This window comes from Balaenoptera musculus, chromosome 9 (assembly GCF_009873245.2).
Source record: "Balaenoptera musculus isolate JJ_BM4_2016_0621 chromosome 9, mBalMus1.pri.v3, whole genome shotgun sequence".
Taxonomy (NCBI): Eukaryota; Metazoa; Chordata; class Mammalia; order Artiodactyla; family Balaenopteridae; genus Balaenoptera; species Balaenoptera musculus.
In genome coordinates, this window is record NC_045793.1 from 12,439,632 (window position 1) to 12,561,651 (window position 122,020).

The 122,020-nt window shown below is 45.0% G+C and overlaps 3 protein-coding genes across 3 annotated transcripts; 2 read left to right on the plus strand and 1 right to left on the minus strand.

Moving 5' to 3' along the window:
• Positions 1-57,904: 57,904 nt before the first annotated feature.
• Positions 57,905-77,882, plus strand: KEL (Kell metallo-endopeptidase (Kell blood group)). The gene is made up of 18 exons (XM_036864279.1): positions 57,905-57,952; positions 58,172-58,316; positions 58,615-58,791; positions 60,632-60,759; positions 61,059-61,205; positions 64,072-64,131; positions 64,225-64,413; positions 64,646-64,794; positions 66,372-66,501; positions 73,425-73,535; positions 74,649-74,747; positions 74,997-75,074; positions 75,515-75,615; positions 75,777-75,887; positions 76,021-76,088; positions 76,312-76,481; positions 76,835-76,930; positions 77,648-77,882. The coding sequence occupies exons 1-18, from the start codon at positions 57,905-57,907 to the stop codon at positions 77,807-77,809; spliced, it is 2,169 nt and encodes a 722-aa protein (XP_036720174.1). The 3' UTR covers positions 77,810-77,882.
• Positions 77,883-78,483: 601 nt separating this feature from the next.
• On the minus strand, positions 78,484-79,346 carry LLCFC1 (LLLL and CFNLAS motif containing 1). The gene is made up of 2 exons (XM_036864280.1): positions 79,202-79,346; positions 78,484-78,662 (listed from the first exon to the last, which is right to left on the minus strand). Exons 1-2 carry the CDS (start codon positions 79,341-79,343, stop codon positions 78,484-78,486), a joined length of 321 nt encoding a protein of 106 aa, XP_036720175.1. The 5' UTR covers positions 79,344-79,346.
• A 3,158-nt stretch (positions 79,347-82,504) lies between these two features.
• On the plus strand, positions 82,505-110,569 carry TRPV5 (transient receptor potential cation channel subfamily V member 5). Its single transcript, XM_036863372.1, has 17 exons — positions 82,505-82,521; positions 83,012-83,145; positions 83,552-83,697; positions 85,703-85,800; positions 85,941-86,063; positions 86,536-86,673; positions 86,908-87,006; positions 87,154-87,329; positions 87,723-87,869; positions 89,801-90,013; positions 101,459-101,545; positions 101,657-101,733; positions 101,982-102,147; positions 102,351-102,417; positions 104,150-104,418; positions 108,859-108,965; positions 109,740-110,569. Exons 3-17 carry the CDS (start codon positions 83,570-83,572, stop codon positions 110,038-110,040), a joined length of 2,196 nt encoding a protein of 731 aa, XP_036719267.1. The 5' UTR covers positions 82,505-82,521; positions 83,012-83,145; positions 83,552-83,569; the 3' UTR covers positions 110,041-110,569.
• The last annotated feature ends 11,451 nt before the right edge of the window (positions 110,570-122,020 follow it).

Below are 122,020 nucleotides of genomic sequence, written 5' to 3' on the forward strand. Positions count from 1 at the left end.
TTTCTTAATGACTTTTATCGCAGGTCCTATTTCTGGAGACCGTAACCAGGACTTAGATCCCCAAGATTTTCATCCCAGTTTGACTTCAGGCTTCTTGAGTGACTTTAGCCTAATGGTCCAGCTTTCTACTTGCTGTTTGAATCCTGCGTGGACACGACCTGGAGATACTTTGGTTCCACACATTTGTCTGGATGTGACAGGGACCCTCGGTGTACACAGTGTCAAATGAAGCAACTGCATAGACATAACCTGGAAAGTAATTTGAACTTACTTTTCCAGCTTGCTGGAAGGAATATGGGGATCCCAGTTCTAAGACAGAGTGTCTGTACGAAAAGTCTCCCTAGGTTTAGAGTCATGATGTAACTAAACCACTGCCTCATGGAATTGCAGGGGAGTGTGTAGCTCATCCAGGTCCACCTCCTCTGAGCTCAGGCATCCCCACGGCAGCACACACACAGGCCCTGCTGGAACCCAGTCTAGAGATGGAGCCCTCACAGCCGTGAGGCGGTCCCTCTCTTTGCTGCTGTGTGCTAATGTTTAGGATGAAGCCCTTATATCCAGCCTCACTGTGACTCTAACATTCATCCACTGTGCAATTTTGGTTCACACAGGCAGACCAGCAAATAAGTGAAGGCAGCTAGATATTCCCCTACAAAATATTCAGATTTACTAGTGAAATGTTGCCACTGAACACTTTCTAGACCTCTCACTATCCACACTGCTTCCTCTTGTGCCTGTTGTTATGTGGGTCTTAACAACTAGTGCTAGTTTAGACAACTAACTGGGATAGAGGTGCAGTGGGGTAACTTCTTCCTGTGCTTTGGTTACTACACATCTATTGCTGTCAACTAAGATGGCCTTCCGTGTTTTCGTTTACAGAGTCCACTCGTATTCCAAATTCATCTGCAAACCTCATTGCTAAAGACAGCTGGCATTTACTGAACATCTCTGTTGTTGGTACAGGAGATACAGAGGTAGAGAAGGCATGATGCCTAACTTGAAGAGCTGAGAATTTAGTGTGGGAAGACTAAACTATGTGTTAGTTACTAGGATATGCAAAGCACTCTGGGAATACGGGGAGGGAGTCGGTTAAATTGAGTCGAGTCTTCTCAAACGTGGTGTCATTTGAGTCGAGCTTTGAAGTATAGAGCAGCTTCACAGGCTGCGAATGGGAAAAGTGGATTCCAGAGAGAGACAACTTAATATGTAAAGTAACGTAGAAATAAAAATGGCACATTGGGTAGGCAGTGCAAGCCCGGGGAGATGGAACTAATGAATGCTCTCTGGAGAGTGGTCATGGGTATCTTCACTAATCAAATCCAGGTCTCTTGGGGGTTTGCAAGTGTCCTCTGAAAGATGCTCCACTCACTGAAATCACAAGATGACAAATTTTGTAGTGGGTACAGAGTGTATGGATGTGGAAACCTTTGCATGCTAAGGCAACTCTACTGTATTCACAAGGGTATTATTTACGGTCAGTGCTGGAATTTCATTGCCTTAAATTTTGAAAATGACCTAAGTAAGTTCATAGAGAGCTTAAGAATAGTTCTTTTAAAGGGCAATTCCATGGTGTTTCCTTCCATAGCATTTGATGCTTGTCTAACTCAAGGGAAGGAGAATGACAGAGATGCTGGGTTGAATGCAGAACAGGATCTAAGGGAAAACCCTGAGGCAGAGTACTACACTGATGGCCTGGAGCCCTCCTGAAAATTGATTGTTAAATTTTCAGGAATTAAACATAGTCATTATTAAAAATTAAATAATAGACACTTACAATCAAATAGATTGTTAAAAACAAAGGTAATCAAAACTCAAAACTCCTAATTATTTTACTGCATTTTACTTTGGTCTATTTCACTGAAGTTGTGTCACTTGTGTCAGTATGGTAGAAATACTGTATATAGTAGAGTGGGAAGCTGCCACATAGCACAGGGAGATCAGCTCGATGCTTTGTGACCACCTAGAGGGGTGGGATAGAGAGGGTGGGAGGGAGGCTCAAGAAGCAGGAGATATGGGGATATATGTATACATATAGCTGATTCACTTTGTTGTACAGCAGAAACTAACACAACATTGTAAAGCTATTATACTCCAATAAAGATATTTTTTTAAAAATCAAAAAAAAGAAATACTGTATAATGATGAGAATCTCTTCCCATCTCCAAGCTCAGTGATGTCATGTTGGTAGCTTGAAACTAGACATGATGAGGGTGAAACTGACACCATGGAAACTGGTGAATGCTGCAAGTCAGCAAATGCTACAACTGGGGAACCAGTGATTAAATATTTATGGGCAGACTACTGGGTCACCATCACTTTTCTTCTGTATTCATCAGGCGTGGTTGCAAGGACCCTATTTACATCAGGAAATTTAAAGCTGAAAGATTTGGTGAAACTAGACTGATATGAACATGGTGCTCCATAGGCAACACTCAAATTTTCCAACTTGGGCTTAGAAAGTTTTGCACTTCACCTAACTCCTAAAATCCCATATATGCAGGACGTTCATGGTACCACTGGTCATTCTAGGACCCAGGCCTGACTTTTATATGAAAATGATTTGATTCCTTTATCTTCCTTCATCAGAACTTCCATACCCTTGATTTCTTGCTCCCTAGTCCTCTCAGCTGATAGGAATAAACCTACTTTTATTTCCCACTGGGATTTCCATGTGTGACAATGGGCTCTTGTGCTAGCTGTTCAGAACCTTGTATTTCTAATGGTTGCTTACCGGAAGGACACTGTATCTCTGGGCTGGAATGTCAGACAAATGAAGGGAAGATGGGGGAGGTGTCAGGAAATCCTGCCACTGATTCTACCTATATTTAAATTAGCTCTGGGTGGGGAGGGATAGATTGGGAGTTTGGAATTGACATGTACACACTGCTATATTTAACATAGATAACCAACAAGGACCGACTGTATAGCACAGGGAACTCTGCTCCACATTCTGTAATAACCTAAATGGGAAAAGAATTTGAAAAAGAATAGATATATGTATAACTGAATCACTATGCGCTACACCTGAAACTAACACAACATTGTTAATCAACTGTACTCCGATATAAAATTTTTAAAAAATCATTGTCATATGAAGAGACAGAAAAGAATCTAGACATTGACCTTACACTTTCACAAGGTTCAAAATGGCTCATAGACCTAAATATAAAATGCAAAAATAAAGATTCCTAGACTATATATATATATATATATATATATATATATATATATATATATATATATATGTATGTATAACTAGCTCTGCATGTTACAGTGTCATTCTACCTGCTGGCAATTATGTTCCAGTGTAAGCTACTTCTTTGGAGTGGGAAGGGTGTTGCCTTCAGTTAGATGACCTTACATCAAGTGACTTTATGTAGACTAACTGACTTTATGTAGACTAAGGATCAGATCAATTGTTCCCATTTCCTTGCATTAACATTGCAAGTAGACTGAATAAAAATATTTCTTGCATATGTAAGTGTTATTTGCTGTCTTTCAAGTGTTTGTGAATACTATTGTGATAAATGCAAATTTTTAAAAGTGACACTGAATCTATAGTTACTTTCTAACAGTATGTGTTCCTTTCAAGGGAGGAATGTAAACATATAGTGACTGTTATGAAGGCGTTACTAGAATTATTGCCATTGCAAGTCTATAAATTTGATGGGAACTTGATGGATACACGTTTAATAAGGGGCTAGAGGAGTCTATACTGAGTGACTTAAGATCCTGGAGATTCCAACTTTTAATTTATCCAACTTTGATCTGGACAGGAGAATTTCCAAGGATGGAGAGGTGGAAAAGAAGTTTGAAAAACCAGATTCTGTTGTCAGGTCTGCCATTGGTTTGACCAACTCGTTTTTTTTCTCTCAACCATGTCTCCTTTATCCATTAGTGGGTCAGAAAACACTGCTCGGCTGCAGCCCAAGAATCAGTATTTCTCTTCTGGGCTCTTGGGGCACTGTGTTAGAATTAATTGTACTTTTTCTCTCTCTCACAGATGGAGAACTCTTTGAGATTAGGATCCACATTTCTTTGATTTTTAACAGCTAGTTAAAAATAGGGCAAGGGTGGTTGATGAAGAGGGCATTCTTATTATCAGTTCAACAGACATTAGAAAGTCATTTGTTAAAATTCAATGCCCCTGTCCATTTTAATTTTATTTATTTATTTTTAATTATTTTATTTATTTATTTGGCTGCATTGGGTGTTTGTTGCTGTGCATGGGCTTTCTCTATTTGTGGTGAGCGGGGGCTACTGTTCGGTGCGGTATGTGGGCTTCTCATTGGGGTGGCTTCTCTTGTTGCGGAACACGGGCTCTAGGCACGCAGGCTCAGTAGTTGTGGCTCACGGGCTCTAGAGCGCAGGCTCAGTAGCTGTGGTGCACGGGCGTAGTTGCTCCGTGGCATGTGGGATCTTCCCAGACCAGGGATCAAACCCATGTCCCCTGCATTGGCAGGCGGATTCTTAACCACTGCGCCTCCAGGGAAGTCCTTCATAAGTTTTTAAATTAAATTCTGTACCTTGTATATAGGACAGTTGAGACTGAGGTTAATAGTATTTATTCCTCAATATGAACAAAACTTTTTTGGAGGGGAGGTCCACCTGTAAGTTTGAGGGGTTCAGTCAATCTGATGAGGAAGCTGAGCTGGATTGGGGGTATTTCGTTGCCTTTAGTGAACCACATGCTTCAGGTGTCTTTAGTGGTGGGCTGCTGTCTTGGCCTTAGGATTTCTAGACTGGGTATATGCATTATTTGGATTTAACACAAAACAATAATTGCCTTAATACTTTATATTTGTGAAGTATTTAAAAATCCTCAAGTGTTATCACAACTCTCCCTGACTCTGTTGACCAGATAGATGTGTTTGTATGAGGAATAGTTCCCCTATCCCCTGGTCATTGTTCTCAAACAGCTGTTGCTGAGACAGTCTGGTCTTGGTGAAACAATATTTTTACTACCCTTTCTCCCAAATTTATTTTCTATTGTTCCCAAGGCCACAAATGTGCTAAGGCTGCTAACAGAAAAGAGATAACATCCATCAAAGCTGCTGCAGGAACTGCCTAACACGCACTGGCAGACACTGGGAGAGCCTGCTTGGGAGTGGATCTAGAGGGAGGTGAGTCAGAGGGTGGTTGGAGTGTAAAGCTAAATCAGGGAGAGTCTGTTGATGGACTGGAGCCAGTCCGCCATCATGCAGGATTAGCACCTTGGCAAGGGTCCTGGGAAGTGGGTCTCCTGTAAGCTATTTGCTGACTCGTGGAATTCTGAAAAAAGTGCCAGCCTTCATTAAATTAAGTAGAGATGCCAAAAATTGCCTTGCAAGACTCTGAAGGAAGGGATCAGAGGTTTAGAAAAGTGGAAATGCTATTATGGGGCTGTTATATAAGACTGAAAAATCCACAGTTGACCATGTTCTTTGGGAGGGAGGCCTGGAGGACCCTTTGCCTATTAGCAAGATCATAAAAATGCATGGCTAAGGAGGACATCAGCTGAGGCTGTTGTTAGGAGATGCTGTTACAGAACTGGGCATCCTAGTGGCCAAGGGATACAGGTAACCAGAGTAGCAGAGGCCATGTGGCAGCACCTGACTGTCAGATGCAGGGTATGCATATTTGCCCTGTTAGTCAGCAAGGTCTAAACGGCGAACAGGTGGAGCCTGAACTGCATGGACCTTTGCGTACAGCAAATAGAACATGGTATTCATGGGGCAAGAGATAAGGGTAACGAGCAAGAGTACCGCTTAGCGTACGTAATTGAAAGAAATCAAGAATGAACAAGAAGGCTCAGACCAGCAACCCCAAAGAAGTCACGATCCCTTTGCCCAGTCTTCAGATTGGAACCGGCTCTCAGACCCAGCATCATCAAATGTAAGAACCTGAGGCACCAGAAGTAGGGCCCTGTGATGCCACGACAAGTGTTTGGACTGGCCAGAAAGTTCGTTCGGGGTTTTCTGCCACGTCCGCTGGAAAACCCCGAATGAACTTTTTGGCCAACCCAATATATCCAGTGGGATTTCCCAGACTTGCTGCAAAAGCCTGCAACCATTTACTTGAGTAACCATCACTGGAGAAAGGGGAATACTCATATATTTTAAGAGCTGTGGGATGTAGTATGTGAGTTGAAGCTTGTACTCAAGGATCTAAAACCCCATCCAAGCTCCCCTTATTCGGGGAACTTGTGGGATCCAGGTAATTAATGTAGTGTGGAACCAGGTCCATCTCACGGTGGTTCCACTGGATCCATGTATTTTTAACTTTCTCTCTCCTTTTTCTCCTCTCTTTTCTTCTCCATTTTCCCTCTTTCCCTCTCCTCCTTTCCTCTCCTCTTCCACTTTTCCAGGTTCCTCTCACCACCCCTGCCCCCTGTCTCTTACACACACACACACACATTCACACACAGTACAAACGAACACTCATTCTGCATCCAGCACTGTGCTAGATGCCGAGAACTCAGAGATGAAATCCAGTCTCTTCCATCAGATCCCTCACAGTGAAGAAATGGAGAGAGGTGGGTTGGTGAGCAGCACTTTGTAATAGGATCCCCCAGAGAGTCGTGCACAGGGGGTGTGGCAGTACAGAGGGGGAACCTCCGACTCAGCCAGGAGGGGACGAATAAAGGGATGCTTTTCAGAGCAATCATGTCTGACTTCGTTCTTGAAAGAAAAGTGAGCGTTATCAGGCAGAAAATGAGGAATCCTCTGTGTACTTACGCTCATGTTCCAATGGCACCTGACTTATTTCAAGTTTAATCTCTTGGCATGTATTTCTAGTTACGTAAATAGACATTTCATGGAAGATGCTGTTGGTTTTCAACCAGCCATGAGAACACTGAGAAAGGCATCTTTAAGCAGGGACTTGCCCCTCAGGAGTTTGGATTCTAGAAAAGAACTGGCTTCTACCAGATTATTTTATTTCACTCTCACAGATGACCTACCTTCTTGAAGCCTCCCAGAATACTCCATGATTTGAGCAGAAAACTACTGTGGTTAGAGAAGCTAGAAATGCAGAAGACTAGCTTCCCAGTAGCCCGGATTCTTTCTCCTGAATTCAATCTTGCCTTTGGAAGATGATTAATGGAAAAACATGGAATTTATAACCAAACTTAGGCTCAAGTCTTTGCTCTACCAGCTCTGAGTTGCATGATTCTAGGGCAGTTATCCAACCTCTCTATTATGCGGTCAGACTCTTAGACAGAGAAAATTAAAAATACAGTATATGAAGGAAGAGGTCCATACCAGATCCTCAATGTCAGAGGTGGAACGGCTGTCTGAGATCATCTCCACTTTCCTTTTACATAAATCATTGTCCAAATTTACATGGCTAGTCAGCGTCCACAATAGAAATTAAACCTGGGTCTTCTGAGCTACAGGCAGAAGGTAGCCTGGGAGCAAACGTTGCAGGGGCGAGAAAGTACCTACTTACTAGGCAAGTTCATGGCAACAAACACTGTAAATTGATTAGGTTGCTAAAGGAACCAGCAGAAAACAGGAAAGATTCACGTTCAAATCCTGAAAAGAATTTTCCAGGGAACAGAAGTGTAGCTACAGTATGAAGGAAAGAAAAACAAATGGATGAATGGTGGTAGATGAAGGGATCTATTGATTAATCTGTAGACAGGAGTACAGACTGAAAGCAAGATGGCTCCTCTCTCAGATCACAGGCCAGACGTGATGGGAGCAGGAGGTTGGGGTCCATGGTGCAGAGATGATATCTACTTGACAAGCCTGGTGACAGTTGTTCTGTCCCTAAGTGTGGCAAAATCTGTTTCTTTATAAGCAGGAAGCTCAAGGGCCAAGCCATGTTAAAAGAAAAGGGAACCACACCAAAAATTTTGCTGCAGTGATTTGGGGGCCTCTGAAGGAAGGGAGGTCGTGGTGATGGTGAGCAATGCTTCTAGAATGTTGTGTGTGTGTGTGTGTGTGAGAGAGAGAGAGAGAGAGACAGAGTGTAAGCTCTTTGGATAGACTTCATTGAATTATGGAATGAATTATCCAAATAAGCATTTTGAAAGAACTTGGGGTATAGGAGTAATGTGTTAGAAGTTTAGAGAGATTAAAAAAAATTAGAAGAAGGTTGACTATGTTTAATGGCATGATAAATTGACCAATCTCTTATTTATATGTAGATTACAATTACAGTTCTTTGTCTTGAATCAAAATAAAGAATTATGTGTGGGTGTAAATTTGAATAGGAAATTGCAAAGTCAAGGAAGATGGGGGAGAGACCTGATAGTGACTAGATATCAACATCACTTAAGACCATGAAATGTGTAGAGGGAAAGAGACAGAAGGGGACTTGATGACCCAGTAAAGAGGAAAGTACTTAATATTAGAAAGGATGATTCCATTTAGAACAGAATAAGACTAGACTCGAGGAAGCAAAAGCAGGGCTTGGAGTGAGAAGCCGAGTCTGGGGCTGGTGCAGCTGGGAAGAATTTACGCAGACAGTATTCAGCTCAGACAACTAGCTCAGTTGGCTGACAAAAGAAGAGAAAATCCAGGGATCCCATAGGAAAGGATGAAGAATGTCTCTAAATACCACAGACAGAGCAAAACTGCTTAAGAGTGAAAGTTTCAACAATAAATACCACCGTTGCTGAGAACTACTTCCAGACCTCATGCTGGTGATATTGCATACGTTATTTCTAATCCTCACAACAACCTTGCTAAAAAAAAGTTATTATTACCATTTTACAAATAAAGAGTATGAAACCCATAGAGGTTCAGAAATACAGCTTGTGACAGAAGTTGTGTTTGAACTCAGGTTCAATGCCAAGGCAATGCCATGGTGCTTCCCACCCATCATTACTGCAAGGTGCTCGCAAATGTGTGTGTGCACCAAACATTGCCAACACACCGAACAAATAATATGGCTATGTTTAATGCCTGGAGTGGATGCTCTGATAAATGCCCACCCATTGAAAAACATTGCTGATTTTGCCTTTTTGTATTGTACGACTTTTCTCAGCTAGGGACGTTAAAATGATCCACTTTATAACTTTTAGTGTCAAGTAGGGGATTTTCATGATTTTTTTTTTCACCATTTCAAAGGGGGTCCTTTTACATAAGGACTGCATCTGCCTTTCCCAAGCCTGCCACGTCCTGCTTCATGTTAACCCAGGTTGTATATAATTTGCAGGCCAATAACATGCACAGAGCAAGCACCCTTGTCAGTGTGCAAAAAGGCGTTGTATTCTTTATACAGATGTGTGACTATGAGGTGCATGAGAAACACATTATGGAATGAATGAGAAAGAAAGGCAAATGAACTCAGTCTGGGATGCTTAACTAGAATCTGATAGTGACCGGAGGTGATATGAGATGTCTTTGGCTTGAGATAGTGTCTGCTTGACTCTAGGTATCTTCATTATATTTATCTCATTTTTCCCAAGTTAATTAATGTTAACAACTTATTGTTGTTACTTCCTACCCACCGAAGTAAGAACCAGAAACGTCAGAGATCAAGATACTAAGAATCGCAGGTGTGTACCTTCTCAGAAATGTGTGTACACCCCCACCTAGTGGCGGCTCTGAATAATGCATCGGCGCTACTGACCTCTCAGATCTCCCAGGCGATGATCTGCAAAGTGGGTTCCAGGGATGATGTCACAGGGAAAAGCGAGAACCCTTTTCTGGAGTGGGGAAGGGAGTAAAAAAAAAAAAGGAAAATTTTAGGAACAATGTTTTGAAAACTTGAAAATAAAATACTAGATATTTCTGACAAATTGGATTTTCAGAAATTGAGGGAGATTCATGAACAGAGAGACTCACTACCTGAGAAGAACGGTTTATTTCCGTGAACAGGAAAACACAATGTAACGACTTTTTAAGAGCTGGATTGAACTATGGTCTTAAGAAAGTAGAATAACTGAAGGAGGTCCAATACTGTATTGATTCCCTCCAGCTGAGCCGAGGAACTGGGGACACATGTTGGTGAAATGGTTACAACTGTAAAACCCAGGGGTCTGTGTCTGGGAAAACCAGATTCTCATATACATATTTAACTGGGTCGATTGGAAACATATGGGGATTGTGGGGAGTAGACATTAGACGGTTTTTACTGAATATGTTGCGCCATGTTAAGGATGAGGAAAACGGAGTTACAGGGATTCTGAATTACTTGCCCACGCTCTCCTAAGTACTCAAAGGCCAAGGTGGAGTTCAAATCCAGGTCTATAATTCCAGATCCTGTTCTCTCTACCACATCATGTTGCTTTTCTTTGAACCATATGCGTTTAAAATATAATTTTAATGTTTATTTTAAATTGTACTTCTTTGTTGAATTATTGATAAGCTCAGATGGTATAAAGTTCAAAAATTCTAAAAGTGTAAGAGCAAGTGAAAATCAAATGAAAACAAAAAGGGCAAGTGAAAGCAATCTCTCTCCTACCCCAGCCTTCATTTCTCCCTCCTAAGGCATTCCTCTCTTGCCAGAATCTTGTATATCTTTCCAGAGTATTTTATCCATATGTATAATTGAGAAATGGTAACATCAAAATGATGGAGTCTTCAACATTATAACAAATTTTATGATTAATGCAGAAAGTCACAACAAGAGGTTAATTAATTTAAGCCTCAAAATTAAAATTCCCTTGCCTGCTCCAATAGACTTTAAAATTCAATCAAAATTAAGTATAGAGAATTTTAAAAATAAAATGTTAATTCACCATTCATTCGCTTGAATAGTTTTGAGTGACGACTAGCGTTAAGTCCTTAAAATGATGGTTTAATTTTTCTCCAAAGCTTATATGCATTCCCAAAACCCTCTTGCAGATCTTCCAAATACCCAGAGTCTGTCTCCCTTCCCTTTCTTTTATTAAAAATATTCTTCTTATTCCCAAATCCTTTTCTTGGTTATTAGATTGACCCTTAGCCAATCAAGTTGATTTTGGCTAGTGACACTCTCTCATCAGAGTCTGAGCCAAAAATGCCAGTTTGGATTTTATTTCTGGATATATGATGAGTAAGCTAGCTGGTCATTTCTCTAACCAAATGTCTTAAAGTTTTCAAAATGCTTTAAAACTCTTTTCCCACATGTTGTTTTGTCAGTATGGGTCCAGTTTTCACATGCAAAGTGAATCAGATCCACTGCACTCAGTTTTACAGTACATTTTTGCAAGATCTCCCATTTTTAGCCAAGTCACAGCTGAGCTTCACTTTCAGCTAATTAGTACTTGTTCTCAAATTGGGCAGTTCTAACCCAAGCTGGGAGATGAGATGCAATTTACTTCCCCTCTCCTCTCCTAAAATTAACTAAGCTGTAAAATGTGAGCATTCCTTTGCTTTTCCCTTTGCACCAGGGTTTGGTTCCATCATAAAGAATTTGACAGAACTCACAGTGTTCCAACCAGTCTTGCTGTTCTGATTTGAACAAGAATGGAGTACTTCCTTTCTAAGTCTCAGCTCTTTGGTTGCCAAGCAACCATTAGTTTACTGTAACCAGCTAATATTTAAAATTATACATGATGATTAAATAGAACAGTATGCTTTCTCATATTCCTGAATGTATGTAGCACTGGCCAGATCGGAATGAGTATGGTTGGTCTTGCAGAATCAAAAACAAACTACAAGGAATGCTTCTTGAGATTAAAAGGTAATCCTCCTGTTGCCTGCCTGAGCCCTGTAAGGGCGGTCCTAGAGAACACAGTGTATGTGGGGATTATGCAATCCGATGTAACAAAATTGGAGGAGCCCCTGGTACTGGAAGACCCTTGTCCCTCAAGAGGAATGACATGAACTGTGAATAAAATATAGGGCTCCCTTGAAAGGCCCTGACAACACTTCCACTAACTTGGTTAGGCTGAGTCTTTTAATCCATGCTTTTTAATGTAAGGACATTTCAAAGTGTGTGTAGCTGATGTATCAAATAATCTAAATTTAATGGAATAGAAAAAGGAAATGGCTTTCTTTTTTTCCAACCTTTTCTTCCAGCAAGTTCCATCAGACTTCCCTTCCCTTCTTCTGTGTGACATTTAGGGGAGCTCCTGCAATTTTCCAGTCACTGCACTTATAAAAACAGCTTCATATTGTTCATAAAGACCCATTATCTGGTGTTAAACCATGCATCCCAGTCTATGTTAGAACCTCAATGTTTTGTCTCATTTAAAGAGTTTCTTCTCCCCTGGTTGTGTCTGACCTGTGCCTTGGAGCCGTGCAGGTGGAGAGCAGGAACAGTTTGCTCTTTCTCTCCTTCTTGCTGGGCTGCTTCAATTCTCCATCTCTGCTCTGAGCCTTCTGGTGTCGGGACAGGAAAGAGGAGGTTAGGGGGAAAGAAACTGAAGTCTTTTTACTTGTCTGGAGCTGTTTATTCTTTGCTGAGTTGCTAATGCCCTTTGTGGGGCAGGGGTCCAAATGGTATCTTTCTCACTGGGCACATTTGTGGATTCTTTAGGTATCCTGAAAGGACATCTGCATTTCACATTGCTTAATGATCCTCTCTGCTTCCTGCACTGCTTGTTCAACGTACAGCTTCTCTGTGCCAGAGTCTCCTCATGCAAGGAGGTAGCCCTCTTAGACCAGGCACCTTGAAGATATCTCCCACCTTCCATAGTATCTACTTGGCCCCTTTTGCCATATCGATGATAGGAGTGAAGGCTTGCTATCATTGTCATATTTGATGAGGCAAGAGTTCTCCCTGCTCTCTCAGACTCTGAGGATAGTTGTTCATTTCTTTCGAAAACTCTGCCACCATGCTGCTCTTCTAGTGGCACCAGGGTGGGCCCATGGGATTTTGCATCCAACCAGGCAGTGGGATAAATAACAGATCATGCCTGCATCTCTCATCTCTGTGGGGTTTTGTCTTGGAGACTGCCTTTACTTGCCTAGGGCATGTGGGACAGGGAGACTATAGAACTCCACCCCTATGAATTTCTTCCCTCTAGTAACTTCAGTCTTGTCTTTATAGCTTGGATGGATGGTGAAATGAAAGTCAATGGACTGTCATTCCATTCTTTTTTTTTTTTTTGGTCATTCCATTTTTAATAAGTCTTGCCGAGTTATATTTGGCATTTCTCCTTTAGAAGTTGTGGTACTTAACATCTATTTCCAGAGCTTTGGCCTTTGAAACTCTGAGGTAATGAAATGTCCATTCAATATGTTATTATGTGGACGATCAGAAAATGAGCAACCTTTCCACAAAAGAAACAAAACTGCAGGACAGTATGATAGCTGCCCACCTTGGAGTCCACTGATTTCGCTCAGATGCCTTTGGTTTACTTAGGTTGAAAGGTAGATGGGAAGTTTAGAGTTGGGACAAGGTCTGGGATCAGGAGAATGAAGATATTGAGAGGAAAGCTATGGTAAGGCAGCAGGACATGTGGCTGGCAGACAGACAGAGGCTACGAAGTTTGGGAAAGAATCTGCAGGAGAGAAGATGGGGAATAAAGTATTCTTCTACCCTTGCTCCTATCCTTCAAACATGCTCAAGGCTATTACACTCTGTGTTAGACTGGGTCCTCCAAGAAGTAGACACCTCACAGGATCAGAAGCCCAAGACATCTCTTAGGGTAAATGCCTATGGGAGAGAAAGAAGAGGAATCCTGGGATTGGGAAGCCAAGAAGAGCCATCAGATTGTCATGCAGGTATGAGCATTGTGAAGGAGAGAGGGCGGGTGAAAGAGTCTTACACTGCAGCACATTCCCAGCAAAGTTCACCAAGGACTTGAGTTGTTCTAGAGCCTAAGTGGCCATCTGAGCTGTCCTGAATATCCCAGGAACAGACCTGCCTTGGTGACCCTGTCATCCACAGTCATCAGCTGGGAGCAGCCCATGGGAAGTGTGGCCCCAGTGAAGACAAGGAAAGGGTTTCAGAGCACGGTGGCCCATCAGTTACACTCTCGCACTTTGAGACATGAGAGGTGCATTTGCACGGTCACCTCACACCCTGAACAAAGAATGAATGAGCACCCCAGTATTCATTGAAGCACTATTTACAATAGCCAGGACATGAAAACAACCTAAATGTCCATCAACGGAGGAATGGATAAAGAAGATGTGGTGCATATATACAATGGAATATTACTCAGCCATAAAAAGGAATGAAATTGGGTCAATTGTAGAGACATGGATGGACCTAGAGACTCATTCAGAATGAAGTAAGTCCGAAAGAGAAAAATATCATATATTAATGCATATATGTGGAATCTGAAAAAATTGGTATAGACGATCTTATTTACAAAGCAGAAATAGAGACATAGACGTAGAGAACAAACATATGGATACCATGGGGGAAGGGGGGGGACGGTGGGATGAACTGGGAGATTGGGATTGACATATATACACTATTGATACTACGTATCAAATAGATAACTAATGAGAACCTACTATATAGCACAAGGAACTCAATGCTCTGTGGTGACCTAAATGAGAAGGAAATCCAAAAAAGAGGGGATATATGTATACATATAGCTGATTCACTTTGCTGTACAGTAGAAACTAATACAACATTGTAAAGCAACTATACTCCAATAAAGGTTAAAAAAAAAAAGAATGAATGAGTAAATGAATATACTTTCCTTATTCTGGCTTAACCAGTAAGTTACCATTCAATCTATTCTTTCCTTCTTGGCCAAGTTTCCTGAAATAGAAGTACACATCCACTGTTATTTCTCCCATACTTTTCATTCATTTCTTCACCCACAGCAAGATAGATCCTCCACTCCACTGCACTGAAACTGCTCCAGCCAAGGCAATCATTGACTTCCTAACTGCCCTATTTCAAGAGTTGTGTGAGTTTGGAGCTCAGAAATAAATTCAGTCAGGGATGATAGTTGTGGATACAGGAATGTGGGAACAACCAAAAATCTAAGGGAGGAAAGGAGGAGATAAAAATATGAAAGTTTTACAAAAGCAAGGGAAGAAAAGAAGGAGGCAGAGAAGTTAAAGAAAAGGGTGGAACTTAAAAATAACTTTCAGGATATTGAAAAATCTTTTCAGATAGGCAGCCCAGGAAAATGCAGGAACTTCTTGGGGAAAACATTCAAATCTGCCATCTTCTGACTGATTTCAGATTTGCCAGAAGAGGTCAGCAAAGACGGTAATATCAGTGTTCGCCCTCCTTAGAGGCAAAGTGGCTGGCTAGGAAAGGATGTTTACCTCTTCACTTAGAGCTTATACAGGTCTTCCATTTAACAGACTACTGTCTTTCTCTGGCCCTCTTCCCAGAGTTTCACAGACGCCCGTGCTCCTGGTGAAGGGATGGATCAGAGGTTACATGTCTCACGAAATGTCAGGCCTTCAATTTAAATGTATGTACTTCCCCTGTAAGTCAGAGTAAATTAATTAAAGCTTCTGGCATATTAGCCAATGCAGTTAGACAAGAGAAAAAATGCAGGTGTAAAATATTAAAAAGGAGGAGAAGACAAAGTTAACCTTAATTTCAGATAATTTGATTGGCTATCTGGAAAACTCAAGAAAAGAAACTAAAAAACAGTAAGATGACTCAGCGATGTGGCTGGGTACACAATTGATATTCAGAAACAAAATCTTTCACATACACCAAAAAAAAAAAAAAAAAAAAAAATCCAATTAGAAGACAAGATAAAGGAAAAGGAACTCATTTACAAAAGCAACAACAACAAAGAAATATAACTATTATATAAACTTTATAATTTTTCAAGGTCTACATAAAGAAACTTCAAAATGCTCCTGAGAGACATAAGAAAACTTGAACAAATGGAAAGGTGAACTTAACAACGCAAAACTATCAATTCTCCCCTAAGTTCATCCATAAGAATTATAAAATTCCAATGAAAAATGACAGCAGTTTTTTAGGGCTTGCCTCGTGGCTCAGAGGTTAAGAATCCGCCTGCCAGTGCAGGGGACATGGGTTCAAGCCCTGGTCCGGGAAGTTCCCACATGCTGTGGAGCAACTAAGCCTGTGCGCCACAACTACTGAGCCTGCGCTCTAGAGCCCGCGTGCCACAACTACTGAAGTCCGTGCACCTAGAGCCCATGCTCCACAACAAGAGAAGCCACCGCAATGAGAAGCCCGAGCACTGCAATGAAGAGTAGCCCCCGCTCGCCACACCTAGAGAAATCCCGCACGCAGCAACGAAGACCCAACGCAGCCAAAAATAAATAAATTTTTTTTAAATGACAGCAGTTTTTAAGCTAGACAGCTGATTAAAATTTTATGTGGTTATATGAGCAAGGAAAAAATAGCCAAAAATATTCAGAAAGAGGAGAATAATGAGGAGGAACTCCACCTGTAAAGCAGAGTATGTAGCTATAATTAAAACACTCAACTACGATCATTTGAAAAAGGTGGATTTTTCAATATATGATGAGACAACTAGGTGGCCATCTAGGAAAAAAAAAATTAGTTAAATCCATTCCTGCATATGTTGCACCAGGTTGAATTTCAAATGGGTCAAAGGTTTAAATGCAAAAAATCAACCATAAACTTAGCATAAGAAATAAAAGAATGTTTATAGGAATGGACAAGACTTTTCTAAGTGTGACATAAAACAAAGAAGTCAAAATAGAAAAGATTGGCAAATCTGACTTTATTAAGAATTTTTAAAAATATGGTTAGTACCACCCAAAACAAAGTAAATAGACAATGACAAACCAAGAAATATATCTGCAACTCATATCATAGAAAGTTCATTTGCCTAATATATAAAGAACTCCTACAAATCAATAAGAAAAAGTATAGTAATCTAGTAGAAAAAGTAGGCACAAGATAAGAACATGCAAGAATAACCTCACCTTTACTCATAAAGGTGCAATGCAAATTAAAACTACATTGAGATACCGTTTCCACTTATTAAATTGGCAAATATCAAAGTTTTATAACACACTGTGGGAATATAGGTAGTGTAAAATGAAATAACCTGCATACAGGGCAATTTTGTAGTATCTGTCAAAGTTAAAAATCTACCCTTGACCTAGCAATTCCTCTTCTAGGAATTGTCATTCACATATTCTGGCATGAGGACATGACGTCTGTATTTGATTATTAAATGCATGATTGGTTGTAAAAGCAATGATTGAAAACAAATATTGATCAGTAGGGAAACAGTAAAATAAACAATGGCACATCCATATGGTGGAATAATCCAGAGCCACTGAAAAAGGAAAAGGAAAAAGAGGGATTCCCCATGTATGGATATGTAATAATCTGCAAGATATGTGGCCAGGCATAGGACATGTGTTTAATATACTGCCATTTGCACAAAAAAGAAAAATGTGTTTGTATGTATTTGCATATATGTGCTTAAAATACTTCTATACATGTGCACTAGAACATTGATAACACTGGCTGCCTGTGAGGGAGAGGGGATCAAGTGGTTGGGGACAGATGGGGAGAAAAATGTTTCAAAATATTTTTTGAATTTTGAACCATGTGAATATATTCTACTTTGATGCTTTAATATTTGAATATGGTTATATCTTCCTTTGATATTCTGGCACTTAAAAAATGCCGTGTTTGGGATATTCTAGAATCCTAGTTCTCTATATGCTAATTTATATGTATAGTAAGATCTTATTCATCCAAAATTTAACTGTAGAATCACCTCCCCTTTCTAGATTCTGGCTACGATCAGGAAACAGCAAAACTAAGCCATAGAGCAGGCAAAATAGATGTCCAAGTCCATGTACAAAATCAAGTTTAGGCACGTCCCTCACCAGAAATCTGTTAAGATTCCTTCATTCTATTTATTTAATTTATTTCTTGGAGACAGTTATATCAAGCTTGATAACATGATTTACTCATGGAAAGTAGATAGGAAGGGGCAGGGTCTACTGAAAGCGCTGAGAGTGTGTTAGCTCACATTCTGAGACGCATGTTGGGAGGAAAAAACTCTACAAAGCCAATCCCAGGATTTAAGACAGCAACATATGGGTTCATTCTGTGCAGGAACAAACCTCAGAGATCATATCTGTATGACTGTGACCTTCTAATGGTGGTCATGAGGGACCGAATCACATTCAGGTATGCTCAGTAGGATCTGTTGAGACTGGTTTTCATACCTGATGTTTAAATGAAATAGAAAAGCTTTCAACGATAAAGAGTTTAAAACTTAGGCTCTCTGGAAAATAAAATGATAATTTTCAGATCGGTAGTGTTTTGGAGTATATTGTTTAAAATGCTTAACTGAAGATGTCATCAAAATGGCAGAATAACCGGTCAGAGATTCCTTTTTGTAATGAACACAAGAAAATTCCAACACAAAGTCTCAACAACTGGAAACATCGATATCGAAAATTCACAGTGGATAGGCAAAAATGAGTCAAGAACAGTATTCTAGCACAATAAAACAGTTGCATAGTACATAAGAGCCCAGAAGAAATTCTAACTTCTCTGTAAAGAATGGAAATCTGTTAGCAAAGAAATGAGAGGAATTGTAGCAGTTGTGAAACCAGGGCAGGTTAGAATAAAAGAAGCAGCAACATAATGATTAACTATCATAGGGTAATTAAGAATGTTACTTTGACCCAGCTATCCATTTTTAGGAATTGTTCTTCTAGATATACTTAGACATGGGTGCAGAGATATATACACAAGGATTTGTGTACCCTTGTTGGAAACATATGTCTCCTTTGCTTTGAACTAATGAAACTAGAAGCAACTTAACCACTAACTGAAAAGGGACAGATTAAATAAATTAATTATGTTTTATCTACACAATAAAATTCTATGTAGTCATTAAACAGGGAATACTATATGTACTGATGTATAAAATTGAGCACTTTAAAATAAAAAGGCAAGTTGCAGAATATTATGTAAAGCATTATTATGTTAAAATTTTTTTCTCTGTGTGTGTGTGTATCCTTGTACTTGTGTGTTAGGATATGAATGGGAAAAAGGCTTAGAAAGATACACACCACACTGTTATAGCACTTGATTGGAGATTTGGGAGGGATGGGCAACAGGCCAGAAACTTTTACATTTTATGTTGCACATAGCAATATTATTTGATTTTTTAAAATTATTTTTTAAGTGTTTAGAAAGAAGAATGTTGTTAACTCTTAAAAGACCAACTGATGGCATAGACGAAGAAATTAAACCCAAACTATAATTGGATTAAGATGAAGTAATAAACAGTGACTGAGCTTGAGAATGGTATATAATGATTTGTCTTGCGTTTAAAAGGAATTCCTGAATAGGTGGTTTTAAATCAGTAAAAGTTGTTATCATGAATAGGGATTGTTTTGTCTGCCTACAACTCCTCCCTTTCTGAGGCAGCACCTCTTTCTCGTGGGAAATACTCCTTTCCCCTTTGCAAACATTTGGCTTAAAGAATATGCAATTTTCTTTCCAACTCCATGCTCCCCACCACAAAAGATAGGCCAAAAGGCAGATATCTAACCCAAACTGAACCAATCATATAACCACCACTTCACCCCAATTATAATTGATCATGCAGGTATCTACCTGACTCAGGCAAAACCAATCACAGCTCTTTCTCATCATTTTTCAAACTGGACTTGGAGGAGAAGAGTCATTCCTGCTTTGACGGTGGGAATTAAGGGACATGCATCGTTGGAACAATAACTACCCCTGTGGAGGAGGCCAGGCTGCAGTAGATCATGGAGCCAATATTAGAAAGAAGCTGTGAAGAGAGATGGAGAGGAAAGTAATCCAGCTATAACTGCCCTGCATTCCTTCTTGCCGTCATGTTGGGAAAAAATTCTCCTTTTTGACTAAGTTGGTTCAAGTTGGGTTTCTGTCTTTCACAACCAAAAACATACTGGCTAATAATAGAAAAAAAAAAAAAAGATGAACAAACTAACACATTTATTTGCTTCCACCTTCATTTCAATGACAGTGTAAAGATACGTGAATCTAAAAAGGAGCTGATTAATATTCAAAAGATTACAGATTAGGATAACTATTACTTTTAGAATCTAAATCATAAAATCCTGGCATAGGGCAGTATTTGTAAATTCTTAAAGAATATCTATTCCTCCAAAGGCCATTTTTCTAGTTGAGTGATCAATCATTTGGGAAAAAAAGGTAGAATGAATATTCACAGGTTCAAAGACTGGAGAGAGATTTTCTGTCCACGTCTCATCTCTAAATAAATTTAGAAGTTATTTTCAGCAGCTTACTGTGTGAGAAAACCGTGTTGAAAGATTTAATTGAAAACTCTGACAACTGCTAGGTGAATATTATGATCAGGATAATGCTGGACTCAGAAGAATATATGAGATCAAAAAACGGAATGAACGAAACACACATTTAGACATGGTGAAATTAGTGCAAAGCTTCACGTCAGAGAACAGAGTCCAAAGTTCCTGTTTCCGGTGTTTAATATGAATAGAGATAAGAATGTTTTTGTTACTTAACCTTGTAGAATTGAGTTAAATAAAACTATCTTCAACCCATTTTAGAAAATAGTACATATAAATGCTGTCTATGTATAAAAAGGCATAATTGTTAAAGCAAAACAGAACAACAAGTAGGGAAGGGAGAAAAACAATTCAGTAGAGTGGACTTCAAACTTAACTACTATTTCTCAAAAAGATAAAATCCACTTCTCAAGAAAAGTCTCATTCTATATTTAAAAACAAAGCCAATTTATAAAGTTTAAAAATAGAAGATGAGGGCTTCCCTGGTGGCACAGTTGTTGAGAATCTGCCTGCCAATGCAGGGGACACGGGTTCGAGCCCTGGTCTGGGAAGATCCCACATGCTGTGGAGCAGCTGGGCCCGTGAGCCACAACTACTGAGCCTGCGCGTCTGAAGCCTGTGCTCCACAACGGGAGGGGCCGCGATAGTGAGAGGCCCGCGCACCGCGATGAAGAGTGGCCCCCGCTTGCCACAACTAGAGAAAGCCCTCGCACAGAAACGAAGACCCAACACAGCCATAAAAATAAATAAATTAATTAATTTAAAAAAAAAAAAAAAAAGAAGATGAACTAAGACATCACTACTAAATTATGGGGAAAGTATAAATGGCATTTCGATATGCTAGAAGACAATGGATACATTATTAATCATAATAGTCACTGTATACCATAATGAAAATGCACAATAAAAAAAGAACACTTAATTTTACATTCAGTCGACGTAGCATTAAAACATGAATGAAAACTTGTTTATTTTTAAAATTAATTAATTGATTAATTAATTTTTGGCTGCATTGGGTCTTTGTTGCTGCACACGGGCTTTCTTTAGTTGCGGCAAGCGGGGTCTACTCTTCGTTGTGGTGCGCGGGCTTCTCATTGCGGTGGCTTCTCTTGTGGAGCACGGGCTCTAGGCGTGCAGGCTTCAGTAGTTGTGGCATGTGGGCTCAGTAGTTGTGGTGCACGGGCTTAGTTACTCCGCGGCATGTGGGATCTACTGGGACCAGGAGGTCCCGGACCAGGGATCAAACCCGTGTCCCCTGTATTGGCAGGCAGATTCTTAACCACTGCGCCACCAGGGAAGTCCCTGAAAACTTGTTTAAAATGGAGGAAAGTATGGCAGCTGTCAGAACTCTCCTTGCAGCCCTACAAGTCCATGGACTAATTGAGGAGAGCTCCAGCTGCTGGGCTGTGACATCCATCCCTGTGGGAGGCTATGCCACCCACAGGCTGCTCCCGTGGGATCTAAGGCACACCCATCCCTGGAGACAAGGGATTTCTCTGACTGACACTTCAGCTTGAGGACTCCCCAGTGATTTCCCAAGCCTTCTTAGACTCTGTGGCAGTCTAAGATACTTCCACCCACCCTATCTCTTTCTTCCCTTCATTCCAGGTCAGACTTGCATTGTGCTTGATGACTCTCCCAGCCTTCTCTGGCTCCCTCCCCATATTCTCTCCCAGGCATTTCCCTAATAAACATTTGCCTAGTTAATCTGCTTCTCTGATAACCCAGACTAACTCAGAGAGAGTGACAAAATAATGCACTTGTGGTGAGAGTGCACAGTATCAGGACGTGAGTGACCTCAGCAAGTTCAGGTAGCAGGCATGCTAGAACCTTCACATGTTAGTTGTGGCAAGAGAAGGAAGCGAGGATTAGATTTAACAGTCTAGTGACTTTCCAGGGTGGGTAGATCCTAGGGGCAAACATGGATTTTGGGGAGGCAGAGTTCAGTACTTTGAGAAGGTCCCAAATAGGGCCTCAAATGCAGGAAGTGTCAGCACCAGGCAGTAACCAGGGACACATAAGTGTGGCTGGCTCATCTGTTCATCGAGAGCTGAGGGTTCAGGGAACAGAATCAAGCTTCCCAGGGAACAGCAATGGTTGAGGTGGAGCTGAGATCCAGTCCTAGTGGAGATTACAACCAGAAGTGGATACAGAAGTTCTTTGGCACCAGTCATTGTAGAGGTCACAGTAGGAAAGTGTTGACCCAGGAGGCTCATCCAGCCCCACAGATCAGCTGTTCGGAGCACTCATCTCACTCTTATCAAACTCTCGTACTCATAGTACAAAGACCTGTATGTAATTCTTGTTGGTTAGTATTACCTCAAAGAGTGGTGATTCTTTGGGGTGGGAAAGGCAGGGATGGACAACACCAACATGATAAAATAATAAATGAAAATATTGAAGACTTGGATGATCCAGTTATTCAGGCAACTTAAACAAATGCTTATGAAATTAGATGAGAAAAATGCAAAATATACTTGTATATACTGTCACCCAAAAAAATCATGAACAAGTCATAGAGGTGTTTTTATTTTTATTATTATTTATTTATTTATTTTTAAACATCTTTATCGGAGTATATTTGCTTTACAATGTTGTGTTAGTTTCTGCTTTATAACAAAGTGAATCAGCTATACATATACATATATCCCCATATCTCCTTCCTCTTGTGTCTCCCTCCCACCCTCCCTATCCCACCCCTGTAGGTGGTCACAAAGCACTGAGCTGATCTCCCTGTGCTATGCAGCTGCTTCCCACTAGGTATCTGTTTTACATTTGGTAGTGTATATATGTCCATGCCACTCTCTCAGTTCGTCCCAGCCCACCCCTCCCCTTCCCTTTGTCCTCAAGTCCATTCTGTACGTCTGCATCTTTATTCCTGTCCTGCCCCTAGGTTCTTCAGAACCATTTTTTTTTTTTTAGGTTCCATATATATGTGTTAGCATATGGTATTTGTTTTTCTCTTTCTGACTTACTTCACTCTGTATGACAGACTCTATATAGAGGTGTTTTTAAAATACCAGCCACCGACCTTCTAACAGCAGGAATTCTGCTAACACATTCTGTAACTATAACCCATTTGAAGAAGAAATGAATAATAAAAATATTAACAAGTTAATTTCTTGGTATATTAAAAATACTTTTTATAAGTAAAAATTGGCTTAGGAAAGAAAATTAAGAATGCAATAAATAACTATTTTAAAGTAATAATAAACATAGCTCTGCATATCAAAATGTGTTGGGATGTGGCCAGAACAGTGTTAAGAAGAAAATGTACTCATTTAAACGTCTTTAATAAGAAATTTTAAAAAAGAGATATTAATGAAAAAACTACTATACTGCAAAATTCTAGAATAGAACAAAGTATTCATTTAAACCAAAATAGGAAAATAATGTAAAAGTATAAATGAATAATATGAAATATAACTGGTATAAATCATTCATAAAATTAAGAGCTGGGTGTTTGAAGAGGAGAAGAAAATTAATAGACCTCTGATAAATGTAATTTAAAAGACATAAAATAATTCTAGTGCACAAAGGGATCTGGATAGATATCCATACATCTCCCGTCGCATCTCTTGGATTATCTGCAACATCTGCCAGTTAAAAACATCAAAGTACACACATGTACACACGCACACACATGAAAAATCCCAACATTCCCCCAATTGATCTTCTCTGCTGGCTTCTTCTCTTTCTGGCCATCAAATATTGGAGAGGCCCATGCTCTGACCTCTTTGATTGATCTCTAGGTGATGTCCTCTGGTCTCTTGGCTTTAAAGATAGTCTTTTTTTTTTTTTTAGATTCTCCAATGAACATTTTACATGTTTTATAACATATCCAACTATCTATCCATCTTTCTACCTATGCAACAATCCATTTTATTTTTGGATGCGTTTCAGAGCAAATTTTAGACATTTGCATAGTTACCCCTATATTCTTCAGCAAACTTATCATTATAAAGGTAGTCTTTTTAAATTCAAACTTCGAGTTTGTTTTCTCTATCCTTGAACTTTCCGTTGATCTCTAGATGTTTATATTTAATTTCCTACTCAACATCTCGACTTCAATGCCTAATAAGATTTCTACATGCACCCACTCACGGCTTGTTTCTCCCTCAATGTTCTTTCCCTTAGGAGATGACACCACGATTCATCGAGCTATTCAGGTATCAAACTTAGGCATTATGCTTGATACGTCTCTCTCTCTCTCATCTCATCACACATGGAATCCATCAACTCGTCTTCTTGGCACTATCTTAGAATACATCTAGATTTCAGCTGCTTCTTACCACCTTCATTGCTATCACTTTAATCCGTATCTTCATCATCTCTTAATGTGGATTTTGCAATGACTCTAACAGCCTCCTGCTTCTATTCAACACCACCTCCCCCAGGAGACTGGGTGATTCTTTAAAAACTTTCCAGTGTCTTCCCGTCACACATAAAGGAGAGTTCAGAGTCTTCCCTCCAATTGCACAGCTGACTCCTTCACTCCTTCTGCGTGAATGCCAGATCACATTATCAAAAATGGAACTTCATCACCACCACCCTCCATCTCTCTCCACCCCCTTTTCCTGTTTTATTTTTCCTCACAGTTATAGCTACCTAAAACAGCTATAGCAGTTATAACTACCTAAAACTGCAGCATTTATTTGTGTATTGTTCATGGTCTGCCAGTCTCTCCCTCTGGGTGCCAGAACACTGTGCATACCCTTGCCCTGCCCCACCTTTATTACTTTTTTTTTTTTTTTTAATCTAGAAACAGCAATTTCCCAAAACAGGCAGAAAGGTGGAGTGGAAATCCAGAAGGTAGTGCATGTTCTGAGGCTGTGAGAAGCCCATGTATCATGGTCAGAGGCAGGTACAATGAGCACAGTAGTTTCATCATGCGCTAAGGATTAGAGGTTTAATGCAAAATTGAGAAGCTATGACCTCAGTTGAAAACAGGCGTACCAATGAATACCTGCTAGAAATATAGACAAGGCCTGGAAGTGCTACGTGCTATCCATAAATATGAGAATTGGAGTTGAAGGTCCCTGGACTTGGATTTCCTTTCTGGTTGCTGGGTGGTGCTAAGAGTGGATACTTTATTTCTCTAAGTGCATCTTAAGGTATCAACAGAGCATGCTAGCTTTAATCCACCTTTCAGGGGAGAAGCTTAAATCAAAGAAAGGATTAAAGAGTTATGACTTCTCACTACTCCAGGGACAGTGTGTGGAAGTGCTGGGACAGAAGTTTGGGGATCATCTTGACAGTCTACGAGCCCTCAAGGAAATTGGCTGTAGTTTTAAGTGGATGTCAGGAAGCTTGGGACTAGTAACCTGGACAGAGGTCACCCACAGACATCCACAGACAAGTAGGCTCTGGATCATCTCCTTTCAGGAGAACCGCAAAGTGTGGTTCTGACCTTATCAAGAATGGTTGGCCATTCCAGGCTCAGTTAACTCACTAGTCTTTTAAATATAGATTGTAAAAATCCAGTAACACTCTTACATTTCAAACATAGCATTGGCACCAAAAGCTAAACTGCTGTACTAAAATCAAGTTACATCCGCCAGTTCTATATTTATGGACCACAGGCTTTAGAAAATGTAGAGGACAATCTGGAAAGCAAAGTAAGAAAATTTCATTTCAGAATAACATTTGGTTGGGAGACTCCAGTCCCCAAGAAAGAATTGTCCTGGAGACCCCTTACCAAGATAGTCACACAAGTAGATCTAGAGCATGGATGGAGGCAAAATACACATTTTATTATTGTCATATGATAAATCTGAAAATCTTTTTTGTTCAGTTAAGAAGTAAAAACCACCTGGGACTAGACTTACAAGAATCCGGTGTTAGGAATGCAAATGATGTGATGAAGATATTTTTCTCTCTCCACTTTTAACTCCATCTCCTGAATATAAGCTCTATTTCCACATAGGCTTCCTGCAGCTCTATGGCTAAATACCTTCTCCTTTACACTAGGCCAACCTGGATGGTAGTAGAAGGAAGAGAACTTCTAACAAACATGAGTCTTGGGTTTCTTAAAACTGGACCAAAATAGGTCATATGCCCACTCTTGGACCAATCTGTGGCCAGAAGGATGCCTGGCACTGTTTGATTATAACTGAACTAATTACCTTGGTGGGGCATTGGAGAGAGAGAGAGAGAGAGAGAGAGAGTGTGTGTGTGTGTGTGTGTGTGTGTGTGTGTGTGTGTGTGTGTGTGTGAAATCATTCTGATAGCCTTAGGTCAAATAGTATGGTGGTGGAGTCAATTTCACCTAAACTGCATTTACCCTGGGATACGAGTAGAATAGGTATTGGGGAATTCATTGGGGTTATTACTGGATCCTAGATTTCAAAAGATTTTTGTCTTTTTTGTGCTTTTTTGATTCTCAAATTGGCTGTAATGAACATGTATTTTGTAATAAAAAAGGAAATGAAATAAAAAATAAAATTAGAAATAAAGAGAATCTATAGCAATGGAGAAAGTGTTGAAAGTTTAGGCACACTGAATACAATTGAAAAGGTCAGTGAAATGAATGACTTGTTAATAAAAATACAATATATCAATATTGAATCAAGAAATAAGGAATAAGAAGAATTGAAGGGGACAATGAGAAAGTTATCAAAGAGGCACACTTCCTTCCTTCACCTCCCTTGTTCACCAGAATTTGAAAATTTTCTTTAAATTTTCAAAAAGTAAATAATCCCTTTTGGCAAAACATGGTATTATAACTGTGGTGGACATTTGCCATGTTTGTGCCTGACAAGTATGTTTTGAACACCTTCCTATCTTGGGGGAATTTCCCATATTGTAAATCCCTCTTTTCCAGGGTAGAACTTGGACCATGCTCTCTCAGACTCTCCTGCAGTCAGGCACAGGCTATGATCTTGGCTTTGCCAATCAGAGACACCTGCACAAGATATCAGTTGTAAGTGAATAATAGGAGAAAGTATGGAGTGTGGATCAACTTTGGGCAAATGTAGTGTCAGAGCTTCTGCTGTCTGTTCCCCAGAATCACTCATGGGGGCCACAGGGTCTGAGCAGCAGTGGCAGCAGGAGGGGTACTTTGGCCAGAGCATGATGTGATTCTAGTGTTTTTGCTGCATAGATTCTGATTCTATCTCTCTGCCTATCTCAGATATCCAAATATCTTTGAATCGATTCCCTTTCTGACTACACTGTCTAAAACAGATTCTGTTGCTTGTAATAAAGAAGCAAACTGATACATTATCCAGTTTATTCTATGGGACAATTTTGGACCTATCTTGCAACTTGACAATCATTTTAAAGTTAAATTTTATATTTTAAGATACCTGAAGATTCACAATCAGTTGTATGAAATAATATCGAGAAATCCATGTACCCTTTACTCAGTTTCCCCCAATGGTAATGTCTTGCAAAACTATAGTACAATTTCACAGTCAGGATATTGACATTGGTATGACATTGATACAGTCAACATACAGATCACATCCATCACCACAAGCATCCTTCATGTTCCCCTTTTACAGCTGTGCCCACTTCCATTCTACCCCTACCCTCCATAACCCCTGGCAACCACTAATTTTTTCTTTTCTATAATTTTGGCATGTAAAGTATGTTACATAAATGGAATAATATAGTATATAATCTTTTGGGATTGACTTTTTTCACTCAGCATAATCCTTTGGAGGTTTATCCAGAATGCTGTATGTATTGATAGTTTGTTACTTTTTATTGCTGAGTAGCATTCCATGGTATAGGTTACTATAGTTTGTTTCATTATCCACCAACTGAAGGACATCTGAGTTGTTTCCAGTTTGTCTGTTATGAATAAAGCAGCTACAAATATTTGTGTACAGGTTTTGTGTGAGCGTAAGCTTTTATTTCTTTGGGATACATGCCCAGGAGTGCAACTGGTGTGTCATATAGTAGTTGCATATTCAGTTTTTTAAGAAATTGCCAATTGTTATCTAGAATGGCTATACTATTTTACACGAGCAATGTATGAATGATTCAATTTCTCTGCATACTCACTGGATTTAGGTTGTCACTATATGTTTTAGCCATTCTGATATGTAGTAGTGATAGCTCATTTAAGTTTTAATTTGCATTTCTCAAATGACTGATGACATTGAACATTTTTCAGTGTGTTTATTTGTCATCTTTATATCCTCTTTGGAGAAATACCCCTCCATGTCTACTGCCCATTTTCTAATTGGCTTGTTTATTTTTATAATGTTGAGTTTTGAGAGGTTTTTAAATACGTATGTGTATATATATACACACACACATACGTATTTTTTAGATGCTAGTCTTTTGTCAGATATGTGGTTTGCAAATATTTTTTCCCAGTCTGTAGACTGTCTCTTTTTTTTTTATAAGTTTTTTTTTTAATATAAATTTATTTATTTATTTATTTATTTTTGGCTGCATTGGGTCTTCGTTGCTTTGCGCGGGCTTTCTCTAGTTGTGGGAAGCTACTTCTCTAGTTGAGCGGGAGCTACTCTTCATTGTGGTGCCTGGGCTTCTCATTGTCGTGGCTTCTCTTGTTGTGGAGCACGGGCTCTAGGTGCATGGGCTTCAGTAGTTGTGGCGCGTGGGCTCAGTAGTTGTGGCTCATGGGCTCTAGAGCACAGGCTCAGTAGTTGTGGCCCATGGGCTTAGTTGCTCCATGGCATGTGGGATCTTCCCAGACCAGGGATCGAATCCGTGTCCCCTGCATTAGCAGGCGGATTCTTAACCACTGCGCCACCAGGGAAGTCCCTGTAGGCTGTCTTTTCATCGTCTTAACGAGGTTTGTTGAACAGCAAAAATTTAAAATTTTGATTAAGTCAAATTCATTAATTCTTCCTTTTATGGGTTGTGCTTTTGATCCGAAGGGCTGAGAACCAGGAACGCCAGTGTCTAAGGGCAGGAGAAGGTGGATGTCCCAGCTCAAGCAAAGATAGCAAATTTGCCCTTCCTCCACCTTTGTGTTCTATTTGGGCATACAGCAGATTAGGTGATACCCACACACTTTGGTGAGGGTAATCTTTATTTCCCTCCAGCTTCATTAAAATATAATTAACATATAACATTGTGTAAGTTTAAGGTGTACAATGTGATGATTTGATATACATATATAAAAGTGAAATGAGTACCACATAAGTTAATTAATACAACCCTCACCTCATATAACTATTTTGTTTTGTAGTAAGAGTGTTTAAATCTACTCTCAGCAGCTTTCAAGTATATAATATAGCATTGTTAGCTATAGTCACTATGCTGTATATTAGACCCCCACTTTTATTCCTATTATAACTGGAAATTTTTACCCTTTGACCAACATTTCCCCATTTCTCCCACCCCTCGTCACTGGCAACCACATTCTGATCTCTGTTTCTATGAGTTCAGCTTTTTTTTAGAATCCACATAAAAGTAAAATCATACAGTATTTGTATTTCTCTGACTTACTGCACTTAGCATAATACCCTCAAGGTCTGTCCATATTCTCACAAATGGCAGGATTTCCCTATTTTTTGTAGCAGTATAGTATTCCATATACATTATACCACATTAATATATATTATATATATAACATATATAATTATATATGTGTGTATATGTACATATATATATATATCACAGTTTCTTTATCCATTCATCCATTGATGGACATTTATGTTGTTTCCATATCTCGGCTATTGTGAATAATGCTGCAAAAGCACATTGGGGTGCAGGTCTCTCTTTGAGATCCTGATTACATTTCCTTTGGGTATACACCCAGAAATGGGATTGATAGTTCTATTTTTAATTTTTTGAGGAACCTCCATACTATTTTCCATAGTGGCTGTAACAATTTGCATTCCCACTAACAGTGTACAAGGGGTCCCTTTTCTTTACATCCTTGCCAGCACTTACCTCTTGTCCTTTTGGTAATAGCCATTCTAACAGGTGTGAGGTGATATCTCACTGTGGTTTTGATTTTCATTTCCCCGATGCTTACTGGTGTAGAGCATCTTTTCATGTACCTGTTGTCCTTTTGTATGAATTCTTTGGAAAAATGTCTATTCCATTCCTCTGCCCATTTTTTAATCAAATTATATATTTCCTTGGTATTAAGCCATATGAGTTCCTTATATATTTGGCATATTAACCCCTATCTGATATATGGCTTGAAAACATTTCACCCATTCTATAGGTTGTCTTTCCTTTTTTTAAAAAAATTAATTAATTTATTTGTTTTTGGCTGCATTGGGTTTTCATTGCTGCGTGCAGGCTTTCTCCAGTTGTGGCGAGCGGGGGCTATTCTTCGTTGTGGTGCGCGGGCTTCTCATTGCAGTGGCTTCTCTTGTTGCAGAGCATGGGCTCTAGGCACCTGGGCTTCAGTAGCTGTAGCACGCGGGCTCAGTAGTTGTGGCTTGTGGGCTCTAGAGCGCAGGCTCAGTAGCTGTGGTGCATGGGCTTAGTTGCTCCGCGGCATGTGGGATCTTCCTGGACCAGGGCTCGAACCTGTGTCCCCTCATTAGCAGATAGATTCTTAACCACTGCGCCACCAGGGAAATCCCTGTCTTTCCATTTTATTGATTGTTTCTGCTGCTGTGCAGAAGCATTTTTGGTTGATATAGTCCCACTTGTTTATTTTTGATTTTGTTGCCTGTGTTTTTGGTGAAATACCCACAAAATCATTGCCGAGACCAATGTCAAGAAGCTTCTAACCTATATTTTCTTCTGGGAGTTTCACTGTTTCAGGTCATACATTTAAATTTTTAATCCATTTTGAGTTGATTTTTGTGTGTGGTGTGAGATAAGGGTCTAAGTTCATTCTGTTGCATGTGGATATCCCATTTGTTGAAGAGACTATCCTTTCCCCATTATGAATTCTAGACTCCATTGTCAACGACCAGTTGACTATATATGTGTGGGTTTATTTCTGGGTTCTCTGTTCTGGCCCATTGGTCTTTATGTCTGTCTCTATGCCAGTATCATATTGGTTTGTTTTTTTTTTAAGATTTTATTTTGTGAGAGCTGTTTTAGTTTTAGGTTCACAGCAAAATGGAAAGGAAAGTACAGAGATTTCCCATATGTTCCCTACCCCCCACTAGCATAGCCTCCTCCATCCTCAACATCCCCCAGCAGAGGGGTATGTTACCACTGATGAGTCTACATTGACACATCATAATCACCCAAAGTCTGTAGTTTCCAAGGGTTCACTCGTTGTACATTATATGTGTTTGGACAAGTGTATAATGACATATATTCGTCAGGGTAGTTTCACTGTCCCAAAATTCCTCTTTGCTCCACCTATTAATCCCACCCTCCTCTCCTGAAATCCCTGGCAACCACTGATCTTTATACCGTCTCCATAGTTTTGCCTTTTCCAGAATGTCATATAGTTGGAATCATACAGAATGTAGCCTTTTCAGATGGACTTCTTTCACTTAGTAGTATGCATTTAAGGTTTCTCTATGTCTTTTTGTGACTTGATACCTCATTTCTTTTTGGCAGTGAATAATAGTCCATTGAGTGGATGTACCACAGTTTATCTGTTCTCCTACTGAAGAACATCTTGGTTGCTTCCATGCTTTGGCAATTATGAATAAAGCTATTATAAATATATGTGTGCAGGTTTTTGTGTGGACATAAGTTTTCAACTCCTTTGAGTAAATACCAAAGAGCACAATTGCTGGATCATGTAGTAAGAGTATGTTTAGTTTTGTAAGAAACTGCCAAACTGTCTCCCAAAGGGGCTGCACCATTTTGCATTCCCACCAGCAATGAATGAGAGTTCCAGCTGCTTCACATCCTCATGAGCATTTGGTGTGGTCAGTGTTCTGGATTTTGGCAATTCTAATAGGCCTGTATTGGTATCTCAGTGTTGTTTTAATTTGCATTTCCCTAATGACATATGATGTGAAGTATCTTTTCAAATGCTTCTTTCCCATTTGTATATCTTCTGTGGTGAAGTATCTTTTAAGATCTTTGAACCATATTTTAATCAGGTTGTTTTCTTACTGTTGAGTTTTAAGAGTTCTTTGTGTATTTTGGATAACAGTTCTTTGTTGGATGTGTCTTTTGCAAATATTTTCTCCCAGTGTTTAGCCTATCTTTTCATCCCATTGACATTGTCTTGTACAGAAAAGAAGTTTTAAATTTTAATGGAGTCAAGTTTATCAATTATTTCTCTCATGGATCATGCCTTTGATGTTTTATCTAAAAAGTCATTGCAAGGTCATAGCCTAGGTCATCTAGGTTTTCTCCTATGTTATCTTCTAGGACTTTGATAGTTTTTATTTTATTTTATTTCATTTTAATTTATTTTATTTTATATTATTATTTTTAATAGATTTTTATTGGAGTATAATTGCTTCACAGTACTGTGTTAGTTTCTGTTGCAGAACAAAGTGAATCAGCCATATGCATACACATGTCCCCCTATTGCCTCCCTCTTGAGCCTCCCTCCGATCCTCCCCATTGCACCCCTCTAGGTTATCACAAGGCACAGAGCTGATCTCCCTGTATGCTATGCTGCTACTTCCCACCAGCCAACTATTTTACATTCGGTGGTGTATATATGTCAATGCTACTCTCACTTCGCCCTAGCTTTGCCCTCCCACCCCATGTCATCAAGTCCATTCTCTATGCCTACCTCTTTATTCCTGCCCTGCAACTAGGTTCATCAGTACAATTTTTTTTTTTTTTTAGATTCCATATATATGCTTTAGCATACGGTATTTGTTTTTCTCTTTCTGACTTACTTCACTCTGTATGACAGACTCTAGGTCCATCCACCTCACTACAAATAATTCAATTTCATTTCTTTTTATGGCTGAGTAATATTCCATTGCCTATATGTGCCACATCTTCTTTATTCATTCATCTGTCGATGGACATTTAGGTTGCTTCCATGTCCTGGCTATTGTAAATAGAGCTGCAGTGAACATTGTGGTTCATGTCTCTTTTTGAATTATGGTTTTCTCAGGGTACATGCCCAGTAGTGGGATTGCTGGGTCATAAGGTAGTTCTATTTTTAGTTTTTTAAGGAACCTCCATACTGTTTTCCATAGTGGTTGTATCAATTTACATTCCCACCAACAGTGTAAGAGGGTTCGCTTTTCACCACACCCTTTCCAGAAATTATTGTTTCTAGCTTTTTTGATAATGCCCATTCTGACCAGCATGAGGTGATAACTCATTGCAGTTTTGATTTGCATTTCTCTAATAATTAGTGATGTTGAGCATCTTTTCATGTGCCTCTTGGCCATCTGTATGTCTTCCTTGGTGAAATGTCTATTTAGGTCTTCCACGCATGTTTTACCTGGATTGTTTGTTTTTTTGATATTGAGCTCCATGAGCTGTTTGTAAATTTTGGAGATTAATCCTTTGTCAGTTGCTTCATTTGCAAATATTTTCTCCCATTCTGAGGGTTGTCTTTTCATCTTATTCATGGTTTCCTTTGCTGTGCAAAAGCTTTTAAGTTTCATTAGGTCCCATTTGTTTATTTTTGTTTTTATTTCCATTTCTCTAGGAGCTGGGTCAAAAAGGATCTTGCTGTGATTTATGTCATAGAGTGTTCTTCCTATGTTTTCCTCTAAGAGTTTTATAGTGTCTGGCCTTACATTTAGGTCTTTAATCCATTTTGAGTTTATTTTTGTGTATGGTGTTAGGGAGTGTTCTAATTTCATTCTTTTACATGTAGCTGTCCAGTTTTTCCAGCATCACTTATTGAAGAGGCTGTCTTTTCTCCATTGTATGTTCTTGTCTCCTTTGTTGTAAATTAGGTGCCCATATGTGTGTGGGTTTGTCTCCGGGCATTCTGTACTGTACCACTGATCTATATTTCTGTTTTTGTGCCAGTACCATACTGTCTTGATTACTGTAGCTTTGTGGTATAGTTTGAAGTCAGGGAGCCTGATTCCTCCAACTCCATTTTTCTTTCTCAAGATTGCTTTGGCTATTTGGGGTCTTTCGTGTTTTCATACGAATTGTAAGATTTTTTGTTCTAATTCTGTGAAGAATGCCATTGGTAGTTTGATAGGGATTGCATTGAATTTGTAGATTGCTTTGGGTAGTATAGTCATTTTCACAATATTGATTCTTCCAATCCAAGAACGTGGTATATTTCTCCTTTTTATGTCATCTTTGATTTCTTTCATCAGTATTTTATAGTTTTCTGAGTACAAGTCTTTCGCCTCCTTAGGCAGGTTTATTCCTAGGTATTTTATTCTTTTTGTTGCAATGGTAAATGGGAGTGTTTCCTTAATTTCTCTGTCTGATTTTTCGTTGTTGGTGTATAAGAAAGCCAGAGATTTCTGTGCATTAATTTTGTATCCTGCAGCCTTACCAAATGCACTGATGAGTTCTAGTAGTTTTCTGGTGGCAGTTTTAGGATTCTCTATGTATAGTATCATGTCATTGGAAAATAGTGACAGTTTTACTTCTTCATTTCCAATTTGTATTCCTTTTATTTCTTTTTCTTCTCTGATTGCCATGGCTAGGACTTCCAAAACTATGTTGAATAATAGTGGTGAGAGTGGACATCCTTGTCTTGTTCCTGATCCTAGTGGATATGCTTTCAGTTTTTCACCACTGAGTATGATGCTTGCTATGTGTTTGTCATATGTGGCCTTTATTATGTTGAGGTAGGTTCCCTCTATGCCCATTTTCTGGAGAGTTTTTATCATAAATGGGTGTTGAATTTTGTCAAAAGCTTTTTCTGCATCTATTGAGATGATCATATGGTTTTTATTCCTTAATTTGTTAATGTGGTATATCACATTGATTGATTTGCGTATATTGAAGAATCCTTGCATCCCTGGGATAAATCCCACTTGATCATGGTGTATGATCCTTTTAATGTGCTGTTGGATTCTGTTTGCTAGTATTTTGTTCAGGATTTTTACATCTATGTTCATCAGTGATATTGGTCTGTAATTTTCTTTTTTTGTGATATCTTTTTCTAGTTTTGGTATCAGGGTCATGGTGGCTTTATAGAATGATTTTGGGAGTTCTTCTCTCTCTGCAATTTTTTGGAAGAGTTTGAGAAGTATCAGTGCTAGCTCTTCTCTAAATGTTTGATAGAATTCACCTGTGAAGCCATCTGGTCCTGGACTTTTGTTTGTTGGAAGATTTTTCATTATGGTTTCAATTTCATTACTTGTGACAGGTCTGTTTATATTTTCTAATTCTTCCTGGTGCAGTCTTGGAAAATTGTACCTTTCCAAGAATTTGTCCATTTCTTCATGGTTGTCGATTTTATTGGCATATAGTTGTTCGTAGTAGTCTCTTATAATCCTTTGTATTTCTGCAGTGTCAGTTGTGATTTCTCCTTTTTCATTTCTAATTTTATTGATTTGCGTCCTCTCGCTTTTTCTCTTGATGAGTCTGGCTGATGGTTTATCAATTTTGTTTATCTTCTCAAAGAACCAGCTTTTAGTTTTACTGATCTTTGCTACTGTTTTCTTTGTTTCTATTTCATTTATTTCTGCTCTGATCTTTATGATTTCTTTCCTTCTACTGACTTCAGGTTTTCTTTTTTCTTCTTTCTCTAGTTGTTTTAAGTGTAGGGTTAGATTGTTTATTTGAAATTTTTCTTGTTTCTTGAGGTGAGATTGAATTGCTATAAACTTCCCTCTTAGAACTGATTTTGCTGCATCCCATGAGTTTTGCGTCATCGTGTTTCCATTGTCATTTGTTTCTATGTATTTTTTAATTTCTTCTTTGATTTCTTCAGTGATCTCTTGGTTATTTAGTAGTGCAATGTTTAGCTTCCATGTATTTGTGTTTTTTACAGTTTTCTTCCTGTAACTGATTTCCAGTCTTGTAGCATTGTGGTCAGAAAAGATGTTTGATACGATTTCAATTTTCTTAAATCTTCTGAGGCTTGATTTGTCACCCAAGATGTGATCTATCCAGGAGAATGTTCCATGTGCACTTGAGAAGAAAGTGTATTCTGCCACTTTTGGGTGGAATGTTCTATAAATATCAGTTAGATCTATCTGGTCTATTGTGTCATTTAAAGCTTGTGTTTTCTTATTTATTTTCTGTTTGGATGATCTGTACATTGGTGTAAGTGGGGTGTTAAAGTCCCCTACTATTATTGTGTTACTGTTGATTTCTCCTTTCATGGTTGTTAGCGTTTGCCTTATGTATTGAGGTATTCCTATGTTGGGTGCATAAACACTTATAATTGTTATATCTTCTTCTTGGATCGATCCCTTGATCATTATGTAGTGTCCTTCTTTGTCTCTTGTAATTGTCTTTATTTTAAAGTCTATTTTGTTTGGTATGAGAATGCTACTCCAGCTTTCTTTTGGCTTCCACTGGCATGGAATATCTTTTTCTGTCCCCTCACTTTCAGTCTGTATGTGTCCCTAGGTCTGAAGTTGGTCTCTTGTAGACAGCATATATATGGGTCTTGTTTTTGTATCCATTCAGCCAGTCTATGTCTTTTGGTTGGGGCATTTAATCCATTTACATATTCAAGGTTATTATCGATATGTATGTTCCTATTACCATTTCTTAATTGTTTTGTGTTTGTGTTTGTGTGTCTTTTTCTTCTCTTGTGTTTCCCCCTTAGAGAAGTTTCTTTAGCCTTTGTTGTAAAGCTGGTTTGGTGCTGCTGAATTCTCTTAGCTTTCATTTGTCTGAAAAGCTTTTGGCTTCTCCAACGAATCTGAATGAGATCCTTGCTGGGTAGAGTAATCTTGGTTGTAGGTTTTTCTCTTTCATCACTTTAAGCATATCCTGCCACTCCCTTCTGGCCTGCAGAATTTCCACTGAAAAATCAGCTGATAACCTTATGGGGATTCCTTTGTATGTTATTTTTTGTTTTTCCCTTGCTGCTTTTAATATTTTTTCTTTGAATTTAATCTTTGTTAGTTTGATTAATATGTGTCTTGGTGTGTTTCTCCTAGGGTTTATCCTGTATGAGATTCTCTGTGCTTCCTGAACTTGGGTGACTATTTCCTTTCCCATGTTAGGGAAGTTTTCCACTGTAATCTCTTCAGATATTTTCTCAGACCCTTTCTTTTTCTCTTCTTCTTCTGGGACCCCTATAATTCGAATGTTGGTGCGTTTACTGTTGTCCCAGAGGTCTCTGAGATTGTCTTCAGTTCTTTTCATTCTTTTTTCTTTATTCTGTTTCTTGGCAGTTATTTCCACCATTTTGTCTTCCAGGTCACTTATTCGTTCTTCTGACTCTGTTATTCTGTTATTGATTCCTTCTAGTGTATTTTTCATTTCAGTTATTGTGTTGTTCATCTCTGTTTGTTTGTTCTTTAGTTCTTCTAGATCTTTGTTAAACATTTCTTGTATTTTCTCAGTCCGTGTTTCCATTCTATTTCTGAGATTCTGGATCATCTTTACTATAATTACTCTGAATTCTTTTTCAGGTAGATTGCCTATTTCCTCTTCATTTATTTAGTCTTGTAGGTTTTTACCTTGCTCCTTCATCTGTGACATATTTTTTTGCAGTCTTTTTTTTTTTTTTTTTTTTTTTTACGAGTTGGATTGTTTTCCTGTTTTACTGGTTGTTTGGCATGATGCTTCCAACACTGGAGTTTGTAGGCTATTGGGTAGAGCTGAGTCTTGGTGCTGAGATGAGGAACTCTGTGAGACCTCACTCCGATGAATATTCCCTGGGGTCTGAGGTTCTCTGTTAGTCCAGTGGTTCGGACTTGGTGCTCCCACCTCAGGAGTTTCCACCCAACCCCAGGCTCACAAATCAAGATCCCGCAAGCTGCGTGGGGTGGCCAAAAAAAAAAAAAAGTAAAAAATAAAATTAGACTACGAAACTAACAGATATGTTAGAAAGAATGTAAAAATAAAAATGTAGATGAATCAACAACTGGCAGGTACATCAGTACCACAGTAGTAAAAAAGAGGAGGAGGGAAAAGGAAAATAAATAAAAATGGTGGCAGGGGGAAGGCCTTGGCTGTGGAGAGTGAGGCCTAAGCAAGGGCGAAGTTTGGGCAGTGGGTGGGGCCAATGCTCAGGACCCAGTAGGATGGAAAAGGCCCTGGGGGCTGTGGAGGGAGGGGCTTAGGCTCAAGGAACAGAAGGGACCCAGGCATGCCCCCCACCCCTGGTCTCAAAGGGCAGGGGCCCTCACCTCGGAGCCTAGCAGTCTTCCTGGGCTTGAATGGGTGGGGCAAACACCCTCTTCTCCTCTCCTGTTCCTCCAGTCTTGGATCTGGGAGGCTCCCTCCCACCTGCCTCTCCTGATCTCCCCAGCCTCCCTACTATGGCCCCAAGACCAATGTGGCCAGAGGTGGGTGGGGAAGGGGAGGCCTTGGAGGGCAGGGGACTGGCATGGGAGTTCAGCAGGCTCCCCATGCCCGAGTGGGAGGGGCAATCACCTTCTGTTCCTCTCCCACTCCTCCCAGAGGGCCCCTCCTGCCTGCCTCTCCTGATCTCCCCAGCCTCAGGGGCCCCAATCTTGTCTGGCCTCCACTTCTCCTCCCCCCTCGGTCCCCCTACATCCTACTAGTTCACTCTAGGGTTCCTCCCATTTCCTTGGGGGTCAGAGTCTCCCACCAGTTGCCGGCAGGTGCCCTAGTTGTGGGGAGATGCTAACTCCACGTCTTCCCACACTGCCATCTTTGTTTTATAGTTTTAAGTTCTATATTTGGGTCTGTGATCAATTTGGGGTTAGCTTTTGTGAAGAGTATAAGGTCTGCATCTAGATTTTTTTTTTTTTTGGCATGTGGATATACACTAGTTCCAACATGATTTGTTGAAAAGACTCTCTACTATATAGCACAGGGAACTCTGCTTAATATTCTGTAATAACCTAAATGGGAAAAGAATTTGAAAAAGAACAGATACTTGTATATGTATAACTGAATCAATTTGCTGTACACCTGAAACTAACACAACACTGTTAATCAACTATATTCCAATATAAAATAAAAATTAAAAAAAAAAGAGCCTCTTGCTACATTCTGTTGCCTTTGCTCCTTTGTCAAATATCAATTGACTATATTTATGCGAGTCTATTTCTGGACTCTTTTCTGTTCCATTGATTTGTCTATTCTTTCACCAATGTCACATAGTCTTAATTATTGTATCAGTATAGTAAGTCTTGAAATTGAATTGTGTCAACCCTCTAACTTTGTTCTTTTCCTTCAGTATTGTGTTGGTGAGTCTTTTGCTTCTCCATATAAATTTAAAATCAGTTTGTCAATCCACAAATAACTTGCTGGAATTTCGATTGAAATTGCACTGAATCTATGGATCAGTTGGAAAGAAATGACATCTTGACAATATAGAGATTTCCTATCCATGAACAAGAAATATTTTTCCATTTATTTAGTTTGATTTTGTTCATCAAGGTTTTGTTGTTTCCCTCATATAGATCTTATACATATTTTGTTCTATTTATACCTAGGTATTTATTTTGGGGGGGGGGTACTGATGTAAATGTTATTGTGTTTTTAATTCCAAATTCCACTTGTCCATTGTTAGAGCTTGATGCTGGTTTGATTACTGTAGCTTTGCAATATATTTTGAAATCAGGAAGCATGAAGCCTCTAGCTTAGTTTTTCTTTCTCAAGATTGCTATGGTATTCTGGGTCTTTTTTTTTTTTTTTTATAAAGAAATTCACGTTCTTTTTTATTTATTTATTTATGACTGTGTTGAGTCTTCGTTTCTATGCGAGGGCTTTCTCTAGTTGCGGCAAGTGGGGACCACTCTTCATCGCGGTGCGCGGGCCTCTCACCATCGCGACCTCTCTTGTTGCGGAGCACAGGCTCCAGATGCGCAGGCTTAGTAATTGTGGCTCACGGGCCCAGTTGCTCCGTGGCATGTGGGATCCTCCCAGACCAGGGCTCGAACCCGTGTCCCCTGCATTGGCAGGCAGATTCTCAACCACTGCGCCACCAGGGAAGCCCTGGGTCTTTTGTAGTTCCATATGAAATTTAGGATTGTTTGTTCTATTTCTGTAAAAAATGTCATTGGAATTTTGATAGAGATTGTATCTAATCTGTAGATTGCAGACTATCATGAGAATAGCCATGTTCATTCCAAGGATGCTGTTTCTAGATGAAGAAAAACATCTAATTCTCAAGATACTCTTGAGATTTGTATAAGAGAAGATAGAGTTTTCTTTCCAGCTTTGAGTCACCATTGATTATCTGGGCCTTGAAGCAGCAGTGCATGTGCCCAGAGCCTTACAAAGACGAATACTCTTAAAAACACTTGTTTGTTTGCAGATCAATTACCTGACCTCTTCTGCCATGCTCTGTATCATAAGAATCTAAGTTTCCCAAGGCCCACTCCTCTGTGAATTCTAGGAAAATTCAGCCAAGAGGAAGAGGGTGGAAGTGGAGATAAAGCCAGGGTATTTATCCTTCTTTGTCTGCTTCAGCTGGCACTTCAGTGCCACCTGTATCTCCTCTGTGGCTACAGCTCCCCCTGGACAGCTCTGTCTCCTATGGTCCAAGCTTGCTGAGCAGATCCAATATGACTCCATCTTTGCTGGGTGGCCCCAACTCCAGGTCTCTGGTAACATTCTATCCTTTGTTCCCCCAGCCTTAAGGATTGTAGTAGCTTCTTGATAGTAATTTTGGGGTTGTCTCATTGTCCCCCCACCCATTCTCAATTCTTCCATCATCTGTGTATCCAATTACATGTATCATATTTCCTCTGTCTGAAATATCTACAGTGGTTTCTGTTTTCCTGGGAGGACTCCAACTATTAAAGGCTCTCATAAAAATAATGCCAAGTTGAACAGTTTGAACAAGGACACCTAGGTCTCTGGGTGAAACAAAGCAGTATAGGAATAACATAGAGATATAAAATCTACTTCCTCTTTTCACATTATGTTAGTTGTTAAGTATAGGGTTGCCCTGTGGCACAACCATATGGAAAACCATTCACATTCTAGTCCGTGTAATTGGCAGTCCTTGGAGTTGTGCAGTTCACAACATGGTCATCTGTACCTAACAAACTTGGGTGGGTAGATATTGCCCAAAGCTCATTTTTCTTGGTTAGTGACATCTAGTTATTAGTAGGACTGGAGTCAACTCTAAGAAATAGAAAGAAAGAAAAAAAAAAAAAAAACCCACAGTAGCCTAAATAAAACAGTAAATTTCTCACCTATAAAAGTCTGTAGGAATGTAGTTCAGGGCTGGTATAGATGCTCATCTCCACAAAGTCCATAGCCACCCAGACACTGGATTCCTTCTAGCTCACCAATCTGCCATCTCTCAAGTGTGAACCTCATTCTTATTATCCATGAGGCATATGCCTTCCAGACAGCAGAATGGAAGAAAGGGCCAAAAAAAGTAGGGGGAGGGGGCACAGGTAGGCAATGGGAAAATGCCAAATATCCCCTAAGGAAGATTTCAAATAGGTACCACATGGCACTTCTACTTAGATACCTTTGGCCAGAACTTTCAGGAGTGGTGGTTGGGTGGACCTAGGTTTTTCCTTCTCTGGTCTCTGCTTATCTTTAAGGGGGAACGGAGAAACGGTTCCCATAAGTTGATGCTGATGCTCTGACCTTAAATCTATAGCGACTTCTAAGGCCCCCAGAGAAGGAAGAAATAGAGACTAAATCAGAAACCTAGACTCACAGGCTTTGAGTACTAGATTTTACAGATATGGGAAATTAGGTAAAAATCACCTAACTAGTTAATGAGAAATGTAGGGCTGAAAGCCAGGTCTTCTGTTTCCTAGTTCAGTGATCTTTTCATGATATGTCACCTCATGGGGAAGATTGTTCTTTCTTTTCCCTGGGGCATATTACATAGCTGCAAATTCTTGGCAGTTCCTCTCCTCAGGTGGTGGAGTTTATTTTTCTATTCCTTGAGTCTGGTCTGGCTTTGAGACTTGCATTGATCAAGAGAATATGGCAGAAGTGATGTTGTATGAATTTCAAGCCTAGGTCTCCAGAGATTTGCAGCTTCCACTCTTGCTTTCTTGGAATCCAGTTGCCATTGGAATGAGCCTGAGCTAGCCTCTGGAGGGGCCCCATGAAGGAGATGCCCTGGCTAACAATCCCAGCCAACCACCAAACAGGGAGGGAGGCCATCCTGGACTAGGCAGCCCTGAGCTGCCATTTGAAACCAAACATATAAACGAGTGCAGCTGACACTCCAACTGTACCTAATTTGCCAAGCCATAGAATGGAGAGCCAATCCATTGTTTTTTAAGGCACCAGATTTGGGGGTTGTTTATTATAGAGCAATACTGGTACACTTCCTAACAGGTCAATCATATTTCTTGTGTTTTTTAAGGGTTTCACAAAGGGAGACCACACAATGTGTTCCATTCTCTTGTTTTCTGTTCTTCCAAATGGGGAAATTATTGTTCACCAATCCTTTATGCAAAACAGAATAGTTACTGAACATTAAACAGGACCAATCCATGCTAAATGTTTTATAACATTAGTATTATTAAGATAGACTTACTTGAAATAATGCAAAGTATAATTCTTTCAATTTTCATATGATGAGAAAAGTCAAGTTCCTTATCCTTGGTCATGCAGTTAATGCAGCTGGTTTAATAATGGACCTAGACTCAGCAAGGCACAAGCAGAACTGTCTTTATTCTTTCTTACAACTATTCCCACAAAACCTGCTCCAGCAGCTTATTCATCACCACTGGGTGGAATCTTTCACCTCTGGGTGAAATCTTGGGGAAGTCCAGTAGCTTTCCAGTTACTTTAGCTAATAACAGATTCTCCAATCATTTCTAGGTAATAACAAGGGCGGTCTGATCTACCACCAAAACTCTGGATTTTTGTTGCTTTCAAAATTTTTCCCCTTCCCTAGTTCGCACTTGTCTCAGGCTTGACGGCTGCAATAGGAAATGCAGGTCATGGTCAGCATCTCTCCTTCTCCACCGATCTCCTTTCTAACTTGCAACTGCAGTTTTGGTTCCTTCCAGGTTGATGCTTGGGAACAGAGGAGAAGTAAGAGATGGAAAAGGATTCACTTTAAATCTGATTCGGAGCCCTCTAGATGAGGCTGGTATCCAAAGTTGTCTCTCTTGTGGATTCTTTTGTGGGCTCTTCAGAGTTATTCTCACTAGAAACATCTGCCTCAAGACCTCCAAATGGAATTATGCTTCTCCTGGCTTGCCCTTCATAAATTTGCCTTACTTTTTTCTTCCAAAGGCACGTGTCCAGCCTCTTCCTTCTGGGTGGCCTCTCTTCCGGTAGGAAGCCCTGCAGCATGTACATTTCACGTCAGCTCCTGGCCAGCTCCTTTCCACGGGATCCACAGAGCACAGACGGTGTACTGAATACGCGCATCTGTAGCGGTGCATCTTGTGTCCACGGCAGTGTGCTTTGCTGTGCAGGTACCCAGCCACACTCTCTTGTCTTTAAGATTTTCAGGCATAAGTCATTTGCTACTTCCTGGTATCTCAAGTTCTCCAAATCATTCTCTTGAACCTCCTTATTAGGCTCAAAGTGAGTGGTAAACACGATTCATGGTGAGGTGAGGGAAAGGAAAACCCACACTCTCCCCAAACTCTTTTTAAAGAAGACATTCTCCAATGTCCTCAGCCTCTCAGCAAATTCTTAGCCTTGTCTGATATTCCATCGAGATCTGAGACAAACTAAAAGTAGAAAAACCAGGTTCAGAATCATTTATTCTTTACTGCACAGCTGAAATGATACTATTGTATTGCTCTTGGAAACTCTGAAACAATATAAACAAACACATGCAAGTGATGATAGCTATCATTTGTTCTTGGCCTACAATTTGCAAGGCAGTGTACAAAACACGGCTTCCTTTACTTAGTCCTTATGCTAATCTGTCATAGAAGGTATGATGATTTTGTTTCATAGAAATTAGGGGTACGGGTTCATTAAGAGATTTTCCCCAACATCACATGACTGTATTTGGTAGAACCCAGATTCAAATTAACTCCAGCCTGTCTAGAGCTAAAATTTCTGCTTTATGCTAGATCACATCATTCCTATTGGAAAATATACTGAATATATTTACTGAGGCTATCAGATGAAGAATGGTAGAACCAAGACTGAAAAAGGGGGGTGGAGGAGGTTAGACCACAGGAAAGGTGTGGCCCATTGAGATGTCAATCCCACTGATTGCCCTGCTGCTGGGAAGGAAAAAGGGAGAGAAGACCAAAACACTCTGTCTTAACAGTTCCAGGAAAAGGTAGACCTTTGAAAATAAAGGATACAGAAAATTACAATCCAGGAAATAATATTTCCTAGATGATGCCCTATGTGTGTGTATGTGCATGTGTTTAAATAGAAGTAAGTGAATGAACTGAATTTTAGGGGGGAAAAAAGGAAAAGAAAGAGTAAAGGGAATAGCATCCCAGGTGGAGATATGACTGTGATTCTCAATTCCAATTCAGAGTAAACTTCCCCTGTTGGGTGACAATACAGTTAATCAACAGCTAATGAATGATATGGGTAGCAGATGCTCTAACTTAAGAATCAGGGCATCAGTAAAAAAGATGTGGTATATATATACACAATTGGGTATTGCTCAGCCATAAGAAAAGAATGAAATCTTGCCATTTGTGACAATATGGATGGACCTAGAGCGTATTATGCTGAGTGAAATAAATCAGAGAAAGACAAATACTGTATGATGTCACCTATATGTGGGATCTAAAAAACAAAACAAATGAACAAACATTATGAAACAGAAACAGAGTTATAGATACAGAGAATAAACAGGTGGTTGCCTGAGGGGAGGAGGATGGGAGGAGGAAAAAGATAGGTGAGGGAGATTAAAACGTACAAACTTCCAGTTGCAAAATAAATGAGTCATGCATATGAAATGTACATTATGGGGATATAGTCAATAACTATGTAATGTCTTTGCATAGTGACAGATGGTAACTAGACTTACCGTGGTGATCATTTTGAAATGTATAGAAATATTGAATCACTGTGTTGTAGAACAGGAACTAACATAGTGTTGTAGGTCAATTATACTTCAAAAACAAACTCATTTAAAAAGAGATTGCAGGAGGAGCTTCAAGATGGCGGAAGAGTAAGACGTGGAGATCACCTTCTTCCCCACAAATACATCAGAAATACATCTACATGAGGAAAAACTCCTACAGAACACCTACTGAACGCTGGCAGAAGACCTCAGATTTCCCAAAAGGCAAGCAACTCCCCACGTACCGGGCAGGGCAAAAAAAAAAAAAGGAAAAACAGAGACAAAATAATAGGGATGGGACCTGCATCTGTGGGAGGGAGCTGTGAAGGAGGAAAAGTTTCCACACACTAGGAAGCCCCTTCACTGGCAGAGATGGGGGGTGGGCAGGGGGGGAGCTTCAGAGCCACGGAGGAGAGCGCAGCCACAGGGGTGCGGAGGGCAAAGTGGAGAGACTCCCGCACAGAGGCTCAGCGCCAAGCAGCACTCACCAGCCCGAGAGGCTTGTCTGCTCACCCGCCGGGGTGGGCGGGGCTGGGAGCTGAGGCTCGGGCTTCGGTCGGATCGCAGGGAGAGGACTGGGGTTGGCAGCGTGAACACAGCCTGAAGGGGCTAGTGCGCCACAGCTAGCCGGGAGGGAGTCCAGGAAAAAGTCTGGACCTGCCGAACAGGCAAGAGACTTTGTCTTGCCTCTTTGTTTCCTGGTGCGCGAGGAGGGGCATTCAGAGCGCCACCTAAACGAGCTCCAGAGACGGGCGCGAGCCGCGGCTATCAGCGCGAACCACAGAGACGGGCATGAGATGCTAAGGCTGCTGCTGCCGCCACCAAGAAGCTTGTGTGCGAGCACAGGTCACTCTCCACACCGCCCCTCCTGGGAGCCTGTGCAGCCCGCCACCGCCAGGGTCCCGTGATCCGGGGACAACTTCCCCGGGAGAACGCACGGCGCGCCTCAGGCTGCTGCAATGTCACGCTGGCCGCTGCCGCCGCAGGCTCGCCCCGCATCCGTACCCCTCCCTCCCCCCGGCCCAAGTGAGCCAGAGCCCCCGAAGCAGCTGCTCCTTTAACCCTGTCCTGAGTGAAGAACAGACTCCCTCAGGCGACCTACACACAGAGGCAGGGGCCAAACCCAAAGGTGAAACCCGGGAGCTGTGCGAACAAAGAAGAGAAAGGGAAATTTCTCCCAGCAGCCTCAGGAGCAGCGGATTAAAGCTCCACAAACAACTTGATGTACCTGCATCTGTGGAATACCTGAATAGACTATGAACCATTCCAAAATGAGGAGGTGGACTTTGGGAGCAATGAGATATATATATATATACATTTTTTTTCCCTTTTTCTCTTTTTGTGTGTATGCGTATGCTTCTGTGTGTGATTTTGTCTGTAAAGCTTTGCTTTTACCATTTGTCCTAGGGTTCTGTCTGTCAGTTTTTGTTGTTGTTGTTTTTTTTTTTTAGTATAGTTTTCAGCACTTGTTATCATTGGTGGATTTGTTCTTTGGTTTGGTTGTTCTTTCTTTCTTTTTTTTTAATTACTTAAAAAACTTTTTTAATAATTATTTTTTGTTTTTTATTTTAATAACTTTTAAATTTTATTTTACTTTATTGTATTTTATTTTATTTTATCTTTTTCTTTCTTTCTTTCTTTTTTTCTCCCTTTTATTCTGAGCCGTGTGGAGGACAGGCTCTTGGTGCTCCAGCCAGGCGTCAGGGCTGTGCCTCTGAGGTGGGAGAGCCAACTTCAGGACACTGGTCCACCAGAGACCTCCCAGCTCCACGTAATATCAAACGGTGAAACTCTCCCAGAGATCTCCATCTCAACGCCAAGACCCAGCTTCACTCAACGACCAGGAAACTACAGTGCCGGACACCCTATGCCAAACAACTAGCAAGACAGGAACACAACCACCCATTAGCAGAGAGGCTGCCTAAAATCATAATAAGGTCACAGACACCCCAAAACACACCAACAGACGTGGACCTGCCCACCAGAAAGACACGATACAGCCTCATCCACCAGAACACAGGCACTAGTCCCCTCCACCAGGAAGCCTACACAACCCACTGAACCAACCTTAGCTACTGGGGGCAGACACCAAAAACAACAGGAACTACGAACCTGCAGCCTGCAAAAAGGAGACCCCAAACACAGTAAGTTAAGCAAAATGAGAAGACAAAAACACACAGCAGATGAAGGAGCAAGGTAAAAACCCACCAGACCTAACAAATGAAGAGGAAATAGGCAGTCTACCTGAAAAAGAATTCAGAATAATGACAGTAAAGATGATCCAAAATCTTGGAAATAGAATGCAGAAAATACAAGAAATGTTTAACAAGGACCTAGAAGAACTAAAGAGCAAACAAACAATGATGAACAACACAATAAATGAAATTAAAAATTCTCTAGAAGGGATCAATAGTAGAATAACTGAGGCAGAAGAACAGATAAGGGACCTGGAAGATAAAATAGTGGAAATAACTACTGCAGAGCAGAATAAAGAAAAAAGACTGAAAAGAATTGAGGACAGTCTCAGAGACCTCTGGGACAACATTAAACGCACCAACATTCGAATTATAGGGGTCCAAGAAGAAGAAGAGAAAAAGAAAGGGACTGAGAAAATATTTGAAGAGATTATAGTTGAAAACTTCCCTAATTTGGGAAAGGAAATAGTTAATCAAGTCCAGGAAGCACAGAGAGTCCCATACAGGATAAATCCAAGGAGAAACACACCAAGACACATATTAATCAAACTATCAAAAATTAAAAACAAAGAAAAAATATTAAAAGCAGCAAGGGAAAAACAAATAACATACAATGGAATCCCCATAAGGTTAACAGCTGATCTTTCAGCAGAAACTCTGCAAGCAGGAAGGGAGTGGCAGGACATATCTAAAGTGATGAAAGGGAAAAAGCTACAGCCAAGATTACTCTACCCAGCAAGGATCTCATTCCGATTTGACAGAGAAATTAAAACCTTTACACACAAGCAAAAGCTAAGAGAATTCAGCACCACCAAACCAACTTTACAACAAATGCTAAAGGAACTTCTCTAGGCAAGAAACACAAGAGAAGGAAAAGACCTACTATAACAAACCCAAAACAATTAAGAAAATGGTAATAGGAACATACATATCAATAATTACCTTAAATGTAAATGGATTAAATGCTCCAACCAAAAGACATAGACTGGCTGAATGGATACAAAAACAAGACCCATATATATGCTGTCTACAAGAGATGCACTTCAGACCTAGGGACACATACAGACTGAAAGTGAGGGGACAGAAAAAGATATTCCATGCAAATGGAAATCAAAAGAAAGCTGGAGTAGCAATTCTCATATCAGACAAAATAGACTTTAAAACAAAGACTATTACAAGAGACAAAGAAGGACACTACATAATGATCAAGGGATCAATCCAAGAAGAAGATATAACAATTGTAAATATTTATGCACCCAACATAGGAGCACCTCAATACATAAGGCAAATACTAACAGTCATAGAAGGTGAAATCGACAGTAACACAATCATAGTAGGGGACTTTAACACCCCACTTTCACCAATGGACAGATCATCCAAAATGAAAATAAATAAGGAAACACAAGCTTTAAATGATGCATTAAACAAGATGGACTTAAGTGATATTTATAGGACATTCCATCCCAAAACAACAGAATAAACTTTCTTCTCAAGTGCTCATGGAACATTCTCCAGGATAGATAATATCCTGGGTTACAAATCAAGCCTTGGTAAATTTAAGAAAATTGAAATCATATCAAGTATCTTTTCTGACCACAACACTATGAGACTAGATATCAATTACAGGAAAAAAAATCTGTAAAAAATACAATTACATGGAAGCTAAACAATACATTACTTAATAACCACGAGATCACTGAAGAAATCAAAGAGCAAATCAAAAAATACCTAGAAACAAATGACAATGAAAACACAACAACCCAAAACCTATGGGATGCAGCAACAGCAGTTCTAAGTTGGAAGTTTAGAGCAATACAATCCTACCTTAAGAAACAAGAAACATCTCAAATAAACAACCTAACCTTATACCTAAAGCAATTAGAGAAGGAAGAACAAAAAAAACCCCAAAATTAACAGAAGGAAAGAAATCATAAAGATCAGGTCAGAAGTAAATGAAAAAGAAATGAAGGAAACGATAGCAAAGATCAATAAAACTAAAAGCTGGTTCTTTGAGAAGATAAACAAAATTGATAAACCTGTAGCCAGACTCATCAAGAAAAAAAGGGAGAAGACTCAAATCAATAGAATTAGAAATGAAAAAGGAGAAGTAGCAACTGACACTGCAGAAATACAAAGGATCATGAGAGATTACTGCAGCAACTATATGCCAATAAAATGGACAACCTGGAAGAAATGGACAAATTCTTATAAACGCACAACCTTCCAAGACTGAACCAGGAAGAAATAGAAAATATGACCAGACCAATCACAAGCACTGAACTTGAAACTGTGATTAAAAATCTTCCAACAACAAAAGCCCAGGACCAGATGGCTTCACAGGCGAATTCTGTCAGACATTTAGAGAAGAGCTAACACCTATCCTTCTCAAACTCTTCCAAAATATAGCAGAGGGAGGAACACTCCCAAACTCATTCTACAAGGCCACCATCACCCTCATACCAAAACCAGACAAAGATGTCACAAAAAAAGAAAACTACAGACCAATATCACTGATGAACATAGATGCAAAAATCCTCAACAAAATACTAGCAAGCAGAATCCACCAGCACATTAAAAGGATCATACACCATGATCAAGTGGGGTTTATCCCAGGAATGCAAGGTTTCTTCAGTATACGCAAATCAATGTGATGCACCATATTAACAAACTGAAGGAGAAAAACCATATGATCATCTCAATAGATGCAGAGAAAGCTTTTGACAAAATTCAACATTTATGATAAAAACCCTGCAGAAAGTAGGCATAGAGGGAACTTAGCTCAACGTAATAAAGGCCATATATGACAAATCCACAGCCAACATCATCCTCAATGGTGAAAAACTGAAACCATTTCCACTAAGATCAGGAACAAGACAAGGTTGCCCACTCTCACCACTGTTATTCAACATAGTTTTGGAAGTGTTAGCCACAGCAATCAGAGAAGAAAAAGAAATAAAAGGAATCCAAATTGGAAAAGAAGAAGTAAAGCTGTCACTGATGGCAGATGACATGATACTATACATAGAGAATCCTAAAGAGGCCAGAAAACTACTAGAGCTAATCAATGAATTTGGTAAAGTATCAGGATACAAAATTAATGCACAGAAATCTCTTGCATTCCTATACACTAATAATGAAAAATCTGAAAGTGAAATTAAGAAAACCCTACCATTTACCATTGCAACAAAAAGAATAAAATACCTAGGAATAAACCTACCTAAGGAGACAAAAGACCTGTATGCAGAAAATTATAAGACACTGATGAAAAAAATTGAAGATGATACAGATAGATGAAGAGATATACCATGTTCTTGGATTGGAAGAATCAATATTGTGAAAATGACTCTACTACCCAAAGCAATCTACAGATTTAATGCAATCCCTATCAAACTACCACTAGCATTTTTCACAGAACTACAACAAAAAATTTCACAATTTGTATGGAAACACAAAAGACCCCGAATAGCCAGAGCAATCTTGAGAAAGAAAAACGGAGCTGGAGGAATCAGGCTCCGACTTCAGACTATACTACAAAGCTACAGTAATCAAGACAGTATGGTACTGGCACAAAAACAGAAATGTGTATGAAAAGGGAACCCTCCTACACTGTTGGTGAGCATGTAAATTGATACAGCCACTATGGAACAGTATGGAGGTTTCTTAAAAAACTAAAAATAGAACTACCATGTGACCCAGCAATCCCACTACTGGGCATATACCCTGAGAAAACCATAATTCAAAAAGAGTCATGTACCACAATGTTCATTGCAGCTCTATTTACAATAGCCAGGACATGGAAGTAAGCTAATTGTCCATCGACAGATGAATGGATAAAGAAGATTTGGCACATATAAACAATGGAATATTACTCAGCCATAAAAAGAAACGAAATTGAGTTGTTTGTAGTGAGGTGAATGGACCTAGAGTCTGTCATACAGAGTGAAGTAAGTCAGAAAGAGAAAAACAAATACCGTATGCTAACACATATATATGGAATCTAAAAAAAAAAAAAAGGTTCTGAAGAACCTAGGGGTAAGACGGGAATAAAGATGCAGACCTACTAGAGAATGGACTTGAGGACACAGAGAGGGGGAAGGGTAAGCTGGGACAAAGTGAGAGAGTGGTAGTGTATATATGGACATATATACACTACCACATGTAAAATAGATAGCTAGTGGGAGGCAGTCGCATAGCACAGGGAGATGAGCTTGGCGCTTTGTGACCAGCTAGAGGGGTGGGATAGGGAGGGTGGGAGAGAGGGAGATGCAAGAGGGAAGTGATATGGGGATATATGTATATGTATAACTGATTCACTTTGTTATACAGCAGAAGCTAACACACCATTGTAAAGCAATTATACTCCAATAAAAATGTAAAGAAAAAAAAAAGAGAGATTGGGTTTGTGGTTACCAGAGGCTGGGGTGGGGGTGTGGGGGAGGGAAAATTGGAGGAAAATTGGAGGAAGGCAGTCAAAAGGTGCAAACTTCCAGTTATAAGATAACTAGGGATGTGATGTACAACATGATAAGTATAATTAACACTGTTGTATGTTACATAAAATGCAATATTTGAAAGTTGTTAGGAGAATAAATCCTAACAGTTTTCATCACAAGGAAAAATTTTGTTTCCTGTTTCTTTAATTTTGTATCTATATGAGATACAAAATTAAAGAACTGAGATACTAAACTTACTGTGATAATCGTTTCATGATGTATGTCAGTCAAATCATTACGTTGTACACCCTAAACTTATATAGTGTTGTATGTCAGTTATATCTCAATAAAACTGGAAGAAAAATAAAACAAAGCAAAACTGAATCAGGGCATCAGGCCAGGCAAAGGTGATTCTTTGGACACCAAAGAGAACACACACAGCTGATTGCTATCTACGCAAATTTCCCCAGGCTCTAAAGTTAGATACTCTTTTGTGTTGTCCCAGCCTATCAATAAGTAATGTTGTGGTTGGACCAGCTCTGGTGGTTCTTATTATGATTGCAAGATGGCCTTTAGCAATAACCATCAGAAAGCTCTGAAAAAGATAACGTTTTATTACTTACAAGACCTGGAAATTACACAGCACACCCAGGGCCACACAGGGAGGTCGAGGCTAGGGAGAGAGAACGCAAGGCCCTGGGGTTCTGCTTTTATTGGTGTTGAGGGTGAGGGCCTAGGGTTTTGTGGCTCGCTCTTTGTTGGTGAATTTAAAACATAAGAGCAGGAACTTAAAGCACGGGAAGAGGAAAAAAACAAGTAGCCCAAATGGTCGGTTACTGAAATCAACCTCGATCTCTAATACAAAGCAGCCTCAGTGGGGGAGGCAACCTGGCCCTTTATCTATGGCTGGTGATATTTGGCTTTGAAGTGGACGCCTCGGCAATCTAAGCTTAAGTCAGGCACCTGCATTACAAAAAAAGAAAAAAAACCAAAAACCACCTGTCAGGGCTTACCATATGGATACTGTTTTCTGGAGCCTAGTTTCCTTGCCAGCCCCTGGCAGCTTCATTCTATCTCTAATTCTTGAACTCAACACATCTTACCAATGACTTAGCCTTGATTTTGGAGTTTTTCTATTCATGGTTTCCAAAGGATTTCCACCACCTGTAATCCCCATTTTTGGTCCACCTGGGGTACTATCCAGCCAGTGTTGGAGATTGAGAATAAACTCTGTGGGATGGAGCTGGATTATAGGACCTTTCCTGATTCTGCCAGGAGTTGAAGATCCAAGGCATGAGTGTAAGCCAGAATCCTCACAGTGTGTACAAACTTAAATCTGCGTAAACAAGCTCAGGCATCAACTGTGAAGGATGTGTGCTAGGCCTAAAAGAGGGGACAGAGCCGAGAGGCAGCAGGAGAACCAGGAAGAAATTAAGTGGTCAAGTTCAATATTAAATTGGTAAGAGTTTTGGAAAAATTTTTTTTCTGCAGAAGTAGGGTGGCATTATGACATTTGCATGAGTGGACAGGCTAGTGTAAAGGTTCATAGATGAGGGGATGCCACATTGCCGCATGTCCTGAGATGCCCTGCAGTGCCTGAGGGCAGATGAAACAAAGGCCACCATTTGTGTGAGGTAAAGATCTGTGGGCTTTCCTCACGTAGAAGGCTGAACCATTTGGGTCCCTGCCATTTCTTTTCTGTGTAGATTTTTGCTGGTCTCACCTAGGGTGCTAATATTTCTGCTACCACACAGGTGAACCAAACCCCTCACACTAGCTGGAGAGTATGTAAGGTTTTCAATGAAGTAGGTGCAATGGTTTGGATTTATTATTTAGCAAATAATCACTACTTTTCCCCTCCTATGAGGAAAGTGTTCTTCTCCTGGTCCATTGATGTTGGCTTCAGCCATGTGATTAACTTTGACCAATGGAACACTGGTAAACATGATAAAAACTGAGTCTTAATTACTTGCATGGTTTGGCTTTAGTCTTGCACTCTGGTGATTCTTTATGGGAAAACGTGAAGACTTGCTTAGCTTCTGCCCCTTCAGCCTGGGCCCTGGAAGAAACACACATGCAACAGACCTGCAGGAACCTAATGCCTAGATCCAGGCCCACCCAAATGCAGCCCAAAGCACAAACGAACACAGCTTACATCAGTGGAACAGCTGGCGACACACAGATCTTTGATCATGAGAATAAATGCTTGTTTTTGCAACCACTGAGTTTTGAGTGATATGTTACAAGGCATTATTATGGCATTATTTGACTAAGACAGTAGATTTAGCAAGATCTTATGCAAATTCTTTTTGAGGACACATACATTGAATTGATACCTGTGTCAATTAGAGTCTCTTGCTTCCAGAGTATTGCCCTGGACACCTGTTGGATTGGGAAGAAGAGAGTGGTGGCTTGGAAAAAAAATACTAAGAAAAGTAAAGGACAAGTATCCTCCTTTTGAGACGTGTTGATGTACACATTTGAAACTTCAGTCTTTGGGGCATTACTTTCAAGTTTTTTCCATATTCAGTACCAACCGAACTATTGCTGTTAAATATATTTTTGGTTGATTTACTAATTTAATTGAACAGGGATTATGTATTTTAGTCTTATATCTATAAAAGAAAAAGTATATATGCAAATTAAAATATTAAGAGCATTCCATCACTTGCCGCTCGAACTGTTTCAAAAGTCATAAATTCTTCTTTCCCAAACGTGATCCCCACCTCTCAATATGGCTTCTTTTGAAAGAGCAGTTAGAATGCCCCCAGACTGACCCAGGAATCTCTTTCTTCCTCATCTTGTCAATCCCCAGCATTGCCTGTGACATCAAGGCCTCCTGTGGCTCATTCAGAACCAGGTTTATTGCCCTTAGGAGGTAGCTTCTTAGTTGTTATCACCAAAATCAAGTGATCTTAGATGTGTACACCTGAGAGTGCCACCATATGTAGATAAACGGTCCATTCTTGATTTTGATACCTTAACCACTGTAGATGGTAGCTGATTGTGGACAGACAACAAAGGCCACAATCTTCAAAAGGGGAAATTAGATGTTTGAGTGTTTGGAGAATAACAGCCCCCAAGGCAGTCACAGAACAAGGTCAAGCCATGAAGGATAGTTTAAAGAGTTTAGACAAAGGAAGACCGACTAGGAAGAGACTTCCAAAAACGGAATCTTAATGACCAAGAGGTTCAATTGTTAAGGCTGTGGTTCCATTCCCAGCTCTGATGGTTACTGACTTTATAACTTTGGGTAGGTTTACTGTACTTCCATGTAGCTCGGTTTTCTCATCTGTAAACTGGGGGAAATGGATCTTATCTCCTTCATAGAATTACTGTGAAGACAGAATGGAAAAATATAGGTAAACAAAGCATTTATGGTAGTCCCTGCACCATAGGAAGTAGTCAGTAAATATTTTGTTATAAATATTGCTCTTATTATTTGGACATCATTATGGTATCAAACAAAAGATCCTGGGCTTAGAATGGACTGGACAAAACAGTGAGAGCAAGCAGGAGGCAGTGTCTGCGAAGATAAGTGTGTGTCTGCTCCCTGAGCCCGGTGTTGGTTGCGAGCTGGAGCTGCCTCAGGGCTGCGTGGAGGCGCTTGGTGGGACCAGGAATGGCTGCGGTGGCGGAGATGACGCTGCAGAACAGGACGTGGGAGATAAGGGGCCTCCTTCTCCAGAGGCAGCAACCAGAACAGGGGTTACTCTGCCTTTAGGTGGCAGCAGGGTAGGGAGGGGTGGCCTGACGGCTGTATCTCCACGGTTGGCTCAGAGCCTAAGCCCAGGCCAGGGGGGCTGTTTACAGGGCTGACGTCCCACAGCGCACTTGTGCCTCAACTTGCTCTTATCCAATCTGAATTGTCCCTGTTATCATTTTCCTAGAGAAACTTCAGCCCAGAGGACTTGGTTGGTGGAAAAGGAGTGGGGAGGGGAGTAGGTGTGAAGGAAGCTAGAAGTCCATGGGTAGAGTACTGGACTTTTGGAGAAGGGAATAGAGAAGGTATGATGGATTTGTATCCAAACAGAGCAGAAACCTCTAAAATCCTGAATCATCATTTTGCTCTCCGTGCTTAACCAACTGGTGTCACTCTTCTCCTAGACATCCAGAAATAAACTCGGAGCTCATTTGCGGCTGTTATACACCACCCCCCTTCAATCGGTTTCCGTGACTTTATTTTCCTCTATAAGTGTTTTCTTTCCATATATTTCCCTCCCTCTGCCTTCACCCTGGGCCAGGCAGCACTTCATCACTCCTGTACCACCGAACCAGCACTGTTTCTCTTGTCTTTTATCTAATCAATCCAGATCCCCAGGACCACACCAGCCTTTTGCAGATATTATTTTCATTATGTCACACTCTTCCTCAAATCCTTCAGTCCCTTTTTATTCTAACGTGTGAAGTTGTGCCTTTTCTTCACCGACTCTCATGATGCTTTACAATATGCCGCCCATCAGCATAGGAGCTTTATTCCTCTTCTCCAGCCACAGAGCTGTCCTTACCCCATCCTAGCAAGTGCACCATAGCACAGTGCTGATGGGGAAATACTGTCAAGGTATCATTAGTGTGACTATCCTAGTAAGTTCCATTTTGCCTGAGATGGGGAAACAAGGGACAGAGGTGAAATACTTTCTTTCAGAAATGTGCTAAGACCCCAGGTGAGGACTCAGTATGATGTGGGAAAGAGAATTTCTGGCTTAGAATGCAATGCATTCCTACAAGTATTTATGAAACATCTTAGGTGGGTGTGAAGGAAAAAGGGACATTGACCCTGCTACCAAAGAGTTTGCAGTCAACAGGGAGACGAAGATACAAGCCACCTGGGTAATAGAACTAGAGGGTCAGTCATGCCTCTGTCGACTGAAAAAAAATGCACAACCTACAAGTTGAGAATTATGTTTTACTTAATGGACTTACTGAGGACTTAAGCCCAGGGTACAGCCTCTCAGCTCTCAGGGACTGTTCCAAAGAGGTAAGGGAGGAGCCAGGATATATAGGAGTTTTACTGCTAATTAAAGAAAAACCAGACATCTCAAGTTAATGAATTTAGTGCCTTTCTATGTATGGGAAGATGCAAGAGTCTGGACTTATAGAAATTATTCCTTTCATACGCACTTTACTATCTAGGGCCAGGATCCTGTTTTTCCCCATCCTGAGTCCTCTCTGCATGCACCATTGGGCCGGCTGCAGTAGCTAATGGCTTTATGGCTGTAACAACCTTTGTTTACTAAGATGACAGGCGACATTCTTTGTCCACACTTTACTCTTTGTAGAAGGTATGAGACCGTGTGAGATATTCAAAGGCAAATATCATCCTCATCTTCCAAAAGACAAAACTTACCTGCCTGAGAGTTTAAGTGGCTTGTTCATTGTCACAGGGCTAGTAATTAGCAGATGTCCTAGTTTGTTGGGCTTTTTCATGGACTGCTTTGCCTGCAGCCAGCAGGGCTCTGACACACCAGGGAAGACATCAGGCATGCTTGGGAGCAGGGGGAATGGGCGTGGAGCAGGGAGACCTCCCAGGGAAGGTGGCATTTGACCTGAGAATTGAAGGACTCAAGAGGTTTCAATCATAGAAGAAAGGAGAGAAGAAAGAATATTTCAGAAATAAAGAAACTCTGTGAGCAGAGGCACAGAGCAGGGCAAGAGGAGCCACCCAGGGCAAGACTGCTTGGGGAGTGAAGTCTCCCTCCCTCGTCTCCTCTGAGAGGCTGAGATAAAGGGGGAGGAGAGGCTGGGGTGTCTCCTGACTGATAAAGAGGCTCCACCCAGAGGCCAATGGCTTGTGAGCGGCACAGGGGCGCCAGGTGGCAGAAGCGCCCTTTCTCCAGGAAAAAGGAACTGGGGTGGGGTAGGAGGGAGGCCGTTTCCTGAATCCCCGTCCTCAGGCTCAGCACCTAGAGCAGGACCAGGAAGGATTCTGGGAGCCAGAGAAAAGGCCAGACAGACGGCAAGTCCCCTGGAGAAAGCCGTTCCCTTTTGGAGTCAGATGCCTAGGGCGGGAGGTGGGGCTGGATGGTGTGTGTGAGCGCCCTGCCTGCCCCTGGAGAGGAGGGATGTGAGGCTTGGAGAATAGGAACGGTGAAGGAGAGGGAGGTGACGGGCGAGGGAGGGAGGTTAGGGATACCTTTAGGGGAGAGGTTCCTTCTGAAGCACTTCTGGGAACACTGCCCTGGCGTGCAGATACACAAGTGTGTGTGTGTGTGTGTGTGTGTGTGTGTGTGTATGGGGGAGGAGGTGTCAAAATGGCCTGATATAACTCTCTTTAATGTCCCCCCTTCCTGAACCAGCTTCTCTGTCCTCCCTCCTCCTCATTCAGTTCAGGAGGGTGGAGACGAGTGGGGGAGAGCCATGGGGTCTGAGCCAGCCAGTGGAGCGGGGCCTCGCAGGAGACAGGAGGTAAGTGACCTCTGTGACCTCTGCGGGGCAGATTTATGACAACCCTGCCAGCTCCCAGGGGTCCAAAGAGGGCTGGGTTCGGGATAATGAGGGGTGTTATCTCCATACAAAGGGGCCCTAGCACTAACCGTTCCTTCTTTCTCCTCTCCCCCTCCCTTTCCCCACCCCTCTCCCAATCCTCTCCATCTCGTGGTTTTCACCTCCTGGTTCTCTGCGCAGAGATCTCCAGAAGAGGGGCTGCCCACCGTACAGGGCGGACAGTGGGCGATGGCCAGGCGAGCGCTAATGACAGTCCTGCTTTTCAGTCTAATCCTTGGTGGTTCTCTGCTGCTTTGGGGCTACGTTTTCCAGGGCTGTGGTCCTGGTAAGCAAGATCCTAGATCTCCCACAACCCACTCAGCCCTCCCTCATTCTTGGACCCCATCCGTCCATCCATCATCCTGAGGCTCTGTGTCCACTGACTTAACTGCCACTCATCCTGACCCTCCGGGGCCCCGGGTTCCCGACCTCTTCCCCCTTGAATCACGCTCCTGGTCTCCAGTCAGACCGTTTCCTCCTCACCAGGATCTCTGTCCCTTTCCCTCACCAGACATTCCTTTGCTTAGCCCCTTGGGGGAGCCCTCATCACTTTCTCTTTCCCAGCTCTGAGCTTTTCCCCACAGCCCACTGTGAGACGCCTGTGTGTCGGGACCTCCTGAGTCTTTACCTGGCCTCTGGAAACACCAGTGTGGCCCCCTGCACTGATTTCTTTAGCTTTGCCTGTGGAAACACCAACAGGACCACTAGTTCTTTTCAGGCTCTTGCAAAGGAGAACAAGCACCGACTTCAGAGAATACTGGGTAAGGAAATCAGGGTGGAAGATTCTCTTGCCGTGGGTGCCGCTGACCCTAGAATGATCACAACTGTTCCAAGCCTGTGTGCCTGTGGAACACCTGGTTTGCACCGTCCTCCATTGGCTCTCAGGGAACTGCTAGGTTTGCTTCACCATCACCGTACATTTCACCGCAGGTACCACCTCTCTTCCATCTCTTCTTGTCCCTCCCTTCATCTTTTCTTTACCTAATCCCTATCCTCTCTCCTTTCCCATTTATCCACGATTGCTCCATTCTCTCCAAGTTCTCCCTTTCACCAAGTTCCATCTTCTGTGTTATCTCCCTTAAATTTTCAATTTCTACCCTATGCCAGGTGTCTTCCCACACTGGCATCTCCTCAACACCTGTTGCACTTTAATCTTTCTCTCCATCACTCTCATTGTCCAGCCTTCAAACCCTTCTTGTCTCCTAACGCGCCCTTGTCAGTGTTATCCTCTCCCTCCCATCGCTTCCCAGAGGCCCCTCTTCTCACCATTATATCCTGTTCTCCCTGAAACCTTGGACCATGATGTGCAAGTTGAACTGGAAGAAACTGAATTGGGATGATGGAGATGAGCGATTGGAGATGATGGTGGGAGGAAAGAAGTGGCGTAGTGGGCGAGAAGTGATGGAGGGGTCTTTATTGGGTTGTGTGTAAATGAATGAATATAGATGGGCACAAAAGAGATGCTGGAGGGAGAGGAGGACCAAGTTAAAAAACCTGGAGGTAAGAAGATTCCTGTAGATGGTGACTGTGTTGAAAAGAACTGAGAGGAAAACTGTGAGGGAGGAACCAAGGCCACATAGGAAGTAGGAAGTTGGTCCCAGGAAGTTGGTGGATGGTGGCGAGGATTTGGGAGTAAGCATGTAACAAAAGGAATGCATTTCCTGCATATGGGAACCCAGAGAACCTGTTGACGGTATCAATTGGAATCTGGAAGAAATAAATGTATCCCTTTGCCCTCCTTCTTTTGATGGGAAAAAAGTGGAGGTGGGTATTCCCTACATGGTAGAGGGGCACGCTTTCACTTAAGGTATGGAGATGAAAAGAAAAAATACGCTTCGGACAAATTCTGCTGCCCATGATAGAATGAAAGGATGTCAGGGGGACTGAGGGAGAGGTGTTAGATATTAGAAGGTGGAGGATTCAAATGGGTTTGTGTTTGGCTTATTGTCCTGTGTTTGTTTGTTTGTTTCCTGGGATCAAAGAGAGGGGAGAGTCCAGACTAGGGGAGCCTGCCACTATTTTTTCTCTTTGCTAAACATTTCCTCATGAGCTTTCCTCTCTCCGATCCCTCAGAAGTCCTCTGATTTCCCCAATATTTCTAATTTGTTCATTCATCTCCCTCCTGCCTCTCATTTCTACTTTCTCCTTTTTCCATACTCTACTTATTCCATCTCTTTTATTTCCTTCCCTGTCTTTTCGTCTTTATTTCCTTTCTCACCTTTCCTCCTTTTGTTTTTTTTTTTTTTTTTTGGCCGCGCTGCTCGGCTTGTGGGATGTGGGATCTTAGTTCCCCAACCAGGGATCGAACCCGGGCCCTCGGCAGTGAGAGTGTGGAATCCTAACCACTGGACCGCCAGGGAATTCCCTCACCTTTCCTTTACCTTCCTCACTGTCTTCTCCGTGCTCCCATTCCCAGCTCTTTTTCTTCCATCAAGTTGATCCAGCTCATCCCATCTTCCCAGTTTTCCTCATCCCTCTCTTTCTCCCCTTCCCTCCTTATCCCTGGAAGTCTTCCCTTTCCTATAACCTTTCTGTCTCCCACCTTCCCGGCTGGTTTCCTTGCTGCCCCACTCCTTTAATTCTCCCACATTTCCTTTCTAGAAGCCCCAGGTTCCTGGCGCCTGGACTTCTCTGGGGAGGAGAAAGCCTTCCAATTCTACAACTCCTGCATGGACACAGGTGCCATTGAGGCTGCAGGGGCTGGTCCCCTCAGACAAGTTATTGAGGAGGTGAGACCTGGGGCATCAACTTTTCTGGATGCATAACACTCAGGACCAACGTATGTTCAAGGCTGCCATTTTTTCCCCCTAGAGGATGGGTCTCTTTCCTAGGGATTTGGGAGGGAGACGGAAATGGCAATGGCCTGTGGATGTATTAGGACCTTGGGTGAGGGTAGGGAAAGAGGGATAGAGGTGGAGCCCTAAAGGGGTTAAGGGGCTCAGAGTAGAGGTCAGGAAGTAGCACTGGTGGTGGCGGGGTTGGTCTCAGAGACTGTCCCTGTGCTGAGCCCTCTCTCTCTTCTTCCCAGCTTGGAGGCTGGCCAATCTCCGGTAATTGGACTCCCTTAGACTTTAACCGAACTCTGAGCCTTCTGATGAGTCAATATGGTCACTTCCCATTCTTCAGAGCCTATTTGCGACCTCTTCCCACCCCTCCGTACACGCCAGTCATCCAGGTGAGGGAGGCACTGGCAAAAAATGCAGTAAAACCTGGGCCTGACTCAGATTTCCTCTGAGAGGAAAAATGTGCAATCCAGGGAAGAGACTTATCTTTAGGGAAATTATTGATGTGAGAACCAGGGACTTTAGGTGAGATTAGGGAAAGGAGCAGCAGGGCCAGTTCTGGGAAGACAGAAGGAGTCTTGGTCTTCCTTGTTGCTTCTCTGAATCGCCCCCAGGGTCTCTCAGCTAGTTCCCCTGTCTCCAGTATTGCCCTCCTATCATTTAGTTTTCATTTTCCCCAGAGGGACCTTTCTAAACCAAGAGCTAATTATGCTGTTGTCTCTGTTTAAATGCCTTAAATGGCTCACTAGGTCATCAGGATCTGGTTCTTAATCCTTAGCAAAGCCTTGAAAGTCTGACCCTTACAAACTCCTCCAGCCTTATCTCCTCCTTATACCCCAAGCCATGCTCACTCACTTACAGCTCCAAGGATATTCTTCAGTTCTTTGCATACGTGGCTCCCTTTGCCTGCAACGCTACGCAAAAACTCATACATATTTTTCAAATTTTGGCCTTGATTACTATCCCTTCCAGGAAATCTTCACTGAAACCCCGGCTGAGATGTAGGTGAACCCCTCTGTTCTCCCATTTCCTGTCATCTCAGCATTTAGCACTGTGTTGAAGACTGAGCCTCTTAAGAACAGGCCCACAGCTTATTCAGCTCAGGTCCTCGGGACCTAGCCCAGGGCCAGGCATCTAGAGGCCCACACCAGGTGTTTGTTGAGCGGGTAAAAAAAATTAAAACCTTGGAGGCATCGGTATTGTGGTAGGCAGTGTGACCCTATATATTTGGCCCCTACTCTGAAAAATGCCACGAAATTATATGAGGATGAATATACAAGAACTGATAATGCACACGAGGCATTCTCAAATTCAGTTCTAAAGGGTGTGCTGAAGAGTTTAACTGGTGTGGCCTTTGGAAATTTGTTAAGACCTGAAATGGTTAAGGAGAAGCTCAAAGGAGGGAGAGTGTGGGCTGAGCCCTGAGGCCTGGTTGATTCGTACAGCTGACAGTGAAGCTAAAGGGCCTTATAAGGGCTGCGGGGAAGTCCTGGGCTAAGGGAAGAGTCTGGAATGGTGTGACCCCTCTGTGGGGTCAGCAAGGAGGCTGGTCTGTTGAACAGAGGATTTGCGGGTAGGGGTGGGGTGCAGTGGAAGGTAAAAGTAAGGCTGAAGACATGAAGTTGAGACTGATTATTCCCGGCCTACGACACTGGACTGAGGTGATAACTTTTGACATAATAGAAAAAAAAGAGCTACAGAGGCCTTTCAAATATGATGGTTGTACATAGAGCCCAAGTACAGTCAGCGGTTTTTGAGGTCAACCTAGAGGTGCTGAGGCAGCTAGATGAGCCACCTTGATTCTGAACTAAGATGATTGTGGCAGAAATGGAAAGTGAGGCCAGGCATGAGGATGTAGGCAACTATCTACATCCTCGTCCTAGTGGTGATGGATGGTCCATGATGATTCGACAGGACCTGGTGACTGACTGAATATCAATAAGAGAAATGGAGAAACTAGACAGTGACCCCACGGTGTTGGTTTGGTGTGAATGGGAGGAGGGTGGTTCCCATCACCTTGAGACTGAATGGTCTCTGAGGGGAAATACAGGTAGAGAGAGTGAACTACAGAGGGAGCACCCTGATGAGGTGGTGCCGGAGAAGAGTAAGAACGGTCAGGAGGTGGGAGTCAGACCAACTCAGCTGAGCCACAAGGACAGGGGAGAGACCAGTTCAGGAGGGAGGGGTTATCTTTGATTGCAGAGACTTCTGAGCTTAGAAAATAAGGAATGAGAAGACACCATTGGAAACCTTCTAGACATAGCATCAAAATAGTCATGGAAATGGACTCAGATTTTATGGAGTTAGGAGGAAGGTAAGGAAGCTGAAGCAAAGGCATAGATGACTTTTAGTTCTTTAAAGTTTGGACAGAAAATGTGACAAAGGAGTCAAGTGAAAGCTTTATTCAAGATAGCAGAAAAGTATATAGCTCCAGGTGGGAGTAGGATATTGAAGTCGGAGAAGTAAAACAAAAAACGTGAGAGCAAAGATCTTCGGGATAGAAACAAGGACACACCGATGTCAGAAGTAGGGTGAAGCACGTGAGGGTAGTGGGCTACTTGCCTGGGGTGCAGAATTTAAGAGGGTACCAAAACTCACTAATCAAGATAAATAGTATTTCAATAAATATTTTTTAAAATGTCAAAATCAATGCAAAAATCCATGATGAACAAAATATCAAATTTTTGTTCATCGTGGATTTTTTTTTTGAAAAAACAATAGATCAAAACTCTGTTGCGGACTTTTGGGGAAACATCTACAATTTAAAAAAAAATGATCAAAAATACATTGTGGATTTTTGGGAAAAATACATGATGAGCAAAGTTTTGCTATTTTATTTTGTGGGGATTTTTAGCATGAATTTAGATTTTTAAAATTTCAAGTAAGATATTATCGATCTTGATTACTGAGTTTTCAGTGCCTCTCAAATTTTGCACCTGAGACGGGTATCTCACTCCCTTTACCCTAGACCTGGCCCTGGCACAGACAATGATTCCCTACAGGACATGGGTTATCATGCTTCTCTCTTGCTGAGCACCCCCACACTGGTTGAAATACCTTCTTTGCACATTTGCATGTCTGTACTCTTCCCCCATGTCCCTCGCCCCCAATCCCTGCCTTTCTTTGCTCTCTGGCTCCTCCTCTGTGCCCCCTTTAGTCCATCTCCTGGGGCCATCTTCCTGAGGAATCCCCATCTCCCCACACCTGTCCTCTCCTTCCTCCACATTCCCCACTTCTCTCAGTCTCTCTTGTGTCCAGATAGACCAGCCAGAGTTTGACGTTCCCCTCAAGCAAAAGCAGGAAATGAACTATGCCCAGGTAAGATGGCACTGGGGACCAAGGTCCTGACCTCTTGTGCTAGAGAAAGGCAGGGGCCGATGGTGGCTGTGACTGAGGTTGCCTCTCCCCCAGATCCTGCGGGAATACCTGACTTACCTGAATCGCCTGGGAACCTTGCTGGGAGGAGACCCAAACAAGGTGGGAGAACACGCCTCCTTTTCCATCTCCATTAACTCACAGCTGTACCAGTTTCTGAGGACCCCGGAGCAGCAGCAGGCACAGGGAAAGCTCTTCCAGATGGTCACGATTGACCAACTGCAGGTACCTTGAACCAGGGACCGGAGGCGGATGGGCATGAGGGTCTCGCTCCCAAACTTTCTTGACCTTCTTGTCTTCTTTCTCCTTATTTCCTTAATTCCATTCCATCCCTAACTTTCCCGGCTCCATCCTTTCCCTCAACCACCCCCCTCCCCACTCCCTTTCCGACCTGAGGGAGGGCATGCCCCCTCTCCTCCTTTCCTGTCCCCCCAAGCCTCCGTATCCCTCCTTTAAGGAAATGGCCCCTGCCATCGATTGGTTGTCCTGCTTGCAAGCGACATTCGCACCAATGTCCCTGAGCCCCTCTCATCCCGTCGCAGTCCATGACCTGGAGTATTTGAAAAACATGTCGCAACTGGTTGAAAAGCAGCTGTCGAAGCACAGGTTTGCCCCACGTGGGAGGGTGATGGAAAGAGGGTCTGAGGACTGGAGGTCTCAGGGACAAAGAAGACTGGAGAATGCAGGCTAGTAAGGGCCTTGCAGAAAGATGGGAGGGATCTGGGGCCATATGGGGGCAGAGAGGGGGTGGGATGGACGGCCCAGGAAGACATGGTGGAAACAGGAAGAGGGGCTTGGGGGGCATGGGGTAGGGAAACACACACGAAATGAGGGATCCAGGTATCTGACAAGACATGGGGTTTGCTGGGAGTAGCACCCAGCCTGTGAAGAACCTCTGGGCTGTGGGAGATGCTCGAAGCCCAGTTGCTGGGGACAGCTGGGCGTTTATGTCTTGTCAGCAGCTGAGGGGTGTGGGTGGGAGGAGGTGGTACATGGGATGAGTAGATGGAGGAGGTGAAGGCTGGGAAGAACCTGGGGGAGAGGCTGTTTCTCATCTGTAGTGAGAGGATTCTGGGGCCCTGTGGGAAAGATCAGGACGTCGAGGAAGGTGGGAGGAGGGAGAGTGAGGTTCCGTGTTGGGCTCACTGCTGTCCCTGATACTGTGTGGCCACCACTTGGAGGCAGTGACTTCCTTCCAGGGCCTTGGGCTCAAAGCCCATCTTCATAGTAACTCAGTGGCAGCAACGTCTAGAAATTCTTTCAAGGAGAAGCAAACAACCATTCACGCAGGTGGGAGCAGGTCTATGTAAGGATACAGATCAAACCCGGTGAGAGAGTTGCCAGCAGGGCAGAGAAAGGTCCTGGATCCCAGCTTTGCTGCTCTTAGAAGATGCATCTTAAGATGAACTGAGGTTTCTTGGTTGTGGAAGTAGCTGAATCTGTTTGGTTGAATCTAAGTCCAGCCTTCAACTAGCCCAGATCCTTCCCCCGCTGTGACTTGAGAGGTCCGCCTCTTCATCTGGTTCTTTCTTCTATCATTCTCCACTCCAGCCCAATCCACATCAAGAAAAGCTCTCCTTAAAACTGACAAAAGTTTTGAACAGTGGTTGCCAGGGGCTGAAGGGTGGGGAATTAGGGAGAGGTTGGTGAAAGGGTACCAACCTTCAGTTGTAAGATGAACAAAGTCTCAGGATCTAATGTACAACATGGTGACTATAGTTGATAACATTTAATTTTGCTTCGCTGTATTTTACTTTGTAGAGGCTGTGGTTTTTTACAAAGGAAAGGTTTGTGGCAACCCTGTGTCAAGCAAGTCTGTGGGCACCATTTTTCCAATAGCATTTGCTCACTTCATGTCTCTGGGTCACATTTGGGTGATTCTTGCAACATTTCACCCTTTTTCAGTATTATTTTAATTGTTAAAGTGATCTGTGATCAGTGAACTTTGATGATACTTTAATTGTTTTGGAATTTTTTAGCAATAAAGTATTTTTAAACTAGGGTTAAAAAAAAAAAGATAAAGAAAAGCCCTTCTTGACGTGTTCACATGTGAAGTAGTTATTCTCTATAAATACAGAGAAGGGCTTCCCCGGGAGTATCAAGGTGACCTATACAAGGGGAAGCTTTTCTGGTGGTTTCCCCAGAGCCCGGGGGTATATTGTGGGTCTCTTTTCTCTCCACAGGGACTTTCTGCAGAGCCACATGATCTTGGGTCTGGTGGGGACCCTTTCTCCAGCCCTGGACAGTAAATTCCAAGAGGCACGTAGATTGCTGAGCCAGAAACTGGGGGAGCTGACAGGACGACCACCCACGGTGAGGAGAGGAGGAGAGGAATTCTCCCAGATCGGGGGCTAAAGGAGCATCTGTCATTTGGGGGGATAAACCTGGTCATAGCTCCCTCAGGGAGGGGCAGGAAGATAGATGCCCCAGTGTCTGGGCTCTCATGGAGGCACTCAAGGCTTACACTGAGAGCTGAGGCACCAGGGACCAGAGCCTTAGGCACACGTCTGGCTACCTCGAGGGCCTTTTGCTGAGTGTTAAAGTCTAGATATAAAGCTCTAAAGTGATCAAGATCTGCTTTTCCTTTGTCATGACCCCTAGACTATTTGCCTGGTTATCCTGAGCGCTGTGATTTGAGGAGCCGGACATACAGCCTAGGGTTCACTGGAGTAAGAGGCGGGTGTAGCGAGCAGGGGCCTTCCCTTTGTCTAGGTGATTCCAGTGTTCCATGTCCAAATGTGCTTCACAAAGAGCTCATCTCTGACATCCCGGGGGTTCTGTCAGCCACACCGTGGGCTTCGTGGTGCAGATCCCAACGTATCAGAGGAGGGAGCTGTACCAAACGCGCTCCACTAACCAAAGTCTACTGTGTCCACACTCAGTTACTGAGAACTTTGAAATCCTAGATCGACACATCCAATCCCAAGAGGAGGCGTCTAGAACATAAGATGCCCTCCAACCTCAGGCAAGGCCTCAGGGTAGTCTTGAAAATCACTGGGTTTCTTTTCTTAGTAATTTGTGGACCATTTCTCTGCCTTGAAGAAACTCATGGCTTTGGCAACCTGAAAATATCTGTGGAATTCAGAGAAGGGAATTGTGAACACAGGGACTGGAATGTAGTTATTGCCTGTTGAGACTTTCAAATGTGCTAGACATTTTTCTAAGCCCTTTAGATATATGAGCTGATTTGATCCTCACAACAATTCCATGAGGTGGGCAGACGGTTCTGTCCCTGTTTTATTGATGGGTAAATTGAGACCCAAAGGTTAAGGATCTTGCTCGGGGTAATATACCTAGTAAGTTGTTGGAGCTAGGATTTGAACTCTGGAAGTCTGGCTCCAGAGTCTGTGTGCTTAATCATTGTTAAAAAAAAAAGAAAAACCAAAAAACTTCCTAGAATTTTCACTCAAGTAGGCTAGTCCCCAAGAACCTTTGGCTCAGCCTTTCCCTTGACTCAGAAGAGACAGAGCCCCAACCCCTCTTAGTTAGGGTTGCAACAAAATCCCTGGCACCAAACAACTTCCTGGAAATCCCAGAACCATGGCCTGGTGGCACTTCTTGAAAGGTGTTAAGAATGCCAACATTGAAATTCACACTTAAAAAACTTAGAAGGCTTATGAATTGCTAAAGTCACCACCCTTTATACACATATATACCCTTTATATACATATTATAAACATCCTTATATATCTAATAGGATATATAATTGTCCTTGGGCTTAAAAGCTGAATCATACCCTACCAACAAATAGTTCTGTGACTTGGTGAAGCCCTTTCACCTGTCTGGAACAGCACCAGGTATGACACATATTAATAATAAAAGCTGAAATACATTGAGTAGTTACTCTGTGTCAGGCATTGCTTATTTTATTTACTACTCCCAGAACCACTCTGAAAGGTCCTCAGAAAGGGCATGTAATGTTCCCAAGACCACACAGCTCCTAAGTGAAGGAACCCACTCCAAAACAGGTCTGTCTGACCCGTGAGGCCATATTTTTAACCACAAACTGTGCAGGATTGAGAAATAGTGGGTGGTAACAAAAAATACTTTGGCAAATTCTTTCTATAAAGGTCAAGATAGTAAATATTTTTGGCTTTGTGGTCTATGTGATCTGTGTTGCAACCACTCAACTCTGTCCTTGTAACACAAAAGCAGTCATACGCTAAGTAAATGAATGGGCGTCACTGGGTTCTGAGAAAACTCTGGTTTAGATACTCTTGGAATTCCTAAGAGGGAGAGATGAGGGTGGGTTTAAATGATCAGTGGGATATCTGAACGGGAGGTAGGACGGAAGCAGTGTCTAGGGAGAAGAACGGGTTTTCCGGCAGAGAAAGGGATATCATTTCATTGCAACAAGGCATGGGGCAGGCTAGCTAAGGCTTGGTGCAGCGTGAGGGACCCTCCTGGTGGCTCTGGCTGAGTAGAGGTGACTGGGCTTGCAGGCAAGGCTGTCCTACTGCTGCTGGAGCCTGGCCTGGGGGTTTGAGAATCAGCCTGGAAGCCAGCACAACTGGAACAGAGAAAGCAAATAGGATAAGAGTAGGGAGGAAATCAGAGAGGGGAGGAGGGGATTATACTGGGCCTGGTAGGTCACTGTGAGGACCTGCGTTTTTCTCTGCATGTAACAGGGGCCTATAGAGGGATTTATCTGTTGTATGTTTTAAAAGATCATATTTTGAAGGTAAGCAGCAGTGTTTCCTGATGGATGTGTGGTGTGAGAGTGAAAGTGGAGTCAAAGATACCACCAAGGTTTTGGCCTTGATTTGACCAAAATTTGTATTTCTATCCAATGGTTATTAATTACAGATGTCTCACCGTATTCTTCTGAACGAATTCTAATGGATAATGCCCTTATTCAGAAGGACTGTTAGGTCTCATTATCTGACCGTATTTTGTTTATGACTTTTGAATATATCGTCAATGAAACTGGCTGTTAAGCCAGGTCTTCCTCTTATTAAACTTGAGAAGCTGAGTTTGGGGAATTAAAAGCAGAACTTCACATTTTTTCCCATTAAATGTGAACTGTTTACGTTCAGCCCAACATCCCAATTTATTCAGGTAATTTTAGCCTTTGTTTCAATGATCTGTTATTTCTGCCTCGGGTCATTCGTGGTTTTATTTAGTGCATCTTCATCTAGATTACTGGTAAAATTCTGCAGAGGGAAGAGTGTTGGGTCAGGTTATTGAAGACCTAGCGTAGAGTCGTTAGTTCATGTATGCAACAAATGTTAATTGAGCCCCTATTATATGCCAGACACTTCTCTAGGCTCTTGGGAATCTTCATGAACAAAATAGACAAAAATCCTTGCCCTCAAACACTTATATTCTAATGGAGGCAGAACGACAGTAAGCTGAATAAAACATATTGGATGGTGTTAAGTGTTATGAAAAAATAAAGCAGGAAAGAGAGAGAGGCACACTTGGTGAGGACGTGCTACAGCGCCCAGCGGGGTGGTCGGGGCAGCTCGTACTAACTTGGAGTCATTCATCACTGGCGTTCCCTCGTGGATCAGCCAGCCGGAATCCGCTCAGTTCACAGTCATTTAACGTGGATTTCTCCATTGATTTCACAAAGATGTAATTTTTGGTTTCACCAACTGCTATCTTGAAATCAAGATAGTGCCAACAGAGTGGGGTAGAACTTTAGAATTTACAGAGCACGTTCCACGTAGTATTTCCCCTGCTCTCCCAAGCAGCTTTGTGAGGAAGGCAGAACAGGCATTAGGCTCATTTTTACAGCTGGCGTAACTGAAGTATGAGGGTTTAAGTTAATAATCCACAGTTAGTAAATACTGAATTCTCTGCTCAGAGGGAGCACTGCGGTGGTCCTCGAGGCTGAATCTGGCCCATAGATGTGTGTTGTTGGCCTTTAAAGCTTTTTACAAACTGTTAATGAACGGCCGGCTTTCAAATATTAGGTGATGGCACAGCAAGGGTCAGAGTTCCAGCCTTTTTTGTTGTTGTCAATGTGAAGCTCTGGCAGCACTGAGCTAGCCGTCTCCCGGGGCAACACATGACTGGAGCTGAGTGATGCAGCCAGTAGGGCTGCGTCCCTCTCTCCGGTTTGCCGTACCCCTTCTTGTCCTGGGGTTCTCATGTTGGACTGCTTCTCTCACTTAGGTTACCTCATGGCCCCTGTTTGAGTTTGTGACTCCTGATCTACTGTTTATCCTAATTTAATGATCCTTTAAAAGTGATGACATTTAAAAAGGATTTTGATATTATTCGTCCTCAGTGATGCTATGCTGGCCCTCAGTAGTTACACATTATTTTCCACGTGTTCAAAAATAGTCGGTTTAATGATTCATTCTAGAATTTTGTTTAGAAATTAACATTAAGGATTCCTGACTCACCTGTAATCTCTAAAATCTACCTTCCCCTTACTGAAAATTGTGCAAAAATTTGCTTCTCTCCAGACTCTTGGAATTTTTCCTGATTTTTATCATGTCTGTCATTACTCATGGTTCTAAGCTTGTATCTGCACCTTTTTTTCTTTCTTTTTTAAAAGATTTTTTTTTCAAGTATAGTTCATTTAGAGTGTTGTGTTAACTTCTGCTCTACAGCAAAGCGATTCAGTTATACATATATATCCATTCTTTTTCATATCCTTTTCCATTACGGTTTATCACAGGGTTTTGAATATAGTTCCCTGCGCTCTACAGTAGGACCTTGTTGTTTATCCATCCTGTATATAATAGTTTGCATCTGCTAATCCCAAACTCCCATCCATCCCTCCCACATTCCCACTCCCGCAACTTTTTTCTGTTCCTTAAAATTAATCTTTTGAGCCTCATTATCCTGGGTTTGAAGTATTTCTTCCATCCTTTATATTTTAGCAATGATTTTTTTTCTTTTTCTCGATTTTCAATCAATGTGGTATACTCTATCACTCCATGTCTTGAGAGACAGCTCAGATACCCATAACCCCCAGCAGATGAATATACAACCTGCCAACCTCCACCCCTGAGACTTATGTTCATTTATAGATTCTGGAAGTTATTTTCCTGCACATAGAACATATGACTCAGCACAGCTGTGACCAAAAGAATCCCAGAGTGGCACAGGGGGAGCAGTGGGTGGTCTGAGGTGGTGTCCATACTCTCCAGGAACCAGGTCAGGGCCTGCCGTGGCCTGGGCTATGGGCAACAGCATGGAACAGGCAAAGGTTGTTGGAGAGAAGGGCAGGCACTGGCAAAAGGGATCAGGAAACAACTCAAGAACCAGGAGGTGTAGAAAGGGCAGGCAGGTCCACATTACCAAGCTCAAGGCTGATGTGTTTGCTACTGTCCTGGGTGCAGCCCTCCACCCCCAGCAGCAGTCTGATGAAAGGCAGTCTCAGAGCCGAGCTTGTCATCGGGGGCCTGCAGGGGATGGACATTGAAGGTGGCCAGCAGCACCTGCACTTGACCCAGGCATTGCTATCAGACCGAGGTTGCCTTTCTATTTGTATTTGTTTTTCACATTTTTGAGTTTCAGAGCTCCAAGAAATACACTATGGAAAGTGTCTGAGTCCCTTCTCCTCACCAGGAGAAGGTCCTTAATAGGTCTCACGGTGAGGGGACAGACAAGAACGCACAGATGTGGGCAGCCGGCTCTGGAGCAACCTCCAAAATGATGAACATTCTAATAGGCAGGCCCGGGAGTATCTTCAATGACAGCAGCAGTGGCCTTCCTTTCTATTTCCTCTTTCGTCGGAAGCCCCATAAATTCTCTCCAACCTTAGGACCGGAATGCGTGGTGGAAGCCTAACTACCTTACCTGCCAGGAGGTCTGGGGGAATAAATAAGTTACAGGAATGAAGTCTTGTGACTTCATCCCACTCAGCCCAAATTAGCATGTTAGCTGGTTTTTCCTAAGTCCCAGCTCAGCTTTCCCTTAGGCCAGCTTCCTGAGTTTGTTTCTCATCTGCCCTGCGTCATCTCTGGGCCTGCGCTTGGTCGTCTCTTCAAAGCCATCCACCCCAACATCTCTCTCTTATGTTTCTTATTCTTTCCATCCTGCTGTTAACACATTATTTGACCGGGGGATTTTTGCAGAAACTAACGCCTGTGACAGTAATATGTATCTGGTCAAACATGTGTTAAAAACCACCCCAGTTGCCAAGGCCCTCGTTGAGTTTTTATTTTTTTATTTTTTAATAAATGTATTTATTTATTTTTGGCCACGTGGGGTCTTCGTTGCTGCACGCGGGTTTCTCTAGTTGTGGTGCGTGGGTTTCTCTAGTTGTGGCGAGCGGGGGCTACTCTTCATTGCAGTGCGTGGGCTTCTCATTGTGGTGGCTTCTCTTGTTGTGGAGCACGGGCTCTAGGTGCGCGGGCTCAGTAGTTGTAGCACATGAGCTTGGTAGTTGCGGCTCGCGGGCTCTAGAGCACAGACTCAGTAGTTGTGGCTCACAGGCTTAGTTGCTCCGTGGCATGTGGGATCTTCCCGGACCAGGGCTCGAACCTGTGTCCCCTGCATTGGCAGGTGGATTCTTAACCACTGCGCCACCAGGGAAGTCCCCTCTTTTGAGTTTTTGTCTAACCGTTTCTCTGCCTTTGAAGTTGAAGATGTCCATCCTCTCATCCTATATCCTTTTCCCTGATTTGGCAGAAAGTGTCTTAGCGCCCTGAATTCGTATATTTAGTCTTTTCTTATTTCCTCTTCTCCCACCAAATAATATGGCATCTAAAACCCAATTTCACTCTCATAACTTTCTTCTTTATAAGACAAGGTCTTCCCATATGATCCTCAATAACCATTTGGAGAGTGGGGGAGGAAGGCAGGAGGCAGGGAGACTTTTCCTTCTTCAATTTCTCTTTTAAGGAAAGAAGCTCGGGAGGGTGGGAGTCTCCGCTGGGCTCCGCAAGCCCTGTGCATGGTGGGCGGGGACAGGGTGGCAGGCAGAGCTGCTGAAGTGAGAGGGTTGGCTCTAGTCCTGTCCTTCCCAGGAGCCTTTCAGTCATCCAGAATGATGGCTCCCAGTGGCCTTGCTTTCAAGTTCAATAGGCAACAAACAAGGATAGTTTGCCCAACCCAGGCTCATGAGACTAATCCTGGAGGAGATGTGAGCCCCTTTTTGCTAAGCAGCATGACCCCATGTGTGTCACCAAAAGGGGTTATAAAGGGAGACAGACCCAGAAAGTCCAGCAAAGAGAGCGTGCTCTGGGGGTGAAGGTCTAGGTAAGACTGGCCTGGGAAAGTGGATGAGGAAGAGGCCTTGGCGGGAGCCATTCATTCCAGCTTTGTCTCTGTAGCCCGCCCACCCTCGCTGGATGACGTGTGTGGAGAAGACAGAAGCCTTCTTCAAGCCTACGCTGGCAGCCTTGTTTGTCCGTGAGGCCTTCGGCCCCAGCACCCGAAGTGCTGTACGTGAGGGCTCTTCCCCAGCCCACGTCCTTCCACCCCTTCCCCGCCAACCCATCCTCTCCTAGTTCTAGTGACTTTGCTCTTCTCGATGGTCTCTGTGGTCAGAGAATCAGGCAGTTAGAGAGAGAACCCAGAGAGGGACACGCTGCATCCCTAGGGTCTGCACGGTTTAGCTCTGAGACGCAAAGTCCGCACGACACACACTAACCTGGACAAGTCACCCAGCTTTCCTGCTCATGTGTTTCTTCAACCATAAAACGAGAAAATTGAACTGCATGACCTCTAAGCCTACCCCTTGTTTACCTATGTGTTTTTTTAACAACACGTGAAATGACATCAGAATGGAATGCTATCATCTTAAGAAGTGCCAATAAATAACTACTGAATACTTTTCAGTGCCTACCATGTGCCTGATACTCTTATAAGCACTTTGCACCAACTACTTTAATTCCTACTATTATTATAATTTTAAAGCAGAGAGAACTGAAGCACAGAGAGGTTAAGTAACTTGCCCAAGATCGCACAGCTACCAAATAGCAGAGTTAGGATTTGAACTCAGGCTCCCAATGTTGTCATCCATTTTCCTCCATCAAGAAAGGAAATACACACGATGGTAGATGGCTGAGAAAGCAGTAAGTACACAGTCAGGGTGTGAAGCTGGGCAGGCTTCAGCTTGTTGGGAAGCTGAGGAACCCCGGAAGATGGAGAGAGGAAATGCAGGCTGTAAGAAACAGGGTGTGAGGACGAGGGCCCACGAGAGCAGAGAAGCAGATGGTGGTCCACCTCCTCCCGCCACTTTCTGAGAGGATTGCCTGGCCGAGAGAAAGGACAGTGTCACGGAAAGGAGCTGTGTACCCCGTCAGCTGTCAGGAGTGACCAGTCGCCACCTTCCCCTTCTGTGCTTGGTACCTCCTTCGCATCCCCACATATCTCTGTACCCTGAGTTTTTGGTCATCTAGTAGATATCACTTTCCACTTTCTCTTTCTGAGATCTTCCTCCTTCTGGCAGCTCCTCAGGGCCAAGGCCCCTTCCTAGAGGCCCAGTGGGCAGGGCCCAGGACTGAGGCTGATCTTCATCCTGTTTCTTTCTCCCTGCCCCGTCCTGCCCACAGGCCATGGAATTATTCACTGCAATCAAGGACGCCCTCATCGCTCGCTTCCAAACGCTTCCTTGGATGGATGAAGAGACCCGGGCAAAGGCCCAGGACAAGGTAAGGCCAGGAGAAGCAGACAGTGTGGGAACGCGTAGTAGGTGTGAACTGAGTGTTGGATCAAGGGATCACAGGGCCTGGAAGAGCGTGCTCAAGGCACAAGGGCACAAGGCAAGTATAAACACCAATCTGCCGCACACACATCCTGGTGACACTACCAAAGGAAGGGACGGGGCAGTGAGCAGGAGAGATTCCTTCTGATAAGACTTGGGGCAGCTATGTTCCTTCCGCCTTTGTGTCTCTTCCCAGGTCGCCCAGCTGCAGGTGAAGATGGGGGCCCCGGAATGGGCCTTGAAGCCAGACCCAGCCAGACACGAATACAACGATGTGGGTTCCTGCCCTCGCCAGTTACTCTTCAATCCTCAAATTCTTCACCCACCCTGATCCACCAGAGTGGCAGACCGTCATTTTCCCTAGCGGATCCTAAAAACCCCTTCCCTGCCCTGGTGCTGCTGGGGCCTGATGGGCGAATAGCCACGCTATGGATCTTGCCAACAGAGGAGTAGAATCTTTGCAGGTCACGTTGAGCGTGTGTGTGCCCTCGCACCCATGCATTCGTGTGACTTGCCTGAGTGTTTGTGTGCTGGTACGCGCGAAGCCCGTTTGTACCACGTAGGCGCTGGTGTCCTGGCGCTGGTTTTCCACCATCCCGGGGATGTCCACGCATCAGGGCTTATCTGTCTGGGTTCAGGTGTCCGCATCGGGGTATATCAGTGGGCATCTACATTTGTCTCCGTGTATTCGAGTTGCCCCCTGCCTCCTCCCAGATACAACTTGGACCCAGCTTCCTGCAGTCCTTCCTGAGCTGTGTCCGATCCCGCCGAGCTAGAATCATCCGGAGTTTCCTGCAGCCTTTCCCCAACCACAGGTATGAGAGCGAGGGAGACACAGAGACCGCATCCCAAAGATAGCCGTCCAAAATTAGCAGGAAAGAAAGCCAGAGGCTCAGGGGAGCAGGAACAGTGACAGTATTTGAGAAGGACGGCATGTAAGTGATAGAGCTGGTATTCATATGTGCTCTTTCCACAGGTGGCAGGTGCTCCCCTGGGGCGTAAATGCTTACTATTCAATACCTGACCATGTGGTGGTCTTCCCAGCCGGACTCCTCCAACCCCCGTTTTTCCACCCTGGCTACCCCAGGTATGGGCCATTCTAAGTTTCCCAAGAGCAGGGGACCAATGTTATGATGAATGATGGATGCGACTTATGGTTGGAGAATTGGGGCCAAAAACTTGGAAGGATTCTGAGGGTAAGACAAGCCCTTGCTCCCTAGAGCTGTGAACTTTGGCGCCGCCGGCAGCATTATGGCCCATGAGCTGTTGCACATCTTCTACCAGCTCTGTGAGTAACAGTGGGCCGTTGGGAGATGGGGCCATCGGGAACCCAGGTGAAGGCCCCAAAGGCAGCCTAGAGGGGGAGGAGGGAGGCTGTGCGAGGGCTCCAGGGGGGGGCAGTTCTGAAGCCTTTGCAGTGCTCCTGGGAGGCAGCCCACTCTGTGGTACCCCCATGTCTTCACCCCTGCATCACGCCTCACCATTTCATTCCCTTGCCCCATTTTCAACAGTATTCCCTGGGGGCTGCCCAGCCTGTGACACCCATGCCCTACAGGGGGCGCTAGTGTGCCTGGAGCGCCACTATGCTGCCTTTCCATTACCCAACGGAACCTTCTTCAATGGCTCCCGCACGTTCCTGGAGGATGCTGCAGACACGGGGGGACTGGCCATTGCACTGCAGGTAACTCACATCCCAAGGGCTGCGATCTAGTTTTACCAGCAGACTAGACAGCCTGTCCCCAGTTTTTCCTTCCACCATCCCTCAGACAAACATAGCAAAACTTTCTGCCCTTCACATCCCCACCGAACAGGCGGCAACTTGAGGACCCCCTCCAACTCCATAGAGCCCTCTTTTCTAGATCCATAGATCTCACGGCAAGTACATTTTCTCCTGGCTCAGAGCAGTGTGTCAGTGCAGAACTTGGGAAGAAGGACCACGAACTGGTTTTGGATATTGTGCGTAGGGCATCAGATTTCCAGATGGCCACGGGTCTAGAGCCTAAGGGCGACTCTCCATCCCGCTCCCATATCCAGGCATACAACAAGAGGCTATTATGGTACCGTGGGGAGACCACCCTGCCCAACCTGAACTTCAGCCCCTGGCAGCTCTTCTTCCGAAGCTATGCCCAGGTAGGCAGCCGACATCTCCCACCAGGGCTTAGTCCATGTCAGGTAAATACCCTATTGTTAACACTCAGATATTGTTAAACATCTTCCCCCAATGCCACCAACCCTCTGCTGCACAAATCCCCACTGTCATCCTTTCACACATGTCCCCTTGGGACCATCCCTTCATCCTACTATAAATTCTTCTACCAATTTCAGCACTGCCTTCAAAAAAAGGAAAACAACTCTATTCCCAAATCCCTCCTTGAGATGAGCCCAACTTTTACCTTCTCTCATTTCTTCTAGAAACACAGATCCCTTCAAAAAGAGCCTTAACAGACAATCTGTAGACCACATTCCTCCTTGGAGACCTCGCCACGCAGTGGGGTCCCCACCTGACATAACCCCCGCTAAGTGCCATCTTCTCCCTCAGCAGATAGTGTCCCCAGTTCCTCAGGATACTTAAAGACCCGCACAGTGTTCTTACAACAGACCCACCTCTAGGGCACTTACAAATGGTATGATTGCACAGACCAGCCCTCCCCAGATACCCACTGCCAGATTAAATGACCTGCAAATGGCAAATATCTTCCTTTCTCCGTGTGGCCCTCGGAGCATTGCTATCCCTGCTTTTATCTTTGCTGTCCCTAGTTACCACCTGGTCACCAGGTCTGCCATGTCCTGCTGACCCTGATACCCTGCTGTTCTCCTTACCCTGTATGGACCTCTCTTTCTCCCCAGGTGATGTGTAGGGGCCCCAGCACCCAGGATCCTCAGGACACTCACAGCCCTCCTACCCTTCGAATCCACGGGCCCCTAAGCAACAGCCCAGCCTTCGCCAGACACTTCCACTGTCCCCATGGCACCCTCATGAACCCCTCCAGCCGCTGCCAACTCTGGTAACCCAGCTGGCTCCCAAAGAGACCTCAGTACAGGTGTATCACCATCTCCCTGCCCCATCCCTGGAATCAGGGCAATACCTCCTCTCCCCTTCTGTTCCAAAAATAAAAGCTGGCCCTTGGCTTCTGCCTGTCTCTTAAGAACACTTTCCTGCTATGTCCGATGCCTAGAAGTCAGAAAAAAATCAGCGGAGAAACTGCCAAGCAGAGTTCCAAGGACGTGGGACAAGGAAAGAACCAGTGAATGAGCTAAAGGTCGGTGGAAACTGGTTAGAGACAAAATTAAGCTGCCCCCAATTGTTCCAGGATTTGATTGTTATTACTTTTATTGTTGCTGCCTCCCTACCCCTAATCTGTTGTCCTGAACAAAGCCAGGAGAGGCTGGGGAAGAGAGAAGGGCAGGGGTCTGGTGTCTCGGCTCTTGGAGATGGCCCTCAGAGCGTGGGGAGGAAGGTGGGCAGGGTCCATGGACCGCTGAAAGGCCAGCATGGGGTCTCTCTGATGCTGCGTCCTGAGAGGGAGGGTCGTGGGCAAGAGCCAGTGAGCCACATTTACGTTACCCTCGGGAGAAGCGCTCCGGAGCCCCACGGGGAGATGGTCAGTAAGCTATCATGAAGCGGAGGTAGATGTCCAGGTCCTCATCCAGGAACAAGGCCACCACCTCTGCCTCCATGTCCCTCATAAAAAAACCACGATGCTGGCCAGGTTAAAGCAGAAGGCAAGGTCAAACAGGTGGTCACAGATTGCCACCGCCTCTGACGTCTGGTCGTCCTCTTGCTGGGTCATGTCCACCGCCTGCCACAGCTCGCCCACCGAGGAGGCCACAAAGTGCTCTTCAAACTGTTCTCGATCTTGGTCTGAAGCAGGGGACGGGGGACAGCAGCGTGAAAGGACTGTTTCTGACTGCCCCCGCCCCCCGCCCCGGCCGCCTTGGAAAGAGGAAGGCGTTGGGGAACCTGGGAGCCCAACGGCCCACGCCCTTGTTCTTGACCACAGAGGCGATGATCCATCTGGGGGGTCTCTTCTGGTCTGTGTGCAGCCATGGCCCCAACTCAAGGGCACGCACTCCCCTCTGCCAATTCAAACTGCCTCCTCCAAGGTGTTACCTCATTTGGGGAGTGAGGGACCAACGTAGAGAAGGGTGAACTTCAAAGACTCTCTTCCCGTATTCACAGGGCCCCATGCACATCAGCTGGCCCCGGCACACCCTGAGTGTGGCCCTGGCGAGGAACCGCGGCTCTAGACCCTTTACACGACACTCACACTGCAGTAGTAGGGCCTGGGGTGATCGCCCGTAACCCAAACCTATCTCAGCTTTCCCTCTGGCCTGACCAGTGACCTGACTCCAAAGAGATCTGGTCCCCGGCTTCAGGCATCGTCCCCCTTCTTCACCTACCTGTAGAGGGTGTTTTCTCTTTCTGACTGCTCTCGTCCAGGCCTGGGCTCCCTTTCTGAGGCTTCACCCCCTTGACCCGCAGCAGCAGCAGGATGGATGCCAGGAATGCTGCCCTGCAGAGCTGGGAGCCCAGGGGAGTCATGGGCCTTCCCTAGTCCCCAGTGCCCGGCAGGACCCCCTCCTCCCTCCCCTGTCTGTTGTCCCGGCCCTTACCCCTTCCCAGCACCGTTTTCTCCCCTTCCCTTCCATAGGACCTCTGATGTCATGAGCTCTGTGACATCACAGCCGTGGGCCTGACCCTCATCCCGTCCTCTCGGAGAGTTCCGTTGGCAGGCAAGAGCGTGGAGAGTGTTTAGCAGGGGGCAACTGAGGCTTCTAGGATGAGCACAGTGGGCCATTCTGTGCAGAGCCACAGCAATGACTTAAGAGTTTGTGGAGTCCTTTCACGTCCATTATATCATTAGATCCACATAGTAACCAGGACTCGAAGTCACGGTATTGCCATACCCATTTTATAGATGAGGGAACTGAGGTTCACAAAAGAAATGATTCGCCCACTGAAGATCACACAGATAATAAGGCGCAGAGCAGGGCTCTTGGCCGATTCTTTAGATTCTAAATATCACACCTTCCCGCTCCTCTGTGCAACCTTTCTCAAAGGAAAGCGACTTGCATAAACTGAGACCCAGACTGGATGTCGAAATGGGGATCTTCAAGTCCTGGGCTGTGCATGAGACTCAGGTCCGTCAGAAATGAAGGAGGGGGAGGGCGTAGGTGGAGGAGGGGATAGGTACCTGCTCTGGGTGTGAGAGAGAGACAGAGAGCAGAGTGCCTTGGACCCAAGTGGAAACCTTTCTCTCACTCCTCGTCCTCTCCCGGCTTCCCTCTATCCTAGCCATTGCCCTCTTGTACTGGTAGACTGAACACCATCTTCCCTCATTCCACATCCTCCTGTACTCAGACACAGAGGAAAAGTTGTTAAGAAACCCAGTGTCTAAACTCAATCTCTAAAGGGTGGGAGGAGTTACAGTCTTCAGAGAAAAATCAGTGTGGCAGACAGAGGCAAGGATCCCAAGTAACGGATCTCAAGAGACCTACCTTCACGTCCCAATGCCTGCCCTGCCCATGACCCTGGTGAGCACAGACCTGTTGGTGGTAATGGGCTGTGGCTAATTAGCATCTGCTTCCTGGAGCAGAGAGATGGGGAGACAGTATGAAGCCCCACCCTGAATAACCAGAGGCAGATACTGGCCATGAGCGACAGGAGGGGGTGCCAGGACAGGTGGGAGGGGGGTCTTAGACACGTTGGAACTATCACCACCAGCTCACACCACTCCTGGCGTCCACGCACCCCACACCTGAAGGCAATGCAGGGATGAGGATGTGCGCAGAAACACGTACCCTTCCTGAAAGAGGGGATCGCAGAAATGGAAGGGCCCGTGGAGCTTCCCTCCCACAGATGCCGCCCACGCCGGCAGACAGGCTTATCGGGAGACTCTCCCGGACAGCCGACACGGCCTCCTGTGTACTTCCTGTTGATCCAAGCCAGGTGACGGGGTGACTGGGGAGCGGTACAGGAGGTCACTTGATGATGGGAGAGGCAAGATTCAAGTAAGCAGGCGGCCCTGTTCACCTGTCCCTTGCACTCATTGACCTGCAGGTTCAGGAAATGATGCTTGAATGGAAAAAAATCACTAACCTCCTCCTGGCTATTTGGGGGAGGAGCCTGTTGGTTCAAGGCTAAATGAGAAGCCATCTCCGGCTCTGTGAGTTTGCCTGGGGAGGGTAGTTGGGCGTCAGGGTGTCTTACAGGGGCGGCTGGAGAGGAAAGAACCCGGTGGCACCGCTACCACTGCCCCCATTCCCTCACCACCCACCCGCCTGATGCCCTGTGCTGAGGAGATAAATCCTTGTAGGAAACCAGGAACCCCTTCACAGTTTTTTCTTATTACAAAAGTATATTAAAAAATTATGAAAAACAAAAAAGGCAAATAATTCCACCATCCAATGACAATTCCTCTTCATGTTTTAAAGGATAGTATTCAAATTCTTTCCCTACATGGCTGTGGGGAGGTGGGGTGGGAGGGTATGACAAAAACATTGAAATCTGGGTTTATATGTTTCCCTCCTCCTCATCACATCAGAATAAGAGATCTGGCTCCCTTGGCGCCAAGGGTCTCTGGGATAAGACAGGGAGGTCGGGGCCCTGGACCGGCTCTTACATACTCGCGCTAGACCCTGAGGCACCATCTTGCAGGGAAGCTGCTACCTGAGGGAGAGAGCTTGTAGGACTCCTTGCCTGCAGAAAGCTGCCAGAGAATGAGGACGGATGAGAGGAGAGAAGGGAGAAGAGGGTGGCGATGCAGGACGTGACCAAGGGTATGGGGGGACGGGGAGGGAAGCCAGAGGATGGAAGAGGAGAGAACTCCTTAAAGATTAGGAGGCCATTTCTGAATCTCCAGCCTACCAGGTAGGACAGGAGGGACAGCCTGGTCCCCTTCAGGCAGCTTGTTCCCGCCCCTCTCATTGGAGAGGACAGTGCAGGCAAAGGAGCGCAAGCGGGAGGGGAAGACCCAGAGGTGGAGGCCCACGCCTGGAGGGGGCCCCCCTTTCCTCCTCCGGGACCCAAGGACCATGCCCTTGGTGGCCAGCCCTGCACACCTGCTCTGTGCGGCTCTGACCGGGCCCTCCCGCCTCCACTCCCTCCCGGACTAGCATTATGGGTTGAGTGTTTCCCGGGCAGGTGCTCCTTTCCTCTGCCGGCCCTGCTTATCAGCACATCTACACCCCCAGCTCACCTTTATCGCTCCCTCCATCTCCTTAGACTGGAAGTCCCAAGGCTTCAGAGGTCATTACAACCCCACACTGCTCCAACCCCCAGCAAAGCAGAAAAATGTCCCACAAGGTGACCCCTCCCCCTTCCCAGCCGGCATCTCCCCCCTTCCTGAGGGAGAGCGTGCTTCCCCGTCTCAGGCACCTCCTCTTCTTTTCTTATTTTCCTTTCAATTTTCATCCCTCTGTAAAGGTAATTTTGTCCATCCTTCAGTCTCTAGAGACGCGCTCTCTTTCTTACAGCAAAAGAAAGGAGAGGTCCCTGCTCCTGAAGACCTCCAAGAGGGAGGGTCCCCAGCCTGTCTCCACCCAAGCCTCTCATCTTTATAGGCAGAAGGTTCCCAAGAAGCCACGGGGTCTGACGGGTGATTTGGACCTAAGGTTCCACCTTGCAAGCCAGCTTTGCCACCAGCCGTGGGTAATCACATGCACGTCTCCCTGCTCTGTCTTCTCATTTAGGAAACAGAGAACCTTCAGCCCGTTCCCAGGTACCTCGTAAATCTGTTGAATGACTGCAATTCAATAACGTGGATATACCTCTTGGAAAACAACAGGAAGAAAAGTGGAAACTGTCATATCATAAAATAATTGAACACTGTCTTATCTTTATATGCATACCCCTCCTGTTGACTTACTCCTGGAGAGAGTCCCATGATTTCCTCCAGGTTCCTGCTCTTCAGTCTCTGTGGGAGTGCAGGGCTCTCTGGGGTCTCCTCTGACTGGAAGGGAGGAGCTGGAAGGGAAGAGGAGTCACTGGGCTGTGTCAGGAGGAGGCTCAGCCAGGAAACCTCCTTTGAGGCAGGGCTGCAGGGCTGCAGGGCTGCAGGGTGGAGGGCAGAGGTGACCGCAGCTCAGACAAGCAGGTCTGGGGGCTTTTGAGCTCATCTGTGGAAGAAGAATCAACTGTCCTTGAGCTGTTATGATTGTGCTTTACAGACACTTCCGTGAGAGCATGTAAGTATTACCCCGATTTTACAGATTAGAAGATTAGAAGACTGAGGCACAGAAAGCTCACCTAACTGATTTGCAAGGGCTCAGAGCCAGGATTCAAACCTGGACCTGCCTGATTGCGGAGCTGGAGGGCTTCGCTTCTGTACTCTCTTGCACCCAAGGTAATCGCTCACCTGGCTTGTGGGACCCACCTTTAGGCTCTCTCCAGGCTCCCAGTCCAGATTCCTGGGCCACGCCCCTCTCCCTTCCCGGTCTCAGCCGCCCTAGCCCACTGATAGGAACAAACTCCTTCCCCCTCCCCTCCCAGCTCTGGGGCAGGCTCTGTGCCCCAGGGGCTCTCCCTAGAAAGAGCTCCTCCCCCTCCAGGTAAAGCCTCTCTCTCCCGGCAGGGCCCCCAGTCTCCTCAGTGCACGTGCACACGTCCCCACACCCCACAGCCCACGGCGCACACAGGGCACCCAGGAGGTACACTCGGTCTCCATCCCAGCCCCCACCTGCTCGCCTCCGCTTCAGCTGCTGCTGAGTCCTAGACCAGCTCCCCTGAACCACATCCCCGTAACTTGCCAGTGCCCGAAAGGAGAAGACATGGGGCCTCCTCCACCCAAGGCCAGGGGACTCTGGATCCAACTCCAGAAACTTCTGACCTCCTGGCTGGGGGGACAGCAAGACTGGACTCAGCATCTGGACGAGGCGTACATGCTGCAGCAGAAGAGGTAGGCTGCTCCTCCTCTCCCTGAGCCTCAGACCCGCTGCCCACTGGGTCTGTCTCCCCGCCAGAGCAGTCCAGATTTCAGTGCCAGGCACCGGGACGGGCCCAGCGCACCTGTCACCAAAGCCCGGCTGCTCTGTCAGTGCCGACGGGGGTGTGGCATTGGGCCACAGGAAGGGGGGGCAGAATGATGCCAGGGCTCTCACCTGGTGGAGGAGGGCAGCGGGGGACCCAGAGGGGCCAGGCAGGAGAAGCCAGGGTGTATGGCAGGGGAGGAGCGGGGCAGGTGGGTGCGGACTGGCGGAGAGCAGGGTGCCGGGGAAGCACCGAGATCCTGTGGGTTTTAGGACACTTGTCGGTTGAAGAGAGAGTGCGGAATTACTGTTAACGGGAAGGAGAGGTGATGACGTGCGAACGGGGGAGGAGAGCTCTGGTCTGTGTAACACCTGGAGCTGACCAGCTGAGCGGGGAAACCCAGGTGACACTGGGGAGGCCCAGGGGGGACTCATAGAGTCCATCCATCTTTTACTGAGTCTCCTGGGTGCAGGGCTGTGCTAGGTCCCAAGGAGACAGAGATCGAATAAGGCCTGGGCCTGTTCCTAGGGCAGTTCAGGCAGGACTGGTGCCCCCGGGGGCCAGAGCATTTCATGGCCAGCCCTGAGGTCCAGACCCTGGAAGACTAGCCGGGGCAGGGACCCGTCCTGAAGGCAGGCCTCTGCCTCGGGATGTTCGGGGGACTTGTCTCTCGTCGGAGAGCTGCCGTTAGCAGATCTGGGGGCAGCGGGGGCTGGACGCACGGGCAGTGGCTTCTCCAGGCCAGAGGCCTGAGCACCAAGGCTGTGAGCAGAGCCCTTAGCACAGGGGGTGGACCCTGCAATCCTGGCCCTGGTTGCTCTGAGCTGGACGCGCTCACACAGAGGGTCTAGGTGAGATAGTGGAGGGAGCTGGCCCTCACTCCGCCAGGTCGCCCTGGAGAGCACTTCCCTGAGGGGCAGACCCGAGCCCTACCTTGAAATCAGCACTTCTCCTTCCAATAAAAAGCTTCTTTCCCCTGGCTCCTGGGACCATTGGAAGAGAGGAACTGGGGGCTGGGGGACATCACAGGAACCACCGGTCAGTCTGTTTTCCTGCCTTTCACCTCTCCCCTCCCGACCCTCTACCTACCATCCCTGTGTTCACCTTCAGAGCCAACACATACTTGCCCAGCAGGAATCGGCTTCAGCTTTATCTCTTGTTTGGCTCATCCAGGCGGGGGAGAAACAAAGATTAACCGCAGAGGTACTACAGGATGGATATCTCCACAAGCTCCTCCCACCCACTCCGAGACGCACATGCTCAGAGAAGCTCACAGCTATGCTCTTCCTCAGTTACAGACAGCGTGTTTAGATGCTTGAGTCTAAGGGTCACCATAGGAGGGATAGATCCTTCACGGTCCACCTCAAAACTCTGCCTCCCCGCAGCAGGAATGTGTATCCAAACAGCCCCCAGCAGAGTCAGAACTTCGGCAGCTCCCAAGTCTCCTAGCTCTAAGAGCTGGCCTGTCTCTGAGCCCCCTTCTGGTCTCTCAAACTCCCTTTGGCTAAAGAGAGCTGGTTCAGCAGACCTGGGAGCAGGGATGAAATCGGGCAGAAATTCCCTTTCCTCCACCTGCTCCAGATCCCCAAGTTCCCAAAACATTTATTCAGCTTAGACTGACTCAGCCAGGCCCACCAGGACCACTCCTTCCGTGGCCCGAGCCCTCCTCCCTCAGGCACGCCACCCCTCATTCAGCTGAGCCACGAGGCCCCCCACATGGGAAGAAGTGGCACGATGTGACCACATGGGGACCCTGAGACAGGCTCTTGCCCCAGGCTGACCCTCAGCTAGAGTCCAGGAAGCAACGCTGCAATGGGTCACTGCACATGTTGTGTGACCCATGTCTGTCCTAGGCACACAGTGTCTCTGTTTCTCTCTGCCCTTGCCCTCTCTGCCATTCTGTCTCTTCCTGACTCTTGTTCTTCCTCTCCCAGGATTCGAGAGTCTCCTCTGCTTCGGGCAGCCAAGGACAATGACCTGTGTGTCCTGAAGAAACTTCTGCTGGACCGAACCTGTGACTTTCGGCAACGAGGTGGGATGAGAGTTTGATGTGATGGAGATGGGGCAGAAGCCCCTGCCCCTCCCCAACCCAGGGCTCTGAGGGTTCCTGCAAAGGGGCCTTGGTGCGTGTCTCTGGGAAGTGTTTGATGCTCGTGTCTCCCTCCACTCCAGGAGCTCTGGGGGAGACAGCGCTGCACATAGCGGCCCTCTATGACAATCTCGAGGCCGCCATGGTGCTGACGGAGGCCGCCCCGGAGCTGGTCAAGGAGCCCGCCATCTGTGAGCCGTTTGTAGGTGAGGAGCCTGAACGGTTTTTCAAGGTGGACACAGGTAGGAGAAGGTCTGAAGTCATCTCTTAAAATGAGCCTCAGAGGGTAGGTCGGGGAAGGAGTGATGGAGGTTCAGGAAGGTCTCCCTTGAGTTGGAAGGAAGGCAAAGGTCCTGGTCTTGGCTTTGGGTATCCGTGACCTTCTTGAGCCATTTATTATTTCCCTTCAACTCCTTTCATGTTCCCTGAAGGACAGAACTCTCTTTCTTTCATAGCAGCACAGAGTGATTACCTTTATATGCCACCCCCAGTAGTCGAGGTGGGGACAGCTAAGTGAACTGCTGGAGGGATGACTTGTTCTCAGTCTCACACCACTCTGCTGAGTCGAGGGCAGAAATCTATGCAAGGATCTATCCGGGATCTCCTGTAAGCCAGGCGGATGCTGTGTCTCCGAGAGAACCGGGAACAGACCCCATGACTGAGGGCTCTCTTTTCCAGGTCAGACGGCACTGCACATAGCCGTCATGAACCAGAACGTGAACTTGGTGAAAGCCCTGCTCGCCCACGGGGCCAGTGTCTCTGCAAGGGCGGTAGGCTCAGCCTTCTGCCTCGGTCCCCACAACCTCCTCTACTTTGGTGAGAGCCAGGGCCAGGGCTGGGAGGATGGGGAGGGGCCAAGAGCAGAGGGAGGGCAGCCTGACGAGGCTCCGTGCCTGGGGAAGCTGGGAGGGGTCCGCCCTCTGCACCGTCCCGCCTCTGACAAGTGTCCCCAGGCCCAGAGCTGAGAGGTGGGGAGGGAGAGGCAGTCCCCTGGAGAGACTGCCCATCCCAGCCTGCACTCTCAAGCCGCGGGGCCCTCTGCATCCCCAGGGGAGCACCCTTTGTCCTTTGCGGCGTGCGTGGGCAGCGAGGAGATCGTGAGGCTGCTCATTGAGCACGGCGCTGACATCCGGGCCCAGGACTCCCTGGGTGAGCGCCGGGCTGCAGGGGGAGCTGGGTTGCTCAGGAGGGGCCGGGACAGCCCTCAGGTCCACCCGGGGTGGGGGGTGGGTGGTCATGGGGAGCATCAGGGACTCTAGTCCCCGTGGCCGCGTGACAGCCCGCGTCCTCCCCCAGGAAACACCGTGCTGCACATCCTCGTTCTCCAGCCCAACAAAACCTTTGCCTGCCAGATGTACAACCTGCTGCTGTCCTACGACGGGCGTGGGGACCACCTGCAGTCCCTGGACCTCGTGCCCAATCACCAGGGCCTCACCCCCTTCAAGCTGGCTGGAGTGGAGGGCAACACCACGGTGAGGGACCCTCCCCCAATTCCAGTGTGTCCTTCTCATGACCCTTTTTCCAAAACTCCCCAGAAGGGTGGTGGTCCCTCACCTCCCAACACCATCACTGAAATCCTCAGCCTCAGAAATTCCTGACTCAGGAGGATTAGAGAATCTTACTTGGGAATATCTGCTATGGTAACCCAGAGTTCTGCTCCCCTCGCCTGTTCTCTTCTTTCAGATCTTTATAGGGTTTGTGGGAAGGAAAGGTAGCCAAAAAATTAAAAGGTTCATGTCAGCAGAGCCTTGTCAGTTCTCAACTGTCCGTCAGTCCCAAGGAGTAAGCGAGCATATGCTGTTGCCCTTGACCTGCTCCTTATATGCTGACCGCCCCCCCCCCACCTCACCCCTGTGTCCACACAGATGTTCCAGCACCTGATGCAGAAGCGGAAGCACATCCAGTGGATGTGCGGGCCGCTGACCTCCACTCTCTACGACCTCACGGAGATCGACTCCTGGGGAGAGGACGTGTCATTTCTAGAGCTTGTGGTCTCCTCCAAGAAGCGAGAGGTATGGATATCATGGAGGATCAGGAGCTGTCAGGTGTCCGTGCAGAGCCTGTCCGTTTGCTAAGATCCTGGGCTCCAGACCCTTCCCTGCCCTGTAATAGATGGGGATGAGGACGGACTCCTGGGACCTTTGGGAGAAAATGCCAATCAACACCCGTTTCCTAACTCCACTCTCCCTCTGCTTAGCTCTGGTCCCTTCCACTTACCTTTCTCATACTAACATTGCATATGAGGAACTCTCCAAATGGAAATTGCTTCCTCTCATTCATTCATTCATTCATCCTTTCAGCATATTGAGCTTCTTGCTGTGTCCCAGCCACTGTGCCAGGAATTAAGAATACAGAAATAAATAAAACACAGTTCCTTTCAATCAACTTTGTCAATTGCCCATCCCTGTCCTCAATAATTGTAATAGGGTACAACATAAACCATCAAAAGGGTCTGTACTATGCACAGTGGCAGCAGAATGGAGGTTGGTTTATCTTGGCTTGGGTAGACCAGAGAAGATGTCACAGAGGATGTGCTTGAGCTGGGGCTTCATGGAGGAGTTGGGAATCACCAGGAAGATGAAGAAAAAGAGAGCTTTCCAGAGACGGAAAAACACGTGGGTCATTCAGACAGTACTGGATTGAGTGATATGAGGGAAAGGAAAGTTTGTTGAAGACTTATAGGGGGAATAAAATAGTTTGTGTTTTCTGGATCCTCCAAGATGGTGGCAAAATGTAGTTCCCATTGTGTATCTGCCACCTGACAATTTCCTAGGAACCCTTCTAGAGCCCAACTCGGGTGATCACTGGTACTAGTGAACAGAGGAAAAGGTGAGTGGCTGGTTGGTATGAACTTCCTCGGGGCAGGATTTCTTAGGAATTGGAACCCCAGTCCGTCTGGTGGATTGTGCCACCACAAATCCTTGGTCTCTGATTTCAGCTGCTTCTCAATGTTCCGCTACAGGTTTTATTCTTGTCTTGGTCAACTATTCTATTCCCTCAAAATTCCTTTCTAGCCCCTTCTATATCCCTCACTGCCTTCACCTTCAGTTCTATCAGGAGACCCAGATTCGTTCATTATGATGAAAATAGAGGCTGTCTGGCTGGAGCTTCTTCAACTTCCTGCCTTGTCCTGCCCAACAGATCTGGAAACTGCCCACTGTCTCTCTCCTCTTCCCTCTAGGCTCAATGGAAAAGGTATTCTTTCTGCTAGTGAATACTCCCGCCAGCTACGCTCTGACTTTGCCTTTTCCTACTTTCTCAGATGTGTTGTGCTGTCCATCATCCTCTCTCAGAGCATCTTTAACATCTCACTGCCTACTTACATCCGAGCACTAGCCCACCTGGCTGAGATTATGGCCACGCCCCACTCTTTGTGTCCTCTCTTGCTCCTCTCGGGTCCACGATACTTGTAGAGCAAATCTGACTGCCTCCTTGCTTGAACCTTCCAATTGCTTTCCATTGCATTCAGAAAACAAAGTCCAACTCCTTACCTTGACATTCACGAGGTACCATGATCTGGCCCTTAGCTGCTTCACCCATGATAACCCCTGCCCACCCCTCCAACAGGTTCTGCCATATCCCCAGCCACACCTCATCTGCCAATGTCTTCTCACACCTTCTTGCCTTGGCAACTGCTGCTACTTTATGGAATGACCTTGCCTAACTGTCCCTTCACTCAACCATTTACAGCTCATCCATCCTTCAGAGCCTCTGTGGTGCTATAGGTCCTGGTGTTTACTTCTGTCATGGTTTATCTACAGCACTACCATGAGGCGCAGCATACAGTAGAAGCTGACTGGTTGTCTGTAAAAGAAATGACGGACGAACTGAATGCATGATGCTCATGGTGATCAGGACCCTGCCCATCTGGGACCCAGTGGGAAACCCAGCGCTGCTTCTCGCTACGGTGGTCACCCCCAGCTGCACTCTTCTTCCGTGGCAGGCTCGCCAGATCCTGGAACAGACCCCAGTGAAACAGCTGGTGAGCTTCAAGTGGAGGAAGTATGGGCGGCCGTACTTCTGCATCCTGGGGGCCTTGTACGTGCTCTATATGATCTGCTTCACCATGTGCTGCATCCATCGCCCTCTCAAGTCCCGTAGCGGCAACCGCACCAACTCCCGAGACATCACCATCCTCCAGCAGAAGCTGCTCCAGGTGACTCTTCTCAAAAGGGGATGGAGGGAGCTGATAGCATGGGGTGATGGCGCTGGAAACCAGAAGCACGCTACCTGGGAAAGACACCACTCGCTTGGCTCTGGCAGGGGCGGGCTTCTGACCACCCAGACAGAAATTAGGAGGGAGAGAAGGGGACCAGAGTGGGGGCTTAATGAGTAAGAGTGGACTTGTCCAGGGAACAATGGCTTTCTTGTGAACTTTGAAAGAATGCTTGGTATTAAAAACGTCATACTTTTGTAAAATTCCCTGTCATTTACAAAGAGGACCAGACGTTTGTAAATGTGACCCTCAGCAGAAACCGTGCTGCTGTAAAGGGAAGAAAACTGTGCTCCAGGTCCACTTCTGAGTCTGTTTCTGGTCTGTTAGGGCAACACAGGCATCTTTCTGACCTGCATTCTCTTCTGAGCACTGTCAATGCGAGCACACTGGCAACGATGTATCAGCTGTCTGGCCACCTGTCAGGTGTGCTGCAGAAGGACGCCTGGACTGGGTAGCAGGTGGAAGTAAATAGTCTCCAAGGTCCCCTCTACTCTTGTGGGCTTGCCATTCTGTGGGTCACCTTCAGAGACCTGGGGTGAGGATGACTGAGTAGAGGTGTGGAGTAGATGTCAGAGTCTGCTGTTGAAGAGAGCAAACCCCTTGGCATGACAGAATGAGCAGACTCTCGTGCATACTTCTGGGCATATACATTCAACACTGGGTTCGTTTAATAGGTAACCAAAATTCTTGTCCTAGTGACCTGAAAATAGCTGAAAGGGAGTGAAGGCATGTGGGCAGAAAGCAAAAGACAGAGGAGGAAGAATTTTGCCAGGCGAGTAAGAGCTTGATGACTGGAGATGTATGCCCAATGCAGGATGGGCCAGCCACAGGTATAGCTCAGCCTGGACTTGGAAGAGGGGTAGTTTGGGATAGTTAAGGAGCAAAGAACCTGAGTCAAGTTAGACCAAAGAGAGTGCTACCAAAGATAGCACAGAGAAAGAACAGGGCAAAGAGCCTCACGGAATCCTGCAGTAGGTCAAGACACTCCATGCTTCTGTAATTTCCTCTCGGTATGTATACAGTGTGCTGTTGTATCCAGAGCCTCTGTGTCTCACAAAGCAGGGTTTGCTGCCTGGAGAAGACAAGCCTGAGTCGGGTGGGGCTGCCTTGTTAGAGGCGGGCAGAGGCGTGCTCAGGGGAGGTTGTGTTCCATGCATCTCAAACTAGACATGAAGGTTGTCCCTGGTGTGGAGACCACACAACAGGAAATAAGGACATTTAGGAGATGGCCAGCTGAGACAGGCGAGTGGCTAGCGACGGAGGGAATGGGTAAACATGGGGGTGGCTGGACTTTTCCAGCGTTCTTGGCTCTATTTCCTCAGATGCATTCTTTTCCAACCTTCCTTTGTTTCAAACTTACTTGGGGGATTTTCTGGATCTAGAATGTAGATAGCCTTCTAGCCTAAGAGTTGGGTGGTGCTGAGCAACTGATTACCACTGAGTCTTCTTCCTATGTGTCTCTTTCTCTTTGGGGCAGGACTAATTATGTACAGACCTGTTCCTTTGACCCAGATAGTCTAAATTATTATTAGGAGATCCCTCCCCTTGCCTCAGGACTATGTGAAGCATAATTATAGCTGAGTGCACGAACTTTCCTTCTGTTTGCTCTCCTTTTCCTTCCTTGTCCCCTTTGGCATTTTTACCCTTTTGCCTTCCACTTCGATTAAAGCCACTTTGGCCCAAATAGAAGACTCCTGACTTTCAAATATTCTTTTCTTGGTGGGGGAGTGGACTTAAGAATGCTGCCCTAAGAGGTTTGAGTAGCAAAGAACATCAGTGAAGGTCTGTGTCTTTTGACATTACCCCTTGAACCTTAGTCCTGAGTTGATGGAACCCCTATGCTCCTCTTAACTCAGTCGGAAGTCAGTTGGGATGAGATCGGGGGCTCCCAAACACATCACCACGACTTGAAAGATTCTGCTTTCATAATGTGCCACATTTGTTAAATAATAGGAAATTCTTTTTTTCTACATTTTTATTACTTGAAAGTCTTAGAAAAATGAAAATGTACCAATACAGGGTCTTGACTTGATTAATGCAATTGTCGCCACATTAATTAGCCCATGGAGCTTTTTCTTAGTTAAATGAATACTTTTATATCCAATTATATTAATAAATCTGGACATATGGAGCTCTCGGTCACTGTAGGATTTCCTCTTTGGGTCTCATGGGATCTAGAAAAGTCACTGGGCTCCATGAGAGTAGCCCAGAACACCATCTCAAGACAGTTGAAATGAAAGAAAATACTCCTTTATTTATATGAGGTGGCACAAGCTACACAAAAGCAGACATATATGAGGGTAGAGTCAGTTTATCTCTGTGCGGTTTTGGAGATATCTCAGTGTCTTCACTCTAAGATGCCTCATCGCTCAGCCATAAAAGTTAGGCTTTTCCAGGGTTTCCCAAGAACTCTATAATTAATTAGAGTTCATTTTCTGTCTCCATTCAGTGTCTACTTGGTGTAGGCAGGACACCGTGCACTATGGTCCTAGTTCTCTTAGGTTTCCAGGTGAGCAGAAAGTTCAAAGTCTGGGATTAGGAAGCTTAGGTTTGAGTCCTAACTCTGAAACCAAATAGCTGTTTGACCTTGGGCAGATCCTATCTCTTTCTAGATCAGTAGTTTTTAACCAAGACTACACATTAGAAACATGGGAGGCTGGTAAAAATACTGGTTCCTAAGCTGCCCCACACCTGATACATTAGAAAGACTGAAGCTGAGGTCCAGGCAATGGTATTTTTAAGAAATTCTTTGAGTGATTCTCATTCTCAGCTCGGACTGAGAGCTTCTGGCTTCATCTTTGAGATCTACTCAGCTTTCCCGTGTGAAGTCGATCACTCTGATCATTTAGAGCCCTGATTTGCTGTTCAGCAAGAGGGCATTGATCTCCCATCATCAGATTTCCTTTTGGTGTCTTGAAGATTTCCTTGATCTCTCCGCTGCCCTTTTCCCAAAATCACTTTGCTAATTCATTCACTACACAAGTAATCACCAAGAGCCTAGTGGGGCCTGAACATTGCTGTAGGTGTTGGAAATTCAACCTGGTCTGAGCAAAACGCAAGTAACCTCTGCCTTTTTGGAGCTTACAGACTGGTTGACATTAATTAAATGAATAGATATTGCAACCTGTGACGGTTACAATTCACATGATTTTTTCCTATGATGAGAAAACAGACAGGGTGCTGAGAGAGCTTATAACAGGGGCCTGGGCACTCTGGGAGGTCAGAGAAGGCTTCCCTGAGGAAGGTAACTGAGCTAAGATGTGGGTATGAATTAAAGGTGGAAAGTGAGTTCTAGGCAGAGAGGATGCATATACAAAGGCCCTGAGGCAGGAAGACCCTTGCCAGTGTCTAGGAACTGAAGGAAGACTGGCTAGAGTAGAGGGAGCTGGGCAGGGGCCGCCAGATGAGGTTGTCCTGGCAGATCTTTCCCAAAACTTTCCCAAATTATACAGGACCTTGCAGGCCATACGGAGGATTTTACTCTTTATCCTAAAGGTAGTGAAAGGCTCAGAAGGATTTTAAACAGGGGAGATGCTTGAGAACACTTTTGTTTCAGAAGAATGTCTCTGTTTGTAGGGTGGAGGACAGGTTTGAGGGGGCCAGGGAAGATGTGGGGAGACCAGTTATGAGACTATTACAGTTCAGCGAGCAAAGATAATGGTGGATTGGCCTCAGGATGTGATGGGGGGATGGAGAGAAGGGGTTGGCGTCAGGGGACTTATCAAAGGTAAAATCATCACTACTGCACAGTGGATGGGATGTAGATAGTCAGGGAGAGGACGTGGCAGGAGTGACTCATAGGTTCCATTTATTTTAAATCATCCTCTACCCGTAACGGTCAGTGGGATTGCTTTTTCTACACATCACAATTCCTCATAAGCTCTCGACAATCCAAAGCACTACAGCTATTTGAAAACCCAATTGATCTCCAGCTCTGTCCTGCTTTACTCAGGGGTCCTAACCAACTCACTTTGGAACAAGCACAGCAAATTAAAGACAAGACAGAGGTGAGGAGAAGCAGGGAGCCTGGTAGATAAAAATAACATCTACTGGGTGTTTGTTTTGTGCACTTGATGTGCATTTACCAGTGCTTCTGAGATCTTATTAAAATGCAGATTCTAAGAATAAGGCTGGCGTGGGCCCTGAGATTCTGCGTTTCTGACTCACGGCTGGGTGATGCTGATGTTGTGATTCTATGGACCACATTTCAGATGACAAAGCATTGCACCATTTGATCCTCATAGATACCTTAGTAAGTAAATAAAATTATTATTACCATTTTAAAGATGGTGACTCTGAGGTCAAGAGAGGTTTAGTTCTTCGGTAAAGACACTCAGCTAGTAAGGGCAGCGTTGGGGTAAGGGTCCTGGTCTGCTTCACTTCAGAACCTTTAATACGAAGCCAGGCCATTTCTCCCTCCAGAGTGATGTGCTCAGTTCCAGGCTTCTTCCTTGGAGGATCCACTGCGTGAGGAACTCATGTCTCCAGGCTTTGAGAGCTAGCCAGGGCCTGGCACACTCACCTGTTCCTGGGCACACCTGATAGTTCCCTGCCAAGATAAGGAATGCTGGAGAGCAGGGGTGGGGAGCCAGATCTGGGATTGTCTCCAACCTCTAGCTACTGAGCTACTGTCTGGGCTCTAGTTCTGATACTAAGCCACAGTTTTGATGTGATTAACCTTTTGGTGGATAGGGTACGTCCTGCTTCTGTGGGAATGGGTAAAGACTCCTCTGGAACGAGCAGACCTTTCCCAAGTTCATCTTCCAGAGAAAACACAGGGGCTAGGACATGGAATAAGCCCTTGGAAAGTAGACTTAGATGGAAATCAGGAGATCTTCCTCTGTTTTTGGCCCAGTGGTTCTCAAGTGGGGGTACGTAGCAGAAACATTTACATCTAAAAAAGAAGATGCTGGGTCCCTGCTCCAAACGAATTGAATCAGAGTCCTCAGGGTTGGCCTGGACACGTGTGTTGTAGCAAAGCTTCCCAGCTGATTCTGATGGGCAGCCTGCTTAGGAGCCCCTGCACAGTTTAGAGGATGAGAGTAACTCTTCATTAGGAACCAGCAGGTCTCTTTCTGGGAGCTTAATTCCTCTGTAAGAACCTTGGGGAAAAAAGAGGGTCTAGGATGGGGTTTGACAATTGTTTCCGGTGCGTTCCCCCTTCCTCGTGGTTACACTTGCTCCCCACCCTTCCCCACAGTGGTACCCAGCCTCAGCTAGGCCCACCCCTCTCTGGGCATTTCCTTCAAGACAATGAGCTCAGTCAGCTGGGAAGTGAAAACACTCTCTTTTGGCCAATTCTCAGCAAAGTAGGACCTGTCAGCCTCTGCAGGGGATCTGGCTGTGGACAACTCCTAAAATCCTAAGCCATGTAAAGAGGTAAAGGATTCCAGTCATTGTTGAATGGCATTTATTTTTTAAAGGGGCTGAGGGGGAGTATTTTCTCAGTGCATTATTAGCTGAGCCTGCTTAGGCGACCTTGCGCTAGGAATCTGGAAATTCCAGACAAGCCCACTTCATTGTCATCCTTTCTGCCATTTGCCTCCTGGTTCCCACTTCCTGATTCCCCTTTACCTCCCTTCTGCAACTCTTAGATCCTGTTCAGCATGCACCTGTCTGTCTACCTGCTCCCTTGTCTCCTTCCTTCTTTCCTTCCTTATGAATGCAGCATCTGCTATGCGTGCACTGTGGATAAACAGAAGAAGTTAGAGGTCCCTGCTCTCAGGAAGCTCTAAGATTCCTGGTGAGACATGGAATGTCCAGACGACTGCAGTGTGCTGGGGAAGGGCTGTAACCAGAGACCGGCACCAGGATCCTGCAGGGGAGACACCTGACCTGGCCATGGAGGGGCAGGAAAGGAGACCCAGGAGGAATGCTGTGACTTGGGTCTTGAGGTTGAGGGTGAACCAGAAAAATGGGGTGGAGGAAGGCATTCTAAGAAAAGGGCACAGTCCACACGAAGTCCTGACTTAACAACTGAGGACCCCAATAATTCAACGTGGCCAGAACTCACACAGAGTATGGGGACCTAGGGCAGGAGCCAGACAAGCAAGGGTTCTGTACATCACGCTTGGTAGTCTCAGTCTTATTTTTTATTCCTATCTCACAATGCACATTTCTAAGTAAAAGAACACATGTGCGACCAGCAAGGGTTCTGTACATCACGCTTGGTAGTCTGAGTCTTATCTTTTATTCCTATCTCACTATGAGCACTTCTAAGTAAAAGAATACATGCCCATGATTTAAAAATCAAACGGCAGGTATAATGAAGATCAAGAGTGCACTGGCTTGCCCCGCCTCACCCATGCCTTACTTCTTGGAGGCAACCAGTGTTTACCTCTTTAAGTTCTTCGCCCCTGTTGTCACCTCTGCACTGCTGAATGATGCACTTCTATCTCTGTTCATTAATGAAATTTAGACATTAGCTATTGAATGTCTACTATGATAAGGATTTAGAGAATACCCATCACTCCCATCTCCCCCTCATTTTTATTCCAAAGACATGGTGGAACTAGGAAAGGCATTAAACAGAGAAGCCATGGGGTTATATTTGCATTTGAGAAAGGTCAGTCCAAAAGCGAGGTGAGGGGGGATTGGCTGCAGGGTGCCATGGGTTTGCATTAAGGCAGTGGTGCTATGGATTGAGGGCCAGGGGAGCATTTGAAAGAATTGGGAGGCTAAATGAACGGGACCTTGAAAATGAGTGTCTCTGTTAATTCACTTTGCTAAATATACCCTTGATCCCTAAACCTTTTCATAAGAACCACAAATCTAGAAAGCTGCAGATCAGTCTCTCCCTATAGACAGGAAATCTTTAATACAATCCCCGAAGAATAAACTTCTAAAAAATTCAAAGAAAAACTCATTACCACTTTGAGTTTAGGGTTTAATTCTAGAAGGGCAAGGGTGGTTGATGAAGAGGGCATTCTTATTATCAGTTCAACAGACATTAGAAAGTCATTTGTTAAAATTCAATGCCCCTGTCCATTTTTATTTTATTTATTTTATCTTTTTATTATTTTATTTATTTATTTGGCTACATTGGGTCTTTGTTTCTGCGTGCGGGATTTCTCTAGTTGCAGCGAGCGGGGGCTACTCTTTGTTGCGGTGCGCGGGCTTCTCGTCGCGGTGGCTTCTCTTGTTGCAGAGCACGGGCTCTAGACGTGTGGGCTTCAGTAGTTGTAGCACGTGGCCTCAGTAGTTGTGGCTCGCAGGCTCAGTAGTTGTGGCGCACGGGCTTAGTTGCTCCGCGGCATGTGGGATCCTCCCAGACCAGGGCTCGAACCTGTGTCCCCTGCATTGGCAAGCAGATTCTTAACCACTGCACCACCAGGGAAGCCTGCCACTGTCCATTTTTAAAACACTAAAATCTTTCTCAACTTTGAAAAGAGTATCTATTCCAAATGAGAGCCAACATTACACATGAGTGTGAAATGGTAGAATTCCCCTTGAAATCAAAGAAAAGAAAAATGTTTTTTTTTTTTTTAAAGATTGATTGATTGATTGATTGATTGATTGCTATGTTGGGTCTTCGTTTCTGTGCTAGGGCTTTCTGTAGTTGCGGCAAGCGGGGGCCGCTCTTCATCACGGTGCGCGGGCCTCTCACTATCGTGGCCTCTCTTATTGCGGAGCACAGGCTCCAGATGCGCAGGCTCAGTAGTTGTGGCTCACGGGCCTAGTTGCTCCGCGGCATGTGGGATCTTCCCAGACCTGGGCGCGAACCCGTGTCCCCTGCATTAGCAGGCAGATTCTCAACCACTGCGCCACCAGGGAAGCCCCAGAAAAATGTTTTAAAAGCCCACTACTATCATCATTTTTTCAGCTTTATTGAGGTATAATTGACAAATGAAATTGTAAGATGTTTAAAGCGTTCATCGCAGTGATTTGATACACGTATAAATTGTGGAGGGATTCCTATCGTCTAGTTAATTAACACATCCATCACCTCACATATTTACCTTTTTTGTTTTGGGTGAGAATAAGTTCTGCTCTCTTAGCAAATTTCAGTTGTATAATACCATGTAATTAACTACAGTCACCTTGTTTTACCATTAGCTCCTCAGACCTTAGTCATCTTATAGGTGAAATTTTGTACCCTTTTACCACTCTCTCCTTATTTTGTCCGTATCCCCATGCCCTGGCAACCACTTTTCTACTCTCTTTTTCTAGGAGTTTGCCTTTTTGTTTTGTTTTGTTTTTTTTTGTTTTGATTCCACATGTAAGTGATACCATGAGGTATTTGCCTTAATCTGATGGGCTTATTTCACTTAGCATAATGCCCTCAAACTCCATCCATATTGTTACAAATGACAGGATTTCCTCTTTTCTGATGGCTGAATAATATTCCGTTGTATATATATGTGTGTGTATATATATGTATATCACATCTTCTTTATCCATTATCAATTGATGGACACTTAGGTTGTTCCCATATCTTTGCTACTGTGACTAATGTTACAATTTACATGGGAATGCAGACGTCTCTTCCAGATTCTGTTTTCATTTCCTTTGGATATATACCCAGAAGTGGAATTGCTGGATCATGTGGTAGTCCCATTTTTAATTTTTTGAGGAACCTCTATTCTGTTTTCTGTAGTGGGTATACCAATTTACATTCCCACCCATAGTGTACAATGATTCCTTTTTCTCTATATCCTTGCCAACACTTGTTATTTCTTGTCTTTTTGATTATAGCCATCCTAATAGGTCTGAGATGATATCTCACTGTGGTTTTGATTTGCGTTTCCCTGATGATTAGTGACATTAAGTACCTTTTCCGTACCTGTCAGCCATTTGTACGTCTTCTTTGGAAAGATGTCTATTCAGGTCCTCTGCCCATTTTTTAATCGGATTGTTTGGGGTTTTTTGCTACTGAATTGTATGAACTACCATTATTTTCATTGCAACTTTTGCACATGTATATTACCTTTTGTTCTCCAGAGAGCAATTTAAAAAAAATTAAAACCCTACTAAAGGGTCTGTGTAGCTGTCTTGGAGAGCAGCAAGGAAGGGGGCTCGCAGGAGGCTGTGGCCCTAGGCGTTCTGCTTTTAAATAGAGGACCTTTGGGGACAGAGTGGCAGAGGCAGCTACTTTAGGGCAATCAGATCCCAGGTGGAGCGGAGGCAAAAGCTTGGGGTCTCTGGACACCTCTGTTACTCACTGGTGAGCTTGAGCAGGGGAACTCCTACTCGTAAAGGAACCTGTTGAACAAGCAAAGCGGTGCTGGTGAGCGGCAGCCCCAGAAGGAGATTACGGTAACCAAAACTGTCCCCAGTGTTCTCCATTAGTTAGGGTTTTGCCTTTTCATCTCCTGAGGGAGAAAGCTGATGCCACTCTCTCGCTGTCCTCTAGGGGCACTCTGGTTCCCACAACTCTCCTGGCCAACTAGTGCAGTCCTTTTCTTCTTAGTTGAGCCAAGGAAAAAGGTTGGTGGCAGTTTTCCAAACGTATGCAACCAAGGTCCAAAGTTTTTTTAAAAGTTTAAAAATTTTGTACAGACACATATATGGCACAGATGCCGTTATTTTATTTCTATATTTAATGTTATTTTGTTCCTATAGTTAATGAACTTATTATTTATCCTACTACCTGATTCTCAAAAGGAGTTGGCCTGTTTTACAATGAAAGACAGATGCTATAGGAACATTAAGATCACCAGACCCATGATCTGAATTTTAGGATGGAGGAGAGGGGATGCAAAGATAGTTGTTTGAGCTGGGGATTAAAAAAAAAAGAGAGAGAACTCTGAGCTTCCTTGGAAGCAAGGCAAAAGGGAAATGTCCCACTATATGATAAAATAAAATTTGCCAGTTTCTCAAGAGAGATAAACGTCAGAGAAGTTTACAGAACATCAGTTCTTTAAACAACAGCAACAAAGGAACTGATATCTAGTCACAGGTTGTTAGATCATATTGTTTACTGGATACGTAGTCACCAACTCCTTTTCTGGTCTTCCCTGGTCCCATATGATTTATCTGAAACATTTCTACCACCTGTTGGTAAGTCTGGTCCTATTCTTCCCTAAAGACTATATCCTTGGCTTCTTCTGAGCTGACACACACCCTCTGAGCGGCCACAGGACGCTTGGTGGGTGCCTTCTTTATACCATAGATCACCTCCCACTACATAACATCTCTTCCTATTTCAAAAGCTATGCCTCTCACTGGACCAGGGTGTACACTGCTGAAGTAGCCTGCAGAGGGATTCTGCGAGGTTCCAGTTTATCGGCAGGACAGAGATGATTAGCATTTCTCATGCTTAATGAGGGATCACGTCCTCCCCAGCTTAGCTCACCCTCAGGGACTCTCAACTCCTGTCTTCGGTGCACAATTCAGAGATGTGACCGTGGAGAAGAGAGTTCCCAAAAGTCTAAGGGGTACTCGAATGTGCTGAAATTGTTTGTATAATTTCACGTGGGAATTACGTATATATGAACACAGTTTTCTGGAAGGAGGATCTGTGGTCTTTATGATATTCTCAGATGGGCTCATAACTTCAAAAAAGTTAAGGAGAATTATTGTAGAATTCTATTGCTGTATCTGGGTAATATTGCAAGCCTTTTCCTGTGAAGTAACATGTGCAGAAGCAGGATGGTTTTTATTCCATCTTGACCTTAGGACTGCAACTTCTACACCTACTATCCAGGATAAGGCAGGGCCCTTCCTCAGAACTGAAATCCATATAGTGTCTTTAGCCCTTTTCTATGTTGCCAAATCATAATAAAACCACAGTGAATATATGTACAGTGCTCTGTGGTTTATACACATCCAAATACATCTAATTTTGTCTTCACGATAACCCTGGGAGGTAAGCATTATAGTTTCCATTTTACAGATGAGAAACCCCAAGCTCAGGGAGTTTTAGTGACTGATTCAAGGTTTCACTGGAGCTAACAGGTTCTGGGTCCATATGGGAACCTGAATTCTGTGATGTGTTTATATTCTACTTGCTGGGAACCGCAACGAGACTGGAAAAGCTGGCCTTTCAGCATAGCTGAAATCAGCCCAAACCACTAATACCTCTTCCTGTTGGTTTAGCCTTCTTAACTTGATGCTCTGAAATGTGACCTCAGCCCCTCAGTACACACATCATCATAAATAACTGCTCACAACATATATATAAGAGGTGACTTGCTAGGTGGTTACTCAAGTTGTTAGTATATGTAACATATGTATATTAAGCGTTGGTTACTTAGACTAACGCCTTGGTTATTTAATGCCCTGGTCACAGACTGAGCCACAGTGGCAGGGGGGGTGTTGATGGTGTTGGTCCGGGGAGCTTTTCTTCATCTTGGATAGAGTTGAGCTGCTTTAGACCACTTACTCAAAAGGATTTGACTCTCAGACCATCAGAAAGCATTTCTTATCCTGAATTTCTCACCACAGGAGGCCTATGTGACTCAGCAGGATAAAATCCGGCTGGTGGGGGAGCTGATGACCATCTTCGGGGCTGTGATCATCCTATTCCTAGAGGTGAGGTGCAGCTGAGTTCAGGTGGAGGCCACCCACCTGAGGCCTCAGGTTGAACTGAAGTCCACATCGATCATTGTTCTGTTTTGTTTTGTTTTCCTGGCCTTTTCCCAGATCCCGGATATCTTCAGGGTTGGTTTCTCTCGCTATTTTGGACAGACTGTCCTCGGGGGGCCGTTCCATGTCATCACGTGAGTGTCCTTCCTTCCAGCGCCCTGCCTTCCCTTGCCAGAAATGTCCCAGGTCTCCCAATCCCTCTCTGGGACTCTCACTTCCAGGGATTTTTCTCTAGTGGGCTTGTGTGTGTGACGGTATATGTGTTTAGGTATGAAGACTGAGCCTGAGTGTTTGGGGCCCATGTAAGTCAGTGCCATGCTGAAGGGGACCTAGAATATTTCCAGCCCTCCTCTCACTTCCCCCCTCTCTGCTCTACCCCCAGCATCACCTATGCCTCGCTGGTGCTGGTGACCATGGTGATGCGGCTTTCCAACACCAACGGGGAGGTGGTGCCTATGTCCTTCGCCCTGGTGCTGGGCTGGTGCAGTGTTATGTACTTTGCTCGAGGATTCCAGATGCTAGGTCCCTTCACCATCATGATCCAGAAGGTCAGTGCTTTCCCCAGAGTTTCCTCTGGCTTCAGACATTGGACCTTTCCCAGACAGAGGGAGGGAGTGGAAGCAGAAAGGAAAATGCTGCTCGGAGTGGATCTGGTGGAACTCTGGTGACTTCCAATCTATCAGCAGTAGCTGCAGAGAGGCAGGTGGAGAAAGGTTCCCTCCACCCTCCCTCCCCTCTCTGTTTTCTGTAGATGATTTTCGGAGACCTGCTGCGTTTCTGCTGGCTGATGGCTGTGGTTATTGTGGGATTTGCCTCAGGTAAGCGCATCACTGTCTCCTCCATCAGATCATCGGATTCGGTTCTCCAGAAAGTTCTCTCTCACTCTTGCTCTCAGTTATGTCTCCTTTGCAATCCCCTTTGCTTTTTTTCCCCCTGGTGGAAAGTGAATCAAAAAACACACTTGCATTCTTAGGATCTGGGTCACTCAGGGTGGCCTAGAGAGTAGACTCATGTGCTCTGAATTTCTGGGCCAATAACATTCATGTTGACTAACTGCCCTGCAAGATCTTTAAAGGAGAGATAGAAAAAGGGCTTTGGAGAGAGAAGAATATTAAACAGGAAAGACTGGCCAGTCGTGAAAGGTGCCATAGGCAAAAAGTCCAGTATTTAATTCTACTATGTTTACACTTCAGAAGAAGAAACGAAAAGCATTCAATAACACATAAGGTGCCCTTTTTTCCCCTACGTGTGGTCAAAGTTGAAAGAAAAGAAAGGAATTTGAAAAAGGAGGTACAGAAAAAGGGTTTGGAGATTGTGAAGAATGAGAAAGGAAAGCAGAAGAGCTGTGAAGAGAGGCTGGAAGAAGAATGCCCAGTGGGGACCCAGTCACGGCCCAAGGCACAGGGGAAGGGTGTCAGAGAGGGGAGGCGAGGAAACATCCAGAACAGAACAGACAGAGCAGAGGGAGGGAGAGCACAAACGAACAAGTGGAAGACAGTTCTTAGGGAAAGGCAGAAAGAGGAAGGAGGAACAAAAGGCAGCAAGTCTCACCCAGTCCTCCATGTCGGCAGCTGAACCTCCATAAGGCAGGTGGATGCACCTGATGACATGTGAAGACCCACAACCCTAAAGACAATGACTTTTAGTACAAAGGACGCCATTCCTGTCCTAGGCATTCCCCTGCTTAATGGGGGTTCCCACGAAACAGTAGACTGAAAAACTACACCAAGATCTGAACTCTGAGAGGGTCAAACTTTGATAGGCTGCCTGTTTGGAGGATTCCTCATGTACCCTTCCTCCCCACTCTCTACTCCACCTGCAGCTACACTTATGCAAAATGAGGAACTATAACAGAGTCGTTTTCTGTAGATCTCCTAAAGCATCTCTTCTTTGTTGTTGCAAAGCCATACTTTGTCATAGACCCAAGTTCTGCTCTTGGGGTCACCTTATTTATATTTCCATTCCCCACACAGAGATGGGTCTTTTAGAGGTTCTAACGCTGTAGTAAGTTTCTAGGATGCCCAGTACCATCAAGTAGGCTACACGCTGAGCAGGGAAAACTTTTTTATGATGGTCCAAGCTCACCCAGGAAATCTCAGAGTGATGGATGGTTATCTAGAGGATACTGAGATTTTTTTTTAAAGGTGCTTTTCTATTAGTCCTTTCATGTGCTCAGTTCTTTAAAATTGTTGGAGATTCCATGCGTTCTTGTAACAACTTGCCTTTTAAATATTTGGTTCTAAAATGTAAAACCCAGTTAGGTGACATATACTATACTGATAGATCGATCGATCGATAGATATTTGCTAAATTCTGAGTATTACTGGTATGATAAACTTGGTCATAGGACATCTGAGGGTTAGCCAGGTCCACAGGGAAAATGTGACTTATATGTGTAATTCTACATTTATGTGCCTGTGTGCCTATATGTGCTTGTGTGTAAATGTATGGAGATATATACTGGAGGTAGAATGAATGCTGACCAGGCCCATGCTTATTGTGATAACTCCCCATTTCCTGATCTCCATGCCCTCTTCGTGGGCGGAGCAGCGTTCTTTATCATTTTCCAGACAGAGGACCCATCCAACCTGGGGCAATTCTATGACTATCCCATGGCGCTGTTCAGCACCTTTGAGCTTTTCCTCACCATCATCGATGGGCCTGCCAACTATGATGTGAACTTGCCCTACATGTTCAGCATCGTCTACTTTGCCTTTGCCATCATCGCCACACTGCTTATGCTCAACCTGTTCATCGCCATGATGGGCGACACACACTGGCGGGTGGCCCATGAACAGGATGAGCTCTGGAGGGCCCAGGTGAGTTCATTAGTGTTAGTCTTTTTTTTTTTATTAAAAAAAATTTGTATTGGAGTATAGTTGATTTACAATGTTGTATCAGCTTCAGGTGTACAGCAAATTGAATCAGTTATACATATACATATATCCACTCTTTTTTAGATTCTTTTCCCATATAGGCCATTACAGAGTATCAAGTAGAGTTCCCTGTGCTATACAGTAGGTCCTTATTAGTTATCTATTTTATATATAGTAGTGTATTTATGTCAATCCCAATCTTCCAATTTATCCCTCCCCCCCCCTTACCCCCTGGTAACCATAAATTTGTTTTCTACATCTGTAACTCTATTTCTGTTTTGTAGATAAGTTCATTTGTACCCTTTTTTCAGATTCCACATGTAAGTGATATCATATGATATTTGTCTTTCTGTGTCTGACTTCCTTCACTCAGTATGACAATCTCTAGGCCCATCCATGTTGCTGCAAATGGCATTATTTTGTTCTTTTTTATGCCTGAGTAATATTCCATTGTATATATGTACCACATCTTCTTTATCCATTCCTCTGTTGATGGACATTTAGGTTGCTTCCATATCCTGGCTATTGTTCTTAGTGTTAGTCTTACTAAGGGGCAGGGGATGGAGAGAAAAATCAAAGTGGAATATGCCACGGTAGATGACTCTTAGGAGAGTCACGAAACAACCCTGTGGGGCTGTCACTTCAACAGAGGTACTTTTGGATAGATGGAGGGGACTTTTAGCCTAAAGTCTTTTTTTATCTAAAAGAGTGTAAGATGGTAGGATAGGGTTAGGATCAACTCCCAAAAGCGCAGGGAAGGGTAGATTCAGGAGTCAACCTTGAATCCAGTGGGAACTAGAAACTGTTTTGTTCTTATATGTTCTAGTTTTTAATTTGGATCTTATTTTCTATTTGCTTCTATAACTGTTTCTCCATAATCTTTTCCTTATATCATCATAGGCTAATAAAATCTTAGAGTTGGAAGTGCCTTTAGTGGTCTTCTAGTTGAGCTCCTACCCAACATACACTCATTTATTGGTCAGAGGATCATTCAGTATCTTCTTTAATGCTGATTAGGATCTTATTATCATGTGGATCTGGGTAGAGGTTGGAAGGAGAGAGCTTTTTTATATTTCAAAAGTTTTTGTTATTAGAAAAGTCCATATTGCATTGAGCTGAAACCTTATCTTTCTGTAATTCCACTCTTTGGCCCAAGTTTTTCTTCTTGTATAATGCAGAACACACTCTCCCATAGGAGCGCCATTCAGATATTTGAAGACAGTCATCATTTATCCCCTCAGACTTTTCATTCATTAGCAATAATTATTTAGAGCCTGGTTTGTGTTGGAAAATGTCTAGGACCTGGGGACACAGGTATGATGATGTAGTCTGTGCCCTCATGGAGCTTACAGTCTGGCTGGGAAGACAAACATTAAATGAATGACTTCACAGAAAGCTGTACAATTAGAATAGCAAACGTGTCATAGAGACGTGAAGATGCTAAAAACAAGAGGCAACAGAGGAGTTTGACTGGAAAGTTAGGAAATGCTTTCCTGATGGAGTGACATTTAAGATGAGCGCCTAAACATGGGTAATAGTTGGTCAATTAAGAAGAATGAGGGGAAGGAATGGAGGTTAGGATTTGCATCCATTGGGACTTTTGGCTACAGGGACAGAAAACCAAATAGACTTAAAAAAAAACGGGCAGTGGGAAGAGGGTGTGTTGAGCCTCATAACTGGAAAGTTTAAGGAATTAAATCAGCTTCAGACATGGCTGGCCAGAGTCTGGATCTCCATTTTATACTTCAGTTTCTGTTCTTCTCTCTTTTGTCCTCTCTTAAGTCAGTCTCTCACATCATGTTGGTGAGACAGCTTAGAGAAGCTCTAAACTTACAAGGAATGAGCAGGTGCACTGTGTTCCAAATTCCAAGGGCTCATTCTTATTGTATTCTGTGTGTCTCCCAATACTGTGGATCTGTAGCTTTTAAAAGAGCATCTCCCTCTGTCCCCCGAACCCATCTCATTGCAACAAGTTTGATCATAGGCGCAGGTGGTGGTGGTGGTGGAGTTTGGGGGAGAATAGACTAATTAACCAGGGCTGTGTGAAGTCCAGTCTACTCTAACTGATGGACTCAGAGTAGAGAAGGAGTGATTCTCTAAATGAAAGCTGGGTTCTCTTACCAGAAGAAGGTGGCGGGGGTTGCTGAACAATGGCACAAGAAGAACAATAAATGTCCTTTTCAAGATAAAGAAAAAGCGCTGTCCAGGGAAAGGGAATAGAATGATTGAAAATCCTGAGGTTGGGGACTTCCCTGGTGGCACAGTGGTTAGGAATCCTCCTGCCAATGCACGGGACACGGGTTCGAGCCCTGGTCCGGGAAGATCCCACATGCCGCGGAGCAACTAAGCCCGTGCGCCACAACTACTGAGCCTGCACTCTAGAGCCCGCAAGCCACAACTACTGAGCCTGCACGCCCAGAGCCCGTGCTCCGCAACAAGAGAAGCCACTGCAATGAGAAGCCCGCGCACCGCAATGAAGAGTAGCCCCCGCTTGCCGCAACTAGAGAAAGCCCACGTGCAGCAACGAATACCCAACGTGGCCAAAAATAAATAAAATAAATTTCTATATTAAAAAAAAAGAAGTCATATCTTTAAAAAAAAAAAAAAAGAAAAGAAAATCCTGAGGTTGGAGGGAGCTCGGCGCAGCTAAGAAACAGAGAGAAGGCCGAGAGAAGCGTGGAGTACCGAGAAAGACGGGGTGGAAGAAGACAAAGTGGAGAATTGAGCTGCTTTAAGGATTCCTAGTTCCTTCAATTAATCAAGCTTCCTGAGCCCAATCCATCTTGACTGACCCTCTGTTCAGACCTACTATATCCTGGGCCTTTCAAAACTAGAATGGTCCTGATATGATTGGAGGAATGCAGCATGAAGAGGGGTCATGCCTTTCCTTGTTTTGGACACTATACTATAAATAGCACCTAAAATGGCATCAGGTCTTTTAGAAAATATGCAATGGGTTCTTACTAGGCTTATGATCAACTAGAACCCCCGCATCTTTGTTACATGACTGACTTAGCTAAGCTCCTTTACCGTTTTTCCTGTACTTAACACAGACACTTTAGTCTTTCTTTTTTTAAATTTTTATTGGAGTATAGTTGATTTACAATGTTGTCAGCTTCAGATGTACAGCAAAGTGAACCAGCTATACATACACATATCTCCGTCCTTTTTCTTTTTAGACTCTTTTCCCATATAGGCCATTACAGAGCATTGAGTAGAGTTCCCTGTGCTATAAGGCAGGTTCTTATTAGTTATCTATTTTTATACATAGTAGTGTGTGTATGTCAATCCCAATCTCCCTCCCCGCCTTATCCCCTTATCCCCACAAGTTTGTTTTCTACATCTGTGATTCTACTTCTGTTATGTAAATAAGTTCATTTGTACCCTTTTTTTTAGATTCCACATATAAGCGATATCATATGATCTTTGTCTTTCTGTGTCTGACTTAGTTCACTCAGTATGACAATCTCTAGGTCCATCCATGTTGCTGCAAATGGCATTATTTTGTTCTTTTTTATGACTGAGTAATATTCCATTGTATATATGTACCACATCTTCTTTATCCATTCCTCTGTTGATGGACGTTTAGGTTGCTTCCATGTCCTGGCTTTTGTAAATAGTGCTGCAATGAACATTGGGGTGCATGTGTCTTTTTGAATGATACTTTAGTCTTATACATAAATGTAGGACCTTACATTTGGTTTACTTAAATTTCATATTAGTGGTTTTTGACCAGCATTCCAGTCTGGTGAGATCATTTTTATATTGCTTTGTCATCTTGTATATTACATATCCCTCCCAGTTTTGTGTCTCAGACATATTTGATAAGCTTGTCTTCTATGTTTCATCTAGGTAATTAATGAGGGCTGGGCAAAGGACAGAACATGTGACATGCCACTAGAACTTTCCCTGCCAAGTTTGGAGTCATTCACGCACCCTTTTCCTTCTTAGCATATGGGTATTTATTTAATTTGCTGCAAATTCCCTGAATATCAGCAGCATCATTTCATCCCCAAGATCATAGAGATCCTATTTAATCACATTATTTAAATCAAGATAATTGGTTTATGGCTTTCATATGAAAAAGGAAATGAGATTAGTTTGGAGTGACTAATTTTCCAAGAACCTGAATAGTAATGCAGGGGTCACTGTTTTATTCAAAGCACTCGTAAAATATCCTCTCCTTTTATGGTAGGTGATGAGTAAGGCAGGTAGCATGGCACCTCCCACAGGCTAGGGCATGGGTAGGTGGCTGTCACCTCCACTGATCTCTGGCGTCCTCATCCCACAGGTTCCTTTTGGTTCCCTCTGTCAGTAGCCTCAGGGTTCTCTGAACCTCGTGGCTCTTTCTGAGTTCTTCCTCTATCTCTTGGCTCCTCCTAGGTCGTGGCCACCACGGTGATGCTGGAGAGGAAGATGCCTCGCACCCTGTGGCCTCGCTCCGGCATCTGTGGGTACAAGTACGGGCTGGGGGACCGCTGGTTCCTGCGGTGAGTGACAATGTAGACATGTGAACTGTCAACCAGTGTGAGGCCATGGGAACAAGGGTGACTGGTTCCACATTTATGACCCTCCCCTCCATTCTTGAGATCCCAAATTGGACCCAAAGGAGATATCATCACTCCGTAAAGCGAGACTGCATTAGCCTGTATGGGGGAGGCGGGTGGAGCTGAAGCGATGAGAGCTGAGAAGCTGAGAGCTGATGTCAGGCTATGAGTACATAAGGGCAGTAATGTGAACGGCTAAGAATATGAGTCCGTGCTCGAATGTGGGCATGGGTCACCCAACTTGGTCTAGTCTTGTTTCCACCTGACCCCCACTTCTAGTACATTCTTGAAGCTTCTAGTCTAGCCTCGAAGCTAACCTGCTCCTTTGTACTCTACCTTCATCTCCTGACCTGGCTCTCCTCTCTCATTTATTTCCTGAATTGCATCTTCTCATCCTGACGACACGCTTATCTTTTAATTGGCTCTGTTTTCTCTTTCATACTCACCCACATTCCCCCCACCATCACACGCCCACACAAGCCCTACTACCCTCCAAGTCCTGAATGCACAGCCTTTTGGGTCTCTCTCCTAGTTGTCCTCCATCTCCCTCTACTTCCCTTCATTTGATCCTAGAGGGTTTTCTGGCTTCAACGCTGCTAACTTCCTCCCCCTTTCCTCTCACTCCTGTTTCCCACCTGTGCCCCGCTCACTTCTGCTTCTCCCCATGGCCCATCTCTCCCCAGCTCAGCTGAGTCCTCTCCCCTTTCCCCTCCTCAGAGTTGAGACCAACCAAGATCAGAATGCTTTGCGAGTACGTCGCTATGTGGAAGCTTTCAAGGGCTCAGACAAGGAGGAAGAACATGAGCATCTTTCTGAGAAACAGCCCTCTGTGGTTGAAAGTGGGATTCTAGCCAGAGCCTCCCTGGCCCTCCCGACTCCCTCCCTGTCCCGGACCACATCTCGAAGCAGCAGCAGTCACCGAGGCTGGGAGATCATTCGTCGCAACACCCTGGGACACTTGAATCTTGGACTGGACCTTGGGGAGGGGGATGGAGAGGAAAGTGTCTATCACATATGATTAGGACCCCTGTTACTCTCCTTCCGACTCCAGGTAGGCCTGCGGGGGGCAGAGGGAGAGACACTGCCTATGCAAGCATCTGACCTTCATGCCCATTAATCCTGGGAGGGTGGACAGAATAATTCTTAAAGACCATCCATGCCTTGCCCTTCACATCAGCATCTAGGGATGAGCAAAGGGCCCCACATATCTTCTGTCTTCTTGGAAGTCCCACATCTTGGGAAAAGAGGGTATCTTTTCAAGCAAAGTTAGACTTGGCAACTAAAGACACGAGGTAGGGGTGCTAGGCCAGTAACTGGGTCATCTCCCTTTCTACCCCATGAGGCACTAGATTGTAAGCTGTGAATCCTCCCTGGTTCCACAGGGCTTCATGTGGGAAGAGCCAGGCATGGCATTGAGGTTGTAGCCTCTCGCCTCTTCTTGTACCCCATAGGACTCCCTCCCCACCTACCAACCAAACCCCAACTAGAAAACTGCAAGAAAAAAGGTTCTTTATCCTTCCTTTATTTGAAAAAAAATGCACTGTGATATACATAACATAAAATTTACTATTTTAACCATTTTTAGGTGTACCATTCAGTGGCATTAAGTACATTCACATTGTTGGGCAACCATCACCACTGTTCATCTAGGGAATTTTTTAAACTGAAACTCTTGTACCCATTAAACATTAACACCCCATTATCCCCTCCCCATGGTCCCTGATAACCAATATTCTACTTTCTGTCTATGAATTTAACTACTCTAGTTACCTCATATAAGTGGAATCATCCAATATTAGTCCTACTGTGCCTGGCTTATTTGATGTAGCATAATGTTTTCAAGATTCATCCATGCTGTAGCATGAGTCAGACTTTCATTCCTTTTAAAGGTCAAATAACATTTCATTGTATGTATATTCCACATTGTGTTTATCCATTCATCCACTGATGGACGATTGGGTTGCTTCCACCTTTGGCTATTGTAATGCTGCTATGAACATTGGTATACAATTATCTGTTCAAGTTCCTGCTTTCGATTTCTTTGGGTGTATGACTAGAAGCAGATGGCTAGATCTTATGGCAAGTCTACGTTTAATTTTTTTGAGGAACTGCCATACTGTTTCCCACAGCAGTTGTACTGTTGTATGTTTCCTCAGGCAAGGCACAGGGTTCCGGTTTCTCCACATCTTCACCAACACGTTACTTTCTGATTCTTTGATAATAGCCATCCTTTTGGTTAGGAAGTGGTATCTCATTGTGGTTTTAATTTGCATTTCCCTGACGACTAACAACATTGAACATCTTTTCATGTGCCTATTGGCCATTTGCATATCTTCTGTCTTGAAGAAATGTCTATTCAAGTCCTTTACCCATTTTTGAATTGTTTCGGGGTTTTTTTGGTTGTTATTTTTGGGTTGTCTTATCCTTGTTTTTTGAGACTTGGAGTCTGAAGTGTTTGTATCTCATTTGCATCCTGGTGTGTTTTTAAATATGTGAGGTAAATTATTCCTTTCTATGCTTGGATGGCCCCATCATTTGTTTTATGAGACCATCCCTGGCCTGTGTCTCTGGTTGTCTGTTAGCAGCTGTTCATCCTTGCCTCTGGAGGTAACAGGCTCCCAACCACGTTTCCTGCAACAGCCATCCTCCACCCCCATCTCCCTTTGTCCCTGTGCTGAGCTGTGGGGTAGACAGCAATAATAGAGCCCGGGCCATCCCTTTCCAGGAAGGAAATTGGAAACTAGGTGTCCAGGGTACCCATTACAGCCTCGCTTTGGCCTCCAGCCCTTCTCATCCCAGCCCTGACATCACCCTGACCACAATGCCATGACAACTCTTAAGAGGACTGTGGTCTGGAACGGCAAAAAGGTAAGTGGGATTTGCAGCACCACAGACAGGTTCATCCAGATACTCATGCAAGGCACAAATGAGTGCAGAACAGTGGGGGATCACACACACACACACACACATACACACACACACACACACACACACACACACACACAGGTGGTATGGTTTCTAAGCGTGCTCAGCATGACTCCTCTGATCTTCTTTCACAGTGGAAACTCTCCTTCTCCTGTGTAAAGCTAAACTCCCATCTGTGTTCCAGATGCAGTTTTCTTTCTGTCTCTTCAGGCAGCTCTGTCTATCACTGTGTCCTGTAACTCCTCTCACTCTTGTGTCTTCAGCCTCTGTCTCTCTCCCCTAGCGATGCTAGTCAGCAATTAACCATGCTCTGCTCTTTCCCACCTGCAAAGACATTGTAATCGCCCTCCCTCAACTCCCATTTCTCTTTTCAGCTCCTGCCCTATCTTTTTACTCCCTCTTCAGGGCCAAACTTCTTAAGAGAAGACCCTATTGTCTGCTGACCTCTCACTGAGTCCTCACCCCATTGTGAACTGACCTTGTCTCTCCTTGATGCTAGTGATAGCACTCGCATCAAGGTAATCTACCTGTAGCTAACCCCACTGAGCAATCCGAGTCTTGCGCAAACTCCGTAGCGTTCAGATGCTAGTGGACCACTCACCTCTTCTCAGCACGTGCCTAGTGCCACGTACGCCTCCTACTTTGCCTGCTTCTCTTCTATCCATCCCTTAAATAATTTTGGTCCACGAGGCTCTCTGTTTTCCTCACCTGGAACCTGGGAAGTTCCAGCTGCCTCCGTAGACGGTATGGACACACACACACATTCATGATTCCCGACTCCTTACCTTCACTTTAGATCTGTCTCCTGAGCTCCAGGCATGAACAGCTTGGATGCCTATCATTTAGACAGCTCTACCTGGATATTTTACAGACATCGGGAACTCAGCATGTCCCAAACTGAACAGCTTTTCTTCCTCACCAAACCCACTCCTCCACCAGTGTTTCCAACCAAATAAGTAGGCAAAATTGCCCAAGCTCAAATCTTAGGTGTCGTCCTCTACACACCTGTCTCAACTCTCACATGCAGTTAATCTCAAGTCTCGTAGATTCTATAAAACATCTCCCTTGAAAAAGAATAACTTTTGAGTAGATGATACACCACGTGGTACAAAATTCAAAGAGCACACAAGATATACAGAGAAAAAAGCATTCCTACCTCTGTTCCAGCCCCTCATGTATTCTCCCCAGGGACTCTCACAAACAAAAGTTTGTTATCTATCCTTCCAAAAATACTCTATGCATATCTGAGCATACCTATGTATATATTCCTCTAAAAACACATATAATATAGTGCAACATATTAGAAAAACACTTCTTGCTTTTTTCACTTAATATGCTTTGAAGACTGTTTCATTTGTCTCTACCTCTCCAGACCCTATTGCTATTCTTCCAAAACGGGCCCCCATCACGTCCCACCTTAATTCCAGGAGTGGGTTCCTCCCTGTGCTGTCTGCATGCAGTCTTGGTTTTCTCCAATCTGTCAGTCACACTAGAGCCACAATGATCTTTGTAAGATGCAACTCCTGCCTCAACCTGTGATCTTCTAGAAGCCCTTCCATGAGCTGACACCTGGCAACCTCTCCTGGCCTTCTGTTTCACCAAGATGAATTATTCATTCCTCCTCTATTTTCCTTCCTTTTGGCCTTCACAGTTTCTGGACCTTTCTACCTCTCTGCACCATTCTCCCTTCCATCTTTGTAACTTCTATTCATCCTATTAGTCTCAGCTTAACAATCGTATATTGTGTTTGTGTGTGTTTTGGGGGGTGGGGGGCCCTGACCCATAGGCTAGGTTGGAGTCTGCCTCTTCTGTCTCCAGGCCACCTATAATTTCTTCTTATTATACACCCTGCACTTTATTGTACTTACTTGTTTAAATGTCTGTTTTCCTTAACAGACTGTAAGCTCCACAAAGGAGAATGTGATACCCACCTTATTCATCTTTGTGTTCCCAGTGCTTGGCATGATTCCTGGTACAATGTAGTGGGTAATAAATATTCATTAACTGAATCTATGAATGATTGACCTGTTTTTATTCTGTTCTCCTACTGGACATATTTCAGATTTTTTTTCCACTTGTCAAAGGTGGTTAAAAAAAAATTACCAGCCTTTGTGTAGGGTTGTAATAATTACAGACATAATAGGGGTGGAAACACATTGCAAAGGATCAAAAACAATGCAAACATCAGTAATCATGGGGAAATTTTCTCAGCTTATATATACTTCTGTGTGTGCAAGAGACAGAAAGAGAGAGAAAAAGAGAAAGTGAGTAGGGGGAAAGGAGAGCTTGTGGAATATTATGAAGATGGAGAAAAAGAGGGAAGGATCCCAGCAGCAAAGCTCTGAGGCAAAGCTCACGAAACCAGCCGGCATGTGGTACCTGCTGAAAGAAGCACTCCAGGCAGCCTACAAGATTCTACATCTGCCCGCAGGAGCCCAAGTGAGAAGTGCAAAAAAGACACCCAGGTATCGCTGTGCACCACGACAGATGCAGTAAGTGAACTGGGTGCTGAAGTGTTAAAGAAGCTGATAGATGTTTTTGTCCCAGTGACTACAGGGCAGCTGCCAGGCTCATCGATGGGGCTGCCGAGACTGGGACACGCAAACGGAGTAACAGAAATACTGCGGTTCCTGCGCCTGGAAGTCTTCAGGTACCCCCAACGCTTACCATTCTCCCCTGTCTCCCCCTTCCCTGGTTTCTTCAGAATAGAGAAGCAGAACATTCTGGTTCCCGTGCACCTCACCAACCAGGGGCAAGGAGCTCATGAGAGGTTGTGTCCTTACAGGTATCTCTGGACTTTAAAAATGTGTCGCCTCCCAGCTATTTGCAAAGTGTTTGATTGACAAGGTTCTGAGTTCTGGTGACAGTGGTGGTACAGCCCCTGGAGAAAAGCTCTGCCTGCAGCCAAGGGAAGGAAGGGCAGGGCCAGTGTCCCCCCTGGTGCCGGCTGGAGAAAGGCCAGCTGAGGTCTGGGGCGCTGCAGCTGAGGGAGGGAGAGAGGCTGAGTGGAGGCCGGGAGCCTCTGTGGGCCCCGTGAGCACAGACGGGGCGGCACATGGGGGCTGGCAAGGCCCCTCCAGCAGCCGAGATCGCTCAGTGAAAATGGAGAAAGTGCCTTGACTTTGATGTAGGAGCCAGGATCATTGACTTCTCTGGGTTGGGCCCACCTGTTTCTTAAGGCTAATGAGAAAAAAATAAGAAATATGCCAGGAAAGAAACTACTGTGACACACAAAGTGGTGTCACACCGACAGGGAGGTTGGATCAAAGGGCCCCTCTCTCTGCCCTGGGAGGGCGGCCAGGCAGGAGCCCCTTGGGTGGGACTGGACACGCCTGTTTCCCATCACCTGCATTGCTTCTTTGTCGTCCGTGGCATTGAGGAGGTGGCAGTTATGGCCACGGGGCCGGAGCGGGGACTCTGCCAGGCCAGGCTGCAAACAGGGGGTCCCCACTCACCTGTGCGGTGGCAGGCATCTGTGGGAGGGGTCTGCTGTGTGAGCACAGGTGCCAGTGGTTTGCTTTGCTTCCTTCCGCTGGTTGCTTGCCGGACTCCTTCCCGATCAAGCTGTGGAGTCGACTGAGGGGGGCTGGCACAAGTTTCCAGCAGACACCATCGCTGCCACCCTCCCCGCTGCCACCACCTCCGAATTCATTGGCCAGGGGCTGCCTTGGGTGCTGCGCTAACCTGAGGGCCACTCCGCTGCCCTCTGCCAACTTCCTCATCCCCAGGAGCAGCCCCACTGGACAGCCAGGGCCCTTCGGGGGTGATGGGTACAGGTCAAAACCCAGTGTCTGGTTCCTGCTCTGCGATGGGATTAGCTGATGACTTCTGACCTGTCTACCTGCTGTGATTGTGATCATCAAACAGCAGCACCCACAGGAAAGCACGTGAGCTGCTAGCATTTCAGTGATGGAAAGAGTTGTGATTGCAGTACCTTTGCCTTCTCCTACTTGTCCTCTTTCAGGCCTTCGCCACTCATCTCTCTCCGGGCCAGGCCTTCAGATTCAGAGATAAGAAGGTAAGGGAGACAGACAGATATATCAGCGTCTGGCTCCATGGAGGTCACTGACCTCTGACCCAGGCCTTGGAGACTGTCTCCTGCCCCTGGGTCAGAGCACGTTACCCCACATGTCTGGTTAGTCTCTTCTGCCAGGGATTCTCAGGCCCCAGCTCGCCCCAGCCTCACAGGTCTAGAGGAAACAGCTGCCAGTCGTTCCTGTTTTTTCCGGAAGCCTCCGCTTTTCATCTCCTCTCTCCCTCTGCGGGTAACCTGGTAGGCAAGAAGGGGACGGCTCCCAGGCCCCATGGCTTCAGGCTTCCGTCAGTGATCACTCCCCACCCCACCCCAGAGTCCCAGGCCAGCCAGGAGTGGGGGCTCAGGACCAGCAGGTGGGATGGAGAGAGTGGCTGCAGGCACAGGGGTCTCTGCTGCGCGCAGGCGGCACCCTCCCCTCATCCCAGCCGCTGCTCCCTGCCCCCCTTCCGTAGGCCCGTTACCCTTTCAGGGGCAGAAGCCATTCTCTCTGTGTGTGGCTGGGGATTGATGTACACCAGCCACATACGTGTGGTCCCCTGCCACCTTCCCTTGTTCCTCTGTCACCTCTGGGCCCCTCCCTTGCACACTGAGCCCTACCTTAGCCTTTGGGGCCTCGGAAAGGACAGGGACCCACCAAATATTGGGTTGGCCAAAAAGTTCGTTTGGGTTTCCTGTAAGATGTTACGGAAGAACCCGAACGAACTTTTTGGCCAAGCCAATAGCTTGCAATTTCCTTGGTACAGATCATTCTGCATAAAACACAGTTCAACGTATACTCTGTGCCAGGTTCTCGGACGGGGAGAGAGAAGAACACGGTGTGATTTAGCCTCTTCCTCTGAGGCTCTGCAAGTAAGAAGCGGCAGACAGCCAGGTCAAGGGACAGTGTTAATTCGGTGCAGTTTTTTGCAGGAAGGGCATGCAGAATGGAAGGTGGGCTGGGACTCACGTGGTAGCATGACGATGGGTGCAGAGGGAAGAAAAGGGAGAACATGACCTTGGAGTTGAGCTTCAACTCAAATGAGCTCGAGTTTACAAACCAGATTATTAACGTGTGGCATTTTCCTGAACTGGGGCAAGATTGACATGGTTACAGAGCTGGCGTCAGGGGAACGCCATAGACCCTAATTTCTCCCTACTTAGTTCATCAGGGAACAAGGGAGTTTGATTTAAACAGTCTCTCTTTCTCTCTTTGTTTTTAGTATTTTAATTTATTTATTTATTTGGCCACACCACGTGGCATGTGGGATCTTAGTTCCCCGACCAATGCCCATGCCCCCTGTGGTGGAAGTGTGGAGTCTTAACCACTGGACCACCAGGGAAGTCCCAATTTAAACAGTCTCTTGGGAGGGAGAGGGGGTGAGGTCCATGGGATGAATGATACAGAAACCCCCCTGTGTGGGGTAACAGGACCAGCCAGAGTTTGGCTGGGCTCTGGGATTTGGCCACAGGAGGGTAAGCTGGTCACCTAAAGGGCTCCAAGGGACAAAAACAGCAGCAGAAGAGAAGAATGAGGGAATAGGAACAGAGGCTATTACTGTGCATTTGCCACGGGCCAGGCACCTGCCACACCTGCCTCATCTGAGTCCCGTAATAGGCCTGCACGTTAGCTGGTGTTATTCTTTTACAGACAGTTACTAAAGCCCAGAGAGGGTGAGTTCCTTGCCAAAGGTCAAGTGTGTATGACTGCTCATTTCGTAGATGGGAAACTGAGGCTCAGAGGGGGGGGGACCTTAACTGTACAAGATCACTCAACTAGTAATTAGCAGAGTTTGAACCCAGAGGTATCCGGCTCCAAGGCCTGTGCTCCTTCCACCACGAGATTCAGGGCCCAGAGACAAGACAGCTCTGACATCTGGAAGTTATTTCCTGGATGTGTTCAATTTCAAACACTCCCGCCCAAGCAAAGACGATAAAGCAAATGACTCTCAGTCATTCATACGACACTGTTCGGTATATAGGATTTTTAATGTTCATTATCTTCTTTAATCCTAACAACAACCCTACAGAAGAAATCCTGCAGCAGGATTGTTATCTGCATTTTACAGGCAAGCAGGCTGGTTCTCAGAGAGATTCTGTGAGTGAGGTCACAGAGCTCACCAGGGCAGAGCAGGACAACAAGCCGTGGCTTCTGGGCTCCTGGAGAGACCTAGCCCCACGATGGTTCCCTTGCCCATCTGTATGGACAGATGGACAAATCTAGACCCAGTGGGTAGAGGGCTACCCTCTGCACCAAGTCTGCAGCAAGAAGAACTGCAGGGACATCTTAGCTTGATATTACAGGCACTCATGTACCTCTGACAGTAAACATTTTAGTACATCCATCTGCCACCTTCGATGGTGGGCACAACCTTGGCCGCAGAATCACACACTGGCACCTCCAGCGTACACTCCAGTGGACAGCCCAGGGTTCGGAGGTTTCCGGCACTCTGGCCCGTGCACAAAGATTTTAGGCCTAGCCCCAACTGCATACCGGTTTCTGGACTTCCCTGTAGCTTGGGGACACGTCAAAGTCAGCTCTTGGAGTTGGGAGTCAGCATGTCCTGGAGAAGGGGGAGGGGGCAGGGAGGGGAGCCAGTGGCCTGAGAACTGCCCCTAGGGCAGAGCCTGTGGATGCTGGACTGACCCCTCCTGGCCTGTGAGCCGATCTTATCAGGAGCTCACTGTATACCCCGCCAGGGCCCCCCAACAGGTCCCAGCGCACCTGTGCTGAAGCAGAGCCCGCGGCCACACCCCACGTGCACGGGGGTCTTACACCCGGGAGGGCACCGGGTCCCGGAAGCCTAGGCAGTGGGACAGGGGAGTGAGGGAAGGTGCAGAAGGGCTAAGGTCGCTTTCTCTATTTCCTTGTGCTTGTCATTGCCGTGGCTGACCAGGGACCTGCCTACGTAGGGCCAGAATTGCTCAGGAGCCATCTATCTGGAGAACGTAGCGTTTGGCTTCTGTCCCTCGGTTGTTCCCAGCCGGGACGCCACCTCCTGGCCCCCTGGTCTGGCCTCTCCCCCCTCCTCTCAGCCTCCCACCGACCCCGCCCCCCTCAGGTATCTGCCCGGCCCCTCGAGCCCCAGCCTGGCGCTGCCCCACAGTCCAAGGGGAGACCCACCCCCTCTGCCGGCCGCCTCTCCATCGAGGGGGGCGAAGAGGAGGCAAAGAGCCCCCCTCAGGTCAGGTCTGCCTCTTGGGTGGGGTCTTTAGGCAGCGGCCCCCAGCGCCACGCTCCCTCCACCCCTGCGCTGCTCTGACCCTGCTCCTTCACCCCTGCGCTGCTCTGACCCTGCCCCTTCACCCCTGCGCTGCTCTGACCCTGCTCCTTCACCCCTGCGCTGCTCTGACCCTGCCCCTTCACCCCTGCGCTGCTCTGACCCTGCTCCTTCACCCCTGCGCTGCTCTGACCCTGCCCCTTCACCCCTGCGCTGCTCTGACCCTGCCCCTTCACCCCTGCGCTGCTCTGACCCTGCTCCTTCACCCCTGCGCTGCTCTGACCCTGCCCCTTCACCCCTGCGCTGCTCTGACCCCTGCCCCTTCACCCCTGCGCTGCTCTGACCCTGCTCCTTCACCCCTGCGCTGCTCTGACCCTGCTCCTTCACCCCTGCGCTGCTCTGACCCTGCCCCTTCACCCCTGCGCTGCTCTGACCCCTGCCCCTTCACCCCTGCGCTGCTCTGACCCTGCCCCTTCACCCCTGCGCTGCTCTGACCCTGCTCCTTCACCCCTGCTCCCCGACCCTCAGACCCAGCGTGCCTGCCTGCTCCCACCGTTCCTCCCCGACCTGCAGCTACTGTCGCTGCTTGTATAACAGGCCTGGCATTTTCGCTTGGTTTTTATGACAGAGGTGGTGGAGTGTTCGGGTGAGTGCTTGGGCTGAATAAGTAGAATCTGAGCATTCTTATCATTACCCCGTTTGCTGTTTCACTGAGGTTGTTTGCGGGGGGAGAGAAAGAGACTAAAAAGTGCAGGTGGGGACAAACTGGGGGGGAGATTGCCAATAAAATGCTGCCACTGCAGGGCTGCTGGAAAGGCCACGGTTTGCACACCTGCTTTTGGAAAAGGGTTTTGCTTTGGGCTTGGGGTTTTTTGTTGTTGTTGTTGTTGTTGTTGTTGTTTTGTCTTGGTTTTGAATTTTTGTTGGGAGTAGAGCTGATTTACACTGTTGTGTTAGTTTCTGCCGTACAGCAAAGTGAATCAGTTATATATATATACATATATCCACTCTTTTTTAGATTCTTTTCCCATAGAGGTCATTACAGAGTATTGAGTGGAGTTCCCTGTGCTATACAGTAGGTTCTTATTAGTTATCTGTTTCACGTATAGTACTGTGTATACGTCAATGCCAATCTCCCATGGGCTCGGAGTTTTAATAGCAATGATCCGATTCGAGATAATGGCTAGATCCTGTCTCTTGAACACGAAACCATTGCTGTTTCCCTGAGGCTTAGTGGCCTCAAGACTCCCTTCCCACACGCCCCGAGCCCAGTGTCCAGGGACACTGCCCAGAGCGGAGTGGAGTTGAGGGGAGAGCCAGCCACACTTGCCTGGTCAGAAGGACCGCACACCTGGTCCCCAGCCCCAGCTCTGGCTGGCTGTCCAGAGCCCTAGGAATCCCCATGGTGGGGGAGCTTTGCCCTCTCCCCACTCAGGACCACAGGATCCTGAAACGTGTAAGGCTAGAGGATGATCAGAGGCCATGTGTGCCCGTGTTCTCCCTCCCTTCCCTCTCTCCTCTCTGCTCGGTGGAGCATCTGCCCCTGTGATTCAGAGTCAGACAGATCTCACCTGAGAGATAAGAGCCCTTTCTGATAAAGGGTCCCTTTGGACCTCCATCCTCTCTGCATGTGGAAGCTGAGGGGGGCCGCCTGGGGGAGCAGAGAGTGTTGAAAGGAACAGGAAATCTTAAGAACTTAAGAGTCCTTACTTTTGCAGATCAGGACACTAAAAGGTGATGGGGCCGAGGTCCCACCGTGATTTCTGGCGAAAATGGAGCTGGAACGCAGCTGTTCTGATTACGTATCAGTTTCTCCCTCTGTGCCTCTTCCAGAAACCAGGCTCCCTTGGGCACATTTGGAAAGTCCTTTGGGAGCTGTGCACGCTTCAGCAGCTGCGTTCCTGGTTGACTTCTGGGTCTGCAAGCAGAGTGCCTCTGATCAGGTAAGGTGGGTAAAAGCAGATGGAGGGAGACGGCAGAGCAGAGGGGTCTGGCTGTGGAAGGGAGAGGGCTTGGGGTCTGAGCAGGAAGAGAGGGAGGAAAAAAGAGGCTCTAGGAAGCCTGGCCAACAGGACCAGAGGCTCTGCCCTGGGAAGGCTCTGGACACCCTTCTGCACCCTGCCGTGTCTGCAGAGGGGCTACGCTGGGACTACGAGTCCTGACCCCAGCCTGCAGAGACCGAGAGAGAGAGAGTTAGGGTCGGGTCAGAGCTCCGCGGGGCTCCCTCTAAAGCGTCAAGCCTCTCACAAACCAGGAGAGCCAGTACCTGCTTCTCCCCAAACCAGCACCCACCCCCTTCCCTGTCACTTCCTGGATGGGTGATTTAGGAAACAAGATGTTCAGAATCATTGAGTGGTGGGAGGAGGTTGGAAACCAAGTGAGAGCTCTCAAGGCTGATCAATCTTCCTGCAGAGGTGGGGTGGGAGGGGGAGAACTGACCGGCGGTGGAGAGAAATAGACAGGGGGAGAGGAGGGTGCTCACATCCATACGGTCATCTGTGCCCTTCTGGCACCTTGTGCAACGGGGTAAGGGTCTAGGAGGGCCAATGCCTAGGAACTTTAAAATTTACAGACAATTATGAGGATGCTAGGAAACAGACACATATGCAAACACAAACGACCCTTCTAAAACATTGCTAAGACATACTGATTCAGTTGACATAAAACATGCCCCACGGAAACATGTGTCAAATAATGTGCACATATATATCTGGGGAGGCAGGACTAGCTGCAAGGCCTTCCCCAGGTCTCTCCAAGGAAGCAGATAGTCAACAGCTCCTACACAACGTCCCCCATGGTGTGAGTGGCTCAAGGATGAGGATGGAGAGGTTGTAAGAAAG

Coding starts and splice junctions, on each gene's coding strand:
- LLCFC1 (XM_036864280.1), bottom strand. CDS start 79,343: ATGACTCCCCTGGGCTCCCAGCTCTGCAGGGCAGCATTCCTGGCATCC. Junction 78,663..79,201: donor AGAGAAAACACCCTCTACAG/GTAGGTGAAGAA, acceptor CCCCTGCTTCAG/ACCAAGATCGAGAACAGTTT.
- KEL (XM_036864279.1), top strand. CDS start 57,905: ATGGGGTCTGAGCCAGCCAGTGGAGCGGGGCCTCGCAGGAGACAGGAG. Junction 73,536..74,648: donor GCCCCAGCACCCGAAGTGCT/GTACGTGAGGGC, acceptor TCCTGCCCACAG/GCCATGGAATTATTCACTGC. Junction 76,089..76,311: donor GCACATCTTCTACCAGCTCT/GTGAGTAACAGT, acceptor CATTTTCAACAG/TATTCCCTGGGGGCTGCCCA.
- TRPV5 (XM_036863372.1), top strand. CDS start 83,570: ATGGGGCCTCCTCCACCCAAGGCCAGGGGACTCTGGATCCAACTCCAG. Junction 90,014..101,458: donor TCCAGCAGAAGCTGCTCCAG/GTGACTCTTCTC, acceptor TTCTCACCACAG/GAGGCCTATGTGACTCAGCA. Junction 102,418..104,149: donor TATTGTGGGATTTGCCTCAG/GTAAGCGCATCA, acceptor TGGGCGGAGCAG/CGTTCTTTATCATTTTCCAG.